At 42.1% G+C, this 106,782-nt stretch overlaps 4 protein-coding genes across 9 annotated transcripts in view; 3 read left to right on the forward strand and 1 right to left on the reverse strand.

Moving 5' to 3' along the window:
- Positions 1 to 5,794: 5,794 nt before the first annotated feature.
- On the forward strand, positions 5,795 to 42,831 carry LOC139376865 (c-mer proto-oncogene tyrosine kinase a). 3 transcript variants are annotated; one of them, XM_071119827.1, is made up of 21 exons: positions 5,795 to 6,093; positions 10,735 to 10,918; positions 11,199 to 11,402; positions 11,659 to 11,759; positions 11,986 to 12,159; positions 20,926 to 21,012; positions 22,469 to 22,584; positions 24,763 to 24,952; positions 26,072 to 26,217; positions 29,870 to 30,005; positions 33,572 to 33,722; positions 35,715 to 35,803; positions 35,988 to 36,083; positions 36,355 to 36,435; positions 36,739 to 36,831; positions 37,052 to 37,170; positions 37,294 to 37,403; positions 39,279 to 39,438; positions 40,253 to 40,389; positions 40,673 to 40,733; positions 41,189 to 42,831. In XM_071119827.1, exons 1-21 carry the CDS (start codon positions 6,009 to 6,011, stop codon positions 41,699 to 41,701), a joined length of 3,033 nt encoding a protein of 1,010 aa, XP_070975928.1. In that variant the 5' UTR covers positions 5,795 to 6,008; the 3' UTR covers positions 41,702 to 42,831. The 3 variants fall into 3 exon arrangements, with proteins under 3 accessions (XP_070975928.1, XP_070975929.1, XP_070975930.1); XM_071119828.1 differs by having other exon boundaries at positions 5,801 to 6,093; positions 35,991 to 36,083; XM_071119829.1 differs by lacking the exons at positions 40,253 to 40,389; positions 40,673 to 40,733; positions 41,189 to 42,831 and having other exon boundaries at positions 5,801 to 6,093; positions 39,279 to 39,615.
- A 2,674-nt stretch (positions 42,832 to 45,505) lies between these two features.
- Positions 45,506 to 69,061, forward strand: LOC139376866 (transmembrane protein 87B). Of its 3 annotated transcripts, none has more exons than XM_071119831.1 (19): positions 45,506 to 45,663; positions 49,921 to 49,981; positions 53,058 to 53,149; positions 53,815 to 53,949; positions 55,258 to 55,311; positions 55,565 to 55,742; positions 56,151 to 56,212; positions 61,126 to 61,309; positions 62,356 to 62,455; positions 62,569 to 62,662; positions 62,791 to 62,862; positions 64,032 to 64,140; positions 64,254 to 64,312; positions 64,588 to 64,691; positions 64,926 to 64,999; positions 65,102 to 65,178; positions 65,923 to 65,975; positions 66,075 to 66,105; positions 66,292 to 69,061. In XM_071119831.1, the coding sequence occupies exons 1-19, from the start codon at positions 45,511 to 45,513 to the stop codon at positions 66,331 to 66,333; spliced, it is 1,734 nt and encodes a 577-aa protein (XP_070975932.1). In that variant the 5' UTR covers positions 45,506 to 45,510; the 3' UTR covers positions 66,334 to 69,061. The 3 variants fall into 3 exon arrangements, with proteins under 3 accessions (XP_070975932.1, XP_070975931.1, XP_070975933.1); XM_071119830.1 differs by lacking the exon at positions 62,791 to 62,862 and adding an exon at positions 63,382 to 63,453 and having other exon boundaries at positions 45,511 to 45,663; XM_071119832.1 differs by lacking the exons at positions 53,815 to 53,949; positions 62,791 to 62,862 and adding an exon at positions 63,382 to 63,453 and having other exon boundaries at positions 45,521 to 45,663.
- Positions 69,062 to 75,892: 6,831 nt separating this feature from the next.
- Positions 75,893 to 103,559, reverse strand: LOC139376867 (fibulin-7-like). Of its 2 annotated transcripts, XR_011627967.1 has the most exons (9): positions 103,156 to 103,559; positions 98,608 to 98,770; positions 95,414 to 95,590; positions 89,203 to 89,328; positions 88,678 to 88,815; positions 87,185 to 87,322; positions 78,655 to 78,793; positions 75,982 to 77,880; positions 75,893 to 75,935 (listed from the first exon to the last, which is right to left on the reverse strand). XR_011627967.1 is itself a non-coding variant. In XM_071119833.1 (8 exons), exons 1-8 carry the CDS (start codon positions 103,231 to 103,233, stop codon positions 77,508 to 77,510), a joined length of 1,401 nt encoding a protein of 466 aa, XP_070975934.1. In that variant the 5' UTR covers positions 103,234 to 103,559; the 3' UTR covers positions 75,964 to 77,507. The 2 variants fall into 2 exon arrangements, 1 of the variants encoding a protein (XP_070975934.1); XM_071119833.1 differs by lacking the exon at positions 75,893 to 75,935 and having other exon boundaries at positions 75,964 to 77,880; positions 88,678 to 88,884.
- A 1,458-nt stretch (positions 103,560 to 105,017) lies between these two features.
- Positions 105,018 to 106,782, forward strand: part of LOC139376869 (zinc finger CCCH domain-containing protein 6) — a 16,030-nt gene continuing 14,265 nt past the window's right edge. The window contains exon 1 of the mRNA XM_071119834.1: positions 105,018 to 105,524. Within this exon, the coding sequence (XP_070975935.1) occupies positions 105,433 to 105,524 (92 nt within the window). The 5' untranslated portion in view covers positions 105,018 to 105,432. The remainder of the gene's footprint in view (positions 105,525 to 106,782) is intronic.

Raw genomic sequence — 106,782 nt, forward strand, 5'->3', positions numbered from 1 at the left:
CTGTGCGAAGTTGCTGGATATTGGCGGGAACTGAAACAAGCTGTCGTACACTTCAATCTAGAGCATCCCAAACATGCTCTATGAGTGACATGTCTGGTGACATGGAAGAACTGGGACATTTTCAGCTTCCACAAATTGTGTCAGCTTCCACAGATCCTTGCAGCATGGGGCTGTGCATTATCATGCTGAAACATGAGATGATGGCGGCAGATGAATTGCGCTACAATGGGCCTTAGGATCTCGTCACGGTATCCTTGTGCATTCAAATTGCAATCGATAAAATGCAATTGTGTTCGTTGTCCATAGCTTATGCCTGCCCATACCGTAACCCTATCGCCATCATGGGGCACTCTGTTCACAACATTGACATCAGCAAAACGCTCTCCCTCACGACACCACACACACTGTCTGCCATTTACCCGGTACAGTTGAAACCAAAATTCATCCATGAAGAGCACATTTCTCCATCGTGCCAGTGGCCATCGAAGATGAGCATTTTCCCACTGAAGTCGGTTACGACACCGAACTGCGGTCAGGTTAAGACCCTGGTGAGGACGATGAGCATGCAGATGAGCTTCCCTGAGACGGTTTCTGACCGTTTGTGCAGAAATTACTCGGTTGTGCAAACCCATGCAACGTGTTGGTCCCATGTTTTATGAGCTGTCATAAAAAATCCCAGAAATGTTTCATATGAACAAAAAGCTTATTTATCTCTATGTTTTAATCAAATTTGTTTACATCTCTATTTGTGAGCATTTTTCCTTTGCCAAGATAATCCATCCACTTGACAGGTGTGGCATATCAAGATGCTGATTAAACAGCATGATCATTACACAGGTGCACCTTGTGCTGGGGTCGGTAAAAGACCACTCTAAAATGTGCAGTTTTGTCACAGAACACAATGCCACAGATGTCTCAAGTTTTGAGGGAGCGTGCAACTGGCATGCTGACTGCGGGAAGGTCCACCAGAGCTGTTTCTGGAGAATTCAATGTTCATTTCTCTACCCTAAGCTGCCTCTAACATCATTTTAGAGAATTTGGCAATATATGTATATATTTTTACATGTAAATCAAGTGCTATTTGCATGTGAAAATGTAATGGGATGCATTTGTTCCATTGTTAACATTTTTGTTGGTAGCCCAGTCTTTGAGGTTATTGACAAATGAAGGTGTGTGGCTTTAATCATTTTCTTCACAAGCTATACAAACCCAGCTGCCTTGACAACTTTAACTCCAGTTTCAACCACATGGAATGCAGCCTGCTGTGAGAATACTGCTGATCTTCTTCTCTCTTGTTATTAAACCTTTGTTTCCTCATATCACTCAGAACATTAAAGTTTGTAACCCTTTCCTGCAGTCAAATTACCAAATCGCACTCTAGTTGCCTCATGGGTAGAATGTTATTCATATTTTTCATGATTTCATAATAAATCAGCATTACTTAAAAATGATGTTGTGATGTATATAAAGTGTAATATTGGGGTGCAAACTCAAAACGGAACACATTTCAACTCTATATCTGACATGGTACAGGTGTCTTCTTTTTTTAAGCCCATGTGTGTGAGGTGCATAATTTTGTTTCAAAGTAGATTTGTTTAAGACTACCAAGAAACACTCTGTGTGACCGGTGCTGGGTGCTGCATCAGCATTTTGAGGTCTTAGCACAAGCCCAGCGACCAACAATGTTCTGTTTAGTCTTTACTGCAGTGGGCTAAAAAAAATAAAAATAATCTTACTTACAATGATGGCCTACCCCTGCCAAACCATAACTCAGACAACACTAGGCCAATTGTGCCTGGACTTGAACCAGGTTCTATAGCACCTCTAACACTGAGATGCAGTGCCTTAGACCACTGCGCCACTCAGGGGCACACATTAACTTGGTTTTTCACCAAATAGGGCTATCTTCTGTATACCACCCCTACCTTGTCACAACACAACTGATTGGCTCAAACACATTAAGAAGGAAATAAATTCCACAGATTAACTTTTAACAAGGCACACCTGTTAATGCATTCCAAAGTACCTCATGAAGCTGTTTGAGAGAATTCCAAGAGTGTGCAAAGCTGTCATCAAGGCAAAGGGTGGCTACTTTGAAGAATCTCAAATATAAAATATATTTTGATTTGTTTAACACTTTTTTCTATATGTGTAATTTCATAGTTTTAATGTCCTCACCCTATTAATCTACAATGTAGAAAATAGTTAAAAAATAAAAATACAAAAATGTAATGAGTAGGTGTGTCTAAACGTTTGACTAGTACTGTATATAGATTCTACAGACCCTACTGAGTACTCACAACCCCACTTTTACATCAGTACAAAGACTAGTTTTTTTTTCTACAGCCCAATATTGTGAATATACAGTAAAAGTCTGAACATTATATTTTTCAATAGTGGTCTTAAAAAATGTTTTGAAAAACATATTTCTGATTTATTTAATGAATTCCTTCTTGCATTTGCTTATAAGCACCATAGCATTGGCCATTGATTACGATTCACAATATTTTCAATAAGTCATCGACATTGAAATGTTTTGAAACTTGTATTTTGAAGGTTTCCTCAGTACCATACAACATGACTTTGTAATTTGTGCTGCTGGCAGAATAGTACAACAATGTAGTCAGAGAAATGTATTTTCTGATCGTGGAGTTTATTATTGTTATCTTAGCAACAGGATAGTATGCTGGCAGTGCAAAAAAATGAGATTTTCTTTTTTTAAATAAGAGTTTCCCTTCAAAGAAATGCTAAAAAAAATAGCACTCTAGTGCAGTACAACAGTTTTTTTAAATACTACAACCACCTTACAAAAATATAAATAATAATTAAATAATATTGTATTATTTAAATATGTGAAGTTTAGTAGGGGGACCATGTCGTACATACTCTGTACATACCTAGCACCCTATGCAATACATTGTAATAGACTATACATGGGAAACATTTTGACTTGTAGATAGAAAACTTCTGCCTGTCTCAGCTAAAGTCGAATGGAAAATACTCAGCAGGATCTCTATTGGTTTCTTTTTAGAAGGGTACTTTGTAGCACGGCCTGCTGATGGCTTTTCACTCCCCCCTCTCCATAGTCCCCAATGCAATACACTTGAACAGTAAATATGTGTAGTTTTGGAGGGGGACTCATGCCTATCCAGCAACACAGCTTTAAAGGATGTGGTACTTGTCACAGCCATGAAATTAATACGTGCTCAACAACATACTGTAAATATGACAGGACTTCTATTAAGACAAAGGCCAAGTAAAAATCACTTGACAATTTGGAGAGATGGGCTATATGATCCATGAATCAGTCCTAAACCCAAATCCAAGAAGCAAACCTTTGGATTAATAGCGACCAAGGTGGGGTTAAGACAACTATTGTAAGGCTGTGCATAATTGGGGTGAAATAAACATATAGCGCCATGATTTTCCTTGGATACTGCCTCAAAAATATCAATAATCGATTGATATTAGGGCAAGGCATGAGTGCATGGAAGTCTACCATGGAATGTAGTTGTATTCCACACAGGAAACAAACAGGGTAAGCAACAAAAAGTGTTATTGTCACACCTTCATCTGTACCTTCCTGTACCTTTCCCCACGTACCTGGATTACTGACCTCTGCTGACCCTGAGCCTGCCTGCCGTCCGGTACCTTTGCCCCACCTACAGTGCCTTGCGAAAGTATTCGGCAACCCTTGAACTTTGCGACCTTTTGCCACATTTCAGGCTTCAAACATAAAGATATAAAACTGTATTTTTTTGTGAAGAATCAACAACAAGTAGGACACAATCATGAAGTGGAACGACATTTATTGGATATTTCAACCTTTTTTAACAAATCAAAAACTGAAAAATTGTGCGTGCAAAATTATTCAGCCCCCTTAAGTTAATACTTTGTTGCGCCACCTTTTGCTGCGATTACAGCTGTAAGTCGCTTGGGGTATGTCTCTATCAGTTTTGCACATCGAGAGACTGACATTTTTTCCCTTTCCTCCTTGCAAAACAGCTCGAGCTCAGTGAGGTTGGATGGAGAGCATTTGTGAACAGCAGTTTTCAGTTCTTTCCACAGATTCTCGATTGGATTCAGGTCTGGACTTTGACTTGGCCATTCTAACACCTGGATATGTTTATTTTTGAACCATTCCATTGTAGATTTTGCTTTAGGTTTTGGATCATTGTCTTGTTGGAAGACAAATCTCCGTCCCAGTCTCAGGTCTTTTGCAGACTCCATCAGGTTTTCTTCCAGAATGGTCCTGTATTTGGCTCCATCCATCTTCCCATCAATTTTAACCATCTTCCCTGTCCCTGCTGAAGAAAAGCAGGCCCAAACCATGATGCTGCCACCACCATGTTTGACAGTGGGGATGGTGTGTTCAGCTGTGTTGCTTTTACGCCAAACATAACGTTTTGCATTGTTGCCAAAATGTTCAATTTTGGTTTCATCTGACCAGAGCACCTTCTTCCACATGTTTGGTGTGTCTCCCAGGTGGCTTGTGGCAAACTTTAAACAACACTTTTTATGAATGTCTTTAAGAAATGGCTTTCTTCTTGCCACTCTTCCATAAAGGCCAGATTTGTGCAATATATGACTGATTGTTGTCCCATGGACAGAGTCTCCCACCTCAGCTGTAGATCTCTGCAGTTCATCCAGAGTGATCATGGGCCTCTTGGCTGCATCTCTGATCAGTCTTCTCCTTGTATGAGCTGAAAGTTTAGAGGGACGGCCAGGTCTTGGTAGATTTGCAGTGGTCTGATACTCCTTCCATTTCAATATTATCGCTTGCACAGTGCTCCTTGGGATGTTTAAAGCTTGGGAAATCTTTTTGTATCCAAATCCGGCTTTAAACTTCTTCACAACAGTATCTCGGACCTGCCTGGTGTGTTCCTTGTTCTTCATGATGCTCTCTGCGCTTTTAACGGACCTCTGAGACTATCACAGTGCAGGTGCATTTATACGGAGACTTGATTACACACAGGTGGATTGTATTTATCATCATTAGTCATTTAGGTCAACATTGGATCATTCAGAGATCCTCACTGAACTTCTGGAGAGAGTTTGCTGCACTGAAAGTAAAGGGGCTGAATAATTTTGCACGCCCAATTTTTCAGTTTTTGATTTGTTAAAAAAGTTTGAAATATCCAATAAATGTCGTTCCACTTCATGATTGTGTCCCACTTGTTGATTCTTCACAAAAAATACTGTTTTATATCTTTATGTTTGAAGCCTGAAATGTGGCAAAAGGTCGCAAAGTTCAAGGGGGCCGAATACTTTCGCAAGGCACTGTATCTGGATTATTAACCCCTGCCTGTCCTTGACCTGTCTTTTGCCTGCCCCTTTTGGATGAATAAACTGTTGTTAATTCGATGTTGTCTGCATCTGGGTCTTACCTTGAAACGTGGTAGTTATGGTGTTTTTTCATTCCAACTGACATTCATGGCAACAGTACGTTAATGTATGCATAAATGCATATATATATAACACAGTCCCCCTCCAAAACTACACATATTTGGTTGGTAGAGACCCTACTGAATATTTTCCATCCCACTTTAGCTGGGTCAGGTAGAAATGTTGTCTCTGTACAGACAAATTCTGAACATAACATCTCATTTTTTTCATTATTGGTTTTTAAAAATATAAATGTTATTTGTACATTTCTTTTTGGCGTAATAAAAGTGGCCATTGATTAAAATTCAATATCTTTTTAATGAGTTATCTACAATGCTTAGCTTTTTTATAATCCGGGCTTTTATTTTGAAGGTTTTGATTTACCATACCATGTGGCGTCATCGTTTGTGCTGCTATAGTGAAGGATTTATATGGACGAAAACAGCTTGGATTCTAGAGCAAAATAAATGTCTGTGTTATTCAATGATGTTGAGAAATGAGAATGATAACTATTTGTGGTAACGTGTCAGATCGTATGACTTCTAGAAAATAGTTTCATTTTTATTGGAGAGGAGGTGGTAGCGGATAAAATCCTATTGTCTGCGCATTGCACATTCTTTACTATGGCGAAAAAGTCAACTACGATACATCTATGGACTATTTTACTTTCTACCAGTGTTGGCATAATTTGGGGGAATCTGGCCAGTGGTAAGTTACAATGTAACAATGTTTGCGGTTTGGAGGACTTTGAACAACTCTTTCTGTCAAAAGTTAATTATGTCTTTGATGAAAATCAACTGCTTTTTTTTCAAGCAATTCATTATCGATGTTTCATTGTTTTTCATTTTGAAACTTGAGTTTAATATTTGTTCGATTGTAAATTAATTCCATATCGTGATTTCTTGTGAGAATGTATTTATTTGGTAAAAATGTTGAAACATACATTTACATGTATCCTTAGTGGGGGTTACAAAGGGTCTATAAATGTGGCTAATTTTAAAAGTACTTGTTTATTACCTTAAGATAAGCCCCCAGTACTCAATTGTTTAAGTTTTTGTTTTCATTGGACAAAAGTAAAGTTGTTATCATCAAATACCTTGAACACTTCAAATAGGCCTATATAAATCCAATGCTATATGCATGTGGAAATCCCATGCGATCCATTTGTTTATGTTTTTGTAGGGGCCCCTGAACACTCTCTTTTGGTATTACATTATCCTACAGAGTGTAACTTTAATCCCAACCTACAGTATATGCTTGTCGGGCTTTTATAAAGCCAAATCCAGGTGGTACTGATTAAAAATACCCTGGAAGGATTCTAAGTTTGACCAGTTACTTGGAATGCACAAACCTGTCGGGCAGCCCCACACTCCAATGTGCCGTTTTTGTTTCAATGCAGTGTAGTGTTTTGATGTATTGTTAAGGGTTTCGCTGATCAGTGACGTCTGCTTGACTCTTTTAGGGACCTATGGTAAGGACAAACGTTCAGTGCTGAATAAATTAATCCCTCTTTTATTCTCCTCCTCTCATGTTTAAAACCAGCAGGCTCCAGACCTCGTAGGGTAAGAGTTGAGTACCCCTGAGTTATAGGATGATAAAAACTGTATACGAGAGTTTTGGTGCAGGTATAGCCAACTAGCGCTAACTAACGTTAACCACCTAGCAAAAACATTTATTTGTTTATTTTATTTTTACAAATCTATTCTTGGAGTCACAGTATCGATATAAAAACGACACAAATAATATTGCGATGCTCTACTGTATCGATGTTCACCCGCTTCTCTAGGTTTGTGTAAAGTATGTAGCCTACGACACCGTGTGAAGAGGAGAAGTGAGAGAACAGGTTTGGCCTTTGGACTCTGGCATCACTAACAAAGTGGATCATTGCTTCCAGGGAGGCAAAACAGTTTGCTTCCTCTGATAACAGATTATTTTACCTCTGAACTGCTGGTATTCCCCCCTTCCTCTCTGTCCCAGTGAAAGCTGGTGTCAGTTCCCTTACAAACAAATGTATGAGCCTACATTTATTTCACTATTGAAACCATATTTTCACATGTATACATTTAGAGAACCATATTTCCAAATGTATACATTTTGAGTTCACATGTTAACACCACCTTTTCACATGTGAGGAAATTGCCGTTTCACATGTTAAAAACATTCACATGTGAAAATCTCAGTTCACATGTAGAATTGCAAGTTCATTAGCAGTTTCATAAGCAGTTTCGAAATCTGGGGTTGAAATAATGTTATTCTCCTCACATGTGAAAAGATGTTTCCACAGGTGGAATTAGGACAGTGGTGGAAAAAGTAATAAATTGTCATACTTGAGTAAAAGTAAAGATACCTTAATAGAAAATGACTAAAGTAAAATACTACTTGAGTAAAAGTATAAAAGTATTTGGTTTTAAATATACTTATGTATCAAAAGTAAAAGTATACATCATTTCTAATTCCTTATATAAAGTAAAACAGACAGCACCATTTTCTTGTTTTTTAGCCAGGGGAACACTCCAACACTCAGACATAATTTACAGATAGCCAGGGGAACACTCCAACACTCAGACATAATTTACAGATAGCCAGGGGAACACTCAGACATCATTTACAGATAGCCAGGGGCACACTCCAACACTCAGACATCATTTACAGATAGCCAGGGGAACACTCCAACACTCAGACATCATTTACAGATAGCCAGGGGCACACTCCAACACTCAGACATCATTTACAGATAGCCAGGGGAACACTCCAACACTCAGACATCATTTACAGATAGCCAGGGGAACACTCCAACACTCAGACATCATTTACAGATAGCCAGGGGCACACTCCAACACTCAGACATCATTTACAGATAGCCAGGGGAACACTCCAACACTCAGACATCATTTACAGATAGCCAGGGGAACACTCCAACACTCAGACATCATTTACAAACAAAGCATGTGTGTTTAGTGAGTCCGCCAGATCAGAGGCAGTAGGGATGAACAGGGATGTTCTCTTGATAAGTCTGTGAATTTGATCATTTTCTTGTCCTGCTACGTATTCAAAATGTAACGAGTACTTTTTGGTTGTCAGGGAAAATATATGGAGTAAAAAGTACATTATTTTCTTTAGGAATGTAGTGAAGTAAAAGTTGTCAAAAATATAAATAGTAAAGTAATGTAAAGATACCCCAAAAAACGACTTAAGCAGTACTTTAAAGTAATTTTACTTAAGTACTTTACACCACTGAATTAGGGTGACCACATTTAAAAAGCCCAAATGCAGGACAAGGGAACCATTTTGTGTGACATTCACGGAACAGTGGACAGAATACTTTTTTGGGTGGGCAGGTTAATGGATGACCTTCAAATGGCGACATAGTTCTGCTGTATGAAGGTCACTTCCTGTTAAAGGGGCAATCTTCAGTTGTAACATTCCATTTTGGACTTGTAAATGAATGATATGTACCCATAGATTTTTTAAAGAATATAATGTATAATGTAAATGACTCATGAGTATATCCCATCAGAAGCTAAAATATAAGCTTGTTTTACTCCAATGTTTGTAAATAAAGTAAATGTAAAAAGTTCACTGTATAGCCTAAAAGCATGTTTAAAACTATCATTTTGATATTATGGATGGTCAGTCCTTGCATCCATAGCGTGGAGTGGTTGAGAGTGGTTGCATTTCTCTAGCCCCATCCCTCAGCTTTTTACTGAAACTGTGGTGGGGAGAACACTTTGTTCATGTTTCAATTAAGGATTGCCGCTTTAAGCACCTTTAAAGAGTAATAGTGATATTAAATGGAGAAATCCTCTAGTGAGGGAGTTACTTTTGTGCCAATAATAACAAGTAAAACATCTAAAGTGGAGAACTTAATTCTTAGCATTGCAAACAGACTGATTTTGAAAGCAAAACATAAACACAAAAGTATGAATAGCAAAAACAAAATATTGCATGGAAATCATTTCAAAATGCGAGAACAAATTCATTGTAAATAGATGCAAAAAAAAATGTTTTCAGTGATTTTTCTTTAATGATAATGCGATTAAATAAAACACCTCCCTCTTTCCTGCAATTTTCTCTATCTTTGGTTATGTTACCCTGGCCGTTGCTGCCTTTTTTTCCCAGTTCCATGTTTTGGCACATTCTTTCTAGCGACATAGCTACTGCTGGTTTGCCTCAGAAGCTAAGCAGGGTTGGTCCTGGTTGGTCCCTGGATGGGAAACCAGATGTAGCTGGAAGTGGTGAAAATTAACATGTAAAAAAAAATGTCACATGAGCAAAAAACAAATTCGCCAGGAAAAGTACATGTGAAACTTCACACGTGTCTGAAAACCACGTCTCTGACTTGTATGAAAATCTCAACTAACAAACATATATATATTTTTTAACATGAACATTTTCATGATTTGTTCACACGCCTGAAAACAAAAGGTGTTTTTTTTTCCAAGTCATTTTTTTCATGTGTTTTTTTGTGGTTGTGAGGTCTAGCCTGGTCCTTTATCTGTGCTGGTTGTTGAACTGTGACCATCAGAGTTTGAAAGACAGCAACAACATATCTGGGACCAGGCTAAGTGGCAGTAGCCTGTCTTGATATTTTATAAGGATATTGCCATACACATATTTGCTTCGTCCCATATCTATTTTTTACTGTTTAGGCAAGACTGTACCAACAGATCTGGAATCAGGCTATATGAATATGACTTTGCTGAGAAAAATTACTGAAATACTCCAGATATTTGGGAGATTCCTCTGCTTACATTGTATGGTTCCTCCCTTGGGGCGGCAGCGTAGCCTAGTGGTTAGAGCGTTGGACTAGTAACCGGAAGGTTGCGAGTTCAAACCCGCGAGCTGACAAGGTACAAATCTGTCGTTCTGCCCCTGAACAGGCAGTTAATCCACTGTTCCCAGGTTGTCATTGAAAATACGAATTTGTTCTTAACTGACTTGCCTGGTTAAATAAAGGTTAAAAATAAAATAAAAATAAATAAAAAAAGCACAGGGAGAGGGAGAAACAAATGCAGAGTGGTATTGAATATCAAATTAGCTGTTCCACCCCCTCCTATACAATCTCAATACAGTTTGTTTCCATTGAGTTAGGCTAATCGTGGTGGCTTGAATCATTTGAATAGGTCTAACTCTGAGGGCAAAATACTAAATATATGGAACTGAAATGTTAGTTTCAATTGCAGATTATTCTCCAACCCCGCTGTGGTGTTATTTTGTGTTTTTTGTTGTTGTGAGAAATACAGTATATAAAGTTATTGACTATTGATCTAAGGTAGGAGAAATGACAGAGATGGTCTATAATATTGTATCAGGCTTTGGAAATGACCGTCCCTTCCTGCTCACATACAGCTGAGCATCATGGGAGTCCCTATGTTTACCGTGTCTCTGGAGGACGTGGCCGTGGCGGGGTCTCCCCCCACATGCCAGGACGTCAGGGTCGGTCCTCCCAGCCCACTGTATCCCCCGAGACCCTCATCGTACCAGCCCATGCCCCGAGGGTCCACCTCAGCCAGGACGACATCAGGAAGCTGAGGTTACTATCTATTAATCACTTGTTTGTATTGTTGTTGTTGTAACTTTTGTCTTGTTGTCTTTTTTTTATTATCATTAGGTAGATGTTATTTGTTTTACCATTCTGAACCCCTTTGGGAATAAGTATTTGTATTAATCAATACGTGAGCTATCCTCTGAGGTTTAAATCACATCTTACTGATTGATGTGATTTCATTTGCAACAGCAAAATACAACAACATTTAACTCAACTCAACTTCCATTTCATTCAACTCAATTGTATTCTATTTGATTCCATCCAGGTTCAAGTCTACGGTGGGTTCGGTGCACCTATCCGAGGGCCACGAGGCAAAGTTCAACTGCTCCATCGACATCCCTGACGCCAACCTGGACCTCACCGTGCTGTGGTGGAAGAACAACATGGAGCTGGCTGAAAACCTGCAGGTGGTCATCAACGAACTACAGACTGTCACACACGGGGTCATGACCCTGCTGTCCACCGTCAGGTAACTGTGATGGGAGGACTTGGGTGTGAGCAGGGGACATTCATGGCAGACACAGCATGTGAAGAAAGGAGCAGTTAGATACTTATATCCTTGCAATTTTTTGCAATTAAAATGCCAAGCTTCCGGTCAGAGTCGACCTTCGTCAGAGCATAGAAATACAAACACAAAGTGACACAGAGAGTGCAATCAGTATTATAAATCAGGTGGTTCTGAAATGTCTGGATTGCTAAATTTCTCCACTACTTGTGTGTTTCAGCATAACTCATGTCCAGAGAGCTGACTCTGGGGACTACCGCTGTAGACTGAGAGTCAGTGACATAGAGATAGAGTCCCAGCCTATCATTATCCAGGTCGAAGGTAAGTCCCAACATCATACGAGTGCTTCAAATGGATGACAAGGGTTTCCATGACTGGTTCTTATATACTGTGTCTTTTAGGTGACCAGTTTGAGCAAGACGAGGTGTAGAATCACTGATCTTGATCATAATAAGTAGTTATTTGCAATGTAAGGTGATTCTGCACAGCCTGACTGCAATGTAGTCGATCTCAAACATGTACTCTGTTTGTCTGTGTGTGTTTTTAGGTCTACCAACATTCACCAGACAGCCTGATGACAGGAACGTAACTCGTAACCGCCCCTTTAACCTGTCGTGTGAAGCGGTGGGTCCCCCGAATCCTATCAGGATCCACTGGCTACGCAACGGAGTGCGTGTGATAGGGTACATCACCTCCTCCCCCAGCAACTACACTGTACCAGGTGAGAGAGACACATACATGCACACACACACACACGCGAGCACATGCACAGGCTCATGCACAGATGAGCACACGCACGTGCGTATACATGCACACACATATGCACACACACACACATATGCACATACATGCACATACACACACATGCACATACACACACACACATATGCACCTACACACATGCACATATCCACGAGCATGCACATACACACACATATGCACATACAATCTCTTGCTTTCATATGAAGTATTGAACTGGCTGCCAATACTATCTCAGTACCTCTTTCTGGGTTTCACAAAGAGTCTGGAGGTGTATTGGATTGTTCTATTACTCCATCATCTTAGATTGAATCCCAAATGGCACCCTATTCCCTATCAAGTGCACTACCTTTGACCAGAGCCTCTGGGCTAAAGTGGTGCACTACATAGGGAATATGGTGCCATTTTGGAGATACCCTTAGCCTCTCTCCTAAGGCCTAGAAAACCTCTTTTAAAAAAAAGTGGAATTCCACACCGGGCTTTGCCCATTTTGCTAAACTTTGAATTCAGGTCATTGGCTTATACACAGACGTATATTGAATAGGGATCTTAGCGGCTCACCTGAATCTCTCCTTTATAACACCACAAATGTACTGTAGGTCATGTTGTATTTTGCAATGTTGAGTTGGGTTTTCTGGCATACACAATCTCCTAGGTCCTAAAGAAAATGTGTGCATAGGTCTCTTAAGGGAAATGTTTTGTTCTGTGTGCATATTATTACGATTTAAAAAAAATCCCCTTATCTGAATTAAATTACCTTGTTATTTCATTAAAATGAATTGTTTCATGTAAGAGAGAGAGAGCGACCGGAATGGTGAGAGAGAGAGAGAGAGAGACCGGGATAAAGAGATAGAGACCGAGAGAGAGAGAGAGATAGGGAGCGATAAAGAGAAAGTAAGACTGATAAAGAGAGAGGAAGTAAGACCAAAAGAGAGTAATGAGGACCAAGAAGAACTTGTGTCGTGGTTTATGGAGGGAATACGGTTTCCTCATATCGCTGAATGTCCAGGCAGTCTTTTGGTTAGTTATTCATAAGCGATGGTAAAGGACATTCGTGTCAGTGTTTGTGTGTTTATCAGTGTAAAATGTGCAGAGCTGTGTCCTACTCAGCTGTAGCAGAGATGTGTTGGAGGTCTGAATACTGTAATGTCAGTCTGTCTATCTACAGTCTCAGCATCTGTCTCTCCCTTTCTCTCTTTCCCTCCATCCATTTCTCTCTCCCACTTCTCTCCATTTTACTCTCTCTTTTTGTCTCTCACTGTGTGTCTCTTCCAGTCTCTGTCTCGTGTCTCTCTCTCTCTGCCCTATCCCATTTTCTCTCTTTCTGTCCTGCTACCACAGAGAGATGTATCACCATGTTCACTGTAACTGTGGTCCCCCTGGGTTACAGTGCTGAATAGCTGTTTTAAATATATTTTTTAAATTGTACCTTTATTTAACCAGGTAGGCTAGTTGTGAACAAGTTCTCATTTGCAACTGCGACCTGGCCAAGATAAAGCATAGCAGTATGAACAGACAACAACACAGAGTTACACATGGAGTAAACAATAAACAAGTCAATAACATAGTAGAAAAAAAAGAATCTATATACATTGTGTGCAAAAGGCATGAGGAGGTAGGCAATAAATAGGCCATAGGAGTGAATAATTACAATTTAGCAGATTAACACTGGAGTGATAAATGATCAGATGTTCATGTACAGGTAGAGATACTGGTGTGCAAAAGAGCAGAAAAGTAAATAAATAAAAACAGTATGGGGATGAGGTAGGTAAATTGGGTGGGCTATATACCGATGGACTATGTAGCAGATGTTTAAAGTTGGTGAGGGAGATAAAAGTCTCCAACTTCAGAGATTTCTTGCAATTCGTTCCACTCATGCTTTAACAATGTCTGTCTGTCTCTGTCTGTCTGTCTGTCTCTGTCTGTCTGTCTGTCTGTCTGTCTGTCTGTCTGTCTGTCTGTCTGTCACTGTCTGTCACTGTCTGTCACTGTCTGTCACTGTCTGTCACTGTCTGTCTGTAGAATTACCGGGTGTCATTTTCTCTGAAGGTATCTTTACTTTTACTCAAGTATGACAATTGGGTACTTTTCCCACCACTGGTCAAGACTGAGTAGGGCTACAACATTTTGGCCTGGAGATTTGCTAAATTAGTTATAATTTGAATCCTGGACTGATAGAGTGGGGACTGCACCTTTGAAACGCTCCAGAACACCTAAAGGGGCCTTAATGATTAATTAGTAATACATATCTTGAAGCTGAGCAGTGTTGTGAGCATAAAACTTGAAGTTACCTACCTCCATTAGGTTCTCCCACAGACAAAAACCTGTCTTCAATGTGAAAACATAACATTGGCTCTATTGGCTCAATTTACAGCAGTTAATTTACTTGGTGACCTGGGGCCAACCAAGATCAGCTTTAATATTGCATATAGATTGTGGGTTCTATCAAATTGTTTGGTGGGAACATTGTTTCCAATCCCCCATATTTAATTATATTTTATCCTTACATATATTTTCCATTGAATTTATGAATCTAGGAGTGGTGCAGTGGTCTAAAGCACTCCATCACAGTGCTAGCTGTGCTCCTAGAGATCCTGGTTTGAGTCCAGGCTCTGTCCCAGTTGGCCGCGACCGGGAAACCTGTGGGGTGGCTCACAATTGTCCCAGCGTCGTCGGGGTTAGTGGAGGGTTTGGCTGGCAGGGATGTTCTTGTCCCATCGTGCTCTAGCGACTCCAGTGGCGGGTTGGGTGCAGTGCACGCTGACATGGTTGTCAGATGTACAGTGTTTTCTTCCGACACATTGGTGCGGCTGGCTTCAAAGGTTAAGCGGGCATTGTGTCAAGAAGCAGTGCGGCTCGGCTGTGTTATGTTTCGGAGGACGCACGACTCTCAACCTTCGCCTCTCCCGAGTCCGTACGGGAGTTGCAGCGATGGGACAAGACTGTAACTACCAATTGGATACCATGGAAAAGGGGTTAAAATAATTCATGAATCTTTTGAGCTCTGTGGTTTGATTTGGGTCCGGTACTGTTCAGTTTATATATATATATATATATATATATATATATATATATATATATGATTTTCCCCTTGGTAGTGTTATCAAAAAGCACTGCATTGATTTTTACTGCTACGCACACGATACACAACTTTACATTTATGTCACCAGTAGTCCAAACACAGTGGTGAGTTGTAGAGCCTTTAGTAGTCCAGACACAGTGGTGAGTTGTAGAGCCTTTAGTAGTCCAAACACAGTGGTGAGTTGTAGAGCCTTTACTAGTCCAGACACAGTGGTGAGTTGTAGAGCCTTTAGTAGTCCATACACAGTGGTGAGTTGTAGAGCCTTTAGTAGTCCAGACACAGTGGTGAGTTGTAGAGCCTTTAGTAGTCCAGACACAGTGGTGAGTTGTAGAGCCTTTAGTAGTCCAAACACAGTGGTGAGTTGTAGCGCCTTTAGTAGTCCAGACACAGTGGTGAGTTGTAGAGCCTTTAGTAGTCCAGACACAGTGGTGAGTTGTAGAGCCTTTAGTAGTCCAGACACAGTGGTGAGTTGTAGGGCCTTTAGTAGTCCAGACACAGTGGTGAGTTGTAGAGCCTTTAGTAGTCCAGACACAGTGGTGAGTTGTAGAGCCTTTAGTAGTCCAGACACAGTGGTGAGTTGTAGAGCCTTTAGTAGTCCAGACACAGGGGTGAGTTGTAGAGCTACTGGCTGGGAGGTGAAGGGTGGAGGGTTAGAGGCCAAAGTTGTGTTTTTTTCCAGCATGTGCTGTGGCTGTGTGTGTGTGTGTGTGTGTGTGTGTGTGTGTGTGTGTGTGTGTGTGTGTGTGTGTGTGTGTGTGTGTGTGTGTGTGTGTGTGTGTGTGTGTGTGATGGGGGTTGTAGGGAAGATGGACAGATCGGGGGATGGCTCCCTGGACAAAGGCCTCATTCACGGGATGGCCCACCACCCCCGCTCTGCTTTACAGGGAGGGACTGGAAAGGGGAGCTGGCTGGGGACTGCCTGGCTGCAGGCTGGCAGGGTTGACTGACATCCATATCTCTGGATGTTACGGGTAGCCTTTCCTCCCACTAACACTGAGCAGTTTCCTTCCCTTTTCTGACTTGATTCTGATTGGGCCTGTTCAGCTTTTGTTACTGGGGTGGTAGTCTACTGTTGTTACAGGTAGCCTTTGCTCCCTCAAATTCTGACCATTTTAATTTCTGTATATTAAAGTCCAGTTAGCCACTGTTCTCTCCCAGAAAAATACATGTTACATAATGATTTACAAACCTAGTCCCCAGAGGCACAGTACAGGGTCAGACCATGGCCACATTACATGCTCACAATCTCCTCAGAGCACAAAGGGAACAAATGTGTTACAGTGTATTCAAAGATTTTAGATTCTACTTTAGTTGAAAATGGAAAAAGACATTGGGGCAGAAGTGTGTGTCCCCAAGTGTACTCCTTTTGACGACAGCCCAATTGAACCTGGTCAAAAGTAGTGCACTGCACTATATAGAGAATATAATGCCATTTGGGACACATACTGGGTTATATGAGGTTGTTCCGCAACCAGGTCAGTTCAGCAGTGAAAGCCTGGTAGAATGGAACCATAGAAATAGAAAGGAACCTTGCCAAACCTGATAATTACACACTGTTTGTTGGACTTGGAACCGCAATGCAATACTTCCAGGGCTAGTTACAGAGAGATCATACATTTGGCTCGCTGGTTAATAGAGAGATCATACATCTAGGCTTGATTGAGGTTGCCTGACCTAATCGAACCAATAGAATAGTCGCAAAAGTGCAAATCCCTGCCCATTTGGCACTCTAGGCAGACTAAAGCAAATGCTAAAAGTATTTAAGAGATTTTAAATAGTATTTCAACCCAGTTTCAGCTCACTCCACCCACTCACTCTCTCTATGCATTTACTGTAATCCACTAAACCAGTTTCAATGTTGTTAGCCTTTTAGTTGGAATGGTCACTTGCAAGTCTCAAGAGATTCCGTTTTGAGCTGCAAGAGTTGTCTAGGACAGCCACCAATAAATGGTGTCGGTGTGAAGAGCAAGTGTCTGACCTTTGCTTTGTGTGTTGTCTTTTTATTTAGACTCTGTAGTACTCATTGAATGATCTGTGAGTTGGAAGGCCCTCTGAAAGACGCTGTTAACATGGCACCCTATTCCCTTTATAGTGAATTACCTTTGACCAGGGACATAGAACTCTGGTCAACTTTAATGCACTATATAGAAAGGGAAGCTGGACGCAGTCGTTGGCTGTTATTTACTAGATTTGGCTCTTTTCGCTGTTGCCTGAAATAGACAAACCTTGGTTTGCCAAAAAAGGCTTTCCTGCTCTATAAAACCAGTATCATAAACTGAGTAACTCTCTCTCTCTCTTACTTTCTCTCTCTCGCTTTCACTCTCTCTTTCACTCTCACGCTCGCTCTTTCTCTTAAGCTTTCTCTTTCGCTCTCTCTCTCTCTCTTTCACTCTCTCGCTCGCTCTCCTTCTTTTTACTCTCGGTCTTTATCTCTCTCTCCCTCTCCCTCTCTGTGACCATTCACTGGCTTCTCTACAGCCTCTCAGTTTGTAATGGGAGGTTAGTTTATTTGTCTGTTTGAAGAACTTCAATCCTGCTGGAAGTATTTAGTAACTCTGAGTGAAAATGAGAGAGATCATGAGACTTTGAGAGATGTCAAAACTTTAATCATAGTTTTACCAAAGCGTAAGGTTTTAGTTTCTAAAGGATTTGTAGGTATTTATATTAGAGGTCGACCGATTAATCGGAATGGCCGATTAATTAGGGCCGATTTCAAGTTTTCATAACAATCGGAAATCTGTATTTTTGGGCGCCGATTTCCGGATTATAAAAAATAAAACAACTTTTATTTAACTAGGCAAGTCAGTTAAGAACACATTCTTATTTTCAATGACTGAGGAACTGTGGGTTAACTGCCTGTTCAGGGGCAGAACGACAGATTTTCACCTTGTCAGCTCAGGGGTTCCAAACTTGCAACGGCACAGTTAACTAGTCCAACGCTCTAACTGTTGCACTCCACAAGTAGCCTGCCTGTTCCGCGAATGCAGTAGAAGCCAAGGTAAATTGCTAGTGTAACGGATGTGAAATAGCTAACTAGTTAGCAGTGGTGCACGCTAAATAGCGTTTCAATCGGTGACGTCACTTGCTCTGAGACCTTGAAGTAGTGGTTCCCCTTGCTCTGCAAAGGCCGCGGCTTTTGTGGAGCGATGGGTAACGATGCTTCGTGGGTGCAATGTAACAAGAATATTTAGACTTAGGGATGCCACCCATTAGACACGGAACCGTTCGGTATTTTATTTCACTTCAATAATAAACGTTTTGTTTTCGAAATGATAGTTTCGGATTCGATCATATTAATGACCAAAGGCTCGTATTTCTGTGTGTTATTATGTTATGATTAAGTCTGATTTGATAGAGCAGTCTGACTGAGCAGCAGCAGGCCCGTAATCATTCATTCAAACAGCACTTTCGTGCATTTTGCCAGCAGCTCTTCGCAAGCACAGCGCTGTTTATGACTTCAAGCCTATCAGCCTAATGGCTAGCCAGTTAGCTGGGTGTGCGCTAATACTGTTTCAAACGTCACTCGCTTTTAGATTTGGAGTAGTTATTCCAATTGCGCTGCAAGGGCTGCGGCTTTTGTGGAGCGATGGGTAACGATGCTTCGAGTGTGGCTGTTGACGATGTGTTCCTGGTTCGAGCCCAGGTAGGGGCGAGGAGGGGGACGGAAGCTATACTGTTACACTGGCAATACTATAGTGCCTATAAGAACATCCAATAGTCAAAGGTATATGAAATACAAATGGTATAGAGAGAAATAGTCCTATAAATACTATATTAACTACAACCTAAAACCTCTTACCTTGGAATATTGAAGTCTCATGTTAAAAGGAACCACCAACTTTCATATGTTCTCATGTTCTGAGCAAGGAACTAAAACGTTAGCTTTTTTACATGGCACACATTTTTACATGGGACATATTACTTTCTTCTCCAACACTTTGTTTTTGCATTATTTAAACCAAATTGAACATGTTTCATTATTTATTTGAGGCTAAATTGATTTTATTTATGTTTTATATTAAGTTAAAATAAGTGTTAATTCAGTATTGTTGTAATTGTCATTATTACAAATAAAAAATACATTTAAAAAAAAAGAAAAATTGGCTGAATAATCGGTATTGGCGTTCAAAAATCATAATTGGTCGACCTCTAATTTATATAGACCTTATACTGGACTTAGGAGGTAAGCTTCTGTACTTTTGAAACACTCTTGTTTAAAAATGTCAATATTTGACTGCCGTGACAACTGAGTGAGAGGCTCCATACCCTGACGAGACAGATGTGGCATGATGTACTACACTCTTAGAACCTAAAGGGTTCTTTGGCTGTCCCCATAGGAGAAGAACCCTTTTTTCTAAGAATGTACTTTACCCATAATACATCATCATCATTCTACTCCTCACCAAGACAACAGGCTCATTAGATATTCAGAGGAAAGTAAACAAAACTAGAAAAGGTAAACGTCCTGAAGAAAAATGTGTGTACTTGCTTCAGCAGTCTAAAAGTATGTTGTAAGGTGGTGGTAGAAGTTTCAATTGGTAAAGGCTAATGTAGAATCACACTGAGGGTACACTACAAAACAGATTCATTAGATATTCAGAAGAATGAAAACAATAACAAGCCAAGCTGTTTCCAGTTCCAGTCAGCTCTCGTGGGCAGAGCAGGCAGTGAATTGTGGAATGATTTCTGAGCTTGGAGGCAGAGCAAGCAGTGCATTGTTGTGGAAAAGGTTTCCAAGCATGAAACACTGGACAGTGTGGAAAAAAACAACAGCACAAAAGGGACATTATTTGGAGCAGGCCTACGCTGGGCAGATGCAGGGTTTAAACACTGCTCCTGTGTGGTGTTAGCCAGGAGAAAGAACCCAGGCAGTGAGAGAGACGCCATTGGTCCAGTCGGGACTTTAGTAGAGCAGAAGCGGTTGCAAAGTGGAAAGATTCAAAAGTTTAGTTTATTGTTGAGGTACTGCCATTATCTAACCTAACACTAGGCCTATGTTTTGTCAAGGATGATTCAAGGATGAGTGTGGTTTACAGCGTTTAATCTCACACTCACAACAAACCACTCACGTCAATAATTCTCTTTAGGCCTACTCAGGACTAAAGCTCTTCCCCCTGTCAAGCTGACACAGCTCTCATCATCTTTTTCACGGTCTAACACTTTATCCACTACAGTACATGTAGTCCTGTATTCTGCTAATGGTAAACTATTATTAGTAACATTCACTTTCAGGCGGTAACAGGAAGGGAATGAAATTAAAAAGTGGCTTTAGTTGGCTTGTATCACATTGTTTGACATGTTCATTTTGCAGCTGACACAATATGACAGTTGGTTTCTGTTTGTGTGGTAGTTGGTAGAGGGATGAACGTTATCAAGACCTTGACTTACTTTCTATTGCATTTCAGTAGTTACTGTACTGTATGCCCATGATAAATACAGTATATTGTTTGTAAAAGTTTCAATTGAAATATTTCAGCAGTTGAGTTCACAAAGTTGAACTGAAACTACTCGACCATACTTTTATTTGGTTATACACAAAGTTAAACTTTACACTGGAAGCGTTATCATTATAAAACATGTTCCATTACCTTGTCCTTCTGTACAATTCAGTTAACATGTTCTGCTGTGTTATGTTTTTGTCTGTAGGTGTGGACAAGTACACCCAGTTCAGCTGTGAGGCCCACAACCAGAAAGGTGTCACTACTTCCAGGGAAGCTAACGTCAACGTTAAAGGTAATGTGGACTCCAGTCTCCTCCCACACTTTGAACTGTTTGAAGATAACATGGACAGGGGAGACCATCCTAGATTAGCACTTTGTGAAAATGGCCGTTGATCTTTTTGAGTGCACATTCAGGCTGTCTGAGCAGTAATAGTGCCCTAAATCTCAGTGTGTGATGCCCAGTAAGGCAGCCACGGTGCTTCTTGGTGAGGCAGCCACGGTGCTTCTTGGTGAGGCAGCCACGGTGCTTCTTGGTGAGGTAGCCACGGTGCTTCTTGGTGAGGCAGCCACGGTGCTTCTTGGTGAGTCAGCCACGGTACTTCTTGGTGAGTCAGCCACGGTACTTCTTGGTGAGTCAGCCACGGTACTTCTTGGTGAGTCAGCCACGGTGCTTCTTGGTGAGTCAGCCACGGTACTTCTTGGTGAGTCAGCCACGGTACTTCTTGGTGAGTCAGCCACGGTGCTTCTTGGTGAGTCAGCCACGGTACTTCTTGGTGAGTCAGCCACAGTGCTTCTTGGTGAGTCAGCCACAGTGCTTCTTGGTGAGTCAGCCACGGTACTTCTTGGTGAGTCAGCCACGGTGCTTCTTGGTGAGTCAGCCACGGTATTTCTTGGTGAGTCAGCCACGGTGCTTCTTGGTGAGTCAGCCACGGTGCTTCTTGGTGAGTCAGCCACGGTGCTTCTTGGTGAGTCAGCCACGGTGCTTCTTGGTGAGTCAGCCACGGTGCTTCTTGGTGAGTCAGCCACGGTGCTTCTTGGTGAGTCAGCCACGGTATTTCTTGGTGAGTCAGCCACGGTGCTTCTTGGTGAGTCAGCCACGGTGCTTCTTGGTGAGTCAGCCACGGTGCTTCTTGGTGAGTCAGCCACGGTGCTTCTTGGTGAGGCAGCCACGGTGCTTCTTGGTGAGTCAGCCACGGTGCTTCTTGGTGAGTCAGCCACGGTGCTTCTTGGTGAGTCAGCCACGGTGCTTCTTGGTGAGTCAGCCACGGTATTTCTTGGTGAGTCAGCCACGGTGCTTCTTGGTGAGTCAGCCACGGTGCTTCTTGGTGAGTCAGCCACGGTGCTTCTTGGTGAGTCAGCCACGGTGCTTCTTGGTGAGTCAGCCACGGTGCTTCTTGGTGAGTCAGCCACGGTGCTTCTTGGTGAGTCAGCCACGGTATTTCTTGGTGAGTCAGCCACGGTGCTTCTTGGTGAGTCAGCCACGGTGCTTCTTGGTGAGTCAGCCACGGTGCTTCTTGGTGAGTCAGCCACGGTGCTTCTTGGTGAGGCAGCCACAGTGCTTCTTGGTGAGTCAGCCACGGTGCTTCTTGGTGAGTCAGCCACGGTGTTAGGTCGCTGCTCTGGTGTTTTTCGGTTTTCTTTGTTAATTTATGGATTGCTGTTTTGGCTGTATTTATTACTGTATGGGGATTATGTGGATTTTATTCCCCTTCTCTCGTGATGATGGATTGTGTTTGGTATGTTTGCAGTGCTTCCAGCTCCTGTCTCTGAGGTCACTGTGATACAACGTGAATCTAACAAACTAGTTCTGAGATGGACCCCTGGACACGATGGATTCTCCCCACTCACTACTTGCCAGATCAGGGTAAGCAAAGCTCCACACTCTCTGCCTAGATGGTGTATGATGACACAGAGAGACTAGCCTTGCTACCCATCCACATCGCTCCGGCCAAACAACACGCCCTCTAACCATCAATCAATCAATCAAATGTATTAATTAAAGCCCTTTTTACATCAGCTGATGTCACAAAGTGCTACACAGAAACGCAGCCTAAAACCCCAAACAATAAGCAATGCAGATGTAGAAGCATGGTGGCTAGGAAAAACTCCCTAGAAAGGCAGGAACCTAGGAAGAAACCTAGAGAGGAACCAGGCTCTGAGGGGTGGCCAGTCCTCTTCTGGCTGTGCCGGGTAGAGATTATAACAGAACATGGCCAAGATGTTCAAACATTCATAGATTACCAACAGGGTCAAATAATTATAATAATCACAGTGGTTGTAGAGGGTGCAACAGCTTAGCACCTCAGGAGTAAATGTCAGTTGGCTTTTCATAGCCGAGCATTCAGAGTTAGAGACAGCAGGTGCAGTAGAGAGAGAGAGAGAGTTGAAAACAGCAGGTCCGGGACAAGGTAGCATGTCGGGTGAACAGGTCAGGGTTCCATAGCCGCAGGCAGAACAGTTGAAACTGGAGAAGCAGCACGACCAGGTGGACTGGGGATAGCAAGGAGTCATCAGGCCAGGTAGTCCTGAGGCATGCTCCCAGGGCCAGGAGGGGAGGTAGAGGGAGAGAGAGAGAGAATTAGAGGGAGTATACTTACATTCACCAGATAAGACAGGAGAAATACTCCAGATATAACAGACTGACCCTAGCCCCAAGACACATAAACCTTTGCAGCGTAAATACTGGAAGCTGAGACAGGAGAGGTCGGGAGACATTGTGGCCCTGTCCGACGATACCCCTGGACAGGGCCAAACAGGCAGGATATAACCCCACCCAGTCTTCCAAAGCACAGCCCCCACACCACTAGAGGGATATATTCAACCACCAACTTACCATCCTGAGACAAGGCTGAGTATAGCCCACGAAGATCACTCCTATGGCACGAACCCGAGGGTGGCGCCAAACCCGGACAGGAAGATCACGTCAGTTAATCAACCCACTCAAGTGATGCACCCCTCCTAGGGATGGGATGGAAGAGCACCAGTAAGCCAGTGACTCAGCCCCTGTAATAGGGTTAGAGGCAGAGAATCCCGGTGGAGAGAGGGGAACCGGCCAGGCAGAGACAGCAAGGGTGGTTCATTGCTCCAGTGCCTTTCCGTTCACCTTCACACCCTTGGGCCAGACTACACTCAATTATAGGACCTACTAAAGAGATGAGTCTTCAATAAAGACTTAAAGGTTGAGACCGAGTCTGCGTCTCTCACATGGATAGGCAGACCATTCCATAAAAATGGAGCTCTATAGGAGAAAGCCCTGCCTCCAGCTGTTTGCTTAGAAATTTAAGGGACAATAAGGAGGCCTGTGTCTTGTGACCGTAGCGTATGTGTAGGTATTTACGGCAGGACCAAATCAGAGAGATAGGTAGGAGCAAGCCCATGTAATGCTTTTTAGTTTAGCAGTAAAATCTAAACATCAGCCCTAGCCTTAACAGGAAGCCAGTGTAGAGAGGCTAGCACTGGAGTAATATGATCAAATTTTGGGGTTCTAGTCAGGATTCTAGCAGCCGTATTTAGCACTAACTGAAGTTTATTTAGTGCTTTATCCGAGTAGCTGTAAAGTAGAGCATTGCAAGTAGAGCATTGCAGTAGTCGAATCTAGAAGTGACAAAGAAATGGATTACCTTTTCTGCATCATTTTTGTACAGAAAGTTTCTGATTTTTGCAATGTTACGAAGATGGAAAAAAGCTCTAACATTTCTTCTCCACTATAAGTCTGGATTTGATCTCCTACCTGATGACTTCTAGAATGCGAACACATTCAAAGCGTTTTGATTGGTCCCAGAAACCGATGGGTTGGGCCAGAGCCTGAACACGTGGGTAAAGCACAGTTTCGGAAATATTAATTGGCTTTGATACTCGCTGATGGCTTGTTTGGTACAATGCCCCTCACTTTGACGTCAGCAGAGTCAGCAGTGTGGTTCCTAAACCACTGTGATATTTTTGCACAAATGTATATTTTTATTAGAAAATTCTGTCCTAAATGTCTGTCTACAGTAGGCTATATATTTTTCTAACCTATATTTTTCCCTGTGCTCTCTTCAAGGTGAAAGAGGTGAGCCGAAGGAGAGGAGAGGTCAGGCTGGCTAGGATAATCAACACTACAGCTCCTCCGTTCCAGAGTGATGTCCCGGGGTTACAGGCCATGACCTGGTACAACATGAGCGTCTCCTGTAGCAATGAGCTTGGCCATTCACCAGTCAGTACCTGGGTCCAGAGCAACACTACAGAAGGAGGTGGGTAACATCTATGGGCCCGGGCAAAAAAAATAGTGCACAATGTAGGGAATAGGGTGCCATTTAGGACACAGACCCATCGTCTTTGAAAAGGTGCTGGACATCAATACATTTTCAATACAAGGTGAAAATAGACTCTGTACACTGGAGTCTACGCTCCCATGTGAATTATTGGTGACAATGTTTCAACCACATTATGATCCGCTATACTGCAGCCAGGCCATGGGTCAGTTTGGAGATTTCGGTCGTGTTTTCATGCATAGAGAATGCATAGATCGCAGGAGCAGCCTGTCCGGGTCCTTGCCTTCTTAAGACTGCATACATCATACGCACTTGCCTGTATTGAATTCTGTAGATCCTGTGTTAGGTCCTGCCTCTGTATAAGATGCATGGCTGTGTGTTGTGTTATTGTATCCTGGGGGGATCCAAATTGAATTGTAACATTTCACAGTTGTTTCACTTCACGAAAGAGAGCAATTCAGTTTGGATCCGGGCTAGTTTTCTTGTCCCCTCATCCCATCAAGTATTCAGAAATCAGTTTAATTTCACTGATCAGAAATCGTTAGAAGTACAGTACATATTATATTTTGCATGACAGGGGGTTCCCTAGTGAAATGTGCATCACATCCAGAATATGTCTGATATTATCTTTGCATATCTTCCTGAGAGGCCACATAGGAAGCAAAAGCAGGAGTGGTCTCATGGAGAAAGCATGCAGTTCATAGCGTACGGGTGGGGCTGCTTCCGACTTCCTCTCTAAACTCAAGCCGCTGTTGGAGATATTTTAGTCTGCAGATCTGACAGAAATCTTTCCATGCCGTAGGAAACATCAGAAGTGGTTGGCCCGAATGTGGCCTCATCTCAGTCATTTTCTTTGACGACTAGACATATTGACAATTATTTATTTGTTTCATTACCTCCTATATAAAAATGTTGATGTAACCGTGAAGGACCGTGCACATGAATCAACATTTCAGTGTTCTTATCAATGCGAATGTGCCAATGTTTGCAAAATTAGTCTGTTGTATGTGAGCTCTATTTGAGTATTATCACAGATTCCAAGATTGAAGATCATATTTGAGTGTGTGACCCTCTCTTTTCCTTCCCTTTGTTGTCCAGTACCGTCAGTCTACCCCCGTAACGTGACTGTTATGCTAAACGAGTCACTGCTGGTGATCCGATGGAAGGACCCGCCCCAGGACAGGGTCAACGGAATCCTCACGGGTTATGATGTCATCGTCACGTATGGGACTCGGGTCAACAAGGTGAGTCTCCTCTTGGAACCTGGAAGACATTGATGCTATCACCCTAGAAATATGATTGTTAGAATGGACGTTTCCATTCTATTTCTATGGCGCTCACTGCCTCTCTCAATCACTGAAAGAGGCAGTGGGTCTCCCCATGGGTCTCAAAAAGTATTCTATTCTATTGATTCATCCATGCCTCTGTGAGATCTAGAATAGCAGAAACTTGAGATGGCCTACTGTAAAAGGTTTTGTTGCACTTTCAATATTAACAATGTCAGTTTCATACTGAGATTTTGGTACCAGGATTCAAGAAGTGAGATGGTCATATGATTTTATAGTCAGTCAGTTTGTTCATAAGGTGGTGTGTGTGAGTGTGTGTGTTTGTTTGTATGAGGTGGGGAATTGTTGGTCCTTCTGACGTCATTCCTTTCTACCCAACAGACGGTCAACTTCTCTATTCTCTGTCCTGAACTAAAGTGCTTCACTCTACTGTTGAGTCAACAGTAACCTCTCCTGTGTGTAGCAATGCAGGAGTTGTCATTTTTAGGGAATGCTGAAAGTTATTATCCTGGTCCTAGATCTGTAGTGCACTGTGTAGGGAATAGGGTACCATTTAGGACACTTCCCAGGTCTCTCTAATACAATAGCAGGTTTCCTGTCACTTTCTGGTTGTGTCGTGGTTTACTGGAATAGTGTTTCCCCGTCTGAGTATTGTGTCCCTGTCTGAGTCATTGGTTGGTGGAGCGAACGGAAAATGAATACCTTAGATAGAGAGGGACTGTGTCCCAAATGGCACCCTGTTCTCTGATCCCCCAACTCAGTCCTGGAGACATCAAGGGGTGCACCTTTAGGTTTTTGCCCAAACACTACACAGCTGATTCAAATCATCAAAGCTTAGGAAAGACTGCTCCATTTGTGTCCCACTACATAGGGACTCAAACAAAGATATACATGTGTAATAACCATATGCCCTGTCCAGTCAAATTATGACATCACCACGTACAAAGGCTTTGTAACGACATCAGTGAATGAATGGATATGTATAATAACCCATGTGGGTCCTGTCCAGTCAAAAGCTGTCCGCATGACGTCCTCACACAAAGGCTTGGTCAGAAACAACACTCACATAGTGACGGAAAGTGTGTGTGTGTGTGTGTGTGAGACCCAACTCCTGTATCCTCAGCTGTTCAGCTGTTTCACCAGCCAAACAGCTGTGTTGTTCAAGAGAGTGATTCACAGAGTGATTCACAGAAACACCTTACACAGACACCTAACTTATTCTACTTTTCTACTCTATTCAACCCTGCTCAACTCAAGCCTACTCTACTCTACACTCTTAGAAAAAAAAGGTTATTCAGCTGTCCCCATAGGAAAACCATTTTCGGTTCCAGGTACAACTCTTTTGGGTTCCTTTTAGAACTCTGTGGAACAGTTTCTACGTGGAACTCAAAGGGGTTCTACCTGGAACCAAAAAGGGTTCTCCTATGTGGACAGCCAAAGAACCCTTTTAGGTTTTAGATTTCACCTTTTTTTCTAAGATTGTACTCTACACTACTCTGCTATATTCTACTCTACTCAACCCTACTCTACCCCCTCCTATACCCCCTACTCTACCTTGATCTGCCCTACACCCTCCTATACCCCCTACTCTACCCTGCTCTGCCCTACACCCCCTACTCTGCCCTACACCCCCTACTCTGCTCTACCCCCTACTCTACCCCCTACTCAACCCTGCTCTGCACCATACTCTACACCCTACTCTACTCTGCTCTGCTCTACCCCCTACTCTACCCTGCTCTACCCCTACTCTACCCCCTACTCTACCCCCTACTCAACCCTGCTCTGCACCCTACTCTACACTACTCTATTCTATCACCAAGCTACAGTATAATTGCTATTTTAGACATATAATAGATGTTTTTGGTCAGTGACATAGTACAACATGCTTCTGCAGTCAGCATGTTAGCTAGTTCAGTTTCCAAAATAAAAGTTCCGGTGTGAAAATGTTGTCATAGAGAGATAGTACACCATGTGTCTGTGTGACTTCCATGTTTTTTCCAGGCCTCCAGTCTCACTGTCAGCATGTTAACTAGTGAGAGAGGAACCACAGATGTTGCCATGCGGTGGTATTGTGCAACCAAGGGCTTTATCCACTGTCACATGTTCCCCAACAATCCCCCTCTCAGCTCTCTGTAAACACCATGCTGATCATGTCTGAGCCCCAAATGGCAACATATTCCCTATTAAGTGCTCTACTCTATGGGCCCTGGTCAAAAGAAGTGCACTACATAGGGAATACGAATAGGTTGCGATTTGGAACTAAACCCAAGTCCACATACCAGCCAGCCTGTCAAGAAAGTTGTTTTCTTCCCCTTTTTTAAGAGCGCTGTGAAACAATGTTCTCAGCTTCCCAATATTAACAGAGCTAGAAACATCCAGAATGGCTCTACAATGACTTGACACAAAAAAAAAAAATGTGTGTTATAAGTACAAATGTATTTCACGTTGGCATGAAGGATCGGGAGAACAGACGCAGGAATGCATAATAGTTTTTTTTATTAAGCCCAAATGATGGCCTGCCGTGTTAAGGCACAGGGACGAAGACCAAACAAACACGTAACAAAAACACAGGATTGAAACCCAAACAAAAGAGCGAGGAGTACCTCAAATAAATAACACACGCACACAATGATTAACACACAGGACAAGACCCATAATCATCTGCACAATGATTAACACACAGGACAAGACCCATAATCATCTGCACAATGATTAACACACAGGACAAGACCCATAATCATCTGCACAATGATTAACACACAGGACAAGACCCATAATCATCTGCACAATCCACAAGGGCACGAAAGCCCAAAACACACAGCACAGGTACTCACACGCACCAACAGACATTGTAACAATAATCAACCCCCCAATGGAAACCAAAGGGCACATATAGAAAAATACTAAATCAGTGGGAATAGGGGACAGGTGTGCATGATGAAAGTTCCGGAGGGATCCGTGACATAATGTTACATAGTGTTTGGTTAACATCATTCCCTGGCTGTTAATAAGAATTTGCCGCATATCTAACACTGACTTTGACTTCACACAGATAATCATTAACTTCAAGGGACCACTACAAACACTATAATCCCAAAAATTGCCTATAGTACGTATGGCAGACAATTTTCCCAGGTGTCCGTCTGTTACTGGGTGATGGGATCTTAATTTGATCAGTATTTTGTTGCTGATCATTTTTATGCACAGCAGCAAATGCAAACTTGTAATGTATTCAAGGCTTCAAAAGGCTTCTAAAGTTTGCATTTTCCACTTAAAACAGTTAGACTTGTTTTGCCGTAACAAAAAATACATCAACCCCGACAAAAAATAACCATTGATTATAATCCACATTTCCTGTTGCTGCAGGATTATTTTCCTGCTGTAGCAAACTGGCTCAAATTAAGATCCTACCTCTGTAGTTATAACAGTGTTTCTTAATTCCTGGGAAGACATTTTTGTTTTTGCCCTAGCACTACACATCTGATTCCACTAGTCAAAGGTTTGATGATGAGTTGATTAGTGGTATGAGTTGATCAGTTGAATAGGTGTCTATTACTGTAAACTGCTGAGTACAACCATGATCTCTCTAACATGCTGTGGTGTTCCTCAGATCCGCAGCTCCTCCAACACAGCTGCGGTGGCCCTACAGGAGTTCAACACTACATACAGTGTTCAGGTAGCTGCCTGTACTCAGGCTGGGCGTGGCATGCTCAGTCCACCGGTCGGGATCTTCATACCAGAGAACAGTGAGTAGACCTCACTACATCAGGAGTTCCTAATCCTAACACCTTACATATTGAATTACATCAGGAGTTCCTAATCCTAACACCTTACATATTGAATTACATCAGGAGTTCCTAATCCTAACACCTTACATATTGAATTACATCAGGAGTTCCTAATCCTAACACCTTACATATTGAATTACATCAGGAGTTCCTAATCCTAACACCTTACATATTGAATTACATCAGGAGTTCCTAATCCTAACACCTTACATATTGAATTACATCAGGAGTTCCTAATCCTAACACCTTACATATTGAATTACATCAGGAGTTCCTAATCCTAACACCTTTATACATATTGATGTACATAAGGAGTTCCTAATCCTAACACCTTTATACATATTGAAGTACATAAGGAGTTCCTAATCCTAACACCTTTATACATATTGAAGTACATAAGGAGTTCCTAATATTAACACCTTTATACATATTGATGTACATAAGGAGTTCCTAATATTAACACCTTTATACATATTGAAGTACATAAGGAGTTCCTAATATTAACACCTTTATACATATTGAAGTACATAAGGAGTTCCTAATATTAACACCTTTATACATATTGATGTACATAAGGAGTTCCTAATCCTAACACCTTTATACATATTGAAGTACATAAGGAGTTCCTAATATTAACACCTTTATACATATTGATGTACATAAGGAGTTCCTAATCCTAACACATTGATGTACATAAGGAGTTCCTAATATTAACACCTTTATACATATTGAAGTACATAAGCATGTCAACAACCGCAAGTAGATATTTAACCTGACCGTGTTCTAAATAGTAGGCCGGTTAAGTATGTGATAAAAATAAAGTGTTATTGTATGTGACATTTAGAAAATCGAGTATACTTTAAATTTCCGGATGTCATACTCATTTCGGCTTTGACAACAGCTGATAATCAGATATGGTGCTACTGAAATTAACCAATAACGTGAAACAACGCAACCGCGCATGACGCAGTCTCAGTATGCAAAAATATATAGTTTTACATTGTGCATTTTTGAAAATCGAGTATGGTTTAAATGCCAGGATGTTGTATTCATTTCAGCTCTTCATCTAGTAGAATTAAATGCACACTTTTCCACAATGGATTGGAAGAGGTGGGTTGCAAGTGACAGGCCCTAGTTCTAGTAGCTAGTAGGTTTGTGGGTAAAATCCAGTGGTGTAAAAATACTTTAAAGTACTACTTACTATTTATATGTTTGACAACTTTTACTTCACTACATTCCTTAAGAAAATATTGGACTTTTTACTCCATACATTTTCCTTTACACCCAAAAATACTCGTTACATTTTGAATGTATAGCAGGACAGGAAAATAGTCAAATTCACGCCATTATAAACAGAACATCCCTAGTCATCCCTACTGCCTCTGATCTGGCGGACTCACTAAACAGAGAACATCCCTGGTCATCCCTACTGCCTCTGATCTGGAGGACTCACTAAACAGAACATCCCTATTCATCCCTACTGCCTCTGATCTGGCAGTCTCACTAAACAGAACATCCCTATTCATCCCTACTGCCTCTGATCTGGCAGACTCACTAAACACACATGCTTGGTTTTTTAAATTATGTCTGAATGTTGGAGTGTTCCCCTGGCTTCCCGTAAATTAAAAAATAAATAATTTGGTGCCGTCTGATTTGTGTATTTTAAGGAATTTTAAATTATTTATACTTATACTTTGACTTTTGATACTTAAGTACATTTTAGCAATTACATTTACTTTTGATACTTAAGTATATTTTAAACCAAATACATTTAGACTTTTTCTCAAGTAGAATTTTACTGGGTGACTTTACTTAAGGTATCATTACTTTTACTCAAGTATGACAGTTGGGTACTTTTTCCACCACTGGTAAAATCACAAGGGAAGCCAATCCAGAATAAAAAGCCATATTACAACCTGTGTTGTGATAATTGCGTTGTTTGCTCTATAACCTGTTAATTCATATGCCTTGCCACTGTGATATATAGGCCTAAGGCCGAGACAATAAGAAGACACAGTCGCAGAATAAATTAAACTAGACCTTTGTTTCATCACAAAAAGGGAGGGCGACCTCTGTCCGGTAGAGTCCACAAAGCATATTGCATGTAACAAACAGTTACATGAACTACAGCATGGACAAGTTAATGTTTCAAACATTTTCGGAGGACTAAACAACTATTGATTTAGAACCACAGAGAGTTAGTTACCACAAGTCACATAGAAAACAGGAGCTGCCTCCACTATTCCAGCACCATTTCAACATCAAATTACCTCTGCTTAGTGTGTGTGTGTGTTTGTGTGTGTGTACAAGTTGAACAAAACATGTTGACTCACCCCACATTAACATTTTCAAGGCTGTCTCTTCACATTATAAAAATTTCTGTCACAACGCTAATGCCATCCTCCTCTCTTTCATGTTGATTAAACACTGACTCTGTCATACAGTACATGCTTTTAGTTTTTGTTGCCCTAGGCTACCTGGCTAAAATGCTTGCTCACTAACCAAACTTCCTTTCATGTGCAACGATGAGCCAGCTAATTATCATTAGCCTACTTCATCTAGCTACATATTGAACTTCCATCCTCTCATCGTTGCACTTCCATCCTCTCAGGCACAATGTATCAATGTATCAATATATGGTTGGATCAGAATCGCCGTTATAATCACTTGCCAGTACAGAGAATTAGGTAAAACCACAAATCCAAATCCCTATCTCCATCCATGGCTATTTAGGAAAGGGACACTTAAATAGCTAGCTAGCCACCAGAGGACAATGACACAATGAGATGTAACAATGCAAGTTTTTCTGTTGATGTGATTGGTGTGAAGCCAAATCCAAACTGGCTTCCCTTGACACCTTTTTTTTGGTTGACAGGAACATTCACAGTTTAGTTAACTCAGTTTAGCCCAACGCTGATTGGCTGATTTTATACTTTTTTTAATCAAGGGAGGCCAAATGCTTGCTGGTTTCCCTTGCATTCAATACTACAGGTGGAAAAAATGTCCTACTCTTTTTGACCAGACCGTATCAGATACGCTACACATACAGAGACAGAGGGGCACTGTTTTGCTCTCATGGATGCTTTCTCCGGTGAGATTCATTCAGCCTCTTCCGAATTGAAGGATAATTATGAAACTAAGACGAAAGATGATCAATTATTATTGATTATTTTGTTTGGTCAATGTTTTGGGGAAGCCTTGCTTCCCTTGTCATGCATCATACATGCCACTGCCTAGTTCTCTTCAAGTAGCCATACAACAAAATTAGGCTACTTAATTGGGAAGATGCAGAATAGTGAAGCATCTGCAGTGGTGTTAAAGGGCAATTCACTTGTTGCAAAATTACACACAAACTGAGAACACACACATATACAGCAAAACCTATACAAATACAACATACAGTTGAGTTGAAACTTTGATCATGTTTGTGTGTTCTGTTCTATCAATCAATCGATCGTAGTTTGATTTGATTGATTCATTGCTTGATTGATTCAATCATTGATTGATTGCATGTTGTGTTCCAGATTGGCCCCTGTCTCCCTCCTCCAGTCCAGACACCATAGGATCAGACTCTGTGTATATCATATTGGGGGTGGTATGTGGCTTCTGTCTCCTGCTGCTAGTACTCTGGGCTGCTATCTGCATGAGAAGCAGGATACTAGACACACGCTTTGGGTAAGTTTGCATGCTTCTTCACATATTAAAGTCTTAATTGTATCGGGATGTACATTGATGTACTACAGTACCCAGAATGCCGTGTAACATCTGGTTTGTCTTGTTTCTGACGCTAACCTAATGATCTGATCATGATCACTTTAAACCCCTGTGTATTGACTTCGACCGTGCTGCAGCCCATTGTTGTAGTACTGGAGGTCACACAGTATCTTGATTCTTAAGTTGGTCAGGGGAAATGGTGTAGCTAAGTGCAGTCTTGTAACGAGCGTTGTTGTATGAGTTGGACCAAGGTGCAGCGTGGAAGGCGTTCATCATGTTTATTAATGTGAACCAGCAACAAAACAATAAAGCGTAACAAAACGAGCGTGCAGCTTTGTAGTGCAAAAAGGCTACAATACAGAAACAAGATCCCACAAACAGGTGGGAAAAGGCTGCCTAAATATGATCCCCAATCAGAGACAACGATAGACAACTGCCTCTGATTGGGAACCCTACCAGGCCAACATAGAAAATAAAAAAACTAGACTACCCACACCCTGACCTGTTAGGGTTTTCCTCCTCCTCTTTGTCTGAGGAGGAGAAGCGAGAAGGATCGGAGGACCAATGCTTGGTAAGTGTCCATGGTTGTTTATTTAAAAAACATAAACTGAACACTATGAATACAAAAACAATAAACGTGAAACGAACGAAAACCGAAACAGTACCGTGTGGCGACAACCACACACATGGAAACAAACACCCACAAACAAACAGTGAAACCTAGGCTACCTAAGTATGATTCTCAATCAAAGACAACTAACGACACCTGCCTCTGATTGAGAACCATACTAGGCCTAAACATAGAAATCCCAAAATCATAGAAAAACAAACACTGCCCACCCCAACTCACGCCCTGACCCTACTAAATAATGACAAAACAAAGGAAATAAAGGTCAGAACGTGACATGACCTAACCTAAATAGAGAAATAAAAGGTTCTAAGGTCAAGGCGTGACAAGTCTTCCTTCCTCAAATAACTTACCGGTACTTGACTTGTTCCTTTTCACTCCTAGTAGATTAAAGAGCCTCAACAGTGCATCTCCAGCCAGTGAATTCTGTTTTGTCTTTGCAGTTTTCTTCACTCAGTTTCACCAGTAAGAAATGTCTATTGTCTGTTGCTGCAGATGTAAAAGTTACTCAGCATTTTGATCCCTGGAGTTGGTAAGGGGAAACGGTGTATTGGTCAGTGGAAGTGGTTATATTTCCTGTTGAGGAAGGGGTAAAGTTACTCAGTACATTGTCAATAAAGCAGCCTGGTTTCCTCATAATCACTGACAACTGCACCTGAGTCAAGACTGCCAAGGTTGTACTGACTGTATCATGTTCATTAGGCACAAAATGGAAGAAAACAGACTGAAACAGCTGGACTCAATCAGCAGTGAGATCTGGGCGGTGTTAGTTAGGCAGGGCATTTAAATTTTTCAACAGAAAATGAAAATGGGCCTATCTCATTGGACAAACCCTGGTAGTCCCTCCCTGTTTGTCTAATTTCTTCTGTTTGGTGCCTAATGAACACAACCATCCCTGGTCTTACTGCTGAAGACAGAGGTAGTCTAGCTATGTTGGAAAGAAACACCAAAACAATCTTTTCCACTCTAATCCTCTCCCCTCTCCACTCCTCTCTCCTCCTCTCATCATCACCAAAACAACCCATCTCCTCTCCGTTCTGCTGTCTCTGTTCTGGAATTCATTATGTTAAAGAGGTGACTCAGTGTTGCCGTTCGGGATATACAGATAAGAATGCTCAGAACTGGCAGACATCTCTCATCACCCAGAGGCAGGAAAACATCCGGTCATAGAGCTTGCTTCCTGATTCAAGATAAATTCTCAATCTAGTCAACCAAATGATTACAACTCTGAGGCAAGCTCTTGTTAAAGTGTTAGTCAGTGAATGACTCATTCTGTTCCATTGTATAAAGTAACTTGTTTCGTTTCTCTCTGGCGCCCCCTGCAGTCAGATGTTTGGAAGTGGAGAGAAGCTTCAACCCATCGTTCAGTACAGGCCACAGAAGTCCTACAACCGATCAGCCATTGAAATTACACGTACGTGAATAAAAGTTATATTCTAATCTACTGTACTCTGCTCTACTTTACTCTACTTTTCTCTACTCTACTCTAATCCTCTACGTTCCTATTAACATACATCGGAGAAGAAAATCTATATCCACAGATTTTGCACAATAATAAAAAATATCAGCTCTATTTTCCCCTCTTGCCCTCTTTTTAGTAGGTAACCTGGGTGTGAGTGATGAGCTCCAAGCCAAACTACAGGACTTCATGATTATGAGAAATCTGCTTTCCATCGGGAAGGTTCTGGGAGAGGGTGAGGATGACATTCATTTGATTATTTAGGACACAAAATCAGGGGCCTATTTGTGTTATAAAGTAGGTAGAATACAACTTTATCTCAGTCATATGTCATTTTTTCCCAATGTAATTTCTTACATTTTTTGGTAATTTCATTTGTTTGTGGTTGTTCCTTAATCACATTTCACGTCATTTATTTGTTGCTTCTCGTCATTTAGAGGTATTTCTGACTGTTACCTCTGACTGTTCCCTTTCTGACTGTTACCAACCCATTGTTTATTGACCAGGTGAATTTGGCTCTGTGGTGGAGGGACATCTGAAACAACTGGACGGAACATCTGAGAAAGTGGCTGTGAAGACCATGAAATGTGAGCTTCTTCATCCTCTTGTTAGTTTTCTTTAATTGGGCTGATCTAACAATGCCCATTCGTTTAGGTCAGATTCAGAGTGCTTTTTTCTCTTTCTTACCCTCTGATTAATATCCTAGATGGTTGATGAATTCCTCATAGCCTGCTCCCAGATCTGTTTGTGCTGTATAACCAGCTAGTATGACCGTTCATGCCATGTTTGGCATGCCAATGACCACAGGAGTTGGAAAGATAGCCTGGTCTTAGATCTGTTTGCACTAAATAACACATAACATTTGTATTAATTTCCTCTTTGTTTTCTAGTGGATAACTTCTCCCAGAGGGAGATAGAGGAGTTCCTGAATGAGGCTGCCTGCATGAAGGACTTTGACCACCCTAATGTCATCAGGCTGCTAGGTACTGTAGGTCTTCTTTGCTGCCACAACAGACCATCCTGCTCAGTCCTGCCCATCATGCAGAAACTATGGGTTCATGCTCCCTCACTCCATCCAGCCATACACATTAGAGAGATCACAGTTGATGTCTAAAGGATTTTGTAAAACTTAGTAAAAACTTTATTTTACAATCATTTTACAACTGTTATTTACCTGCTATTACGTTGATCTGCTCCTGCTAGGTGTTTGTCTGGAGGCGGGGTCTGGTCACTTCCCCAAGCCCATGGTGATCCTGCCCTTCATGAGATATGGAGACCTCCATAGCTTCCTGCTGCGCTCACGCCTCGGAGACAGTCCACTGGTGAGCTATCTGATGCTTTCCCGAGGAGCACGTTGAAAAAAAGTGTTGTCTTATCTGAATATGGTTACTGACATTGTAATGATGAAGATGTTGTTTCTTTCTTCTTCTTTATTTTTCTTTCAGTTCCTGCCCACTCAGACACTCCTAAAGTTTATGATTGACATTGCCATGGGGATGGAATACCTCAGTGGGCGGAACTTCCTCCACCGTGACTTGGCTGCACGCAACTGCATGTAGGTTTACATTTCACCTGAACCAGAGCCAGACTGAGTGTACAAAACATTACGAACACCATCCTAATATTGAGTTGCACACCCTTTTTCCCTCAGAACATCCTCAATTTGTTGAGGATGGACTCTACAAGGTGTCAAAAGTATTCCACAGGGATGCTGGCCCATGTTGATTCCAATGCTCCCACAGTTGTGTCAAGTTGGCTGGATGTCCTTTGGGTGGTGGATCATTCTTGATACACACGGAAAACTGTTGAGCGTGAAAAACCCAGCAGCGTTGCAGTTCTTGACACACTCAAACCAGTGCGCCTGGCACCTACTACCAGACCCCTTTCAAAGGCACTTACATATTTTGTCTTGCCCATTCACCCTCTGAATGGTACACATACACAATCCACATCTTAATTGTCTCAAGGTTTGAAAATCATTCTTTAACCTCTCTTCTCCCCTTCATCTACACTAATTGAAGTGGATTTAACAAGTGACCTCAATAACGGATAAAAGCTTTCACCTGGATTCAACTGGTCAGTCAATTTCATGGAAATAGCAGCTATTCCTAATATTTTGAACACATAGGGATTACATCTTTACATTGTGACAAAGTACAGATCAGAGCTGTATATACACACACACACATATATATATATATATATAAACTGAACAAAAATATGAACGCAACATGTAAAGCGTTTTCCTGGGGACACTAAAATGCCACTCTAAAATGGGCAGTTTTGTCACACAACACAATGCCACAGATGTCTCAAGTTTTGAGGGAGCATGCAATTAGCATGTCCACCAGAGCTGTTTCTGGAGATTTGAATCTTCATTTCTCTACCATAAACCGCTTTTGAGAATTTGGCAGTACCTACAACCGCAGACAACGTGTATGGTGTCGTGTTGGCGAGCGTTTCACTGATGTAAACGTTGTGAACAGAGTGCCCCCCTGATCAACTCTATGAGAAGGAGATGTGCTGCGCTGCATGAGTCAAATTGTGGTCACACCAGATACTAGCTGGTGTTCTGATCCACGCCTCTACCTATTTTTAATGGTATCTGTATATCTGTGGAATCCATAGATTAGGGCCTAATGAATTCATTTTCAATTGACTGATTTCCTTATATGAACTGTATCTCAGCTAAATCTTTGAATTTTTTGCATGTTGCGTTTATATTTTTGTTAAGTGTGTGTGTGTATATATATATATGCACACATATACACACACACACACAGTACCAGTCAAAGGTTTGGACACACCTAGTCATTCAAGGGTTTTTCTTTACTTTTATTGTTTGCTACATTGTAGAATAATAGTGAAGACATCAAAACTATGAAATAACACATGGAATCATGTAGTAACTAAAAAAGTGTTAAACAAATCAAAATATATTTTATATTTAAGATTCTTCAAAATAGCCACCCTTTGCCGTGATGACAGCTTTGCACACTTTTCTTTAGGAATGTAGTGAAGTAAAAGTAAAAGTTGTCAAAAATATAAATAGTAAAGTAATTAAAAAATATATATTTTCAAATATTTTTACTTAAGTATTTTACACCACTTTGTGTGTGTGTACAGGTCTGACCTTTTCACAATGTAAAGATATAATGAGTCTTATCTCATGGTAAACAGAGAGGGCGGCAGCTAAACCATCCTTGTTCCTTGGTACTGTTCATGTACGACTCTGGTCTATTTTGGCAACTTATTCAAGTAGAAACTCACTGTTGCTGTCCACCATATTGCCAATGTGATGTAGACACATTGCTCTTGACATTTTGAATAAATGCCAAATTCTTGCGCTTGTATCCTGCCTAGTCAATTTTTATATTTTTCTAGTAAGTGGAATTGATAGATTGTTCTATTGATTGGTCTGGTCCTACAGGCTGCGTGATGACATGACGGTGTGTGTGGCAGACTTCGGCTTGTCTAAGAAGATCTACAGTGGTGATTACTACAGACAGGGCAGGATAGCCAAGATGCCTGTGAAATGGATTGCGGTGGAGAGCCTGGCGGACAGAGTATTCACTGTGAAGAGTGATGTGGTATGGAGGTCCACACACCCACACACACAATGATGTTGTAAGGAACGTCTGAGATCGAGCCCCCATCAGCTAGTTCCATTTCTTTCATTCCTAGACTGATTATGGGAATACATGTGAATGTGTCAGAGAGAAATGAAAAGTACTGTTATTCAAGTATTTACTTCCCTTTCTGAGAAACAGCCAGCCTGTGAAGTTCAGCCCACAGCTCTCAGCATTGGAAAAGTTATTGGATAGCTTAAGAGTTCTCAACAAAGAGCCGTGTGACTGCAGGACAGTTAAACGGCTATCCGGACTTTCTGCTTTTCACCCCCCACCTACATATACATAGTACTTCAATCAATCAATCACCTTACCAAACCTACATGTGCATATTACCTCAATCAATCACCCCAACTACCTCGTACCCCAGTACACTGATGCAAAACTCCTTGTATATAGCATGTATATAGCCTCCTTATTGTTATTTTATTGTATTAATGTACTGTTTTATTTTTGATCTATTTGTTAATTTTCTTACTTTTAAACTGCATTGTTGGGAAAGGGCTCGCAAGTAAGCATTTCACTGTAAAGTCTACACTTGTTGTATTCAGGGAATGTGACAAATACAATTTAATTTGAACAGACTGCAAATATGATACTTGAATTCACAAATTAAAATGCATTTACAGTTCTCTGCTCACGTTATGTAGATGCATCTAACATGTTATTTTAGTAGGAGCTAGCAGAACCCAGCAATTTTAACATTTACGTTAACAGTCTATCACGAGAGAGAAACTACAGCTAACTTAAATGTGTGCTGTGTGTATTCTTGCAGTGGGCATTTGGTGTGACCATGTGGGAGATAGCGACACGGGGCATGACACCGTACCCTGGTATCCAGAACCATGAGATTTATGATTACCTACTTTTGGGCCACAGGCTGAAGCAACCAACAGACTGCTTAGATGAACTGTGAGTGTTTATCTTCTCTCTACATGGCTGTCTTTCGGATTGGGCTTTAGTGAATAGGAACATTTAGCCTGATCCAATACCTGTTTGTGCTGTATTGCCAACTCCTAAGGTCATTGTCGGACCTATTAACTATACAGATCTGTGACCAGGTTAAGGAACATTATGCTACAGCCAGGACAATATAGATAAACTGAAGAAGTAATGTCTGCAACTCTGTTGTGGTTTATTAAGACGCAAAACAGATCACATTTGAATGATTATTCTTACTTCTCCTGTCCACCAGGTACGAGATCATGTACAGCTGTTGGCGTGCTGACCTCCTGGACCGCCCCGTCTTCACTCAGGTGAGAGAACTCCCGGCGAAGCTGCTCTAGACAGTCTACGTCCCAAATGGCACTCTATTCAATTTATAGTTCACTACTTAGGGAAACCCATAGGGCTCTGGTCAAAAGTAGTGCATTATATAAGAAATAATATGGTGCCATTTGGGATGCAGACATTGACATAGACACCCTGGTCAAAAATTGTGCACTACACTCTTAGAAAAACAGGTGCTATCAAGAACCTAAAAGGGTTCTTTGGCTGTCCTCAAATAAGAACCCTTTGAAGAACCCTTTTTGGTTCCAGGTAGAACACATTTGGTTCCATGTAGAACCCTTTCCACAGAGGGTTCTACCTGGAACCAAAAAACATTCTCCTATGGGAACAGCTGAAGAGGGAATATAACGAACAAGGTGAAATTTGCTACGCAGACAGACTGTGTAAAGATGAATCTTCTAATCGTCCGGACTTTCCTCAGGTTAGAGAACTGTTGGAGAAGCTGACAGAGAAACTTCCGGAGGCTTCTACCAGCAAAGAGGACATCATCTACATCAACACCAGTTTCCCTGAGGAGGATCAGCACGGTGCTTGTGCAGACTCCCACCTGGATTTGCCGCTTTTTAGCTCCTCCCCGTCCTGCAGTCATAGAAACGAATTCAGCCCCTCCCCTTCCTGTAGCGACCAGTTCAACTCTTCTCTGTCCTGCAGTAACAGTCGCCAGAGACGAGACAACCGAGATCTGGTAACAGCAGTCATCCACGAGACTATGGAGGAAAAGGAGGAGGAAGATGATCGTTACGTTGTTGTCATCTCTAATGCCAATAGGAGTGGGGACCCCGCTGTCACCATGACAACGGCAGCTGTGGACAGTGACACTCCCCTGTTGGCTCGGGAGGGCTTGGGTGGGGTTTTGGGGGGAGCTACTCGTGACTCAGTGGGTGATGTCACTGGGATGGATCAGCACGCGAGTGACACAACGCTGTTGCTCTGATAGGCATGGAACGTTGGGACTATAAATCCAGTAATCTGAAACCAGACAAAGAAAAGCTCTCCCCCAGCGGTCATGTCTGATGATAATACACATCCTTCTTGTCTGCACTCTGGACTGTTGAGGACATAATATAGGTATTGTAAAGACCCTGCCGTTGATAAGCATGATGACCACTCACCCAAGGGAACTAGCTTTCTTGGAGCAGCGGTAACGTTTCTGGATCTGGACCCTATGAGACTGGGTGCAAATCACGCCTCGGAATCTCGTGCTACTCCCTTATTTTGTTACAGTTTGAACGTATGGTACTGTGTGGATCATGAGCACATAGGCCTTCTGCTTGGTGCAGCATGTGTAGTCTCACGTTGCAACACTTCCAAGTTGTTTCACCAAGGATCTGCCCAGTGTCTATAGAAATATAATCCCTATTTCTATGATCCTGTCTTGTGGCATTATTAAGTGTTATTACCTTGTCTATTCCCCAATGCTTTGCATTGAAATAATTATGACCAGTTTTCCAGTGGATGTTTATACCTCAAATGGTTACCACTAGCTATCAGTGTTAATGAGATGAGATGTACATAAGAGACGCTACATTTGCACATCTCTCTTATAGTATATTTCCAATTAAATAAGCTCTGCTAAAAATTGAAGTCAGTGTATCCCTAGCAGATATTGAAAGCTGTGAACAAGGCACAATTACGGCCAACCACTGTTGTAAGTCAGTAGTACACTCCCATTACAATCAGAGGCCATCTAAAGCATTTAAACTGTACGTAATTTTAAGAATTCCTTTTATATATTGAAGTATTTTTGAAGTGGCAATGTGTATAGGAACTTTACATGATATGTGTATATAGAGTATTGTGTACATATGATATCGATGGACTGAAGAAATAAAAAAACTGTTATTTTGTATCTCGGAGGACCTTGTATACAGCCTTGAGGTACTCCACCAAGGTTAGGCAGTGGACCCTGGAATGTCCACAATATCTAATAGTTTATTTTACAGATTTTAATAGAAGTTAAACTTTTGTTAAATATAAATATAGTCAATGTTGATATTGACTGAATTGTTAAAGATATTTGCAGGATTTTTTTCATGATGCAATAAATGTTTGCAAATTAAAAAATGTGCCTTTTTTTTTTATCCATCTGACCCTGAAAATAAATCCATCCTGGATTGAATAAGATGCACGCACACACACAGTTTTGTTTTACTCTTCTTGTGGGAACCACAAATATTAATTCTCTTTCAAAATCCTATTTTCCTTAACCTTAATTCTAACCATATTTATAAACCTAACCCCTAAGTCTAAAATATATTTTTTCCCTTGTGAGGAGGACTGGCTTCTGGTACCCACAAGTATAGTTAAACAAAAACACACACACACACACACACACACCAAACATGATGATGATCAGATAAGGGAAATAAATAACAGATTTCAAGTTGCTATCATTTTTTTAACCCTTGTGTAGTGTTCATGTTTTTGTTATTGACCCAATGTTTGCGGGTCTGATGGACCCACAATATTATTGGGGTTTTAAAACAATACAGCCATAGCAATTTACATAAAAATACTTAGATGTTGACATATCAATTACAAGCAATATAGACAGCATACATGGTTAATATTTGGCAATTACCTCTGCTAGATCACATTTATCAATAAAAGCGCTATTCGTTTTTAAAAATAAAATTATTACATGGGCGGAATAAATTGTTTATCTTGAACGAATATAAATGAAACAAAGTTTATCACTATGGATGTTTATTGCTTTGAACTGAACAAATTGGAAGGACAACTTCCAATGATAAATTATCCCCATTCTACACAAATTAAGGCCGGTCTACACACCACATGAGGGACAGAGTTTTACTGTGTGTGTGTTCCAAATGTATTTATTGCACTTGATGCATGTGTACTGTGTCTTCCTGTCCTTCTTGGGTCCACACACATAGCAGCGCTTCTTCTTGTTGCTACCGGCTGCAATCTACTCACACTACTCACACTTACTTTCGGTATTGGAGTTGTTGGTTCTGCAGGTCGGGCGGAGGGGGCACCAGCATCCTCCTCCTGAATCCTCCTCATGATGGCTGCAGAAGCTGGGGTCCTTGGGATATGTTGCCTCCTCTGGATTTGAGGTCTTACCAATGCCTTGCCCTGTTCTTCGAGAAAGAGATGTCTCCTCTGGAGCTTCCCTCTGTACCAATCTGGGTTCAACCAACGCATTGTACGCCGAGATGTCCAAGATGTTGAAGAATTTCACAAGTGTCCAGCGTAGGGTTCTTCTGTTGCAGCTGTAGCCAGTCACCAGCTTGTCTAAATTGTCCACCCCTCCTTTTGGCATTGTAATCCATTATGATTTCTGTTTTTTGATGTCCCTGGCCACAAATTCTCCCATCCTTATGCACCGTACTCGTGAGTACCACATTTTTGCTTTTCTTTGGCATGTAGGACACTAGGGACGTGAACACAAACTTAAAGGAATTGATAGGCCTGTTCCATGTATTCAACAGCTGAGGTGGGAGCTCTGGCTTGTTTTTTCTCACTTGTCCTACCATTGTCAGCTTCTTCTGGAGGAGCTCCTGTTCCAGCTTGTGTGAAGTAAAAAAGTTATTGCATGTGATGTTGTGGCCACAGAGTCCCTGTGTCACATCCAGGACAACCCGCATCCATTGGTTCTTCTCAGGAGCTCCTCCATCTGGCTTCCTTGTATTCCACGCATATGATGAAGCAGCATCACATTGCCCCAGATCTTGATTCCATATTTTGCTGGTTTAGACAGTATATACTGCCTGAAGGGGCAGCTGCCCTTAAATGGCATAAGCTGCTCATCAACAGTAACGTTGGGCCCAGGGTTGTACAACAGGGGAAGGTGACCACTTGTCCCACACTGACCTGATTTCAGCTAGCTAGTCTCTCTGCACTGACCTGATTGCTCTCTGCCGCAGAGCTGGTCTGGTGTCTCGGTTATCGAAGCGGATAATCCTGGAAATAATGTGGACGTTTTCCAGAGACAGTTTTGCACGGAAGAGTTCTCTGACCGTTTCTACATCCCACAGGGATTCTGTAGATTCCCCATTGGATATGAAAACAGCAGAAAGGATAAGAACCCCAAAGTATGCATGTAAATGAGTTTGGTCCATCTCCTTCCACCTCTCTCCGAAAAGATGCCTTCCCTCCAAATTAGTGCAGTCCAGAATGATTTTCTGGATGGTGTCTGGGATGAACATTACAAAAGAAGACTTTATGTCCTGCACATCCGCCATCCTTATCGGCCCTGGTTGCATCCTTATCACATTGGCAGCCACACCGCATGGCCGCCAATGTAATAAGGATGTAACCAGGGCCGATGCAATGGCGGTGTGCAGGTTCTCACAGTACATTTTATAGTTTCACACACTACAAAGGGGTAAAGAGAGTGAGAAAAGCAGAAGACAGGCAGACATGCAGGTGGACCCGAACACCACATATGTAATATAAATGTGTAATGGGGTAAACTGTGCACTCAATGAAAATGTGTTATTTTACATGTTCTTAACAGAAAATGAGCCAAGGCCAATGAGTTGCAGGTGAAAAACTAATTAATTGAATAATTTTTATTCTAGTATACATTGAAAATGGGTCCCACCGACCCGAACACCACACAAGGGTTAATAAAGTATATATATGGTCACTGGCACTGCTTTACATGGTGTATTGTTCAATGCATCTGATGCCAAAACGTCAACTCTGCATGCGCGTTACGTTACTTCCACTCAGGTGAGTTAGCTATTCGCCTCAGCTATACCACATGCTGAAAACATGGCTGCTTCTGTACGGGTGAGGACGTGGAACACATCTAGCTCAGTGAAAACCTGGCTCCTTTATTTGGCAGGGATTATTTTACTAGGAGATGTAAATAGCGGGGTGATGGCATCTCCAGAACCAGGACAGTGGAGAATTACAGTTGTCAATGTGAGTATTAAAATATGTAATATAGTTAGTTAGCAAGAACAATTAATTTCAACTAACCGGCTAGCAATCCTACCTAGCTAGCCAGTTAGCATGGGTTTGGATGAAGGGGGCGTTTTTCTGTTCATAAAATTGAACATTATTGATTAATGATGCATTTTCCTGAGCAGATTCAGACTTTATCGATATGCACAAGGCAAACATTTTTGTTTTATCTGCGAGCTAGATAGCATAGGCTCACTAACCCGATATCGTTGAAAGATGTAGCCACAGAGTTTCTAAACTCAGAGGCGCAACATTGCGAAACTTCCGGGAACGCTTGCCAAACAGACCAGGCCCGGGTTTGGAGAAGTCAATGAGTGAAGTGAAACATTGTTCCTTAGTTAATTTTCTCCATATAAAGACACACAGATTCGAGACAATGTATTAAGTAGATGAACATGTTATTTCTCCAACCTCGTGAAAGTGACAGACGTTTTCATTTGTCAAAACAACTATCGAAAGTGTGCTTTTTTATTTGACGGCATACACATGCGCAGTTCGGCGCGAGACGAGATTACGTGTTTCTGCGCATGAGTTTAGCTAGACAACGTCGCCATGACGTCGCCTACAAGCTTGAACTGGGATTTTTAATGGAGAAGCCGTGGATGCCAATCTTCATATCTACATTTCTTGGCCAAACACCTCTGTTAGGCAGCTATCTAGCTAAAGTCACATAGCTAAATGTAAACAAACATCAGACACAGACCACTATACTCAGGGTTAGATCATCGCCTGCAATTTAGCCCAGATAGAACATACGTCTACAAATCATTCAGCAAGTAAAATTAGTGAGCTAGCTAATGTTCAGATTAGAATGTGGGCTGTGCCAAATCTATTTGGTAGACTAGCTATTGTGTCCAATGAATTGAAGAGATCTACCAGTAAATTGCTTTCAAGTCAGTGAAGGGAAGTGAGCAAGTGCACAAGAGAGGTAGGCTAATTGGGAGTTTGTTTTCCATGGAGGTGGTCAGGTGTCTGTCCACCACCATATCCTGTTGCAGAGTAATGTGAGAGCTACTCATTGCCTGCCTAGGGACTCCCAATAATGGTTACCAGGGCCTATATGAAGTGTAAGAGTAGGAATGAGTGCTGGTCAAGGATCAAGTCCCCCTTCCAATGTAATCTAATTTATTGTGATCTGAAAAAGCAAAATGGATTCTAAATCATCACTCTGGCTGGATACATACGGCACCAGATGAGAGAACACGAGTGTTGTGGTTTATAGAGGGAATAGGGTTTCCTCATATCACTGAATGTCAGTTGAAGTCAGAAGTTTACACACACCTTAGCCAAATACATTTAAACTCAATTTCACAATTCCTGACATTTAATTCAAGTAAAAATTCCCTTTTTGGTCAGTTAGGATTACCACTTTATTTTAAGAATGTGAAATGTCAGAATAATAGTAGATTTATTTCAGCTTTTATTTCTTTCATCACATTCTCAGTGGGTCAGAAGTTTACATGCACTCAATTAGTATTTGGTAGCATTGCCTTTAAATTGCTTAACCTCTTAGCGTGCTGATCCCGCATTCGACAACATCCGCTAAAATCGGAGTGCGCCAAATACAAAATCGTGATATTAAACATTCATGAAAATACAAGAGTCATACATGATTCTTTAGCTTAGAATCTTGGTAATCGAACTGCGTTATCCGATTTACAATAGGTTTTACGGCGAAAGCATAGCATTCGATTATCTGAGGACAGCGCCCCACATCAACATATGTTTACAAACCAGCACAGGTGTCACAATCTTAAATAGCGATAAAATAAATCACTTACCTTTGAAGATCTTCCTCTGTTTGCAATCCCAAGGATCCCAGCTACACAATGAATGGTTGTTTTGTTCGATAAAGTCCTTCTTTTATATCCCAAAAAGTCTGTTTTAGTAGGCGTCATTGAGTTCAGTAATCCACCCGTTCAACATGCAGACAGAGAAGTCCCAGAAGTTACCGGTAAAGTTCGTCCAAACAAGTCAAACTGTGTTTCTAATTCATCCTCAGGTAGTCTAATAGCTAAATATAAGATAATGGAGAATAGTATGTTCAATAGGGAAGGAAAACAACGAAGAGCGCACCCTCATTCACGCGTGCAAAGAGACTACTTTTGCCTTACCTCTCCCCATGGATAAACAACTATTACTTGTTGGTTTTTCAAAAAACAAGCCTGAAACCATGTATAAAGACTTGAAATCTAGTGGAAGCCATAGGAACTGCAATCTGGGAGGCGGAAGTCATAGTTTGCAATAACTTCCCATTTGAAGTTGATGGGAGCTTAAAAAAAAAAAGTTTTTTTTTCGCCTGCCATATCAGTTCTGTTATACTCAGACATTTATTTGAACTGTTTTAGTAACTTTTTTTAGACAATTCTACCAATTATATGCATGTCCTAGCTTCTGGGCCTGAGTAACAGACAGTTTACTTTGGGCATATCAGACAGGTGGAAATTCAGGATACTGCCCCCGACCCTAGAAAGGTTAACTTGGGTCAAATGTTTTGGGTAGCCTTCCACAAGCTCCCCACAATAAGTTGGGTGAATTTTGGCCCATTCCTCCTGACAGAGCTGGTGTAACTTTGGTTTGTAGGCCTCTGTGCTCACACACACTTTTTCAGTTCTGCCCACAAATGTTCTGTGGGATTGAGGTCAGGGCTTTGTGACTTTGTTGTCCTTAAGCCATTTTGCCACAACTTTGGAAGTATGCTTGGGGTCATTGTCCATTTGGAAGACCCATTTGCGACTAAGCTTTAACTTCCTGATTGGTGTCTTGAGATGTTGCTTCAATATATCCACATAATTTTCCTCCCTCATGAAGCCATCTATTTTGTGAAGTGCACCAGTCCCTCCTGCAGCAAAGCACCCCCACAACATGATACTGCCACCCCTGTGCTTCACAGTTGGGATGGTGTTCTTCAGCTTGCAAGCCTCCCCATTTTTCCTCCGAACATAACGATGGTCATTATGGCCAAACCGTTCTATTTTTGTTTCATCAGATCAGAGGACATTTCTCCAAAAAGTACGAACTTTGTCCCCATGTGCAGTTGCAAACCGTAGTCTGGCTTTTTTATGGCGTTTTTGGGGTAGTGGCTTCTTCCTTGCTAAGCGGCCTTTCAGGTTATGTCGATATAGGACTCGTTTCACTGTGGATATAGATACTTTTGTACCGGTTTCCTCCAGCATCTTCACAAGGTCCTTTGCTGTTGTTCTGGGATTGATTTGCACTTTTCGCACCAAAGTACGTTCATCTCTGAAACAGAACGCGTCACCTTCCTGAGATGTATGATGGCTGCGTGGTCCCATGGTGTTTATACTTGCGTACTATTGTTTGTACAGATGAACGTGGTACCTTCAGGCCTTTGGCAATTGCTCCCAAGGATGAACCAGACTTGTGGAGGTCTAAATTTTTTTCTGATGTCTTGGCTGAGTTCTTTTGATTTTTCCATGATGTCAAGCAAAGAGGCACTGAGTTTTAAGGTAGGCCTTGGTGTACACCCCCAATTGACTCAAATTATGTCAATTAGCCTATCAGAAGCTTCTAAAGCCACAACATCATTTTCTGGAATTTTCCAAGCTGTTTAAAGACAGTCAACTTAGTGTATGTGAACTTCTGACCCACTGGAATTGTGATACAGTGAAATAATCTGTCTGTAAACAATTGTTGGAAAAATTACTTGTGTCATGTGTAGTCGATGTGAAATGGCTAGCTAGTTAGCGGTGATGCGCGCTAGTGGCGTTTCAATCGGTGACGTCACTTGCTCTGAGACCTTGAAGTAGTGGTTCCCCTTGCTCTGCAAGGGCCGCGGCTTTTGTGGAGCGATGGGTAACGATGCTTCGAGGGTGACTGTTGACGTGTGCAGAGCGTCCCTGGTTCGCGCCCAGGTCGGGGCGAGGGGACGGATGTAAAGTCTATACTGTTACACATGCACAAAGTAGATGTCCTAACCGACTTTCCAAAACTATAGTTTGTTAATTAACAAGAAATGTGTGGAATGGTTGAGGTTAGTCATTAAAACTTGTTTATGTAAACTTCCGACTTCAACTGTATGTATGGGGGATCCCGGGAATCAAACCCACTATCCGGGCATTGCAAGCGCAATGCTCTACCAACTGAGATACAGAGGACCTGTTAGGCATTAGGCCTAGACTACATTAGTCAGGACTGACTTACTCAGTTTATCTAACTAATGCCAATGTAAACACTGTTTCCTCTTCTTCACAGACCTCAAGACCATTGCTTTTGAGGAAATCTATGTATAAAGACACTGATATCAAATTGAAAGGTAAGATTAGCCTATGTTTGATATACTGTATATGGGAAATGCCTCGCATGAGGGTGTCAAACAAATGAAAATTTCCTCGAGCATTTGTGAGAATTCTGCTAAATGTTTTGCTTTCACAAGACCTGAAAATAACAGTTTCAGGGTGCGATTAGCTTGTTTACAATCTGCAAAAGGTTCCATGCGATTCGCACTGCCCTGTCACAATACCTGGTACTCTGGTTCTAGATCTTCGACCCGCTACCAAAGATTGCCTATAATATTGAAAAGATAGTCAGTAGAGGTAACTCTGGGTCATCCTTTCCTGTGGCAGTCCTCATGAGAGACATTTACAGCATAGCGCTTGATTGTTTTTGCGACTGCACTTGAAGAAACGTTAAAAGTTCTTGACATTCAGTCAAGTTTAGACACCTACTCATTCCAGGGGTTTTCTTTATTTTTACTATTTTCTACATTGTAGAATAATAGTGAAGACATCAAAACTATGAAATAATACATATGGAATCATGTAGTAACCAAAAAAGTGTTAACCTTTCTGGCGCAGGCGTTCCGCTAGCGACCCACCTCGACAACATCCAATGAAATTTTAGAGCGCCAAATTCAAAATACAGAAATGGTCATAATAAATACAAGTGTTATACATCGGCTTAAAGATTAACTTCTTGTTAATCCAGCCGCTTTGTCAGATTTCAAAAAGGCTTTACGGCGAAACATACCATGCGATTATCTGAGGACAGTGCCTGCTTACTAACATTTTACAACCAAGTAAAGGAATTACAAAAGTCTGAAATAGCGATAAAATTAATCACTTAACTTTGAAGGTCTTCATATGGTTGCAGTCACAAGAGTCCCAGCTACACAATGAATGTTAGTTTTGTTTGATAAAGTCCCTCTTTATATCCCAAAAACTCTGTTTTGTTGGCGTGTTTTTTTTCAGTAATCCACTGGCTCCAAGGTGGTCAAAACATGCAGACGAATACATCCTAATAGTACCGTTAAAGTTCGTTGAAACATGTCAAACAATGTTTAGAATTAATCCTCAGGTTGTCAATTGTCTAAATCGATAATATTTAAACCGGACAATAGCGTATTCAATAGAAAGGAAAAACAACTAAGGGCGCGCACTCGGTCATGCGCAAAACCAGCACTGCATGATTCTACAGTCCACTGACAGAAAGGCCTCCTTCTTCTTCATTTTTCAGAAGACAAGTCTGAAACAATGTCTAAAGACTGTTGACATCTAGTGGAAACCATAGGAACTGCAATCTGGGTCCTAACCCATTAGATACTCTATAGGCATTCAATTGAAAACTACTCACATCAACAAATCCCAGGTGTGTTTTGGGTCATTGTCCTGTTGAAAAAACAAATGATAGTCCCACTAAGCGCAAACCAGATGCGATGGTGAATCACTGCAGAATGCTGTGGTAGCCATGCTGGTTAAGTGTGCCTTGAATTCTAAATAAAACCGTGTCACAATCACACCACCTACCCCATGTTTCATGTTGGGAACCACACATGCAGAGATCATCCGTTCACCTACTCTTCATCTCACGAAGACATGGTGGTTGGAACCAAAAATCTCCAATTTGGACTCCAGACCAAAGGACAGAATTCCATCGGTCTAATGTCCGTTGCTTGTGTTTCTTGGCCCAAGCAAGTCTCTTCTTATTGTTGTGCTTTCTTTGCAGCAATTCGACCATGAAGGTCTGATATTCACGCAGTCTTCTCTGAAAAGTTGATGTGTCTGTTACTTGAACTCTGAAGCATTTATTTGGGCTGCAATCTGAGGTGCAGTTAACTCTAATGAATGTATCCTCTGCAGTAGAGGTAACTCTGGCTCTTCCTTTCCTGTGGCAGTCCTCATGAGAGACATTTACATCATAGCGCTTGATTGTTTTTGCGACTGCACTTGAAGAAACGTTAAAAGTTCTTGACATTTTCTGTATTGAATGACCTTCATGTCTTAAAGTAATGATGGACTGTCGTTTCTCTTTGCTTATTTGAGCTGTTCTTGCCATAATACTTTTACCAAATAACCCTATCTTCTGTATACCACCCTTGTCACAACACAACTGATTGGCTCAAACGCATTAAGAAGGAAAGAAATTCCACAAATTAATTTAACAAGGCACACCTGTTAATTTCAATTGCATTCCAGATGACTACATCATGAAGCTGGTTGAGAGAATGTCAAGAGTGTGCAAAGCTGTCATCAAGGCAAAGGGTGGCTACTTTGAAGAAAATCTAATATAAAATATGATTCCATATGTTCCTGTTAGTGGAATTAAATTCCTATATGTTTAATACCCAATTAAATTAATACACTCAGCCCATTTCTAAGGATTTGTAAGAAACTTATTTGCATAAAATGGGCGGAGACCAGTCTCAAAATCAAGCACTAGCGTTTATTCTCAAGAGTACTGAACATGATACAATTTACAACAGGTTATAAACTGAAAATGACGTCATTAGGTTTCGAACTGTCCCGTGTCTCCTCCACTCCGGTACAATGGCAGTATAGTTCTCAAGCCTTCCTACATCGTCTCCCACCAATTTAGATAATTTATGACCAAGCCAAGGTCTTCCTGTGTAGATAAGCATTCTAGCCAGTCTGACGATGAGTTCATTCGTTTCTACCAAGGAACAGACAGTCATTGTTCTAATTCTTGATTATAATTACACACATTATATTCAGTACTAGGATTAAAAGAAAATTCATACATCTATACAGTAACATAATAGTATTCTGATTAGTCAGTCCTGATTGAAATGTATACATAATTAGTCATTATTGATGATACATCCCTTAACAGTTCCATATAGATATACATTGCCAACAATCAGTAGATTGGAAAGTGTTATGGAAACCCATTTAGCTTGTATTTTTTATTTCGGTACTTGGGAATTTAGCCGCAAAAGTTATTTTTATGTGCGCCACGTCATCACACACAGCATTTTATCTGCAACAGGTCAATTTGATGGGAAAATGTGCATATTTATGTGGATTTTAGAATATTAACATCTCTTACCAATTGGATGGAAACATACCTAGTAACACTTTTTTAAATTTTTTAAGTTGTGTCCTTTGGATGTCCAGAGGAGATGACTTTTACCATTCAATGGTACTTGAAATACTACCCCTGTCACAACGAGTTCAATAATATTGAGGTAAGTAAAGTACATGCACTAGCCTAGTTAGTAAGTTACTAGTACCATGTTAGTCTAAAGCAGGGGTCGGCAACAGGTGGCCCGGGGGCCAGAATTAGTTTTGCTCCCAAGTTTTTAGTACAAAAATACATTGTAAAATCACCAGGAATTCAGCTAAAAATTAGTTTAATGTAGGAAATCTGTTCCCAATTATTCCCATGAAAAAAAAAAGAACGTATAAGTGATAGTGACTCAATGTAATCAAGGTATGAAATTGTGTTTGAAAAGAAAAATACATTTTTGGGCTTAGTTGTGGTCAATTTAGTGTACAAATTATTATAGTTATTTTCTGGCCTTCCGCTCCGCCAAAAATCTGCCTGTGGCCGAATCTAGTTTCCTACCCCTGGTCTATAAGTTGATATCAGATATGGGTGTGTGGAGCAGAGAGTGAGTGTTTGCCATAGTCATCGTTCATTATCACTACCTTCATTTGTTTAGGATTCCTATGGTAGTGCCACATTTTGACAGTTGGTGTGAATTACCAGTTGACTGTAATATGCACTTTTGGAGTTACATCATTTCCTTTGAGCATTGAGATTTAAAAGTATGTCTCCCTACATTCAACTACTAATAAATATTGTTACTTGTAAAAAATCTCAACTTTGATATAAATCATTACTTTCAAGGAAATGTATGAGAGGACGCCACTGAGTCGAGGACAGAGTATGGATCCTAACCCTCTAGGACAAGGGGAATGCATTGAGCACAAGCACAAGCCCTTGACCTGCAACAATGACCTGCGATACTTCCCAATGCTAAATGTAAGGGCTTATAGGTTACATACAGTACATGAGTTACCTTCCATTACAGGGCTTTTCACACTACTGGACTGAACTGAGCAGGCCTGGTTACTCAGCTGCCATAGTTGCTTGAACCGTACTGAAAAGGACAGGGTGAAAACAAAATATTCAAGCCACAGTTTAGTTCGGGTCGGCTCAATAGTTTGAAAAGGATACGGTGCATTAAGAAAGTATTCAGCATTATTCTAAAAATGTTTTTAAAAAAAAATGTAATCCTCATCAATCTACACACAATACCCCATAATGACAAAGTGAAAAGCATTAAAAAAATAAATATATATTATTTACTTAAGTATTCAGACCCTTTGCTATGAGACTCGAAATTGAGGTCAGGTGCATCCTGTTTCCATTGATCATCATAGAGATGTTTCTACAAGTTGATTGGAGTCCACCTGTGGTAAATTCAATTGATTTGGACATGATTTGGAAAGGCACACAGCTGTCTATATAAGGTCCCACAGTTGACGGTGCATGTCAGAGCAAAAGCCAAGAGCTCCATAGAGCTCAAAGACAGGATTGTGTCGAGGCACAGATCTGGGGAAGGGTACCAAAACATTTCTGCAGCATTGAAGGTCCCCAAGAAGACAGTGGCCTCCATCATTCTTAAATGGAAGCAGTTTTTAACCACCAAGACTCTTCCTAGAGCTGGCCTCCAGGCCAAACTGAGCAATCGGGAGAGAAGGGCCTTGATCGGGGAAGTGACCAAGAACCCGATGGTCACTCTGAGAGAGCTCCAGAGTTCCTCTGTGGAGATGGGAGAACCTTCCAGAAGGACAACCTTCTCAGCAGCACACTAACAATCACTCTTCAGTAAAAGGCACATGACAGCCCGCTTGGAGTTTGCCAAAAGGCACCTAAAGGACTCTGACTATGAGAAACGAGATTCTCTGGTCTGATGAAACCAATATTGAACTGTTTGGCCTGAATGCCAAGCTGGAGGAAACCTGGGACCATCCATATGGTGACGCATGGTGATGGCAGCATCATGCTCTGGGATTTTTTTTCAGCAGCAGGGCCTGGGAAACTAGGATCGAGAGAAAGATGAACAGAGCGATCCTTGATGAGAGAATTTATACATCTGTTTTTGCTTTGTCATTATGGGGTATTGTGTGTGTGTAGATTGGTAAGGAGGGGGGGAAAATATTTCATAAATTGTAGAATAAGGCTGTAATGTCACAAAATGTGGGAAAAGGTCAAGGGGTCTGAATACTTTCCGAATGTACTTGTTGTTTGAGTTACTGACAACTTACTATGACAACTTTGTTTCAGAAAGCCAAGGTGGAACCACGGACAGTTGTCCCGCCCATGGAAGGGGCAGCACCGGTGAGCTGCTATGATGGGGTCATGGTGTTTGCATCACTTGTTTAGCACACACTCATTCAGCTATTGCTTTCGACTATTGCCTATTCCTAAGGTCATTGTCAATGAGCATAGGAGTTGCCGTTGGCCATATACAGCAAGCACTACAAGATCTGGGACCAGGCTATCACTTTTCCGATTCTCTTATATTTCTGGGATTTCTAAATACATTGCATAATGCAATTTTTAAAACAAATGTTGGTTCAATCCTACTCAGGGTTCGGATGAGAACTACACCAAATGGACAATGGAGGAGTACGACAAAGTCAGCGGTGTGAAGAATTCCAGTGTGTCACTTAAAGATGATGTCATTGCCACCACGTGGAAGGATGGCCCCTATCTGCTTGTGGTAGTGATTAAATCTAACAAACAGGAAGCCAACTGGAATTTAACTGGTGGGTTCGCTACATTAACCACCATACGCCTTAGCTGGGTTGTGTTCATTAGGCACCAAACACAAAAATACAGACGGAAACAACAGGGAGGGACCACCAGAACTAACCGAAGAACATTTACTGAAACTGGGCGTGACTAGCTAGCTGGACTCATTTTTGTTTTCCGTTGCAATAATGTTATTATCTACCCTAATGAACACGACCCAGTTCTTGAATGTCAAACTTGCCCATGAGGCTTACCGAAATGGAAATTAAATTTCTTTAGTCAGTCTAAATACTAATTGAAATGATTTAAAATAATAATACATTGTCTACTGTTTTGATCACATCGCTCAATGTTGTATGTTGTAAACCTGATTTATTTTCTGCGTTATCGAAAGTTGATGTATTCTCTCTTTATATTTCCAGTAAACGTTGTAATGAAAGGAACTCACGGCTACATCTCCATCACTGAATGGCCTCTCATGATCGTGAGTATACATTTAATTGATTTGATCCTTTGTTGGGACAGATTCAATTCAACATTGTCACATTAAATAAATGGTCAGATGCATTGCACCATGAGACTTTAGCTCATGCTAATTTCCAGTAATTGTCCCTAGTCAAATATATAATGTAGGCTTAATCATTGTCATAGATTGCAGACACCTGTTTTACTCACTCATCAAATTTGATTAGTCACATGCGCCGAATACAACTGCTGTAGACCATAGAGTGAAATGCTTACTTACGGGCCCCTAACCAACAATGCAGTTTAAAAACAAATATGGATAAGAAATAAAAGTAACAAGTAATTAAATAGCAGCAGTAAAATAACAATAGCGAGACTATATACAGGAGGGTACCGGTACAGAGTCAATTTGCGGGGGCACCGGTTAGTTGAGGTAATATGAACATGTAGGTAGAGTTATTAAAGTGAATATGATGATAACAACAGAGTAGCAGTGGTATAAAAGGGGGGGGGGCAATGCATATAGTCTGGGTGGCCATTTGATCAGGTGTTCAGGAGTCTTATTGCTTGGGGTAGAAGCTGTTTAGAAGCCTCTTGGACCTAGAGTTGGCGCTCTGGTACTGCTTGTCGTGCTGTAGTAGAGAGAACAGTCTATGACTAGGGTGGCTGGAGTCTTTGACAATTTTTAGGGCCTTCCTCTGACACAACCTGGTATAGAGGTCCTGGATGGCAGGAAGCTTGGCCCTGGTGATGTACTGGGCCGTTCGCACTACTCTCTGTAGTGCCTTGCAGTCGGAGGCCGAGCAGTTGCAATACCAGGCAGTGATGCAACCAATCAGGATGCCCTCGATGGTGCAGCTGTAGAACCTTTTGAGGATCTGAGGATCTGAGGACCCATGCCAAGTCTTTTCAGTCCCCTGAGGGGGAATAGGTTTTGTTGTGCCCTCTTCACGACTGTCTTGGTGTGCTTGGACCATGTTAGTTTGTTGGTGTCCAAGGAACTTGAAGCTCTCAACCTGTTCCACTGCAGCCCCGCGTGCTCTCCTCTCTTTCCTGTAGTCCACAATCATCTCCTTTGTCTTGATCACGTTGAGGGAGAGGTTGTTGTCCTGGCACCACACGGACCAAGTCTCTGGCCTCCTCCCTATAGTCTGTCTGTGATCAGGCCTACTACTGTTGTCATCGGCAAACTTAATGATGGTGTTGGAGTTGTGCCTTACCGTGCAGTCATGAGTGAACAGGGAATACAGGAGGGGACTGAGCACGCACCCCTGAGGGGCCCGTGTTGAGGATCAGCTTGGCGGACGTTACCTACCCTTACCACCTGGGGGGTGGCCTGTCAGGAAGTCCAGGATCCAGTTAAAAGGGAGGTGTTTAGTCCCAGAGTCCTTAGCTGATTGATAAGCCTTGAGGGCACTATGGTGTTGAATTCTGAGCTGTAGTCAATGAATAGCATTCTCACATAGGTGTTCATTTTGTCCAGGTGTGAAAGGGCAGTGTGGAGTGCAATAGTGGGTCTAGGGTTTCTGGGATGATGGTGTTGATGTGAGCCATGACCAGCCTTTCAAAGCACTTCATGGCTACAGATGTGAGTGCTATGGGTCGGTAGTCATTTAGGCAGGTTACCTTAGTGTTCTTGGGCACAGGCACTATAGTGGTCTGCTTAAAACATGTTGGTATTACGGACTCGGACAGGGAGAGGCTGATAGTCAGTGTCAGTGAAGACACTTGCCAGTTTGTCAGCGCATGCTTGCAGTACATGTCCTGGTAAACAATCTGGCCCTGGGACCTTGTGAATGTTGACCTGCTTAAAGGTTTTACTCAAATCGTCTGCGGAGAGTGTGACCACACAGTCTTCCGGAACAGCTGGTGCTCTCATGCATGTTTCAGTGTTTATTTGCCTCAAAGCGAGAATAGATGTAGTTTAGCTCGTCTGATAGGCTCGTGTCACTTGGCAGCTCTCGTCTGTGCTTCCCTTTATAGTCTGTAATGGTTAACAACCCCTGCCACGTCCGACGAGCATCAGAGCTGGTGTAGTACGATTCGATCTTAGTCCTGTATTGACGCTTTACATGTTTGATGGTTCGTCGAAGGGCATAGCGGAATTTCTTATAAGCTTCCGGGTTAGAGACCCGCTCCTTGAAAGCAGCAGCTCTAGCCATTAGCTCAGTGCGGATGTTGCCTGTAATACATGGCTTCTGGTTCAGGTATGTACAGTCATGGCCAAAAGTTTTGAGAATGACACACACCTCAATTTTCACAAAGTCTGAATTTCTATTAATTGCGAAGTCCCTCTTTGCCATGCAAATGAACTGAATCCCCCTTCAAAAAACATTTCCACTGTATTTCAGCCCTGCCACAAAAGGACCAGCTGACATCATGTCAGTGATTCTCTCGTTAACACAGGTGTGAGTGTTGACGAGGACAAGGCTGGAGATCACTCTGTCATGCTAATTGAGTTCGAATAACAGACTGGAAGCTTCAAAAGGAGGGTGGTGCTTGGAATCATTGTTCTTCCTCTGTCAACCATGGTTACCTGCAAGGAAACATGTCGTCATCATTGCTTTGCACAAAAAGGGCTTCACAGGCAAGGATATTGCTGCCAGTAAGATTGCACCTAAATCAACCATTTATCGGATCATCAAGAACTTCAAGGAGAGCGGTTCAATTGTTGTGAAGAAGGCTTCAGGGTGCCCAAGAAAGTCCAGCAAGCGCCAGAACCATCTCCTAAAGATGATTCAGCTGCGGGATCGGGGCACCACCAGTACAGAGCTTGCTCAGGAATGGCAGCAGGCAGGTGTGAGTGCATCTGCACGTACTGTGAGGCAAAGACTTTTGGAGGATGGCCTGGTGTCAAGAAGGGCAGCAAAGAAGCCACTTCTCTGCAGGAAAAACATCAGGGACAGACTGATATTCTGCAAAGGTACAGGGATTGGACTGCTGAGGACTGGGGTAAAGTCATTTTCTCTGATGAATCCCCTTTCCGATTTTTTGGGCCACCCGGAAAAAAGCTTGTCCAAAGAAGACAAGGTGAACGCTACCATCAGTCCTGTGTCATGCCAACAGTAAAGCATCCTGAGACCATTCATGTGTGGGGTTGCTTCTCAGCCAAGGGAGTGGACTCACTCACAATTTTGCCTAAGAACACAGCCATGAATAAAGAATGGTACCAACACATCCTCTGAGAGCAACTTCTCCCAACCATCCAGGAACAGTTTGGTGGCGAACAATGCCTTTTCCAGCATGATGGAGCACCTTGCCATAAGGCAAAAGTGATGACTAAGTGGCTCGGGGAACAAAACATTGATATTTTGGGTCCATGGCCAGAAAATTCCCCAGACCTTAATCCCATTGAGAACTTGTGGTGAATCCTCAAGAGGTGGGTGGACAAACACAAACCCACAAATTCTGACAAACTCCAAGCATTGATTATACAAGAATGGGCTGCCATCAGTCAGGATGTGGCCCAGAAGTTAATTGACAGCATGTCAGGGCAGATTGCAGAGGTCTTGAAAAAGAAGGGTCAACACTGCAAATATTGACTCTTTGCATCAACTTCATGTAATTGTCAATAAAAGCCTTTGACACTTATGAAATTCTTGTTACTATGGAATACTGAAATATAATTACATCTGACAAAAATATCTAAAGACACTGAAGCAGCAAATTTTGGAAATTAATATTTGTGTCATTCTCAAATTTTGGCCACGACTGTATGTACGGTCACTGTGGGGATAACGTCATCGATGCACTTATTGATGAAGCCAATGACTGATCTGGTGTACTCCTCATTGCCATTGGAGGAATCTCGGAACATGTTCCACTCTGTGCTAGCAAAGTGGTCCTGTAGTTTATTATCTGCTTCATCTGACCACTTTTTTATTGATCTAGTCACTGGTGCTTCCTGCTTTAATTTTTTGCTTGTAAGCAGGAATCAGGAGGATAAAATGATGGTCAGATTTGCCAAATGGAGGGCAAGGGAGAGCTTTGTATGTGTCTCTGTGTGTGAAGTAAAGGTGATCCAGAGTCTTTTTTTTTTTTCTCCTCTCTCTCTCTGGTTCTACATTTGACATGCTGATAGAAATTTGCTGAAATGGATTTAAGATTCCCTGCATTAAAGACCCTGGCTACTGGGTGAGCGATTTGTTTGCTTATGGCGGAATACAGCTCATTAAATGCCGTCTTCGTGCCAGCCTCTTACTGTCGTGGTATGTAAAGAGCTACGAAAAATATAACTCTCTCGGTAAATGGTGTGGTCTACAGTTTATCATGAGATTACCTCAGACTAGCAATAGCTTGAGACTTCCTTAGATATCGTGCACCAGCTGTTATTTACAAAAATACATGTTCTGTCCTGCCAGTGCAGTGTAGAACTAGCCAGCTGTATGTTGATAGTGTCGTCGTTCAGCCACGACTTCGTAACGCATAAGATATTACAGTTTTGAATGTCCCGTTGGTAGTTTATTCTTCCACGTAGGTCATCTATTTTATTTTCCAAAGATTGCATGTTTCACTTGCAGGGTTTTGTGTTGTATATGTAATATAATATTGTATATGCCATTTATTTAGTCATGAGTGCATATATTTCAACATACGGGTGGCCCTGGGAATCGAGCACACAACCGTGGTGATGCAAGTGCCATGCTCTACCAACCAAGCCATATAGGACCTTGTTGTTTGTTCAGATGACTAAAGACCCTTTCAGGCCTGATGAAACTGGATGCTGTGCAGTCATAGGTTTGACAGTGATCAAACAAACCAGTTTGTCAAACTTTATGATGTACTTTTGGGGGTGCGTTCTAACTCCCCAAATGCCTAGGTTTTGACTTAGTGGGCTAATGCGCTCTTCAGGCATGCAGGAGAGCCAGGTTAAAACCCTGTATCATTGTAGTTGAGTTCATATGTTTTAACACCCATCTCTTTCCCCCTCAGTTCTACATGGTGATGTGTATAGTGTACATCCTGTACTCGTTACTCTGGTTCATGTGGGCTGCCTGTTACTGGAAGGACTTACTGCGGATCCAGTTCTGGATAGCTGGAGTCATCTTTCTGGGCATGGTGGAGAAGGCTGTGTTCTGTGCTGAGTACGAGAACACCAACGGTGTCGGGGCAGCTTGTGAGTCTACACTACGACTAATACTACTACTAAACTACACCGAGCTCTCTTTCTGAGTGGTTTAAACAGTAGTAAGATCCTCTGTATAGGAGCATGGTGAAGGCTGTGTATGAGAACAACGGTGTCAGGGGCAGCTTATGAGTTTACAGTACACTACACCCAGCTATCACATTGATCCGGTCCCATTTCCCTCCCTACCCTTTCCTTTTGGCTCTAACCTGTCAATTGTTTTGCAAATCTGTATGGTCTGAATAGGCGGGTATGGTCTGAATAGGTCTGAATAGACGGGTATGGTCTGAATATGGTCTGAATATGTCCTGAATAGGTCTGAATATGGTCTGAATATGTCCTGAATAGGTCTGAATAGGCGGGTATGGTCTGAATATGTCCTGAATATGGTCCGAATATGGTCTGAATAGGCGGGTATGGTCTGAATAGGCGGGAATGGTCTTGTTAGCAGTTGATATTCCACTTCAATAACACAGACCCCAATGCAAATCAGGGGGAAGAAAATTGGTTTATTCTTATTCAAAGAGGACGAATCATGCGGGGAGGGAGATGGTAGATGTTCATGCTCCCCTGTCCTCAGTGATTCTCTCCTGTGCTTCTCTCCACAGGACAAAGGGACAAGATGTACTTTATAACCCAGCCCTAGCCTGTGGTTCACCAGTTAGAATTCCTTGCAATAAAACTGGGCCAATGGCTGAATAATTATACTATTTCAGGCTCGATGCATAGACAAATTCCTCCCATGTCTCTGACCCATTGATCAATAATTCCCTATTACATAAAAAACACAATTTCCATTGATCGTTAGTACTCTATTTACTTTTAGTCCTCTTGACCTCTTGTACACTGCGTTGTGTATTTATCTTCGACATATTCTTAGTCTGAATAGGCAGGTATAAGCAGTGTAGTGATGATGGTGCTTCCATCATATTTGCTTAGAGCCAAGGGGGAGGTTTAGGGAGTGTTATTATTCTGAGCAATACATCGTTTTTCTGCCTTGTGTAAGAGACCATGCATTCCAATGTTCTTGTTTTCAGCTCCAGGCCTGTTGATCTTTGCTGAGCTCATCTCTGCCCTGAAGAGAACCCTGGCACGGCTGCTGGTCATTATTGTTAGTCTGGGATATGGTATAGTCAAGTAAGTTGAGAAAATAAAGGTCATCACTCACTCCCTGTCACTCCCAATCCGTTGATAGGTTAGCCTGCTATCTATATTTTGTACATTTTCCTGCATTTTGTGTTTCCTATCAGGCCTCGACTGGGTACTGTGATGCACAGAGTGGTGGGACTAGGCGTCCTGTATTTTGCCTTTGCTGCTATCGAAGGTGTGCTTAGGATCACTGGGGTAAGGAGTTTTCTTGATTTTGCTCCATTGAGCTTGCATTCAAAATGTGAAATTTCAGTTGTAGATGAGCTGCTGTTTTCCCTTGTGAGTTATCGGAATTACTTTCAATTAATGTATATTCACTAAAGGGTCGTGACAATGGCCTTTCCCTCATCACAGTCGTTGTTCTAGTTGTGATGGACTCCTGTATCATCTGGTTCATATCCTTAATCCAATTATCATCTGGAGTTTATAATAATTACTCCATAATGCACATATATTGGTCTATAATAACAAAATAGGCCTACTTGTCTTGTTAGCCTTGTCTGTCAGTACAGAATTTTACACATTTTGCTATTGCTTACTAATAAGTTTTCATAAGTCTCACTAATAGACTAGGTGCTGGGGTTGTGTCTTGTACAATTTAAACTGGAGTTTGGGTTGTATACCTTCATTTATATACTAAATTATGTTTCAGTGGGTGATTGTCTTTGGTTGTTGCTCTGGTGAAAGGCTCTGTTCTCTATCTACCCCACTCACTCATCACTTTTTCGTCCTCTGTTTCTTCTCTCGCTTGACGTTAATCTTGCGCTCTGACTCTCTCTCATATGTCTCTCTTACTCTTAACTTTCATCTACACTTTCCCCACCTGCTCTCCTCTCCTATGTATTTATCTTGCTCTCAACTTGTATTCTCTCCTCTTCTCTTCCACTCTCCCCCTTTCTCCTGTCCTCCCTCAGGCGAAAGACTCTGACCTGGCTCTGTTGGCCAACATTCCTCTGGCTCTGCTTGACTCCTCTCTCTGCTGGTGGATATCCTTTGGTGTGCCTATAGCCCTGCTTGGGCTCCTCTGTCCCCTGGGGGGCCCCCTGGTCCCTACCCAGGGCTTTTCTGATCCTCAGTCTGGGGGCCTACTCTGACCCTCCCTGGGCTGGAGGGTCAGAGTAGAGTGCTTCTATCAAAGGGTTCAGTCCAAATCCAAAGGGTCTCTGCATGTTAATCCACTACCTACATGCTAACCCTCTGCCTCTCACAGCTAGCTTCTCCTGACGTATATAAATAGAGAGCATGAGAGATTAGATTATTTGCTATCTTACTAGCTAACTCACAGCTAGCTAACCTGGAAGTCTACAAGTAGAGGTCAAGTAGTCCGGCCTTTCCCAGCCCCTTTACCTGGGGCCTCATTTGTTCTTCGGGTCAAACACATTCCAACACCTTAACCCACTAGCTACCACTCAGAGGGCACATAATCTGACCTTGCATGCTGTTTTCCCTGCTGACTTTGCTAGGTTCTTCCCTGATTCCGTCTTATACGTGAAGTCTGTCAGTTACTCTACATACTGTCAGTGTCTGTCTAGCCCAGAGGTTGTTTCCTTGACTGCCTCCTAACATATTTGTGAGCCTGGCTCAAACTATAAAGACACTGAAGCTGAGGAGAAACCCAGTCAAACTGTCTCTCTACAGACACTTCACGAACACGCTCATCTTTGCCATCATAGGTGAGTGAAGTTGTTAAATTGATTTAGAGTCTCTTCCCAGCACCGGATACCGGTCATACATTCATTCAATCAAAGTAGTCTAGTGATGATCACTCATTCTTTTCCTTCTTTAGCTTCAATCATTTTCATGGTGTGGACGACAAAAAAATTCCGGCTAGCAGATTGTCAGTCGGTAAGAATACCTCTGTTTTTAAATGTCTTGTGTTTCAAACGTTTAAATAGAAAATATACAAATGTGTGTTATACAGTTCTTCTGGATCAATGTTTTTAGCTTGCTCTGTCTTGAGACGAATATCAATTTTTTTTATTTTACTAACACCTTCAATATGTGGCTGTTTAACCTCCTTTAGCTGAATGCAGTGATTTTAAAAGAATGTCGGCTAAATAACAAAAATGTAAATATACTGAATCCTCATGAATGACGTTTGCATCGTCCTGTGTGGCCAGGACTGGATGGAGCTGTGGGTAGATGATGCCTTCTGGAGGTTCCTCTTCTCCATCATACTGCTGGTTATCATGTTCTTGTGGAGACCATCTGCTAACAACCAGAGGTGATGATTGATTTGGCTGTTACATAACAGACATTTGCATTGATCTAGGTGTTCTCATCCTGCACCTTAGCTACCTTGTGTGCTGTAGATTTCTCAATGGCAATATGTTGACGTATCAAACCACCACCAACAGTCAGTCAGGGAGAAAGTGCCTCGCCTTTCGACTCTTCAAAGCTTCACAGAGGAAACACAAACTTAAACGGTCTTTCTCTAAATGGAGCTTTATAACTTCAGGTATGCATTCACTCCTCTGATGGACGACTCTGATGATGAGGAGATCGAGGACTTCCTGGTGTCAGCTAATTTGGGTACAGTACAGTTCACTTAGTGAAATAGTAGGATTTTCATTCTCACGGTGTCATTGTTTAAACATTGACCATTGATCACCAAAAATGTTTCTCTCTACACAGCTGACGGCATAAAGTTGAGAGCAACCAACTCCAGGATTGAGACAAACGGTTCTGCCAAGCCTTCAGGACCCAACCCGGTGAGTATCACACGTTCATTATTACCTGGAGGTAATAAATTAAGAAAAGGCAAAGTCCATTTACAAGTATCGAATTAATATGAACGCAAAATACTCCACATATAAATACAGTTTAAGTCAATCTTTTTCTCTCTTTTTTTTTTTTTCCTTTTTCTCCCCATTTTTCGCGGTATCCAATTGGTAGTTAGCCACACTGTTCACAATGCCCACTTAACCTGGAAGCCAGCCGCACCAATGTGTCGGAGAAAACATTGTACACCTGGCGACCGTGTCAGCGTGCACTGCGCCCGGCCTGCCACAGGAGTTGCTAGTGTGCTAGTGTGCGACCAGGACATCCCTGCCAGCCAAACCCTCCCATATCCCAGACAACGCTGGGCCAATTATGCACCGCCACAATTGGCCCAGCGGCCGGCTGCGACAGAGCCTGGACTCGAACCCAGAATCTCTAGTTTCACAGCTAGCAATGCAGTGCCTTAGACCACTGTGCCACTCGGGAGGCCCAGTCAATCTTTTCTGTCAGCACAGTCAATGGTCCACTTTCAGTTAACTGCACATGATGACATGACACTTTTGCTTACTGAAATGTTTGCTCTTACATGGCAATTCAAACCCCCTACTGGCAGACATTAATGGAACATCTGTCATCTAGTAAATGACATGACTGAGTTTAAACAACAGGGGGCAGCGTGGAGTAATTATCTATTTTTTTTTCTCTTCTGTCATTTTCTTTACCAATCTGTCCAGGATGAAGACATGAAATGGGTGGAAGAGAACATTCCTACCTCTTTATCAGACGTGTAAGCATGACTTAACAAAAAATAATACATGTGTTTTAAAGGGATCAACATTAGGCAGTTGTATAAAAGCACGTTTTGTCTTTTCCTCTTTCATTATAGAGCGTTGCCTGTCCTTCTCGACTCGGATGAGGTATGTGTATCCTTAACACAACAGGTCTCAACTTTGGCTCATTTCTGTCAATGGCAACACATGGTTTGCTTTACTGTGCATTTCCTTTAATGTTATTAAATTCTCAGATTGCAGTATTATATGTACAGTATTATATGTACAGACTGTTAGAGAAATATATATATATTCTCTGTATTTTTTTACCAGGAAATCATGACCACAAAATATGAAATGTCCAAGATGGAGTAACATGGAAAGTCTTCCTCCCACCCATGGTGGATGCAGAGCATCTCTTCCTCGGGTTCCTAATGCATGGCATGGAATAGACCGATCATCTGGAGCACGACACCTCTCCAATCCTAGTCCTAGGGCTGTTTAGGCTGAGACTCAGACCTCTGATCCTCTGTACAACACTACTGTGGCTTAATGCAACACCCCTGACTTGGCGATCAGCAGGGTCCTATTCATTGGGCATTAAATGGAAGAAAATTGATTAAAACGGGGAGGTACTACTTCAACTTGTCCAATAAGAAATACTTGTTTTAGTTTTCCTTTCCAGAGTGTTTGTTACGGTGTGCTCTAATGTATTCAACCGATGTTATATGTGGGCAACAGAAAATCTCACCTGCAATACTCCTATTCTGTGTGTCCCAAAGGGCACCCTGTTCTCTATATAGGGCACTGCTTTTGACCATGGCCCATAAGTTTTTATAGGGAGTATGGTGCCTTTTGACCATGGCCCATAAGGTTTTATAGGGAATATGGTGCCTTCTGGGATGTAACTTATGAGACTTCTGTTCCAAAAAACCAGCTTCACTTTGTTAAATGCTGTATGTATTTATTGACTTTTTTTCTCTCACTGAACTTGACTTTATAGGAGAAAGGAACAAGCTGGTATATTATTTCAACACCAATTGGACACACTGCATAATAACATTACCAATATTATTTTGATAGTTGATAACATTCAGAGGTGTATAGTAAACATTATTTATTATATATTACACTAAGTGAAGCTTTATTGTTTCCTAACCAAAGTATAATGTGATGTGGGAGAGTTTGCGTTTTTGTCTAGGCTGGGACACAGGATTCATACATGCAGTACCTAACAGAAGTGTTCTTGATAATGTCAGTGTACGATTGCAGGACTTGAGGTCTGTTCAGGAGGATGTAACATTACAGAATGTTTAGATAGAAATACAAGGAATAGAGCTGACATGATTCACAATTCTATCTACTATCAATGTTCAGAAAGTTTACATCACTGAATGGACCCCTGAGGTTGGTAGAGGCAGTACTGTAATTGAGGCTTACGTCATTGAGGAGTTGTGTGTTTGAATGTGAGTGGAGGGAATCTTTAGCCTGGTTCCAGATCAGCAATAACAGCGTTACAATGGCCATAGGAGTTGGCAAGACGGCACAAACACATCTGGGATCAGGCTAGGAAGTCCTCTGTTTCCGCTAGTCAAATAAAGAGCAATATTATATACGTCCTATGACCTTGTAAGGTTTACTTACACTCCTCTAGTACCCTCCCTTTATCTGTTTTACATTGCTTGTGCACCAAATGGTACCCTATTCCCTATAGCAGGGGTGCCAAGCTCATTCCATGTAAGGCTGAGTGTCTGAAGGTTTGTTTTTTTCCTTTCAATTAAGACCTAGACAATCAAGTACAAAGGAGGAGTGAAAACCCACAGATGCTCAGCCTTCCATGGAATGAGTTTGTAAAGAGTGCCCAATATAGTGCACTACTATCCCTATGCGCCCTGGTATAAAGTAGTGTGCACTATATAGGGGATAGGGTGCTATATAGTGGGACAAATTGTTATTTATGTTTAAGTGTACTTACAACTTGCTATATTTAGTTTAGTTTACTCTAGGTACATTTATGGGGATGTTGTTATTGTGTGATAAGTTTTAATGTTATTTCTGATTTGTTGTAATCTGTCTAGCTTTTTCTAAAACTCTTTTTAAAGGACAAACTATTGGAAATTACTCTTGTCTCGTTGATTAATTAATGCGTTGCGTTTTGTTTTGCTGTTGAAACGGGATGTGTCTCTCCATCTTATGTTCTGTAATGTTATAATACTTTCAAAGTACAGATTCTTTGTGCACCATTTCTGTAACGGCAATCGGTACTGGTGCCAGTTAGATGGTGTCTGAAGTCTTCAGCTGTATAAGAGACTGGGGGGGTTGTCTCGTGTGGACATTCCCGTTTCCAAATAGGATGATGTTGTATTGGTCTGTGTTATGCTCTGCAGCCTTCACCTAGGTTAGGGAGTTATGATTTCACTCAACCTCAACTATGTCCTAGGACCTGTCCAGAAACATTCCCTATTCCCTACCCACTAGATTGTCTTACATCTGTCCAATCCTTGCATAGGTAGGGTGTAGTTGTCAGTTTGGGAATCAGGCCCTAGTATATGTAGTGCTTTCCCTAACTTGTATAAATTCATATTAAGATACTTCCTCTTACTCAGACCCTGACATTCTTCTCTTTATGATCATTATTTCCCTCTTATGTAGCCTACAACTGAATGTCTGTCTCAGAGTTGGTTATTTTCACTTAACAGAATGGTTTTGTCTGACTGTTATTATATTATTTACTGCCTGATACCTTTTTTGGAAGGGTTAACATCTTCAAAGCTATGCTTGAACTTTTAAACACAGGGCCTGTAGTCATAAAGCGTTGCAGTACGAGTGCTGATCTAGGATCAGTTTGACCTTCTAGATCGTAATGGACACCTGATTCCGATTGGCACGCCTACTTTGAGATGCTTAGTAATGTACATATGGCTCCAGATCAATGTGGCTTGTTTTTCCTTTTTATTTCTGTTGGCAGAGCAGAGAGAGAGAACAGCACCATGTTATTAGTATGCCAAACTGTAAATCTGTATTTATTTTGTTGAAAATCTTTGTTTTCTGATCTATTTCAATACGATGGTTAATTTAATTGTAAATAAAAATGTTTTACAAATTTGTTTTTGTGTTCTTGCAGTCACAGGATAACAGATTATAACCAGTGATCATTAGATCATCATTATTAGTTGATCATCCAGTCAGGGAGATTTGCTGTGTGGCCAGAGTGCCATATTGGTGTACTTACAGCAGGTGATGGGGCAACTGTCAGTCGGGGTCTCAACTTACTGTTGGGAGGTACAGTGCCTTGCGAAAGTATTCGGCCCCCTTGAACTTTGCGACCTTTTGCCACATTTCATGCTTCAAACATAAAGATATAAAACTGTATTTTTTTGTGAAGAATCAACAACAAGTGGGACACAATCATGAAGTGGAACGACATTTATTGGATATTTCAAACTTTTTTAACAAATAAAAAACTGAAAAATTGGGCGTACACAATTATTCAGCCCCCTTAAGTTAATACTTTGTAGCGCCACCTTTTGCTGCGATTACAGCTGTAAGTCGCTTGGGGTATGTCTCTATCAGTTTTGCACATCGAGAGACTGACATTTTTTCCCATTCCTCCTTGCAAAACAGCTCGAGCTCAGTGAGGTTGGATGGAGAGCATTTGTGAACAGCAGTTTTCAGTTCTTTCCACAGATTCTCGATTGGATTCAGGTCTGGACTTTGACTTGGCCATTCTAACACCTGGATATGTTTATTTTTGAACCATTCCATTGTAGATTTTGCTTTATGTTTTGGATCATTGTCTTGTTGGAAGACAAATCTCCGTCCCAGTCTCAGGTCTTTTGCAGACTCCATCAGGTTTTCTTCCAGAATGGTCCTGTATTTGGCTCCATCCATCTTCCCATCAATTTTAACCATCTTCCCTGTCCCTGCTGAAGAAAAGCAGGCCCAAACCATGATGCTGCCACCACCATGTTTGACAGTGGGGATGGTGTGTTCAGCTGTGTTGCTTTTACGCCAAACATAACGTTTTGCATTGTTGCCAAAAAGTTCAATTTTGGTTTCATCTGACCAGAGCACCTTCTTCCACATGTTTGGTGTGTCTCCCAGGTGGCTTGTGGCAAACTTTAAACGACACTTTTTGTGGATATCTTTAAGAAATGGCTTTCTTCTTGCCACTCTTCCATAAAGGCCAGATTTGTGCAATATACGACTGGTTGTTGTCCTATGGACAGAGTCTCCCACCTCAGCTGTAGATCTCTGCAGTTCATCCAGAGTGATCATGGGCCTCTTGGCTGCATCTTTGATCAGTCTTTTCCTTGTATGAGCTGAAAGTTTAGAGGGACGGCCAGGTCTTGGTAGATTTGCAGTGGTCTGATACTCCTTCCATTTCAATATTATCGCTTGCACAGTGCTCCTTGGGATGTTTAAAGCTTGGGAAATCTTTTTGTATCCAAATCCGGCTTTAAACTTCTTCACAACAGTATCTCGGACCTGCCTGGTGTGTTCCTTGTTCTTCATGATGCTCTCTGCGCTTTTAACAGACCTCTGAGACTATCACAGTGCAGGTGCATTTCTACGGAGACTTGATTACACACAGGTGGATTGTATTTATCATCATTAGTCATTTAGGTCAACATTGGATCATTCAGAGATCCTCACTGAACTTCTGGAGAGAGTTTGCTGCACTGAAAGTAAAGGGGCTGAATAATTTTGCACGCCCAATTTTTCAGACTATGATCCAAAACATAAAGCAAAATCTACAATGGAATGGTTCAAAAATAAACATATCCAGGTGTTAGAATGGCCAAGTCAAAGTCCAGACCTGAATCCAATCGAGAATCTGTGGAAAGAACTGAAAACTGCTGTTCACAAATGCTCTCCATCCAACCTCACTGAGCTCGAGCTGTTTTGCAAGGAGGAATGGGAAAAAATGTCAGTCTCTCGATGTGCAAAACTGATAGAGACATACCCCAAGCGACTTACAGCTGTAATCGCAGCAAAAGGTGGCGCTACAAAGTATTAATTTAAGGGGGCTGAATAATTGTGCACGCCCAATTTTTCTGTTTTTTATTTGTTAAAAAAGTTTGAAATATCCAATAAATGTTGTTCCACTTCATGATTGTGTCCCACTTGTTGTTGATTCTTCACAAAAAAATACAGTTTTATATCTTTATGTTTGAAGCCTGAAATGTGGCAAAAGGTCGCAAAGTTCAAGGGGGCCGAATACTTTCGCAAGGCACTGTAGAATACACAAGGTGCAATACCCAGCGACCAGGAATCTAAACTGGTACTGTAGTAATCAAGGTTGAATTAAAGCCTTCAGGGCCCCCATTGATTTTGCTACTCTCACTCAGATTTCATATTAAAAACTGCAAACATTTCTCTCCACCGTATGGCGAAATGAGTCGAATTTCATCAAATTAACTCTTAAACTAAAAAAATGTGCATTAGTTAAAATGGCTAAATATTCTCTCCTCCCCTGGCAAAATGTGTAAAATTGCACAGAATTTTAAGCGTAAAAAAAAATGTCTCTGGGTAGAGAGCATTTTCTGGCCCCCACCCCCATCAAGTTGCCCATCCCTGACTTAAAGTATACTTCTGTCAGCAGTCTGTTCTTCTCTTAGATTTTATATCTTGATTTCGATTGAACTGTCCTGGCAGATTCCTTACCCAACCATGCGTTCATGTATTGACTTTGGGTGATATCCTCTAGTCTAGTGGAATGAGATGTTCTGTTCCGTTTGCACAGCTGTTCGTGTGATGCAGACAGCACAAAAATGAACTGATTTTCATCAGAAGACAGAGAAACTTCAGAATATTTATACATACTGGATTTAACGTAAGGGCATTTTAGGACATTGGTTATCATCCTGACTTAAACAGACTAAGTGTTTAAGACAACCAGACTAAGCAGTTTTCTTCTGCACTTTGAATCTTGTATTTTCAAAGTGATAATTAGCTGCAGTTCTTGAAATTTCAGTGGATACATGAATGGGTATAGGGCCTACTATAGAGAATCAACATGTTCCCAACTAAGTGTTCCTGACTTGTGTGAATGAACCCAATCTGTTCCACAGAGGGCAAAGAGCCTTCAAAAGGCTGTTAGTGTCATTCTTTACCACATGATCTATTGACCACGTCATATGAAATCTACAACAACCCCATGCACATATGTGTCATGTCACAATGAAAGCTTGTTTTTCAGTACATTTTTTAAAGAACTCTTTCTTTCTTCAAAGGGATCAAGTGAAAGTAGACTAAATTACACAGTGTTAGAAACCTGATTGCTCCAGTCCAGGGGTTTTGTACTAGTATTGGGTTATGAAACTGCTTAGTAAAGCCCACCAGATCCTTGTGTTGACACAAACAGGGGAACAACAAGCCTTTAACGAGGTGAGTGACATAGAATGTCCCAAGCTGTTCCCTCCCCATCCCTCATGGCCCTAGAAGTTTGCAGATCTAAAGGGTATTGAGGAAGTATCTAGTGTAGAGGGGGATCTTCCACCATATTGCTTCCATCGCTGCTAACATCGAAAGGTTACTTAGGGCTAAGGAGGAAGGAGGGGTGTAAGGGAGTGAATTGGGACCGACCATAGAGATAGTTAGAGGACACAACATTGTAAAAAATAATATTTAAAAAACTTTCTTTTAACATACACCAGGTAGGTGCAGTGAAATGTTTTGTTTTACAGGGACAGCCATAGTAGTAAGCGACCCTTGGAGCAAATTAGGGTTAAGTGCCTTGCTCAAGGGCACATCGGCAGATTTTTCACCTTGTCAGCTTGGGTATTCAAACCAGCAACTTTTCAGTTACTGGCCCAACACTCTAACTGCTAGGCTATCTGCCGCCCTATATCTGTCCCATTATGGCGAATGTGAGAGCATCGGCAGGGCCATTGAGGCCATTTCCATTTTGAAGTAGTCAATTATCTTCTTCTGCTGCTTCTATGACTAGGAAAAACAAACAAAGGGTGCATACTGCCACCTGGAGTGTGTTGTTTGAACAAGTACAACTCCAAGTTTGGTGATTTACTGACACCTGCTGTTATGGAATGTTTGCTCACGAGTATAATTCATTGGCTAATCCCTCCTGATGACCTGGATGGAATTATGTGATCCTTCCTAAACCCATAAGAAGTCCGACCCAGTTGATTACTTCAAAATGGTGAAATAGAGTCCTCTATCTATCTCTATGGGAGCCCAGGGCCCATATACTCTGAAACGCTTTGTGAATGAGTGCTGATCTAGAATCAGTTTTGCATTTTAGATCCTAATGAATAGGATTACATGAACAGGGGGGACCTGATCCTAGATCATGAGGCCTGTTTCTTTGAGGTCCCAATGTCACATTTGTTTCTCTGATGCTTGTTGTGGTCGTGTGTTAGCTCAGTTCCTGTTATGTTGGAGGTTTTGAGATAGAGGGAGGGGAGAGAGAGAGAGGAAGAAAGAAAGAGAGACTGTAGGGAGTTCTACCTGGAGACAAAACAATCACACAGATCCTCATTCTCCTCTCTCCTCTCTTCTCATCCACTGTTGGACTAACTCCAGACATTTATCCCACATGAAAAACGATCCACCGCCGAGCTCCCCCTTTCCTGCATAATATAACCAGAACAAAATACCTCCTCTATGTCTTTTCATTCTGAAATAGCCCACTGACAAAACTCTCACTGCTTTTCTCTGTTTTCATAAAGGGACTCACATACCAGGGGAAAGAAAGGCTCTACTGTTTCCCTTTCTGAATGACTTTCTGGGTTTCCATAGAATTCCATATGTTTTGTTATTGCAGGAACATTTTGAAATAGGTACGAAAGCAAAGGGGAAAGTGAGGAAGGAGGGTGTCTACTGTTGTTTCAGGAGGATGGAGAGCACATGGTCCACGGGCGATGCCTTTGGAATCTGGAGAATTTGGAATGTTGGAGATTATTTCTTCCTTTTGTGTGAAAGGTGAAAATGAATACAGGATGTGAATGATGCAGGTGTTATGTGACATTGGGCAGCTTTCCACTAAAATCTGATCATGTTCACGTGTCTCTTTTACACTGTGACAGACAACATGCTAGCACACAGAACTTGGTACTTGGCTTTCTCCTTGTATATATCATTACTTCTAGGGCAAATGTATGTTGCCCAGTTATGTAGTCTAGTGTAGTGGCTTAGTTATGTAACCCAGTTATGTAGTCTAGTGTAGTGGTTTAGTTATGTAGCCCAATTATGTAGTCTAGTGTAGTGGTTTAGTTATGTAGCCCAGTTATGTAGTCTAGTGTAGTGGTTTAGTTATGTAGCCCAATTATGTAGTCTAGTCTGATGGTTTAGTTATGTAGCCCAGTTATGTAGTCTAGTGCAGTGGTTTAGTTATGTAATCTAGTCTGGTGGTTTAGTTATGTAGTCTAGTGTAGTGGTTTAGTTATGTAGTCTAGTGTAGTGGTTTAGTTATGTAGCCCAGTTATGTAGTCTAGTGCAGTGGTTTAGTTATGTAGCCCAGTTATGTAGTCTAGTGCAGTGGTTTAGTTATGTAGCCCAGTTATGTAGTCTAGTGTAGTGGTTTAGTTATGTAGTCTAGTGCAGTGGTTTAGTTATGTAGCCCAGTTATGTAGTCTAGTGTAGTGGTTTAGTTATGTAGCCCAGTTATGTAGTCTAGTGCAGTGGTTTAGTTATGTAGCCCAGTTATGTAGTCTAGTGTAGTGGTTTAGTTATGTAGCCCAGTTATGTAGTCTAGTGCAGTGGTTTAGTTATGTAGCCCAGCCCAGTCAGTACTTAGCTTGGCTGACACGACACACGTCACTCACAGCACAGGGAGAAATGTGAGCACACTGGTCTAGAAAGGAGGCTATTTGTTAATGCAATATTCACTCAGAAATAGAGTGACGTGTTTGTTTGGTTCTCTCAAATGCGTTTTTGTCCTCTGGGGTTGAGAACTGTCATTGTTTGGATTTGAAAATCCAAGCGTTGTAATGGAAGGGGGTTGCGCTCAGGGGCTGTGTGTGGCTGTGCATGTGGGTGTTTGAGTGAGAAAGACACAGAGTCAACCAGTAAAATTACATTATCGATGCATTGTGCCGACAACATCAAAGAGCCATTCCAAGCTCTGAAGTCAGGAGGACTTGGAGAGTTAGGTGTTACCCAGACTAGTCAGCACTCTCCTCTCCAACTGTCTCCAGCAATATCCCCATGCTCTGAACTTTAACAAAACATGTGTGCATCATCAAGCAGTCCAAGCAAACAGCTTCAAACGAGGACAGCAAGCTGAGAGCAGGAGGCATGGTACTAATAATTATAAAAGGAAGTCTTGAGTTGGCCATTAAAGAGCATTGTCATTTTGAGTCAGGGGTGTAGTGCGTATACGAATATGGCATGTTAATCTCTTTTCTCTCTCCCCCAACCGTCCATCCCTCCACCCTGGAAGCTTGCGGTTCTTTTGATCTTCTTTATTGCAATTGAATCCCTGGGACGGGCGGAGATGGGAGCGGAGGAGTGGCGAAAGACAGTAAGAAAGACGAGAGAGAAAGGACATGTGGTGAACATTACGCCCCCCCCCCCCCTCTCAGACAAATATATAATTGAAAAACACATTGAGGTATATCTTTCATTTCCTGATGGCTATTTCTCCAGTCAAAATGAAAGCTCTGACCTGACATTCCTTTGGTTCTAATACTAATCAACAGTCCAGTATGTACAGGCTTTGACCTGCATTCTGGTCTGTACTGCCAACGGACTTTCCTGATAAACATTTTTTTTTCTCTTTCTGATCAATTCTATTTTAAACCTAAACATTGCTGATCACTTAACTTTCCTCACTGTATTTTGGGATAGGGACATGGGCTGATCACTTAACTTTCCTCACTGTATTTTGGGATAGGGACATGGGCTGATCACTTGACCTTCCTCACTGTATTTTGGGATAGGGACATGGGCTGATCACTTGAACTTCCTCACTGTATACTGTATTTTGGGATAGGGACATGGGCTGATCACTTGACCTTCCTCACTGTATTTTGGGATAGGGACATGGGCTGATCACTTGACCTTCCTCACTGTATACTGTATTTTGGGATAGGGACATGGGGTGCAAATCAGATCAAACTAGTATTGTAGGACTGTCTTTATTTCATGTATGGAGAAATAGTTATGTGCAATAATAATGACTTATTAAAACATTAGATGGCTGATATATTGTACACTGCATTTGCAGGGCTGCCAAATCACTGTAGTTACCATGTATTAATTACATCATATCTTAATTACATACTGAATATGAGCATAGTGGAAATATGTCCAAGTACAATATTACGGTTTCTATTGTAAAAAATAATAATAATAATGGGGGAAAAAAACACTCTTAGTTGTTCTAAGTGTTTAGGTCCTATAATCACGAAGCAAGTCAGTAAAAAACACTCTTAGTTGTTCTAAGTGTTTAGGTCCTATAATCACGAAGCAAGTCAGTAAAAAACACTCTTAGTTGTTCTAAGTGTTTAGGTCCTATAATCACGAAGCAAGTCAGTAAAAAACACTCTTAGTTGTTCTAAGTGTTTAGGTCCTATAATCACGAAGCAAGTCAGTAAAAAACACTCTTAGTTGTTCTAAGTGTTTAGGTTCTATAATCACGAAGCAAGTCAGTAAAAAACACTCTTAGTTGTTCTAAGTGTTTAGGTTCTATAATCACGAAGCAAGTCAGTAAAAAACACTCTTAGTTGTTCTAAGTGTTTAGGTCCTATAATCACGAAGCAAGTCAGTAAAAAACACTCTTAGTTGTTCTAAGTGTTTAGGTCCTATAATCACGAATCAAGTCAGTAAAAAACACTCTTAGTTGTTCTAAGTGTTTAGGTTCTATAATCCCAAAGCAAGTCAGTAAAAAACAGGTGTAAATTATACAAATTGTAAAAGCACACTGCATTGAATCACTGAGTATGTAACAATAAACAACAGCAACAAAATATTCAGATAAATCAGAGCCATGTTATACAGGGTGTGCATCCCAAATGGCACCCCATTCCCTACATAGTGCACAAATAAGTTGTGCACTTAATACGGAATAGGGTGCCACTTTGGACGCATATATGGGTTCATGTCTCTTAAAGGACTACTCTGTGATATTTACAGCCGTTTTTGATCATCAGCTTTAAATGAAAACTAAGTGGAGTAAATGAAGGAGTGGGCCTTTAAACAGATCTAGCCAATGGCATTACACATACATGAGCGCCGCCTCCGGTCACTATGGCAACCCCAGGGGCCAACTCCTGAGCGAATGAAAGAAAAATAATATTACCATTCCATTACCACTTTGTCAGTTTGTTTCACAAATGTTTACTCTCTCACATTCATTAACTCACTCACTCAACCATTCATTCATTTCAGCTACATCCTCACGAATATACTTTATAGTCAATGCCAGTCCAAACAATTCTGTGTCTGTCCCTCTCATTTTCTTTTAACTTCTCCTTCTCCCTCTGTCCTTCTCACTTCCTCATCCCTCTGTCAATTGCTCTATTTTTCTCTCCTCCTTCCTTCTGTCCCTCTCACTCGCTCCTCTGTCCTCTGTCTGTCCATCCTCCTCAGAAGTCATACGCCGACACAAGAACATGCACCTTCGCCACATGCTTAGCCTGGAAGGTGCGCTCACTATACTCGGACATATCCACATCAACGCTGATATCCTGCGGTCCTCGTAACCCCTGAACCAGGATCAGTTCACCCGTCTGGCGGTCCGACCTTTGCATCACAAACATCCCGCGGCTGTTGCCCCCGACGATGCCGAATCGCAGGCTGTCGGGGCCGGGGCGGCCAGGGGCGGCGGCAGTCGCCATGCGGAACAGGGTAGCCGGGGTCTGGAGGTTGGAGGGGAGGGAGAGGTAGTGGAAGGAGACCGTCTTAGGAGCCAGGTGACAGGAACGACTCTCCATAGGGCAGGGGTTCCTCTCACACTGACTGTGTGGGAGAAGAGAGGAGATGTTGATGTAATTTTGAGAGCGATAGGCTCTAGTGACATGAACATACAAATGTGTACACAGCACACAGAATCAAACAAACACAATCTGGTACCATCAACAGAGAACAATTCATTCCTTTCCCCGTCAGTACTGAGTCAAGCATCCCTGGTCAAAGTGTTTGAAATAAGACAAATTGTTTCAGTCTTGATTCATCTTGTATGAAGGAACTGTATTGTTTTGAGATTTTTTTACAAACATACTTTGTTTAAGTCGTACTGGTCTGGTTTTTATGAGCATTCCTATGAGACACACGCCTTCCAGTGACTGTGTTTGTTTTCTCTAAAACATAGCAATTGAATAAGTATGCAGAAGATACACTGTATATCTGGCTATCCCTCTAGATTGGAAACGTAATACTTTGCTAAACTAAAACGCTTCTTCAATTGGCTGCAGAGTGGACAATATTATCATTGGAAATTAGAAGAAAGCTGTCTGTCTCTTGAGAGTAGTGGATCTATCACGGGATTAAGAATAACACACGCACACACACACGCACACGCACACACACACACACACACACACACACACACACACACACACACACACACACACACACACACACACACACACACACACACACACTGTATCCACTCCCTCTGAATTGGTGGAATGCCTACAGTAGGAATACTGGTGGTCTGACCAATTATTCTACTGCTGGGGGAGGAATAATACACACACAAACACCAGGGGGTGTCTATCTGTATCTACTTACAAGGGAGACGTCTTGACGTAGCTGATGTTGCCGTGTGATCGGGGACACTCCGGGCTCACACACTGGAACCCTCCTCCAGTGTTGATACATGTTGTTCCTCTACTGCAGTTGTGCTGTTGGGTCAGACACTCATCCACATCTGGAGGAAAACATGAGAGAGGGATGAAAGAGAGGGCGAGAGAGGAGAGAGGGAGGGGGAAGAGAGAGGGAGGGAGGGGTAGGAGAGAGAGAAAGAGAGGGCAAGAGAGAGGAAGAAGAGAGCAAGGGGGAGTGAGAGAGAGAGGGGGGTTGGGACAGAGAGGAAGAAAGGGAGAATAAATTAAATAGAGAAATAAAGATTGACACGTCCAGCCTCTGACCCGCCCGACTGGCATCCTGCTTCGTGGTTAGTGTCGTCTGGGCTGGCGGGCAGGAGGGCTAGACTAGAGGACTGACTGTTTATTTGGTTGTTCAGTTTAGTCTCCCCAAAATGACTCGTCTCACATCCTGGATCAAGACATTCCTTATGGTCTGTTCTGCTGGGAACTAGTGAGGTCATCTGCTCTTCCACTGGCCAGCAGAGAAGGTAACGCTTCTTAAGCTACAGGGGAGTTGATGAAACTGGACTGGGGAGTAGAGACTATGGTCAGGCAAAAGACTGCGCACTGGACACATCCACAGAAATACATACAGCCACCTCCTCTTTCTCTCTCTCTCCCCCCCCCTCCCTTTCAAAGGGCCTCCATCCATAGCTAAGCTAACACACTGCAGAGCAATACCTCCCTTCACCACCATCGCCCTTCCTTTCCATAGACCTCTGAAGCTAAACCAACCATGAAGATATTTGTTTATCCCTTCTCTTCATCCCTCCATTCCCTCGCCTCTCTCCTCCATTCTCTCATTCCACCTTTATTAATCCTCCATAGCTAAACCATGTTTGTTTATTCATCCCTCCCTTCTCTTTGTCCGTCTTTCACCCCCCCCCCCCCCCCCCCCCCCCCTCCATTCCCTCATTTCACCTTTATTAATGTACTGCAAAGCCCCACAACCCCACTAGCCCCATTATTCAGGGCCAGGACCCAGGCTGTGTCTAGCTGGGTCACTTCTACAATGCACTGCCTTTTCTGTTCCCAGGAAATATTGTGTAAAATGTAGATCCCAAAAGGCTTTAAATATAAGGTCACGTGTCCTTTACCTTAAAAACAGAAAAATATGGATATTGAAAAGGAATGTTATGCATTTTTAACACTTTTGTCAGTGGATGTAGGTGTTTTACCATGTTTTACCGTGTTATTAATCAACTTCTACGAGAAATACAAGCCATAAAATATAAAAATATATTTCAAATCTTTCGTCATTATTTTATAGTCTCAGTTAAAATCTCTTTCATCTAAACTTTTTTTTTCATTATTGTATTTTTTATTATTGTATTTAATATTCTCTGTGTCCCTGATATCACTTCCCACCCTGTTAGTTTGTAGTAATTATCACAGAACCTTCCCACAATGACATCACTCAGAAAGTGCCATCATTTTTTGGTTGGAATCAATCAAATATCAATGGTGCAAAGCTAAACAAAACTAAACAATCGGTTTTATCTATTTTTCATGATGCTTGTCTGTTTGTCTCACTCATACATTTCCAGCCTGTTAGCGTAAATTATAGAGAAAATGTGTCACATTTCAACATGTAAAAATACATTTAGAAGTTAAAATCATCTTCAAGTGCTTACCATTATGCTAGCTTAAAGTAAAGATTCACCCATTTTTTAATATTATATTGCTTTTGTGTATCTCTGCGCAATGTTCTATCGATTCCCTGTGTAATTTCATGTTTCAATGTGTATCTGAGATATTGCTGTTCAAGCATTGGGATAAAGCCATTCTCACTACTCTAAATTAGGAATACGACAATTAGATCGCAAAAACGTATATCATAAATGTCAGTACTGGCCGATGTCATAACGTAGGATGTTGTCTTCTCTCATATTTTTTGCGATATTCCTACCTTGAGAAATGTGTAATTTAACAGAGGGTCTGCTTCTTCAGTCCAGGGTGAGGCACATCGATCTGCAGGTTGAACATGGTGAGCTTGTAGACTCCTAAATTGATAGTGCAGTTTTTTTTAGGCGATTTTACAGCTAACTAGCTACTTAACGTGCTGATATTGACTTTGGTATTATTGTGTGTAGCTACGTTTGCTAGCCAGTCAGCCCATAGAGAAAGCATTGCATTGTGGGTTTTGTAGTCGACTTGAGCTGCAATAGATTTCGACAACAATTTTCAGATTTTATTTAACCAGGCATGTCAGTTAAGAACTAATTCGTATTTATAATGCCGGCCTATCCCGGCCAAACCCGGACGACGCTGGGCCAATTGTGCGCCACCCTATGGGACTCCCAATCACAGCTGGTTGTGATACAGCCTGGAATCGAACCAGGGTCTGTCGTGTCACCTCTAGCGCTGAGATGCAGTGCCTCAGATTGCTGCGCCACTCGCCACTTGCTACCAACTTTACTATAACGACAAAATGAAACATTTGTTGACAAAAAATATTGTACATTACAGGAATGAGTGGTTTTGGGTGGATTGTTCCTTTAATCTCAATCCCCCACAGAAATATGTCTAATTCAGGCTCCAAATGTCCACCCTGTTAGGACTATGCAATGACTGTATGGTATTATGCACCTAGAGATTTAAGTGCCTGAGCTTGACCAATATGTTTTTCTGAAAGTCCTTTTTCTGATGGAATACTAAACAAATGAAAAATGTATAGGCTACTTTTATGTGGTCCAAAAGGCTGGTATAGTGCTGATGGTATAGATGGTATGAAAGACACAGCCATCAAATCCTTGCTTCCTCATTGTCATTGTTTACTCAATTCCTCTCAAAGCACAAGGAAGCAAGGATTTGACAGCTAACGTTTCCAGCCCCAGCCCTAGTCTGGCCCTCCCTGCCTGTAGCTTTGTAGTTATAAGCCCAGCTCTGCAGCTCCATGCATAGCGCCACAGCCAAAACACATGGAAATGAATGGGCCATTGTCCTCCATCCCCTCCTACTAGAAGTCTTCCCCGGTCCAAAAAGCTGGATCCGTTCCGAAATGGATCCGTGGCTTTCCCACCCGACCGATATATATATATATATATATATATTTTTTAAATGGAGACCAGTTCTGAACTAAACCAAGGACAGTCACACCCATTCCGAAAAGCACAGTGGAAAACAGACCCAAACTGTTTGGGATTCGACTGACACATTAAAATCCTGAGAGAAAGAGAGAGAGAAAGACACCTCCAACTCGGAGCTGCCAGCCCCATCAATAAGCAAGCGATATTGGCCACAGTTATTTGTCCTTAAAAACTGCCTATAACAAACTGCCTATAACAAACTGCCTATAACAAACTGCCTATACAAACTGCCTATAACAAACTGCCTATAACAAACTGCCTATAACAAACTGCCTATACAAACTGCTTATAACAAACTGCCTATACAAACTGCCTATAACAAACTGCCTATAACAAACTGCCTATAACAAACTGCCTGTAACAAACTGCCTATAACAAACTGCCTATAACAAACTGCCTATACAAACTGCCTATAACAAACTGCCTATACAAACTGCCTATAACAAACTGCCTATAACAAACTGCCTATAACAAACTGCCTATAACAAACTGCCTGTAACAAACTGTCTATACAAACTGCCTATAACAAACTGCCTATAACAAACTGCCTATACAAACTGCCTATAACAAACTGCCTATTACAAACTGCCTATAACAAACTGCCTATAACAAACTGCCTATAACAAACTGCCTATATAAACTGCCTATAACAAACTGCCTATACAAACTGCCTATACAAACTGCCTATACAAACTGCCTATAACAAACTGCCTATAACAAACTGCCTATAACAAACTGCCTATATAAACTGCCCATAACAAACTGCCTATACAAACTGCCTATACAAACCTTCTATACAAACTGCCTATACAAAAAAACAATTAGCTGTATTTCGATAGTAGTCTTTTGTTTTATTGGTTTTTACTTTCCTAAAACAATAGTTGTCTACCTCACGGTTAAGCTGTTGGAGATTTGAGCGACATGCATCAAGGCATTGCACGCATAAGGCCTAAGCATCCACTGTATGGTATTAATATAAAAAATATATATATTAAAGGAGACAAGCTTAGGCCTAGAGAGACGGAGAGGAAGATATAGATATTCCGGCGCCATGTTCCGGACATCGACATGGGATTTATTTTTAGTTGTCAGATAGGCTAGTACTGCTATACAGATATAGGTGTACAGAAGGACAATAATTCGTGAATTTTCGTTCAGAATATATTTGATATTGGTAGGCCTAAAACATTCTTCCTCTCCTCAAGATTTTAGATTAGATTCATTAGAATCCCCGTTAGTCGAAGGCAATGGTGACAGGGAGTCTTATTGGGGTCCGAAACATAACGAAGGCAATGGTGACAGGTAGTCTTATTGGGGTCTGAAACATAACGAAGGCAATGGTGACAGGGAGTCTTATTGGGGTCCGAAACATAACGAAGGCAATGGTGACAGGTAGTCTTATTGGGGTCTGAAACATAACGAAGGCAATGGTGACAGGTAGTCTTTTTGGGGTCCGAAACATAACGAAGGCAATGGTGACAGGGAGTCTTTTTGGGGTCTGAAACATAACGAAGGCAATGGTGACAGGTAGTCTTATTGGGGTCTGAAACATAACGAAGGCAATGGTGACAGGTAGTCTTTTTGGGGCTCGAAACATAACGAAGGCAATGGTGACAGGTAGTCTTTTTGGGGTCTGAAACATAACGAAGGCAATGGTGACAGGTAGTCTTTTTGGGGTCTGAAACATAACGAAGGCAATGGTGACAGGTAGTCTTTTTGGGGTCTGAAACATAACGAAGGCAATGGTGACAGGTAGTCTTTTTGGGGTCTGAAACATAACGAAGGCAATGGTGACAGGTAGTCTTTTTGGGGCTCGAAACATAACGAAGGCAATGGTGACAGGTAGTCTTTTTGGGGTCTGAAACATAACGAAGGCAATGGTGACAGGTAGTCTTTTTGGGGTCTGAAACATAACGAAGGCAATGGTGACAGGGAGTCTTTTTGGGGCTCGAAACATAACGAAGGCAATGGTGACAGGTAGTCTTTTTGGGGTCTGAAACATAACGAAGGCAATGGTGACAGGTAGTCTTTTTGGGGTCTGAAACATAACGAAGGCAATGGTGACAGGGAGTCTTATTGGGGTCCGAAACATAACGAAGGCAATGGTGACAGGTAGTCTTATTGGGGTCTGAAACATAACGAAGGCAATGGTGACAGGGAGTCTTATTGGGGTCTGAAACATAACGAAGGCAATGGTGACATGTAGTCTTTTTGGGGCTCGAAACATAACGAAGGCAATGGTGACAGGTAGTCTTTTTGGGGCTCGAAACATAACGAAGGCAATGGTGACAGGTAGTCTTATTGGGGTCTGAAACATAACGAAGGCAATGGTGACAGGTAGTCTTATTGGGGTCTGAAACATAACAAAGGCAATGGTGACAGGTAGTCTTATTGGGGTCTGAAACATAACGAAGGCAATGGTGACAGGTAGTCTTATTGGGGTCTGAAACATAACGAAGGCAATGGTGACAGGGAGTCTTATTGGGGCTCGAAACATAACGAAGGCAATGGTGACAGGTAGTCTTTTTGGGGTCTGAAACATAACGAAGGCAATGGTGACAGGGAGTCTTATTGGGGTCTGAAACATAACGAAGGCAATGGTGACAGGTAGTCTTATTGGGGTCTGAAACATAACGAAGGCAATGGTGACAGGTAGTCTTATTGGGGTCTGAAACATAAGGAAGGCAATGGTGACAGGTAGTCTTATTGGCGTCTGAAACATAACGAAGGCAATGGTGACAGGTAGTCTTATTGGGGTCTGAAACATAACGAAGGCAATGGTGACAGGTAGTCTTTTTGGGGTCCGAAACATAACGAAGGCAATGGTGACAGGTAGTCTTTTTGGGGCTCGAAACATAACGAAGGCAATGGTGACAGGGAGTCTTTTTGGGGTCTGAAACATAACGAAGGCAATGGTGACAGGTAGTCTTATTGGGGTCTGAAACATAACGAAGGCAATGGTGACAGGTAGTCTTTTTGGGGCTCGAAACATAACGAAGGCAATGGTGACAGGTAGTCTTTTTGGGGCTCGAAACATAACGAAGGCAATGGTGACAGGTAGTCTTTTTGGGGCTCGAAACATAACGAAGGCAATGGTGACAGGTAGTCTTTTTGGGGTCTGAAACATAACGAAGGCAATGATGACAGGTAGTCTTTTTGGGGCTCGAAACATAACGAAGGCAATGGTGACAGGTAGTCTTTTTGGGGCTCGAAACATAACGAAGGCAATGGTGACAGGTAGTCTTATTGGGGTCTGAAACATAACGAAGGCAATGGTGACAGGGAGTCTTATTGGGGTCTGAAACATAACGTAAAATACATTACAGACCAAATACTTTACATTTAAAAACATGAACATGTAGTGTGTGTGTGTGTGTGTGTGTGTGTGTGTGTGTGTGTGTGTGTGTGTGTGTGTGTGTGTGTGTGCATCGAGATGAGTCCATTGGAGTCAGTTGGAGTGTCAGTGCGCAATGCGTTCATAGGCCTGCTGTAGCTAAGCCTAATAATAGCCATACCATACCAAACGTTCACAAAAGTGATTTAACTATATTAGTGGTAATATCAAAAGTAACCCATGCCATTGTTTATAAGGAAAATACAAACATGTTATTATATTGCGGCATTACATTAATTACCAACAAAGACCAATTCCTACTGTAGGCCTACCCAACAAATGACAGCAGGGCTAATATTATTTATTTTACAACAGGCCTACTTTTAACCTGAAACTAAACACAGTTAGATCCTACTTTACCATGAAAATGTCTCAACAAAAAGAAACAAAACACTTTTTGAATAGTCCATTTAAATAACCGGTTTAGATTATTAAATATACTTACAATCATCATCATCATAATAACCATAATGATTTACAATAATATTAACGACTAAACAATTGATAATAAATACGAAAATAAATAAATGAAAGGTAGAAAATTGCATCAAACCTGAATAGCGAGTTGCACACAGACACGCAAACATTTTCTCATCTTTGTCCACTACAAAATTCAAACTTGTCCTCGAGGACTTTCCTCTTTTCGGCTTCTTTTCACTATAGTCTTTCTCCTCTAACTGAACATTTTCTTCAATGAAAAAGGACTCCATATTCGCAATCAACAGTAGCCTAGGCCAAGGCTCCTTTCACTCGCTCTCTCTCTCCTCAGCAGCAGGCGCACTTGAGGCGGGCAGCCTGAACCAGTTTCAGCTGGATATAAGCTATACGTTTTATTGAGTTGCAATTGTCTGGCACAGATAACAAACTCGCGCAGCTCTCATCACACAAACACTACATTAACAGAGGACAGGTACAATCGGGTAATTGCACATACCAGAGACACCAGGCACTTATATCAGACCCAGATCCAAGACAAATGTCAGAATTTAGGACCAGGACCACCACTCGGGTCCCTGGTGGATCTCAGAATTTCGGGTCTGTTGAAAACATGAAGACCTCTACCTTCTACCCTCTCTACAGCCCTCCATTCTCTCCTACCCTCCCTACTGCCCTCCATCCCCTCCTACCCTCCATCCTCTCCTGCCCCCCTTCCACCCTCCATTCCCTTCTACCCTCTCTTCTGCCTGCGTCCCTCCATCCCCTCCTACCCTACCTTCCCCCCTCCATCCCTCTATCTCCTTATCCCCTCCATCCCTCCCTTCCCCCCTCCATTCCTCTATCCCCTCCATCCCCTATCCCCTCCATCCCCTCCTACCCACCCTTCCCTCCTCCATCCCCTTATCCCCTCCATCCCTCCCTTCCCCCCATCCCTCTATCCCCTCCATCCCCCTATCCCCTCTATCCCCTCCTACCCTCCCTTCCCCCCTCCATCCCTCTATCCCCTCCATCCCCCTATCCCCTCCATCCCCTCCTACCCACCCTTCCCCCCTCCATCCCTCTATCCCCTCCATCCCCTCCTACCCTCCCTTCCCCCCTCCATCCCCTTCTATCCCCCCTTCCCCCCTCCATCCCTCTGTCCCCTCCATCCCCTCCTACCCACCCTTCCCCCCTCCATCCTTCCATCCCCTCCTACCCTCCCTTCCCCCTCCATCCCTCTATCCCCTCCTACCCACACTTCCCCCTCCATCCCTCTATCCCCTCCATCCCCTCCTACCCTCCCTTCCCCCTATCCCCTCCTACCCACCCTTCCCCCTCCATCCCTCCATCCCCTCCTACCCTCCCTTCCCCCTATCCCCTCCTACCCACCCTTCCCCCTCCATCCCTCTATCCACTCCATCCCCTCCTACCCACCCTTCCCCCCTCCATCCCTCTATCCCCTCCATCCCCTCCTACCCACCCTTCCCCCCTCCACCCCTCTATCCCCTCCATCCCCTCCTATCCTCCCACTCTCCTACCCTCCTGTCACTCACCCTCACAGCTCCTTCCATCAGGCAGCAGCTTGTAGCCTCTGGGACAGGAGCATTGGTAGGAGCCTGGGACGTTGACACACTCATACACACACAGCTTGCCCCCCTGGTCCAGCCGGTACACCTCACACTCGTTCACATCTGGGAGGAGAGAGAGAGTGTCACACCCTGACCATAGTTTACTTTGTATGTTTCTATGTTTTGGTTGGTCAGGGTGTGATCTGAGTGGGCATTCTATGTTACATGTCTAGTTTGTCTAGTTCTATGTTCGGCCTGATATGGTTCTCAATCAGAGGCAGGTGTTCGTCATTGTCTCTGATTGGGAACCATATTTAGGTAGCCTGGGTTTCACTGTGTGTTGGTGGGTGATTGTTCCTGTCTATGTGTTTTCACCAGATTAGGCTGTTTAGGTTTTCGTTACGTTCATCACGTTCTTTATTTTGTAGTGTTTGCATTGATTCGTGTTTTACGTTTGTTCATTAAAACATGGATCGCAATCTACACGCTGCATTTTGGTCCGACTCTCCTTCACATACAGAAAACCGTTACAGAGAGGAGGGGTGAGAGTGGTTTTATTTAACCCCTGAAGTTTTCTGAGCAAAAAAAACAACATTTATTTATTTTCATGGTTGGACATAAAATACTGTAAAACACCAGAAAATCAGCTCCAAGTGATTTTAATTTTGGATATCTGTTCCCAAGTATTCCAAGTATTCCCATACATAATACGTGATTGTAAAAAATGTAAGCAAGGTCTGAAATTATTGTTTTAGTCAAATATTGTATATCAGTCTACAAATGACTTGTAATTATGTTCCAGCCCCCTGACCATCCGCTCGAGAAAAAAATGGCCTGAGGCTGAATGTAGTTGATGATCCCTTCCTTAGAGTCATACATTTACAAGGATCGAGACAAGAATACAGGATAGAAAGAGAGGAATAGGTGGAAGGATAGGGAGGGATACAGTAGGTAGAAGGATTTGAGCTGAAGGGTAAGAGGCCCTCTGCCCAATCTCTCATCTGTCTGGCTGTCTGGGATGGGGTAAGGAGAGAGTTGTTTAATGCCTAATTAAGAGTTAGGGGCCAATAACATGACATCTCTGCAACAGCACAAGAGATGGAAATGGGTGCTCCAGGATCTAGACACATAAACTATGGACATTGCAGCCATGTGAAGCAGCCGACCTGGGTTCAAACAGTATTTGCTATCTTCAAATAGGAAGGTGGAGATATCGCCACCATATTTCTTATAACTATCCAATCCTCTCAGATCCTGACTAGTTAGTGGGTAGGGGCTAGATGCTAGGGGTTGTTTCTGGAAAAGGCCAGTCTTTCCCTGGCAGATGGAGTTGTCCGAGGTGCCACTCATATGAAACACAGCATCACAGCGTTGGGCTCTGTCCACTTTGGCATAGCCTGATTAAACCAGATTGAACCAAACTAACCAGGCTAACATAACCAAACTAACCAAGCTAGATCCCTGTCTGACTGTCTCACCCTGGCAGATGCTGTTGTCCGAGGTGCCACTCATGTGAAAGCCAGCGTCGCAGCTGCAGTGTTGGGCTCTGTCCACCTTGGCACAGCGGGGTCGTCGGCTAAACGCAGGGTCGTTCATGACGCTCCACTCAGGTGGCGCTGAACGCGACAGAGGGAGAGGGAGGAGCTTAAACTTCGCCCGGCGGCCCGGAGAGGGCCTGTGCACCACTGGACAACGCAACCACAACCACGCACAAAAAGCACAGGCACAAATACAACCACAGCACAACCACAACCCAACCATGCAGACGTACATGACAATACATGGACAAACAACAAAGACAAGGACATACACGTATCAAGGACTTGACAACACATACACAGACATAACACAACACATACAACAATGCACAGATATCCACAAATACAGTATGTACAACAGAACATCATATGTGAGATAGCAACAAATAGCAATGTAATGCAATTGTCTCTAGGTTCTATGTCCTATGGTAGGGTCTTAGGTTTATGAAGTCTGGTACCGCTGACCTGTCTGTGTCTGGTGCTGACAGCTGGATCCACTCCAGCTCTGTGGACAGGTGCACTTGTATTGGTTGACTCCCTCTACACAGGTCCCTCCGTTCTGGCATGGGTTACTGGAGCACTCACTCACATCTATGAACATAAGGGAGAGGTGAAAGAATGAAAGATTTCCCTGACCAAGATGGCTGCCCTGTAGTCACATTGCCTAGAAAGCCAATGTCAATTCTAGTGTTGTATTTAATTCTGTGGTTGACACTGTTCTAAATAGATACATCATGTCTCACACATGAATGAGCATACTGTTAGCTCTCTACTTATCTCAGTCCCATCTAGGGGCTGTAGGTCTGCTCTCTGTCCAGGGGATGGGTGATACAGCAGATTTAGACCAGACTAACCTGGCAGCATCGTTTACAGACAGAGGACAATTCATTCCTTTCTCCGTCAATACTCCCCTTCAGGTCTCCAGCCTCACTGTTCAAAGTGCTTGAAATGAGAGATGAAATGTTTCAGTCCTGATTCATACTGTATAAAGAAGTGGTGTTGTTTGAGCTAAATGGACTTGCACAGATGGGGAATGGATGGATGGTGATTTGTTTTAGTTTTTGTCAAATGAGCATGATGAACAAAGTTCTCCAGAGACCGTTGGCATGGTTTTATTAGCATTATGGTTTTAATGGTTTTAATTCTTGTAGAATTGTAATGTTAGGAGGCACATGCCTTTCACTGACTCCAAGAGTCTGTGTTTATGTAACTGCTTATAACAAGTGAAAAACTCCCTAGAAGAGGTTTGTACTGATTTTGTACTTATACATAAGGAGAAAAGGTTATTCTTTAAACATGGAAACTTATTCCATTGCAACAAAATTGCTTCTTCAATTGGCTGCAGAGTGGACAATGTTATCATTGGAAATTAGAAGAATGTCTGTTTCTTGAGAGTAGTGGATCTATCACGGGATTAAGAATAACACACACACACACACACACACACACACACACACACACACACACACACACACACACACACACACACACACACACACACACACCCACACACACACACACACACACACACACACACACACACACACACACACACTACTCTACCCTCATCCCCCCCTCCCTGTATCCACCATCACCTCTCTCTGAATTGGTGGATTGACTGGAGCAGGAGTACTGGGGGTCTGACACATTTTTGTGGATCCTTTGTTTCGAACTTTCAGAGGCAGCCCCATTCATCCCGGGTGCTACACCAAAAGGTTGATGCCGGAGACGAGGGAACAGAAGACTCAAGCAGCGAGCAAACCATCAACATTCAGTTCCTGGACAATAAAGTAGATGCGCTCAGGGCGAGGATCTCCTTCCAGAGAGACATAAGGGACTGTAACATACTATTGATTTCTTTCTTTTTGTGCGTGTTTACTTGTTTGATATTTTACTGCATTGTTACGAGCTAGTAACATAAGTATTTCGCTGCACCCGCTCTAACATCTTCTAAACTGTGTACCTCGAACAATAAACTTTGATTCGATTTTTATTCTGCTAGGAGGAGGAATAACACACGTACACGTCCCATTTAGGGTGACCTTGTTTGAGCTGGAGCAGCCCCTGAAAGCCAGGCTGAAAGGGAGAAGGCAGCCCATCCCGTGAGCCAGCCGGCTGGCCAACTAAAGGGGTACCAAGCCGCACATAAACAGATAAGGGGATGAGAAGAAAAGGCCCATTCTTCATCGTGGCTGGAGCTCAGAGCCCTCACTGAATGAACCCCTCGTTAAAGTGGCAATAAAGGACACAGAAAACACCTGTACTAGACTGCATTCCAGAGGGGGGCACATTCCCCTATTCCCCTTCCCCTCTCTGTGTTGGTGCTATTCCCCCATAATAACGACTACGTCACAAATGGCATTATATTCAATTTTGACCAGGGCCCATAAGTAGTGCACAACACAGATAATATGATGTCATTTGGGATGCAGTCCAGGAGTTGTCCAGGGGTTCCAGAAGGCAGAGGTTAAGTTCATCCATGCTGTTCCTCTCTTCAGTCTCTTTGTCCAGGGGTTCCAGAAGGCAGAGGTTAAGTTCATCCATGCTGTTCCTCTCTTCAGTCTCTTTGTCCAGGGGTTCCAGAAGGCAGAGGTTAAGTTCATCCATGCTGTTCCTCTCTTCAGTCTCTTTGTCCAGGGGTTCCAGAAGGCAGAGGTTAAGTTCATCCATGCTGTTCCTCTCTTCAGTCTCTTTGTCCAGGGGTTCCAGAAGGCAGAGGTTAAGTTCATCCATGCTGTTCCTCTCTTCAGTCTCTTTGTCCAGGGGTTCCAGAAGGCAGAGGTTAAGTTCATCCATGCTGTTCCTCTCTTCAGTCTCTTTGTCCAGGGGTTCCAGAAGGCAGAGGTTAAGTTCATCCATGCTGTTCCTCTCTTCAGTCTCTTTGTCCAGGGGTTCCAGAAGGCAGAGGTTAAGTTCATCCATGCTGTTCCTCTCTTCAGTCTCTTTGTCCAGGGGTTCCAGAAGGCAGATGTCAAGTTCATCCATGCTGCACTCATATATTTCATTACAGCACCACGGCCCATGGTCTAATAGCAGCAACTATGTTAAGCATGCTATTGATGGCTCACATCTCTGCCAGCCCGGCCATCGCTACTGGCACTAGCCGAGACATTCCAATGTGCATTCCAAATGTCACCCTATTCACATAGGTCTCTGGTCAAAAGTAGTGCACTAAATAGGGAATAGGGCGCCATTTGAGACACATCCGAAGTGGTACAGTCAGTTCAGTCAATGTGTGCTTAGGTCTCAAAGGAGACGGTGATGTTGATGTTTAAAACGACCAGGAAAAGACCCAACTTGCACAATATCATCTCTGTGGATGGGTTCTAAAGGGGTAGTCCTGTACATATATAACATGTCTAAATTTAGAGTTTGGCTTTAAAAAAGCACTATTGAGAGAGAGAGGATAAAAAATGTCAAATATGTGGAAAATGAGTTTAAAAATATCCCAGGGAGTGAAATAGGTCTATACATCTGTACCTGTCCTGTGGTCAGGTGGCCCCGGGGAAGGCAAATAAACACCATGGGATTAGGAGAGGAGTCAAAATACAGTTAACCCTCAGAAGCAAAGACCTACCTCTTTCCCTCTCATTTTATCTCTCCCTCTCCCTCTAGCTCTCACTCTATATAGCACTCTCGTTCAAAATACAGTTAGCCCACAGAGCTAAAGACCCAGAGACTCTGCCCTCCTTCTATCCTTATTTCTCATTCCCTCTCTCTCCCTCTATCTATCCCTCTCACTCTCTCTCCCTCTATCTATCCCTTTCCCTCTCTCTATCCCTCTCACTCTTTCTCCCTTTATCTATCCCTTTCCCTCTATCTCTCCCTTTCCCTCTCCCTCTCTCTCCCTCTATCTATCCCTTTCCCCCTATCTATCCCTCTCACTCTCTCTCCCTCTATCTATCCCTCTCCCTCTCTCTCCCTCTATCTATCCCTTTCCTCCTATCTATCCCTCTCCCTATCTCTGTCTCTCCCTCTATCTATCCCTCTCCCTATCTCTGTCTCTCCCTCTATCTATCCCTTTCCCTCTATCTATCCCTCTCACTCTCTCTCCCTCTATCTATCCCAATCCCTCCCTCTATCTATTCCTTTCCCTCTATCTATCCCTCTCACTCTCTCTCCCTCTATCTATCCCTCTATCTATCCCTCTCCCTCTATCTATCCCTCTCACTCTCTCTCCCTCTATCTCTTTCCCTCTATCTATCCCTCTATCTATCCCTCTCCCCATCTCTCCCTCTATATATCCCTCTCCCTATCTCTCCCTCTATATATCCCTCTCCCTATCTCTCCCTCTATATATCCCTCTCCCTATCTCTCCCTCTATTTATCCCTCTCCCTATCTCTCCCTCTATCCATCCCTCTCCCTCGCTCTATCCATCCCTCTATCTCGCTCTATCTCTCCCTTTCTCTCTCTCGCTCTCTTTCTACCCCTCTCTCTCTATCTATCCCTCTCTCTCCTTCTATCTCTCTCCCTCTCTCTATCTATCTCTATCTATCCCTCTCCCTCTCTCTATCCATTCCTCTCTCTCTCTCTCTCTCTCTCTCTCTCTCTCTCTCTCTCTCTCTCTCTCTCTCTCTCTATCTATCTCCCTCTCTCTATCTATCCCTCTCTCTCTCTCTCCCTCTCTCTCTATCTCTCTCTCCATTCCTCTAACCTCTTATAGGTCAGGTATTTTTCACTCTACACATTTTCACTCTCTTCTCTCTCTTTTTCTGTTTTTCTCTCTCCTTTTCTCTCTCCCCTTGTCTTTCTCCCCCCTCTATCCCTTCATCTCTTCCCCTTTCTTTCCTCATATTCTCTTCCTCTATCACGCTCTCTCTCTTTTCCTCTCTCTTTTTCTCCCTCTCTCTTCCTCCGTCATCAATCTTTACAGGACTACAGGGCCCTCTGTCTGAACAGACTACTCTAGATTCTAGAACAACAAAGGGTCTGGGTCGCAGATGCCAGATTTCTGTCCAGTAGTGTTCAGTCAGAGCAGTTCCTTACAGGAATCTCTGTCTGTTAACTCTTCAGTCTGTCTCAATGTATTTATTCTTTGCTCAACTCTGAGTAGTTGAGGGTGCACTGTCTGGCACAACCCAATAATTAATGCAGGGCTGGGTTAATTTCATTGGGTAGCAAATGAAAGAAAACAGACTGAAACAGAGATGGACTACCTGGAATTGTCCAATGAAAAACTCACATTTTTCGTGGTTAAACATTTTACATGACATGCCCCAAAGAACACGGCCTAGATTTAATTTTAGCCAACTGTTTTTGTAGCCACTGCAGCCACTCTGACCACAGTTATATCAGAAAATCTTCATAGGTCAAATTGTGAAGAACAGGATGGGAGTTTAAAGTGATAGTGATGTCAGTAGTAAAAGCTAACCACTAACAGGTATATGGATGGATCGCCACTGTGCAGACACATACTTTGGAAACACAGCTTCAATACACCACCGCACTCTAATATAACATTAGCACGTGTTAAACATTCCTCCTTACTCTTTATTAACACCCCTTCCCCCTCTCTGCTGCCCTCTCTGTCTCCCTCTCTGCTGCCCTCTCTGTCCCCCTATCTGCTGCCCTCTCTGTCCCCCTCTCTGTCCCCCTCTCTGTCCCCCTCTCTGCTGTCCTCTCTGTCCCCCTCTCTGCTGCCCTCTCTGTCCCCTCTCTGTCCCCCTCTCTGCTGCCCTCTCTGTCCCCCTCTCTGCTGCCCTCTCTGCTGCCCTCTCTGTCCCCCTCTCTGCTGCCCTCTCTTTCCCCCTCTCTGTCCCCCTCTCTGCTGCCCTCTCTGTCCCTTCCTCTGCCCCCTCTTTGCTGCCCTCTCTGTTCCTTCTTCTGTCCCCCTCTCTGTCCCCTCTCTGCCCCCCTCTCTGCTACCCTCTCTGTCCCTTCCTCTGTCCCCCTCTCTGCTGCCCTCCCTGTCCCATCCTCTGTCCCCCTCTCTGCTGCCCTCTCTGTCCCTTCCTCTGTCCCCCCCTCTGTCTCTTCCTCTGTCCCCTTCTCTGTCCCTTCCTCTGTCCCCCTCTCTGTCCCTTCTTCTGTCCCTTCCTCTGTCCCCCTCTGTCCCTTCCTCTGTCCCTTGCTCTGTCTCCCTCTCTGTCCCTTCCTCTGTCCCCCTCTCTGCCACCCCCCGTTCCCCTCTCTGTCCCCTCCCCTCTCTGCCCCCCTCCGACTGATGATAAAAGGTATTTACAGTAAATTCCAGGGCGTTGTGAAGACAGAGTCCATGGCAGCAGCACTAGTGAATAACAACAGGAGAAGAGGAGTAGTGTGACCTTTACAATTTACAGTGACTGGCTGATGTGAACTCAAGTCATTTTAAAGAGGAACATTTGTGTAGGAAATAGCAAAACTGCAATGTAATGTGTGAGATAGGCTCTGGTTTCAGGTGGACAGACAGACAGACAGACAGACAGACAGACAGACAGACAGACAGACAGACAGACAGTGGACAGACAGTGGACAGACACATTGGAACATTGTTCCTAACTTAATGCCAAATAAAGATATGGTGGTGTAATGTGTGCGGGTCCCATCTCTTCAAGTTTTCCTCAGCTTTGCACCACCTAAAGTGATGTGTGTTTGACTATATTGCCCATTTGGACGGACGGACAGACAGACAGACAGACAGACAGACAGACAGACAGACAGACAGACAGACAGACGGACAGACAGACAGACATGTACCTTTACAGATAGTGTTGACACCACTCCAACTCCCGTTCTCTTGACACACACGTGTCCCGGGGCCCACCAGATGGTAACCATGGGAACAGGTGAAATGGACTTCATGACTGATGAAATACTTGGAGCCAAACTTTGTCCCGTGGACAGGGGCTTCCAGGGAGGGGCATACAGAGGGGGCTGGGGCAGAGAGAGAAGAGGGAGGGAGGACAGAGGGAGGGAGAGGAAGATGGGGGGAGGAAGAGAGGAGAGAGAAGATTGTCACACATGTATGCATATGGAGTCACCCAGCATCCTGTGGTATTTAGTGCCTGAGGACATACACATGTCCCGGGTACTGTTGGTACTGTAGGACTCTAGGACCACTTCATGGGAAAAGACTGACGCAATGCCTCATTTCATTCAACAGATTACTGCTACTAGCCGTTTTGGAGGAGAGGGGAAACCAACAACACCAGTTCTAAAACCAAATAAAACAGCTACTTGAAATAGTTCTCGACAAATGACCATTTTATTGAGAGAAACTAGGCCTACTACAAATGCAGAAAGGAAAAAATGACCATTTTATTGAGAGAAACTAGGCCTACTACAAATGCAGAAAGGATAAAATGGCAGCAATAATAGAAAATAATTCCACAAATGTACAGAATTGAAAGCCAAGGTGTTGTAATTACACACTGATCAAATGCTCCCTTCCTTTAACTGTAGAAAAATATGCCTGAAAGATGAGGTATGTTGGTTGTTTCAAAAGGCTGATTCCTGCCGTACCTGTGTTCTGGAGTTAGCCTACTACTTACAATTGAAAGCCAAGATTTTAATGTAATTAGATCAGTATGTGCTTCTTTTCTAAATCTGGATGTAAATAAAGAGGTTTGACCTCTAGTACAGTACAGCTTACGCTTTTGGGATAAACACCCCACACCCTGTCAATTGCATAATATTGTACCTCTCAAAGTAAAATTGTATGGAAATGCTGTAAGTAGTAGGCTAACTCCACAACACAGGTACGGCAGGAATCAGCATTTTGAAACATAACCAACATACCTCATCTTCCAGGCATATTTTTCTACAGTTAAACGCAGGGAATGTTCTTACTGTGCTTTCAATTTTCAACTAATTGAAAGCACAGTAAGAACATTCCCTTCATTTGACTGTACAAAAATATGCCTTAAAGTAGTTTTTTTCTTTCCAAAGATGATTGGAAGCACAGTCTTTTCACTGTCCCCAAATCCAGAACAAACTTAAGAAAGCGTGTAGTATTATATAGAGCCATTATTGCACGGAAATCCGTTCCATCTCATATTGCTCAAATAAACAGCAACACCACACAGCACAACCTCACAGCACAGCGCCTCTCCCCTAGATAGTTTCTGTGTATGCACTGATATGCAGGCTACGTGTGCTATACACCTTCCTAATATTGAATTGCAGAACATCCTCATTTCGTTGGGGCATAGACTCTACAAGGTTTCGAAAGCATTCCGCACGGATGCTGGCCCATGTTGACTCCAATAGTTCCCACAGTTGTGTCAAGTTGGCTGGATGATACACACAGGAAATTGTTGAGCGTGGAAAACCCAGCAGTGTTGCAGTTCTTGACACAAACTGGTGCGCCTGGCACCTACTACCGTACCCCGTTAAAAGGCACTTCATTTTTAGGTTTTACCCATTCACCCTCTGAATGGCACACATACACAATCCACGTCTCAATTGTCTCAAGGCTTAAAAATCATTCTTTAACCTGTCTCCTCCCCTTCATCTACACTGATTGAAGTGGATTTAACAAGTGACATCAATAAGGAATCATATTTTTTTACCTGGATTCATATGGTCAGTTTGTCATGGAAAGAGCAGGTGTTCATAATGTTTTGTACCCTCACTGTAACTATACAACAATAGAATTAGGAGAAGAGAAATCTTTCAAGTAATTGCAAGCACATGGCTAAACAGTGTCTAGTTTATTTTTGAGCAAAAGAGAGAGAGAGGGGGAGGTTTGTTCTATACCAGTAAGAGCAGAGCTATCATCCACATGTCTGGGGCTAAATTACACAATTCCACTTCCTGTCAGTCTCCTATTGAGTGCTCGGTGTGTACTGTAATGGTACCAAATGACATTCTCTCTCTCTCTCTCTCTCTCTCTCTCTCTCTCTCTCTCTCTTCCTCTCTCTCTTCTCTCTCGCTCTATCCCTCTCTCTCTCTTTCTCTCTTTTACTATCTCTCTCAAAATAGCAGCTGATGAATGACTCTATTCATCCATTTTCACAGGAATAGAATAGAAAGAAATAGAATCGAATAGAATAGAATTGAAAATAACACAATAGAACTTGCTATGGCTAAGTTTGATAGAAACCCCTGATAAGCCTAACTAGTTGTCTGGAAGAAAAACATTTGATCCAAAAGGACAGCGGTAACTACTAGAAGACCAACGATTTCCACATTGACCCAATACTGAGGTTTATCTACTAAAGCGTCAACATCAGGTCGAAGAGAGTTCACATGTCATTTAAGTGCTATGCAGAAGCTTGGGTTTCAGTGGGAAACTTTAAACTTTAAGCTAAACTTTCAAATCTAACCGTTTCCTTATTTTGTTGATTTATTGACCACAAAACCAGGAACGGGGATGTGAATCTCATCAATGCACATTATGGTAAACAGTACTGACATGGTAAACAATAGAATAACTTCCCCAAAATCCAATGATGGTAGACCACACACTACTCCCTAGCCTCTAACACTCCTCCCCTTACCCTCTGGTTAGGATGTTATGTCTCTGCAGTAGAGCCCCTCTTAAGGACAATGGAAGTAGGCCCAGGCTAGGGGATCTTTAGGCCTGGGCCTGGCTCTCTAAACATGGTGCATAAATAGAGGACAAAAGTGGAGTAAATTGAAAGACAATCAAAGTAGATTTCTGGTTTTAATAATAAAGAAGCATTTCTGAAATCGACTTCCATTATCATTCAACGTGCTCCAATTTTCTCCTCTGTTGATGAATTCATTTTTTTATTTTACCTTTATTTAACTAGGCAAGTCAGTTAAGAACAAATCATTCATCAGCTGCTATATTGAGGAGAGACAGCTAGAGAATGAGAGCAAGATAGCGTAAAGAACCCTTAGGCTGGTCTGTACATGGCTATATAAGAGTTTGATTTCAGGTGCTGCAGAGTGCTGGAGAAAGGCTATACTCTCGGGCTACTCACCAGCCGACTGATCGGCCTGAGGCAACTTGGAGACAGAGTTCTGTAGGGTTGCCAGTTTTGACTTCATGATGCGTAGTCCCTCTGTGAATCTCATCTCCTGTCCCTTCAGAAACTTCTCCATCTGACGGAGAACACCAACCACCTGGTGTTTATCCATGCAGTTCTAGAGACAGAGAGACACATACAGTACATGTTAACCACAGGAGGTTGGTGACACCTTAACTGGGGAGAACGGGCTTGTGGTAATAACTGGAGCAGAACCAGTGGAATGGTATCAAATACATCAAACACATGGTTTCCATTCCATTTGCTCTGTTCAAGGCCATTATTATGAGCCATTCTCCCCTCAGTAGCCTCCTGTGATGTTAACATAAGATATCATACAGTTACATACATGTATAACTGGTCAAACATGAAAACAACATGAAGAACATGGTTCTTGGTGGTGTTTGTCCATGCAGTTCTGGAAAATAATGAAGCACATACCAGTACAGAACTGGGAAATTAGAAACTAAGGAGTGTTGGCTTTCAGTTTTACAAGCCACAACCTATTTTGTTCTTAGTCACACACATAACCAAATGTTAAAACAACAAGTATTTGAAGATATTAAACCATGATTAATATCAATTTAATGGGAAGCATATAAATAAACCATGATTTGCACTATGACAGTATTATAGCGCAATTAAAATGAGCAAGCTTCAATAAATCACAACTACCAATAAAATCCACAAAATGTGTAATCGTCATAACATATGAGAAGAGGCAGGTATGATTTAACAAGCCTAGCGCAGCTGTGGTAGTTAATGACATCACCCGATTAACTCCAAGGCACGTCCCCAAATGGCACCCTATTCCCTATATAGTGCACTACTTTTGACCAGAGCACTATGGGCCTTGGTCAAAAGTAGTGCACTATATACACTATACACAATATACATAAAAAGGGTCCCAAAAGGGTTATTTGGCTGTCCCATAGGATAACCTTTTTTTTCTTCCAGGTAGAACTCTTTTGGGTTCCATGTAGAACCCTAGTGTTCTAAATGGAACCCAATAGAGTTCTACCTGGAACCAAAAATGGGTTCTTCAAAGGGTTCTCCTATGGGGATAGCCGAAAAACCCTTTTAGGTTCTAGATAGCACATTTTTTCTAAGAGTGTAGGGAATAGGCTGCCATTTGGGATGTACCCAAATCAAACTTCAAAATGTCTGGTGGTGGGTGGGTTCTGTGATGGCTGTGGTTACAAATATTGACATTCCGCCTGTGTTCCCTAGCATTTCCAACAACCGTCGCCAAAACAAATCCCAATCCAATTTCACAGCTGCACAGGTGTTTTCAACAAGACCAATAACATTTATATCATTGTAGTATTATTAGTGGTGGAAAAAGTACCCAACTGTCATACTTGAGTAAAAGTAAAGATACCTTAATAGAAAGTTACTCAAGTAAAAGTGAACGTCACCCAGTAACATACTACTTGAGTAAAAGTCTAACAGTATTTGGTTTTAAAAATACTTAAGTATCAAAAGTAAATGTAATTGAAAAAATATACTTACGCATCAAAAGTAAAAGTATAACTCATTTAAAATTCCTTATATTAAGCAAGGCGGACGGCATCATCTTCTTGTTTTTAAAATGTACGGATTGCCAGGGGCACACTGAGTCTGTCAGATCAGAGGCAGTAGGGATGACCAAGTGTTCTCTTGATAAGTGTGTGAATTTAACAATTTTCCTGTCCTGCTAAGCATTCAAAATGTAATGAGTACTTTTGGTTGTCAGGGAAAATGTATGGAGTAAGAAGTACAATATTTTATTTGGGAATGTAGTGGAGTAAATGTAAAAGTGGTCAAACATATAAATAGTAAAGTAAAGTACAGATACCCCAAAAAATGATTTAAGTAGTACTTTAATGTATTCTTCCTTAAGTACTTTACACCACTGAGTATTATTATAGTAATGTTGTTGGTTGTGATTTCAGAGATCAAATAATGATAACATTCATATCGTTGTGTTATTACTGTATTAGTATTATGGCTGTGGCCTGCCACCTGGTCATGGAAGATTCAGCAATTATATCCTTCTATTAACATTCAGAAGTCATACCCAGGATTCCTGAAAGAAAGAGCCTGACAACGACCTTTGGGTCAAAACAGTGCACCTGAAAGTTATTGGCTGTGCGTACACTACTTCTAAAGTAATAACCTTCTAGCCACAGCTGTCTCCGCTAGCCCTCAAAACCCTCCTCCCCCTGGTCCTGGTACTCACTTGGAGGAACATGTGAGAGGCCGCCACACCATGCACCTCTCACTGTCTGTCTCTCTCCCTCTCTCTCTACCCCTCGCTCTATTCTTCATTTTCTCCTTCTTCTCCAGTGTCAGACAATACAGCAGCTGGACCAAAGCTGTTTGACAGATGTCTGTCAGTGAGACCTCTGTCCAGAACCCTGGCCCTCTGTATATTTACATGGCAGGAAACACAGAGGTTGCATCCCAAATTACACCCTATTTCCTATATAGTGCAATACATTTGACTGAGGTCGATGCAAAAATAATGCACCATATAGGGAATAGGGTGCCATTTGGGACACAGCTACAGACTCCTTGGATAACAAACCCTGAATGGACCAGCTTTGTATTCAGCTTCAGCACATAGCCTGGATGCCATGAGCCCATGAGCTATTTGAGAGCAGGCTGTTGACAGATAAGCTCATTCCAAAGTCTCAGAGAACAGTGAAATAAATGGATGTTTGCTAATCCTTTTCAATCATATTTAACAAGTCTGTAGAAAAGTGTAATTTCTCAGGTGAGGGCATACCTTGCATACTTGAAATGACAATCAATGCCCACTGTGAGTACTGCAATAACTTTCCTAAACTTAAGAAATCCCATTGATTCTGCCCTTGAGGCAGAACTGCCCTTATAAAGGTCAATTCTCAGAGGGGCATTGGCCAAGAGTAGGCCCTATGCTTCAATAAGACTTCTTCCATGTGCTCTTTTCTTTTCTTTGACGACTCTCCCACAGGGTAAATGGAAATGCCACTAACTGACACAGTAGTGGACTCATATCCATCCTAGCAACACACACAAACACACACACAAACCAGGGCTCAGACTACAATTTTTCCCTTGATGGCACCAGCCCATGATTTGTTCGCACCCAAATGAAATTGCAACGTCACTCAATTGAAAACATTTGTATCATCTTATGAAGTAATTCATAGTGCTTTATTAAAATGTGTAATAGACTACTGAGGTGCTATTCAAGAAACACGTTGCTTCGTCATCTTCTCATGTTGTTATTCAAATTATTTTGATGTGCAACCTAATTCAGTGATTGTCTTGCATTTTGGGTTGACAATTATGCTATTGTGGTTAGATTTTACTGTTAAAATAGGGCTCCAGAATGTTCTGGTTTGTTTTTGTTCAATAGAGATGAAATTGCCTGCATTTTTATGTGCACTAATATCATAGGTTAACGGTATATTTGGGGCTAATTCACCACCTGAGTAAGTGGAAACTCAAAACACACTCGCTAGATTGCTGACTCTAAATAGAATACCCACTGCTAGTAGCCATGTAAATATAACAGTCAATGTTGAATATCCCCAAAAACGCTGCAGTTGTAGTTTAGCGCCCAATAAGGCCTTTGCAATCCCAATGGCCAATGCATATTTTCGCGCTCCATAGGCCTATCGCAAACCATATCACATATCTTGTTATAAATAGTTGCCATTGAGCTCAAAATTGAGAGCTGACACCGTTGAATAGTTGTGTTTTCCGCAGCAGGCCCCAGCGAAAGAGGTAGAGGGGCAGGTTGACACTGTCATTACGGGAATCATGAGGATAATGAACTTTACTGTTTGACCAAATCATGGTTTTAGCCTTTTAAGAGAGGTGACCATGTAGAATGTGGAGTTCGCACTGATGCGAATGGTCCCAGTCTGGAGCCCTGCACACAAACACGCACGCACACACACACGCACGTACACACACACACACAGTGGGCTCATATATAGATGGCTTGTTTTAGAATCCTGGACAAAGATGCCGAAAGGCGTCCAAGAGTCAGTGCTCACGGCTTCCCTCTTATTATCTTTCAATAGGTATTTTCCCTTGCTCAACGGGATATTTGTCTAATCCTGTAAGGACAGTCCTTGCTCATTTGTGATGAGGACATGGCCAATAATAGCCTACATGTTCAAATCATGGCTAAACCTTTTACATTGGAACATACCAGGGAAGGATAGCAATTGCAAGTTAAGGTTTGTTTTGTCTGAGGAAGAACATGAAGGACTACGTGTACAGATAACAAAACACTGGAAGACATATTTATACGTGTTAATTAATGTAGCCTTCTTTTTTGAGCGTAACATAAAGCTAATTAACTGTAGCCTAGAGTAACTTTTGCAGCATGGGTTGTTGTTGAGGAAAAAAACAATAACTTTTCCAACAAAATATTCTTAAAAATTACGCATCTCTCTCTACGCGTAATAAGCATGTAGCCTACCACACACACATACACAGATGATAGGTGCGAAGACTACAAACCTGTCCGCCACCATTGCAGGTATGGATAGTTGTCAGACACAGAAAAAGCAAACCGCTGCGCAGCATGGATAGTGCCATAACTTTAATTCCTACTGGATTGGTGTTGGAATGATATCCGATTTTTTCTCCAAATGGTCAAACTTAGTCAGGTGTTTAAAGAATAGAAAACCAACGAACTCAACTTCGATTTCCGAAGCTCCTCCGCAGCGTTTGCGCAACTGAACTGGCAGTGTGTGGATTCAGGATGGGAACTAAGATACTTCTCATCAGGTGGTACGAGCGACAGTTGGGATGCTGTGCGCTCCCGTTCCCGTCCGTGCGCTCTTGGATAGACTATGATGAGAGTGAGCCTGAATCTACTGCTTAACCTAACTGAAAATGTAGACTTTGAAAAGCGATGGATGTACTAGGAATAATCCCTCCCACCAACACTCCAGTCGGGTTTCTCTCTCTCCCCAATGTTCTGTTCTTCTTCTCATTGGCTGTGTCGCCATTCCCAGACTCAGACCGAATAGAGCAAGCAACCATCTGTGAGTTCATGGGGTGGAACAAAATTATTGCCATGTGGGTTCTTATAACTGGGGATGTATTTATAGGCTATTTTTACAGTGATCAATTTACAGAAAGTCATTGCAGAAGTTGACTGGAGAGTTTGTAAACTTAACATGCACGTAAATAGGATACTTTATCATTAGGCTTTGGGTTGGAATTATTTTTGATGAGGCCAAATCTGCCCCCCTGTGCGCCGGTTACATGAATTCCTGGGAAAACATCAATGGGATGGAGCAGGTAGACTCGCATCATAGCAGACATATTAGCCTTCTTCGCAATAACGCATAGGCTATCCATTCAGATAAATTATTGTTTTTGTTATACCCCAGAAACATGGCAAACGGTTTTGATCGAACAACATAATATTGATTATAGAAGCTGCGTGAAACAGGGCTTAAGTCTGTTTGTGATCACTTTGATTCATTATTTGGGTTGAAGCGACACACGCTGGCGGTACTTGGAACAATCTTTCTTGTGCGCGAATTTACCTGGAATTGACACACGGCCTAAATACGAGTTGTATTTACAATGGTGTTTGTCCTTCACTGGTTTCCTTTTCTTGTGGCATCAGGTCACGAATCTTTCTGCTGTGATGGCACACTGTGGTATTTCACCCAATAGATATGGGATTTAAGGAAAATTGTTTTCAAATTATTTGTGGGTCTGTGTAATCTGAGGGCAATATGGGTATCTAATATGGTCATACACTTGGCAGGTTAGGAAGTGCAGCGCTGTTTCCATCTCATTTTGTGGGAAGTGTACACATAGCCTACCTTCTCTTGAGAGCCAGGTCTGCCTATGGCGGCCTCTCTCAATAGCAAGGCTAAGCTCACTGTCTCTCTCTCTCTCTCTGACACACACACACACACACACACACACACACACACACACACACACACACACACACACACACACACACACACACACACACACACACACACACACACACACACACACACACACACACACACAATATATATATATATAACAGCATAAAGGTCATTATTGATTTTATTCCATACAATTTATAAGGCGAAAGATTATGATCTGTGAGAAATACAGAAAACAAGAATGTCAATTTTACAAATCAGTCCGCTGACAACGACATTGTTAACTTCTCTAGTGAGCCTTATACCCTTTATTCTTGCACCAGGTGCAAAAAAAAATTGACACATTTTTAGGCCAATGGGTATAGCAAAAGATCCCGCAACAATATTTGGACCAATTACTTTGTAGTGTTTTGTTGTACCTTGTCTCTGATAGGACATAATACGTGGAAGAATACATAAAAAAAAATAGGATGTTCTTCGGTTTCCGAGAAGCCATTTTGAGAACATGTTTCGGGCGCAATGTCCTATGACGATGAAGATGCTGAAACCAACGAAAATTGTTACAAATCTGTGTGTTTCTCCCTCCGTCTCCAATATCTCGATACCATGGCAGCAGTCTACCGGCGGGATGATAATAACAAAGCGGGGTATCAAGCTGTGCTTGCTGGGTTAATACGTCATTGAAATGAGAGAGGAGAAAGAATGTCTGTTGCCTGTCTCTGTTTGAGACTTGTAACGGTTACCGTGAGTTTTTTCCAGTCTCCATGAAATCTACCAGCATTTCTCACGACACAACCCAACACCAACGGCCTCAGACTGAATAGCCTACAACAACTCAGTCTTGTTTCGAAAGGAGAAAGGCATTTCCAACCGTTGTTGTTTCCACCTACCGTCCATGGCTTCTGTGAGCCTGGTCTCCAGTCCCCCAACCCCCGTTGTTGTTCTTGACAAAAACATGACAGACTCTGAGCTTGCAGAGGAGGAAAGGTCGAGTAACATTCTTATCTGTCTGGAATTATATCTTCTTTACCCACTCATCTGTGCGTCTCAACAACATGCTTGTGTTACTGTTGTGTTATGAGCCGAATTTGTATTCGAATGACTCAGACAACGCTCCGTTGTTGAAGTCGGGCCTTTTCACATATGATTATTTCATGCATGCGTTATAGCGAGGTACTAGTAACATTATCCCGCTGTCCAAAACAGAATTCCCATCACGAAACACCCATTTGGAAGCATAGCGACATCGCATCAATGTTCCACTGTATCATTGACTGAGTGAGGATATGGGATGGGTATGGTTAGTTATCATGGTCATATCATATTGTTGCATTCTGTAGGGGGTTATGTAAATGTCGACGATGTAATAGTCTTAGCCCCGCCCCAGTCATGATGCGCTTCTTTACCACCCCCTATCGAACACCACACAAATTGCTGAGAGAATTGTGAATGAGAATCTGCCTCTGCTGTGCTGTAATGCCAGTGTTGAATGACTGTCTCTGTCAGTTGATGATGTCGATAACTCCCACACCCTCTCACAATCATTAGAAGCCCCTTTAATTTGATCTATTTGCCAGTGTTGTTAGATGTTTAGCTTGCACCACTGGGGAAAAAAAGAAGGATGCTTTTAATGCAGCATTAGTTTTAATTTTGTGGGAACTACATTATATATGATATATAAAAAGAAATGGCCACTTCTGATATAAAATTTTAAAAAGTTTCACTTGATTTCAGTAGAAATGCCCAAACCGGAATAGTAACCAAATCAGTCAATTAGCATATTTAGGACCTCACTTTAAAAATATGGGTGATGCACCTGGTATGGAATGACCTGTGTGAATTTCTGGTTTCACATCAACAAGTAACACAATTATTGGTGGAGATATGCATGAATAAGCATGATATTTATCAACAGGAATGTATATGTTGTTTATTTCAATTGCCAGTGTTTCCCATCTTTTGAAATGCATCCACTTTATACTAAGGCCCATCACCAACCAATCTGAACTCTACGGTCATTACATGAACATGTAGCAGTTCATATATTGTCACCTTTCCCCATTGCAAAACATCCAGCATGCACATCTTCAACAAAGAAAGCTATTATATGCCCCAACCAGCTCATTCATATCCCATAACTATTCCTTTATCAGCACAAGTTGTTTGATATTAAATTGCAGCTTAGTACGTGTTAATTACATAGACCCCTGTTTCCACTACTGTCCCTTTACCGAGAATACATTTA

This window comes from Oncorhynchus clarkii, chromosome 20, assembly GCF_045791955.1.
Source record: "Oncorhynchus clarkii lewisi isolate Uvic-CL-2024 chromosome 20, UVic_Ocla_1.0, whole genome shotgun sequence".
NCBI lineage: Eukaryota > Metazoa > Chordata > Actinopteri > Salmoniformes > Salmonidae > Oncorhynchus > Oncorhynchus clarkii.

Coding starts and splice junctions, on each gene's coding strand:
- LOC139376865 (XM_071119827.1), top strand. CDS start 6,009: ATGGCGAAAAAGTCAACTACGATACATCTATGGACTATTTTACTTTCT. Junction 6,094..10,734: donor TTGGGGGAATCTGGCCAGTG/GTAAGTTACAAT, acceptor GCTCACATACAG/CTGAGCATCATGGGAGTCCC. Junction 11,760..11,985: donor TATCATTATCCAGGTCGAAG/GTAAGTCCCAAC, acceptor GTGTGTTTTTAG/GTCTACCAACATTCACCAGA.
- LOC139376866 (XM_071119831.1), top strand. CDS start 45,511: ATGGCTGCTTCTGTACGGGTGAGGACGTGGAACACATCTAGCTCAGTG. Junction 49,982..53,057: donor CACTGATATCAAATTGAAAG/GTAAGATTAGCC, acceptor AAATTTTTTAAG/TTGTGTCCTTTGGATGTCCA. Junction 62,663..62,790: donor GTGTGCTTAGGATCACTGGG/GTAAGGAGTTTT, acceptor TATTCACTAAAG/GGTCGTGACAATGGCCTTTC.
- LOC139376867 (XM_071119833.1), bottom strand. CDS start 103,233: ATGGCACTATCCATGCTGCGCAGCGGTTTGCTTTTTCTGTGTCTGACA. Junction 89,329..95,413: donor TGTCAACACTATCTGTAAAG/GTACATGTCTGT, acceptor TTATGTTCATAG/ATGTGAGTGAGTGCTCCAGT. Junction 77,881..78,654: donor TACGTCAAGACGTCTCCCTT/GTAAGTAGATAC, acceptor TCTCCCACACAG/TCAGTGTGAGAGGAACCCCT.